Genomic DNA, 144,179 nt, shown 5'->3' with positions numbered 1-144,179 from the left:
GCATAGCTGCAAACGTCTGCATATAGTGCCGATTTTCTATCCCGTTTGACTTCCGCCGCCGATGTATGTCGACCCCGAAAATACCTAATTATAATTTCTCTTTCCTTAACATTTATAGTGAATATTAAAGCCCATGGAAATCGGGTTCAACACGATGCATAAAATGCCCATGTGCACTGGCATGTCAGGCTGCAAACGTCTACGTGTCATGCCGCGTGTCCTGTGCGTAGCCAACACCATCTGCGCAGGATCCTTTGGTTAATAATGTCTACATGCCTGATGCGACCTTTAATATCTTATATTCATTAGAAAGAGCATTTCAATTCGCTTCTGGCGGTGTACGGCATGTGCATGTGCGACGTTGAGCAAAGATGCTAGGCATGTCCGTATGTAATGCCGCATGTTAGTTCTATCGCGACGGTGCCGGGTAGCGGAAATAGCTTTCGTTCTAATTTCGTTATCCATCTTTGGATTTCTAATGTCTTTGATTCATTTGAAAGGTCTTTCCGTGGGGTGTCTGGCGATGCATAACATGCACATCAGCCATTCTGTGCATAGCTGCAAACGTCTGCATATAGTGCCGCTTTTCTACCCCGTTTGACTTCCGCCGCCGACGTATGTCGAACCCGCCAATACCTAATTATAATTTCTCTTTCCTTAACATTTATAGTGAATATGAAAGCCCATGGAAATCGGGTTCAAGACGATGTATAACATGCCCATGTACACTGGCATGTCAAGCTGCAAACGTCTACGTGCCATGCCGCGTGTCCTGTGCGTAGCCAACACCATCAGCGCAGGATCCTTTGGTTAACAGTATCTACATGCCTGATGCGACTTTTAATATCTTATATTCATTAGAAAGAGCATTTCAATTCGCTTCTGGCGGTGTACGGCATGTGCATGTGCAACGTTGAGCAAAGATGCTAGGCATGTCCGTATGTAATGCCGCATGTTAGTTCCTTTTCGACGGCGAAATAGGCTTTCGTTCTAATTTCGTTATCCATCTTTGGATTTTTAATATCTATGATTCATTTGAAAGGTCTTTCCGTGGGGTTTCTGGCGATGCATAACATGCACATATGCAATGCTGTGCATAACTGCAAACGTCTGCATATAGTGCCGCTTTTCTACCCCGCTTGACTTCCGCCGCCGACGTATGTCGACCCCACAATACCTAATTATAATTTCTCTTTCCTTTCGAAGACCCTTAACATCTTTAGTGCATATTAAAGCCCATGGAAATCGGGTTCAAGACGATGTATAACATGCCCATGTGCACTGGCATGTCAGACTGCATACCTCTACGTGTCATGCCGCGTGTCCTGTGCGTCGCTAACACCATCAGCGCAGGATCCTTTGGTTAACAATGTCTACATGCCTGGTGCGACTTTTATTATCTTATATTCATTAGAAAGAGCATTTCAATTCGCTTCTGGCGGTGTACGGCATGTGCATGTGCGACGTTGAGCAATGATGCTAGGCATGTCCGTATGTAATGCCGCATGTTAGTTCTATCGCGACGGTGCCGGGTAGCGGAAATAGCTTTCGTTCAAATTTCGTTATCCATCTTTGGATTTCTAATGTCTTTGATTCATTTGAAAGGTCTTTCCGTGGGGTGTCTGGCGATGCATAACATGCACATCAGCCATTCTGTCCATAGCTGCAAACGTCTGCATATAGTGCCGCTTTTCTACCCCGTTTGACTTCCGCCGCCGACGTATGTCGACCCCGCCAATACCTAATTATAATTTCTCTTTCCTTAACATTTATAGTGAATATGAAAGCCCATGGAAATCGGGTTCAAGACGATGTATAACATGCCCATGTACACTGGCATGTCAAGCTGCAAACGTCTACGTGCCATGCCGCGTGTCCTGTGCGTAGCCAACACCATCAGCGCAGGATCCTTTGGTTAACAGTATCTACATGCCTGATGCGACTTTTAATATCTTATATTCATTAGAAAGAGCATTTCAATTCGCTTCTGGCGGTGTACGGCATGTGCATGTGCAACGTTGAGCAAAGATGCTAGGCATGTCCGTATGTAATGCCGCATGTTAGTTCCTTTTCGACGGCGAAATAGGCTTTCGTTCTAATTTCGTTATCCATCTTTGGATTTTTAATATCTATGATTCATTTGAAAGGTCTTTCCGTGGGGTTTCTGGCGATGCATAACATGCACATATGCATTGCTGTGCATAACTGCAAACGTCTGCATATAGTGCCGCTTTTCTACCCCGCTTGACTTCCGCCGCCGACGTATGTCGACCCCACAATACCTAATTATAATTTCTCTTTCCTTTCGAAGACCCTTAACATCTTTAGTGCATATTAAAGCCCATGGAAATCGGGTTCAAGACGATGTATAACATGCCCATGTGCACTGGCATGTCAGACTGCATACCTCTACGTGTCATGCCGCGTGTCCTGTGCGTCGCTAACACCATCAGCGCAGGATCCTTTGGTTAACAATGTCTACATGCCTGGTGCGACTTTTATTATCTTATATTCATTAGAAAGAGCATTTCAATTCGCTTCTGGCGGTGTACGGCATGTGCATGTGCGACGTTGAGCAATGATGCTAGGCATGTCCGTATGTAATGCCGCATGTTAGTTCTATCGCGACGGTGCCGGTAGCGGAAATAGGTTTTCGTTCTAATTTCGTTATCCATTTTTGGATTTCTAATATCTTTGATTCATTTGAAATGTCTTTCCGTGTGGTGTCTGGTGATGCATAACATGCACATCTGCCATTCTGTGCATAGCTGCAAACGTCTGCATATAGTGCCGCTTTTCTACCCCGCTTGAATTGCGCCGCCGACGTATGTCGACCCCGCCAATACCTCCTAATACTTTCCCTTTCCTTAACATTTATAGTGAATATGAAAGCCCATGGAAATCGGGTTCAAGACGATGTATAACATGCCCATGTGCACTGGCATGTCAAGCTGCATACGTCTACGTGTCATGCCGCGTGTCCTGTGCGTCGCCAACACCATCAGCGCAGGATCCTTTGATTAACAGTCTCTACATGCCTGATGCGACTTTTAATATCTTATATTCATTAGAAAGAGCATTTCAATTCGCTTCTGGCGGTGTACGGCATGTGCATGTGCAACGTTGAGCAAAGATGCTAGGCATGTCCGTATGTAATGCCGCATGTTAGTTCCGTTACGACGGCGAAATAGGCTTTTGTTCTAATTTCGTTATCCATCTTTGGATTTTTAATATCTATGATTCATTTGAAAGGTCTTTCCGTGGGGTTTCTGGCGATGCATACCATGCATACCTGCAATGCTGTGCATAGCTGCAAACGTCTGCATATAGTGCCGCTTTTCTACCCCGTTTGACTTCCGCCGCCGACGTATGTCGACCCCGCCAATACCTAATTATAATTTCTCTTTCCTTAACATTTATAGTGAATATGAAAGCCCATGGAAATCGGGTTCAAGACGATGTATAACATGCCCATGTACACTGGCATGTCAAGCTGCAAACGTCTACGTGCCATGCCGCGTGTCCTGTGCGTCGCCAACACCATCAGCGCAGGATCCTTTGGTTAACAGTCTCTACATGCCTGATGCGACTTTTAATATCTTATATGCATTAGAAAGAGCATTTCAATTCGCTTCTGGCGGTGTACGGCATGTGCATGTGCAACGTTGAGCAAAGATGCTAGGCATGTCCGTATGTAATGCCGCATGTTAGTTCCTTTTCGACGGCGAAATAGGCTTTCGTTCTAATTTCGTTATCCATCTTTGGATTTTTAATATCTATGATTCATTTGAAAGGTCTTTCCGTGGGGTTTCTGGCGATGCATAACATGCACATATGCAATGCTGTGCATAACTGCAAACGTCTGCATATAGTGCCGCTTTTCTACCCCGCTTGACTTCCGCCGCCGACGTATGTCGACCCCACAATACCTAATTATAATTTCTCTTTCCTTTCGAAGACCCTTAACATCTTTAGTGCATATTAAAGCCCATGGAAATCGGGTTCAAGACGATGTATAACATGCCCATGTGCACTGGCATGTCAAGCTGCATACGTCTACGTGTCATGCCGCGTGTCCTGTGCGTAGCCAACACCATCAGCGCAGGATCCTTTGGTTAACAATGTCTACATGCCTGATGCGACTTTTAATATCTTATATTCATTAGAAAGAGCATTTCAATTCGCTTCTGGCGGTGTACGGCATGTGCATGTGCAACGTTGAGCAAAGATGCTAGGCATGTCCGTATGTAATGCCGCATGTTAGTTCTATCGCGACGGTGCCGGTAGCGGAAATAGGCTTTAGTTCTAATTTCGTTATCCATCTTTGGATTTCTAATATCTCTGATTCATTTGAAAGGTCTTTCAGTGTGGTGTCTAGCGATGCATAACATGCACATCAGCCATTCTGTGCATAGCTGCAAACGTCTGCATATAGTGCCGATTTTCTATCCCGTTTGACTTCCGCCGCCGATGTATGTCGACCCCGAAAATACCTAATTATAATTTCTCTTTCCTTAACATTTATAGTGAATATTAAAGCCCATGGAAATCGGGTTCAACACGATGCATAAAATGCCCATGTGCACTGGCATGTCAGGCTGCAAACGTCTACGTGTCATGCCGCGTGTCCTGTGCGTAGCCAACACCATCTGCGCAGGATCCTTTGGTTAATAATGTCTACATGCCTGATGCGACCTTTAATATCTTATATTCATTAGAAAGAGCATTTCAATTCGCTTCTGGCGGTGTACGGCATGTGCATGTGCGACGTTGAGCAAAGATGCTAGGCATGTCCGTATGTAATGCCGCATGTTAGTTCTATCGCGACGGTGCCGGGTAGCGGAAATAGCTTTCGTTCTAATTTCGTTATCCATCTTTGGATTTCTAATGTCTTTGATTCATTTGAAAGGTCTTTCCGTGGGGTGTCTGGCGATGCATAACATGCACATCAGCCATTCTGTCCATAGCTGCAAACGTCTGCATATAGTGCCGCTTTTCTACCCCGTTTGACTTCCGCCGCCGACGTATGTCGACCCCGCCAATACCTAATTATAATTTCTCTTTCCTTAACATTTATAGTGAATATGAAAGCCCATGGAAATCGGGTTCAAGACGATGTATAACATGCCCATGTACACTGGCATGTCAAGCTGCAAACGTCTACGTGCCATGCCGCGTGTCCTGTGCGTAGCCAACACCATCAGCGCAGGATCCTTTGGTTAACAGTATCTACATGCCTGATGCGACTTTTAATATCTTATATTCATTAGAAAGAGCATTTCAATTCGCTTCTGGCGGTGTACGGCATGTGCATGTGCAACGTTGAGCAAAGATGCTAGGCATGTCCGTATGTAATGCCGCATGTTAGTTCTATCGCGACGGTGCCGGGTAGCGGAAATAGGCTTTCGTTCTAGTTTCGTTATCCATCTTTGGATTTCTAATATCTTTGATTCATTTGAAAGGTCTTTCCGTGGGGTGTCTGGCGATGCATAACATGCACATCAGCCATTCTGTGCATAGCTGCAAACGTCTGCATATAGTGCCGCTTTTCTACCCCGTTTGACTTCCGCCGCCGACGTATGTCGACCCCGCCAATACCTAATTATAATTTCTCTTTCCTTAACATTTATAGTGAATATGAAAGCCCATGGAAATCGGGTTCAAGACGATGTATAACATGCCCATGTACACTGGCATGTCAAGCTGCAAACGTCTACGTGCCATGCCGCGTGTCCTGTGCGTAGCCAACACCATCAGCGCAGGATCCTTTGGTTAACAGTATCTACATGCCTGATGCGACTTTTAATATCTTATATTCATTAGAAAGAGCATTTCAATTCGCTTCTGGCGGTGTACGGCATGTGCATGTGCAACGTTGAGCAAAGATGCTAGGCATGTCCGTATGTAATGCCGCATGTTAGTTCCTTTTCGACGGCGAAATAGGCTTTCGTTCTAATTTCGTTATCCATCTTTGGATTTTTAATATCTATGATTCATTTGAAAGGTCTTTCCGTGGGGTTTCTGGCGATGCATAACATGCACATATGCAATGCTGTGCATAACTGCAAACGTCTGCATATAGTGCCGCTTTTCTACCCCGCTTGACTTCCGCCGCCGACGTATGTCGACCCCACAATACCTAATTATAATTTCTCTTTCCTTTCGAAGACCCTTAACATCTTTAGTGCATATTAAAGCCCATGGAAATCGGGTTCAAGACGATGTATAACATGCCCATGTGCACTGGCATGTCAGACTGCATACCTCTACGTGTCATGCCGCGTGTCCTGTGCGTAGCCAACACCATCAGCGCAGGATCCTTTGGTTAATAATGTCTACATGCCTGGTGCGACTTTTATTATCTTATATTCATTAGAAAGAGCATTTCAATTCGCTTCTGGCGGTGTACGGCATGTGCATGTGCAACGTTGAGCAAAGATGCTAGGCATGTCCGTATGTAATGCCGCATGTTAGTTCTATCGCGACGGTGCCGGTAGCGGAAATAGGCTTTCGTTCTAATTTCGTTATCCATCTTTGGATTTCTAATATCTCTGATTCATTTGAAAGGTCTTTCCGTGTGGTGTCTAGCGATGCATAACATGCACATCAGCCATTCTGTGCATAGCTGCAAACGTCTGCATATAGTGCCGATTTTCTATCCCGTTTGACTTCCGCCGCCGATGTATGTCGACCCCGAAAATACCTAATTATAATTTCTCTTTCCTTAACATTTATAGTGAATATTAAAGCCCATGGAAATCGGGTTCAACACGATGCATAAAATGCCCATGTGCACTGGCATGTCAGGCTGCAAACGTCTACGTGTCATGCCGCGTGTCCTGTGCGTAGCCAACACCATCTGCGCAGGATCCTTTGGTTAATAATGTCTACATGCCTGATGCGACCTTTAATATCTTATATTCATTAGAAAGAGCATTTCAATTCGCTTCTGGCGGTGTACGGCATGTGCATGTGCGACGTTGAGCAAAGATGCTAGGCATGTCCGTATGTAATGCCGCATGTTAGTTCTATCGCGACGGTGCCGGGTAGCGGAAATAGCTTTCGTTCTAATTTCGTTATCCATCTTTGGATTTCTAATGTCTTTGATTCATTTGAAAGGTCTTTCCGTGGGGTGTCTGGCGATGCATAACATGCACATCAGCCATTCTGTGCATAGCTGCAAACGTCTGCATATAGTGCCGCTTTTCTACCCCGTTTGACTTCCGCCGCCGACGTATGTCGACCCCGCCAATACCTAATTATAATTTCTCTTTCCTTAACATTTATAGTGAATATGAAAGCCCATGGAAATCGGGTTCAAGACGATGTATAACATGCCCATGTACACTGGCATGTCAAGCTGCAAACGTCTACGTGCCATGCCGCGTGTCCTGTGCGTAGCCAACACCATCAGCGCAGGATCCTTTGGTTAACAGTATCTACATGCCTGATGCGACTTTTAATATCTTATATTCATTAGAAAGAGCATTTCAATTCGCTTCTGGCGGTGTACGGCATGTGCATGTGCAACGTTGAGCAAAGATGCTAGGCATGTCCGTATGTAATGCCGCATGTTAGTTCCTTTTCGACGGCGAAATAGGCTTTCGTTCTAATTTCGTTATCCATCTTTGGATTTTTAATATCTATGATTCATTTGAAAGGTCTTTCCGTGGGGTTTCTGGCGATGCATAACATGCACATATGCAATGCTGTGCATAACTGCAAACGTCTGCATATAGTGCCGCTTTTCTACCCCGCTTGACTTCCGCCGCCGACGTATGTCGACCCCACAATACCTAATTATAATTTCTCTTTCCTTTCGAAGACCCTTAACATCTTTAGTGCATATTAAAGCCCATGGAAATCGGGTTCAAGACGATGTATAACATGCCCATGTGCACTGGCATGTCAGACTGCATACCTCTACGTGTCATGCCGCGTGTCCTGTGCGTCGCTAACACCATCAGCGCAGGATCCTTTGGTTAACAATGTCTACATGCCTGGTGCGACTTTTATTATCTTATATTCATTAGAAAGAGCATTTCAATTCGCTTCTGGCGGTGTACGGCATGTGCATGTGCGACGTTGAGCAATGATGCTAGGCATGTCCGTATGTAATGCCGCATGTTAGTTCTATCGCGACGGTGCCGGTAGCGGAAATAGGTTTTCGTTCTAATTTCGTTATCCATTTTTGGATTTCTAATATCTTTGATTCATTTGAAATGTCTTTCCGTGTGGTGTCTGGTGATGCATAACATGCACATCTGCCATTCTGTGCATAGCTGCAAACGTCTGCATATAGTGCCGCTTTTCTACCCCGCTTGAATTGCGCCGCCGACGTATGTCGACCCCGCCAATACCTCCTAATACTTTCCCTTTCCTTAACATTTATAGTGAATATGAAAGCCCATGGAAATCGGGTTCAAGACGATGTATAACATGCCCATGTGCACTGGCATGTCAAGCTGCATACGTCTACGTGTCATGCCGCGTGTCCTGTGCGTCGCCAACACCATCAGCGCAGGATCCTTTGATTAACAGTCTCTACATGCCTGATGCGACTTTTAATATCTTATATTCATTAGAAAGAGCATTTCAATTCGCTTCTGGCGGTGTACGGCATGTGCATGTGCAACGTTGAGCAAAGATGCTAGGCATGTCCGTATGTAATGCCGCATGTTAGTTCCGTTACGACGGCGAAATACGCTTTTGTTCTAATTTCGTTATCCATCTTTGGATTTTTAATATCTATGATTCATTTGAAAGGTCTTTCCGTGGGGTTTCTGGCGATGCATACCATGCATACCTGCAATGCTGTGCATAGCTGCAAACGTCTGCATATAGTGCCGCTTTTCTACCCCGTTTGACTTCCGCCGCCGACGTATGTCGACCCCGCCAATACCTAGCTATAATTTCTCTTTCCTTAACATTTATAGTGAATATGAAAGCCCATGGAAATCGGGTTCAAGACGATGTATAACATGCCCATGTACACTGGCATGTCAAGCTGCAAACGTCTACGTGTCATGCCGCGTGTCCTGTGCGTCGCCAACACCATCAGCGCAGGATCCTTTGATTAACAGTCTCTACATGCCTGATGCGACTTTTAATATCTTATATTCATTAGAAAGAGCATTTCAATTCGCTTCTGGCGGTGTACGGCATGTGCATGTGCAACGTTGAGCAAAGATGCTAGGCATGTCCGTATGTAATGCCGCATGTTAGTTCCGTTACGACGGCGAAATACGCTTTTGTTCTAATTTCGTTATCCATCTTTGGATTTTTAATATCTATGATTCATTTGAAAGGTCTTTCCGTGGGGTTTCTGGCGATGCATACCATGCATACCTGCAATGCTGTGCATAGCTGCAAACGTCTGCATATAGTGCCGCTTTTCTACCCCGTTTGACTTCCGCCGCCGACGTATGTCGACCCCGCCAATACCTAATTATAATTTCTCTTTCCTTAACATTTATAGTGAATATGAAAGCCCATGGAAATCGGGTTCAAGACGATGTATAACATGCCCATGTACACTGGCATGTCAAGCTGCAAACGTCTACGTGCCATGCCGCGTGTCCTGTGCGTAGCCAACACCATCAGCGCAGGATCCTTTGGTTAACAGTCTCTACATGCCTGATGCGACTTTTAATATCTTATATTCAATAGAAAGAGCATTTCAATTCGCTTCTGGCGGTGTACGGCATGTGCATGTGCAACGTTGAGCAAAGATGCTAGGCATGTCCGTATGTAATGCCGCATGTTAGTTCCGTTACGACGGCGAAATAGGCTTTTGTTCTAATTTCGTTATCCATCTTTGGATTTTTAATATCTATGATTCATTTGAAAGGTCTTTCCGTGGGGTTTCTGGCGATGCATACCATGCATACCTGCAATGCTGTGCATAGCTGCAAACGTCTGCATATAGTGCCGCTTTTCTACCCCGTTTGACTTCCGCCGCCGACGTATGTCGACCCCGCCAATACCTAGTTACAATTTCTCTTTCCTTAACATTTATAGTGAATATGAAAGCCCATGGAAATCGGGTTCAAGACGATGTATAACATGCCCATGTACACTGGCATGTCAAGCTGCAAACGTCTACGTGCCATGCCGCGTGTCCTGTGCGTAGCCAACACCATCAGCGCAGGATCCTTTGGTTAACAGTATCTACATGCCTGATGCGACTTTTAATATCTTATATTCATTAGAAAGAGCATTTCAATTCGCTTCTGGCGGTGTACGGCATGTGCATGTGCAACGTTGAGCAAAGATGCTAGGCATGTCCGTATGTAATGCCGCATGTTAGTTCCTTTTCGACGGCGAAATAGGCTTTCGTTCTAATTTCGTTATCCATCTTTGGATTTTTAATATCTATGATTCATTTGAAAGGTCTTTCCGTGGGGTTTCTGGCGATGCATAACATGCACATATGCAATGCTGTGCATAACTGCAAACGTCTGCATATAGTGCCGCTTTTCTACCCCGCTTGACTTCCGCCGCCGACGTATGTCGACCCCACAATACCTAATTATAATTTCTCTTTCCTTTCGAAGACCCTTAACATCTTTAGTGCATATTAAAGCCCATGGAAATCGGGTTCAAGACGATGTATAACATGCCCATGTGCACTGGCATGTCAAGCTGCATACGTCTACGTGTCATGCCGCGTGTCCTGTGCGTCGCCAACACCATCAGCGCAGGATCCTTTGGTTAACAGTATCTACATGCCTGATGCGACTTTTAATATCTTATATGCATTAGAAAGAGCATTTCAATTCGCTTCTGGCGGTGTACGGCATGTGCATGTGCAACGTTGAGCAAAGATGCTAGGCATGTCCGTATGTAATGCCGCATGTTAGTTCCGTTACGACGGCGAAATAGGCTTTCGTTCTAATTTCGTTATCCATCTTTGGATTTCTAATATCTATGATTCATTTGAAAGGTCTTTCCGTGGGGTTTCTGGCGATGCATACCATGCATACCTGCAATGCTGTGCATAGCTGCAAACGTCTGCATATAGTGCCGCTTTTCTACCCCGCTTGAATTGCGCCGCCGACGTATGTCGACCCCACAATACCTAATTATAATTTCTCTTTCCTTTCGAAGACCCTTAACATCTTTAGTGCATATTAAAGCCCATGGAAATCGGGTTCAAGACGATGTATAACATGCCCATGTGCACTGGCATGTCAAGCTGCATACGTCTACGTGTCATGCCGCGTGTCCTGTGCGTAGCCAACACCATCAGCGCAGGATCCTTTGGTTAACAATGTCTACATGCCTGATGCGACTTTTAATATCTTATATTCATTAGAAAGAGCATTTCAATTCGCTTCTGGCGGTGTACGGCATGTGCATGTGCAACGTTGAGCAAAGATGCTAGGCATGTCCGTATGTAATGCCGCATGTTAGTTCTATCGCGACGGTGCCGGTAGCGGAAATAGGCTTTCGTTCTAATTTCGTTATCCATCTTTGGATTTCTAATATCTCTGATTCATTTGAAAGGTCTATCCGTGTGGTGTCTAGCGATGCATAACATGCACATCTGCCATTCTGTGCATAGCTGCAAACGTCTGCATATAGTGCCGATTTTCTATCCCGTTTGACTTCCGCCGCCGACGTATGTCGACCCCACAATATCTAATTATAATTTCTCTTTCCTTAACATTTATAGTGAATATGGAAGCCCATGGAAATCGGGTTCAACACGATGTATAAAATGCCCATGTGCACTGGCATGTCAGGCTGCAAACGTCTACGTGTCATGCCGAGTGTCCTGTCCGTCGCCAACACCATCTGCGCAGGATCCTTTGGTTAATAATGTCTACATGCCTGATGCGACCTTTAATATCTTATATTCATTAGAAAGAGCATTTCAATTCGCTTCTGGCGGTGTACGGCATGTGCATGTGCAACGTTGAGCAAAGATGCTAGGCATGTCCGTATGTAATGCCGCATGTTAGTTCTATCGCGACGGTGCCGGTAGCGGAAATAGGTTTTCGTTCTAATTTCGTTATCCATTTTTTGGATTTCTAATATCTTTGATTCATTTGAAATGTCTTTCCGTGTGGTGTCTGGTGATGCATAACATGCACATCTGCCATTCTGTGCATAGCTGCAAACGTCTGCATATAGTGCCGCTTTTCTACCCCGCTTGAATTGCGCCGCCGACGTATGTCGACCCCGCCAATACCTCCTTATACTTTCCCTTTCCTTAACATTTATAGTGAATATGAAAGCCCATGGAAATCGGGTTCAAGACGATGTATAACATGCCCATGTGCACTGGCATGTCAAGCTGCATACGTCTACGTGTCATGCCGCGTGTCCTGTGCGTCGCCAACACCATCAGCGCAGGATCCTTTGGTTAACAGTATCTACATGCCTGATGCGACTTTTAATATCTTATATGCATTAGAAAGAGCATTTCAATTCGCTTCTGGCGGTGTACGGCATGTGCATGTGCAACGTTGAGCAAAGATGCTAGGCATGTCCGTATGTAATGCCGCATGTTAGTTCCGTTACGACGGCGAAATAGGCTTTCGTTCTAATTTCGTTATCCATCTTTGGATTTTTAATATCTATGATTCATTTGAAAGGTCTTTCCGTGGGGTTTCTGGCGATGCATACCATGCATACCTGCAATGCTGTGCATAGCTGCAAACGTCTGCATATAGTGCCGCTTTTCTACCCCGCTTGAATTGCGCCGCCGACGTATGTCGACCCCACAATACCTAATTATAATTTCTCTTTCCTTTCGAAGACCCTTAACATCTATAGTGCATATTAAAGCCCATGGAAATCGGGTTCAAGACGATGTATAACATGCCCATGTGCACTGGCATGTCAAGCTGCATACGTCTACGTGTCATGCCGCGTGTCCTGTGCGTAGCCAACACCATCAGCGCAGGATCCTTTGGTTAACAATGTCTACATGCCTGATGCGACTTTTAATATCTTATATTCATTAGAAAGAGCATTTCAATTCGCTTCTGGCGGTGTACGGCATGTGCATGTGCAACGTTGAGCAAAGATGCTAGGCATGTCCGTATGTAATGCCGCATGTTAGTTCCTTTTCGACGGCGAAATAGGCTTTCGTTCTAATTTCGTTATCCATCTTTGGATTTTTAATATCTATTATTCATTTGAAAGGTCTTTCCGTGGGGTGTCTAGCGATGCATAACATGCACATCTGCCATTCTGTGCATAGCTGCAAACGTCTGCATATAGTGCCGATTTTCTATCCCGTTTGACTTCCGCCGCCGACGTATGTCGACCCCACAATACCTATTAATTATAATTTCTCTTTCCTTAACATTTATAGTGAATATTAAAGCCCATGGAAATCGGGTTCAACACGATGTATAAAATGCCCATGTGCACTGGCATGTCAGGCTGCAAACGTCTACGTGTCATGCCGAGTGTCCTGTGCGTCGCCAACACCATCTGCGCAGGATCCTTTGGTTAATAATGTCTACATGCCTGATGCGACCTTTAATATCTTATATTCATTAGAAAGAGCATTTCAATTCGCTTCTGGCGGTGTACGGCATGTGCATGTGCAACGTTGAGCAAAGATGCTAGGCATGTCCGTATGTAATGCCGCATGTTAGTTCTATCGCGACGGTGCCGGGTAGCGGAAATAGGCTTTCGTTCTAATTTCGTTATCCATCTTTGGATTTCTAATATCTTTGATTCATTTGAAAGGTCTTTCCGTGGGGTGTCTGGCGATGCATAACATGCACATCAGCCATTCTGTGCATAGCTGCAAACGTCTGCATATAGTGCCGCTTTTCTACCCCGTTTGACTTCCGCCGCCGACGTATGTCGACCCCGCCAATACCTAATTATAATTTCTCTTTCCTTAACATTTATAGTGAATATGAAAGCCCATGGAAATCGGGTTCAAGACGATGTATAACATGCCCATGTACACTGGCATGTCAAGCTGCAAACGTCTACGTGCCATGCCGCGTGTCCTGTGCGTAGCCAACACCATCAGCGCAGGATCCTTTGGTTAACAGTATCTACATGCCTGATGCGACTTTTAATATCTTATATGCATTAGAAAGAGCATTTCAATTCGCTTCTGGCGGTGTACGGCATGTGCATGTGCAACGTTGAGCAAAGATGCTATGCATGTCCGTATGTAATGCCGCATGTTAGTTCCTTTTCGACGGCGAAATAGGCTTTCGTTCTAATTTCGTTATCCATCTTTGGATTTTTAATATCTATGATTCATTTGAAAGGTCTTTCCGTGGGGTTTCTGGCGATGCATAACATGCACATATGCAATGCTGTGCATAACTGCAAACGTCTGCATATAGTGCCGCTTTTCTACCCCGCTTGACTTCCGCCGCCGACGTATGTCGACCCCACAATACCTAATTATAATTTCTCTTTCCTTTCGAAGACCCTTAACATCTTTAGTGCATATTAAAGCCCATGGAAATCGGGTTCAAGACGATGTATAACATGCCCATGTGCACTGGCATGTCAGACTGCATACCTCTACGTGTCATGCCGCGTGTCCTGTGCGTCGCCAACACCATCAGCGCAGGATCCTTTGGTTAATAATGTCTACATGCCTGGTGCGACTTTTATTATCTTATATTCATTAGAAAGAGCATTTCAATTCGCTTCTGGCGGTGTACGGCATGTGCATGTGCGACGTTGAGCAAAGATGATAGGCATGTCCGTATGTAATGCCGCATGTTAGTTCTATCGCGACGGTGCTGGTAGCGGAAATAGGTTTTCGTTCTAATTTCGTTATCCATTTTTGGATTTCTAATATCTTTGATTCATTTGAAAGGTCTTTCCGTGGGGTGTCTGGCGATGCATAACATGCACATCAGCCATTCTGTGCATAGCTGCAAACGTCTGCATATAGTGCCGCTTTTCTACCCCGTTTGACTTCCGCCGCCGACGTATGTCGACCCCACAATACCTAATTATAATTTCTCTTTCCTTTCGAAGACCCTTAACATCTTTAGTGCATATTAAAGCCCATGGAAATCGGGTTCAACACGATGTATAACATGCCCATGTGCACTGGCATGTCAAGCTGCATACGTCTACGTGTCATGCCGCGTGTCCTGTGCGTAGCCAACACCATCAGCGCAGGATCCTTTGGTTAACAATGTCTACATGCCTGATGCGACTTTTAATATCTTATATTCATTAGAAAGAGCATTTCAATTCGCTTCTGGCGGTGTACGGCATGTGCATGTGCAACGTTGAGCAAAGATGCTAGGCATGTCCGTATGTAATGCCGCATGTTAGTTCTATCGCGACGGTGCCGGTAGCGGAAATAGGCTTTCGTTCTAATTTCGTTATCCATCTTTGGATTTCTAATATCTCTGATTCATTTGAAAGGTCTATCCGTGTGGTGTCTAGCGATGCATAACATGCACATCTGCCATTCTGTGCATAGCTGCAAACGTCTGCATATAGTGCCGATTTTCTATCCCGTTTGACTTCCGCCGCCGACGTATGTCGACCCCACAATATCTAATTATAATTTCTCTTTCCTTAACATTTATAGTGAATATGGAAGCCCATGGAAATCGGGTTCAACACGATGTATAAAATGCCCATGTGCACTGGCATGTCAGGCTGCAAACGTCTACGTGTCATGCCGAGTGTCCTGTGCGTCGCCAACACCATCTGCGCAGGATCCTTTGGTTAATAATGTCTACATGCCTGATGCGACCTTTAATATCTTATATTCATTAGAAAGAGCATTTCAATTCGCTTCTGGCGGTGTACGGCATGTGCATGTGCAACGTTGAGCAAAGATGCTAGGCATGTCCGTATGTAATGCCGCATGTTAGTTCTATCGCGACGGTGCCGGTAGCGGAAATAGGTTTTCGTTCTAATTTCGTTATCCATTTTTTCGATTTCTAATATCTTTGATTCATTTGAAATGTCTTTCCGTGTGGTGTCTGGTGATGCATAACATGCACATCTGCCATTCTGTGCATAGCTGCAAACGTCTGCATATAGTGCCGCTTTTCTACCCCGCTTGAATTGCGCCGCCGACGTATGTCGACCCCGCCAATACCTCCTTATACTTTCCCTTTCCTTAACATTTATAGTGAATATGAAAGCCCATGGAAATCGGGTTCAAGACGATGTATAACATGCCCATGTGCACTGGCATGTCAGGCTGCATACGTCTACGTGTCATGCCGCGTGTCCTGTGCGTCGCCAACACCATCAGCGCAGGATCCTTTGGTTAACAGTATCTACATGCCTGATGCGACTTTTAATATCTTATATGCATTAGAAAGAGCATTTCAATTCGCTTCTGGCGGTGTACGGCATGTGCATGTGCAACGTTGAGCAAAGATGCTAGGCATGTCCGTATGTAATGCCGCATGTTAGTTCCGTTACGACGGCGAAATAGGCTTTCGTTCTAATTTCGTTATCCATCTTTGGATTTTTAATATCTATGATTCATTTGAAAGGTCTTTCCGTGGGGTTTCTGGCGATGCATACCATGCATACCTGCAATCCTGTGCATAGCTGCAAACGTCTGCATATAGTGCCGCTTTTCTACCCCGCTTGAATTGCGCCGCCGACGTATGTCGACCCCGCCAATACCTAATTATAATTTCTCTTTCCTTTCGAAGACCCTTAACATCTATAGTGCATATTAAAGCCCATGGAAATCGGGTTCAAGACGATGTATAACATGCCCATGTGCACTGGCATGTCAAGCTGCATACGTCTACGTGTCATGCCGCGTGTCCTGTGCGTAGCCAACACCATCAGCGCAGGATCCTTTGGTTAACAATGTCTACATGCCTGATGCGACTTTTAATATCTTATATTCATTAGAAAGAGCATTTCAATTCGCTTCTGGCGGTGTACGGCATGTGCATGTGCAACGTTGAGCAAAGATGCTAGGCATGTCCGTATGTAATGCCGCATGTTAGTTCTATCGCGACGGTGCCGGTAGCGGAAATAGGCTTTCGTTCTAATTTCGTTATCCATCTTTGGATTTCTAATATCTCTGATTCATTTGAAAGGTCTTTCCGTGTGGTGTCTAGCGATGCATAACATGCACATCTGCCATTCTGTGCATAGCTGCAAACGTCTGCATATAGTGCCGATTTTCTATCCCGTTTGACTTCCGCCGCCGACGTATGTCGACCCCACAATACCTAATTATAATTTCTCTTTCCTTAACATTTATAGTGAATATTGAAGCCCATGGAAATCGGGTTCAACACGATGTATAAAATGCCCATGTGCACTGGCATGTCAGGCTGCAAACGTCTACGTGTCATGCCGAGTGTCCTGTGCGTCGCCAACACCATCTGCGCAGGATCCTTTGGTTAACAATGTCTACATGCCTGATGCGACTTTTAATATCTTATATGCATTAGAAAGAGCATTTCAATTCGCTTCTGGCGGTGTACGGCATGTGCATGTGCAACGTTGAGCAAAGATGCTAGGCATGTCCGTATGTAATGCCGCATGTTAGTTCCTTTTCGACGGCGAAATAGGCTTTCGTTCTAATTTCGTTATCCATCTTTGGATTTTTAATATCTATGATTCATTTGAAAGGTCTTTCCGTGGGGTGTCTAGCGATGCATAACATGCACATCTGCCATTCTGTGCATAGCTGCAAACGTCTGCATATAGTGCCGATTTTCTATCCCGTTTGACTTCCGCCGCCGACGTATGTCGACCCCACAATACCTATTAATTATAATTTCTCTTTCCTTAACATTTATAGTGAATATTAAAGCCCATGGAAATCGGGTTCAACACGATGTATAAAATGCCCATGTGCACTGGCATGTCAGGCTGCAAACGTCTACGTGTCATGCCGAGTGTCCTGTGCGTCGCCAACACCATCTGCGCAGGATCCTTTGGTTAATAATGTCTACATGCCTGATGCGACCTTTAATATCTTATATTCATTAGAAAGAGCATTTCAATTCGCTTCTGGCGGTGTACGGCATGTGCATGTGCAACGTTGAGCAAAGATGCTAGGCATGTCCGTATGTAATGCCGCATGTTAGTTCTATCGCGACGGTGCCGGGTAGCGGAAATAGGCTTTCGTTCTAATTTCGTTATCCATCTTTGGATTTCTAATATCTTTGATTCATTTGAAAGGTCTTTCCGTGGGGTGTCTGGCGATGCATAACATGCACATCAGCCATTCTGTGCATAGCTGCAAACGTCTGCATATAGTGCCGCTTTTCTACCCCGTTTGACTTCCGCCGCCGACGTATGTCGACCCCGCCAATACCTAATTATAATTTCTCTTTCCTTAACATTTATAGTGAATATGAAAGCCCATGGAAATCGGGTTCAACACGATGTATAAAATGCCCATGTGCACTGGCATGTCAGGCTGCAAACGTCTACGTGTCATGCCGAGTGTCCTGTGCGTCGCCAACACCATCTGCGCAGGATCCTTTGGTTAATAATGTCTACATGCCTGATGCGACCTTTAATATCTTATATTCATTAGAAAGAGCATTTCAATTCGCTTCTGGCGGTGTACGGCATGTGCATGTGCAACGTTGAGCAAAGATGCTATGCATGTCCGTATGTAATGCCGCATGTTAGTTCCTTTTCGACGGCGAAATAGGCTTTCGTTCTAATTTCGTTATCCATCTTTGGATTTTTAATATCTATGATTCATTTGAAAGGTCTTTCCGTGGGGTTTCTGGCGATGCATAACATGCACATATGCAATGCTGTGCATAACTGCAAACGTCTGCATATAGTGCCGCTTTTCTACCCCGCTTGACTTCCGCCGCCGACGTATGTCGACCCCACAATACCTAATTATAATTTCTCTTTCCTTTCGAAGACCCTTAACATCTTTAGTGCATATTAAAGCCCATGGAAATCGGGTTCAAGACGATGTATAACATGCCCATGTGCACTGGCATGTCAGACTGCATACCTCTACGTGTCATGCCGCGTGTCCTGTGCGTCGCTAACACCATCAGCGCAGGATCCTTTGGTTAATAATGTCTACATGCCTGGTGCGACTTTTATTATCTTATATTCATTAGAAAGAGCATTTCAATTCGCTTCTGGCGGTGTACGGCATGTGCATGTGCGACGTTGAGCAAAGATGCTAGGCATGTCCGTATGTAATGCCGCATGTTAGTTCTATCGCGACGGTGCCGGTAGCGGAAATAGGTTTTCGTTCTAATTTCGTTATCCATTTTTGGATTTCTAATATCTTTGATTCATTTGAAATGTCTTTCCGTGTGGTGTCTGGTGATGCATAACATGCACATCTGCCATTCTGTGCATAGCTGCAAACGTCTGCATATAGTGCCGCTTTTCTACCCCGCTTGAATTGCGCCGCCGACGTATGTCGACCCCGCCAATACCTCCTTATACTTTCTCTTTCCTTAACATTTATAGTGAATATGAAAGCCCATGGAAATCGGGTTCAAGACGATGTATAAAATGCCCATGTACACTGGCATGTCAAGCTGCAAACGTCTACGTGTCATGCCGCGTGTCCTGTGCGTCGCCAACACCATCAGCGCAGGATCCTTTGGTTAACAGTATCTACATGCCTGATGCGACTTTTAATATCTTATATGCATTAGAAAGAGCATTTCAATTCGCTTCTGGCGGTGTACGGCATGTGCATGTGCAACGTTGAGCAAAGATGCTAGGCATGTCCGTATGTAATGCCGCATGTTAGTTCCGTTACGACGGCGAAATAGGCTTTCGTTCTAATTTCGTTATCCATCTTTGGATTTTTAATATCTATGATTCATTTGAAAGGTCTTTCCGTGGGTTTTCTGGCGATGCATACCATGCATACCTGCAATCCTGTGCATAGCTGCAAACGTCTGCATATAGTGCCGCTTTTCTACCCCGCTTGAATTGCGCCGCCGACGTATGTCGACCCCACAATACCTAATTATAATTTCTCTTTCCTTTCGAAGACCCTTAACATCTATAGTGCATATTAAAGCCCATGGAAATCGGGTTCAAGACGATGTATAACATGCCCATGTGCACTGGCATGTCAAGCTGCATACGTCTACGTGTCATGCCGCGTGTCCTGTGCGTAGCCAACACCATCAGCGCAGGATCCTTTGGTTAACAATGTCTACATGCCTGATGCGACTTTTAATATCTTATATTCATTAGAAAGAGCATTTCAATTCGCTTCTGGCGGTGTACGGCATGTGCATGTGCAACGTTGAGCAAAGATGCTAGGCATGTCCGTATGTAATGCCGCATGTTAGTTCTATCGCGACGGTGCCGGTAGCGGAAATAGGCTTTCGTTCTAATTTCGTTATCCATCTTTGGATTTCTAATATCTCTGATTCATTTGAAAGGTCTTTCCGTGTGGTGTCTAGCGATGCATAACATGCACATCAGCCATTCTGTGCATAGCTGCAAACGTCTGCATATAGTGCCGATTTTCTATCCCGTTTGACTTCCGCCGCCGATGTATGTCGACCCCGAAAATACCTAATTATAATTTCTCTTTCCTTAACAGTTATAGTGAATATTAAAGCCCATGGAAATCGGGTCAACACGATGCATAAAATGCCCATGTGCACTGGCATGTCAGGCTGCAAACGTCTACGTGTCATGCCGCGTGTCCTGTGCGTAGCCAACACCATCTGCGCAGGATCCTTTGGTTAATAATGTCTACATGCCTGATGCGACCTTTAATATCTTATATTCATTAGAAAGAGCATTTCAATTCGCTTCTGGCGGTGTACGGCATGTGCATGTGCGACGTTGAGCAAAGATGCTAGGCATGTCCGTATGTAATGCCGCATGTTAGTTCTATCGCGACGGTGCCGGGTAGCGGAAATAGCTTTCGTTCAAATTTCGTTATCCATCTTTGGATTTCTAATGTCTTTGATTCATTTGAAAGGTCTTTCCGTGGGGTGTCTGGCGATGCATAACATGCACATCAGCCATTCTGTCCATAGCTGCAAACGTCTGCATATAGTGCCGCTTTTCTACCCCGTTTGACTTCCGCCGCCGACGTATGTCGACCCCGCCAATACCTAATTATAATTTCTCTTTCCTTAACATTTATAGTGAATATGAAAGCCCATGGAAATCGGGTTCAAGACGATGTATAACATGCCCATGTACACTGGCATGTCAAGCTGCAAACGTCTACGTGCCATGCCGCGTGTCCTGTGCGTAGCCAACACCATCAGCGCAGGATCCTTTGGTTAACAGTATCTACATGCCTGATGCGACTTTTAATATCTTATATTCATTAGAAAGAGCATTTCAATTCGCTTCTGGCGGTGTACGGCATGTGCATGTGCAACGTTGAGCAAAGATGCTAGGCATGTCCGTATGTAATGCCGCATGTTAGTTCCTTTTCGACGGCGAAATAGGCTTTCGTTCTAATTTCGTTATCCATCTTTGGATTTTTAATATCTATGATTCATTTGAAAGGTCTTTCCGTGGGGTTTCTGGCGATGCATAACATGCACATATGCATTGCTGTGCATAACTGCAAACGTCTGCATATAGTGCCGCTTTTCTACCCCGTTTGACTTCCGCCGCCGACGTATGTCGACCCCACAATACCTAATTATAATTTCTCTTTCCTTTCGAAGACCCTTAACATCTTTAGTGCATATTAAAGCCCATGGAAATCGGGTTCAAGACGATGTATAACATGCCCATGTGCACTGGCATGTCAGACTGCATACCTCTACGTGTCATGCCGCGTGTCCTGTGCGTCGCTAACACCATCAGCGCAGGATCCTTTGGTTAACAATGTCTACATGCCTGGTGCGACTTTTATTATCTTATATTCATTAGAAAGAGCATTTCAATTCGCTTCTGGCGGTGTACGGCATGTGCATGTGCGACGTTGAGCAATGATGCTAGGCATGTCCGTATGTAATGCCGCATGTTAGTTCTATCGCGACGGTGCCGGTAGCGGAAATAGGTTTTCGTTCTAATTTCGTTATCCATTTTTGGATTTCTAATATCTTTGATTCATTTGAAATGTCTTTCCGTGTGGTGTCTGGTGATGCATAACATGCACATCTGCCATTCTGTGCATAGCTGCAAACGTCTGCATATAGTGCCGCTTTTCTACCCCGCTTGAATTGCGCCGCCGACGTATGTCGACCCCGCCAATACCTCCTAATACTTTCCCTTTCCTTAACATTTATAGTGAATATGAAAGCCCATGGAAATCGGGTTCAAGACGATGTATAACATGCCCATGTGCACTGGCATGTCAAGCTGCATACGTCTACGTGTCATGCCGCGTGTCCTGTGCGTCGCCAACACCATCAGCGCAGGATCCTTTGATTAACAGTCTCTACATGCCTGATGCGACTTTTAATATCTTATATTCATTAGAAAGAGCATTTCAATTCGCTTCTGGCGGTGTACGGCATGTGCATGTGCAACGTTGAGCAAAGATGCTAGGCATGTCCGTATGTAATGCCGCATGTTAGTTCCGTTACGACGGCGAAATAGGCTTTTGTTCTAATTTCGTTATCCATCTTTGGATTTTTAATATCTATGATTCATTTGAAAGGTCTTTCCGTGGGGTTTCTGGCGATGCATACCATGCATACCTGCAATGCTGTGCATAGCTGCAAACGTCTGCATATAGTGCCGCTTTTCTACCCCGTTTGACTTCCGCCGCCGACGTATGTCGACCCCGCCAATACCTAATTATAATTTCTCTTTCCTTAACATTTATAGTGAATATGAAAGCCCATGGAAATCGGGTTCAAGACGATGTATAACATGCCCATGTACACTGGCATGTCAAGCTGCAAACGTCTACGTGCCATGCCGCGTGTCCTGTGCGTCGCCAACACCATCAGCGCAGGATCCTTTGGTTAACAGTCTCTACATGCCTGATGCGACTTTTAATATCTTATATTCATTAGAAAGAGCATTTCAATTCGCTTCTGGCGGTGTACGGCATGTGCATGTGCAACGTTGAGCAAAGATGCTAGGCATGTCCGTATGTAATGCCGCATGTTAGTTCCGTTACGACGGCGAAATAGGCTTTTGTTCTAATTTCGTTATCCATCTTTGGATTTTTAATATCTATGATTCATTTGAAAGGTCTTTCCGTGGGGTTTCTGGCGATGCATACCATGCATACCTGCAATGCTGTGCATAGCTGCAAACGTCTGCATATAGTGCCGCTTTTCTACCCCGTTTGACTTCCGCCGCCGACGTATGTCGACCCCGCCAATACCTAATTATAATTTCTCTTTCCTTAACATTTATAGTGAATATTAAAGCCCATGGAAATCGGGTTCAACACGATGCATAAAATGCCCATGTGCACTGGCATGTCAAGCTGCAAACGTCTACGTGTCATGCCGCGTGTCCTGTGCGTAGCCAACACCATCTGCGCAGGATCCTTTGGTTAATAATGTCTACATGCCTGATGCGACCTTTAATATCTTATATTCATTAGAAAGAGCATTTCAATTCGCTTCTGGCGGTGTACGGCATGTGCATGTGCGACGTTGAGCAAAGATGCTAGGCATGTCCGTATGTAATGCCGCATGTTAGTTCTATCGCGACGGTGCCGGGTAGCGGAAATAGGCTTTCGTTCTAGTTTCGTTATCCATCTTTGGATTTCTAATATCTTTGATTCATTTGAAAGGTCTTTCCGTGGGGTGTCTGGCGATGCATAACATGCACATCAGCCATTCTGTGCATAGCTGCAAACGTCTGCATATAGTGCCGCTTTTCTACCCCGTTTGACTTCCGCCGCCGACGTATGTCGACCCCGCCAATACCTAATTATAATTTCTCTTTCCTTAACATTTATAGTGAATATGAAAGCCCATGGAAATCGGGTTCAAGACGATGTATAACATGCCCATGTACACTGGCATGTCAAGCTGCAAACGTCTACGTGCCATGCCGCGTGTCCTGTGCGTAGCCAACACCATCAGCGCAGGATCCTTTGGTTAACAGTATCTACATGCCTGATGCGACTTTTAATATCTTATATTCATTAGAAAGAGCATTTCAATTCGCTTCTGGCGGTGTACGGCATGTGCATGTGCAACGTTGAGCAAAGATGCTAGGCATGTCCGTATGTAATGCCGCATGTTAGTTCCTTTTCGACGGCGAAATAGGCTTTCGTTCTAATTTCGTTATCCATCTTTGGATTTTTAATATCTATGATTCATTTGAAAGGTCTTTCCGTGGGGTTTCTGGCGATGCATAACATGCACATATGCAATGCTGTGCATAACTGCAAACGTCTGCATATAGTGACGCTTTTCTACCCCGCTTGACTTCCGCCGCCGACGTATGTCGACCCCACAATACCTAATTATAATTTCTCTTTCCTTTCGAAGACCCTTAACATCTTTAGTGCATATTAAAGCCCATGGAAATCGGGTTCAAGACGATGTATAACATGCCCATGTGCACTGGCATGTCAGACTGCATACCTCTACGTGTCATGCCGCGTGTCCTGTGCGTCGCTAACACCATCAGCGCAGGATCCTTTGGTTAATAATGTCTACATGCCTGGTGCGACTTTTATTATCTTATATTCATTAGAAAGAGCATTTCAATTCGCTTCTGGCGGTGTACGGCATGTGCATGTGCGACGTTGAGCAAAGATGCTAGGCATGTCCGTATGTAATGCCGCATGTTAGTTCTATCGCGACGGTGCCGGTAGCGGAAATAGGTTTTCGTTCTAATTTCGTTATCCATTTTTGGATTTCTAATATCTTTCATTCATTTGAAATGTCTTTCCGTGTGGTGTCTGGTGATGCATAACATGCACATCTGCCATTCTGTGCATAGCTGCAAACGTCTGCATATAGTGCCGCTTTTCTACCCCGCTTGAATTGCGCCGCCGACGTATGTCGACCCCGCCAATACCTCCTTATACTTTCTCTTTCCTTAACATTTATAGTGAATATGAAAGCCCATGGAAATCGGGTTCAAGACGATGTATAAAATGCCCATGTACACTGGCATGTCAAGCTGCAAACGTCTACGTGTCATGCCGCGTGTCCTGTGCGTAGCCAACACCATCAGCGCAGGATCCTTTGGTTAACAGTCTCTACATGCCTGATGCGACTTTTAATATCTTATATTCATTAGAAAGAGCATTTCAATTCGCTTCTGGCGGTGTACGGCATGTGCATGTGCAACGTTGAGCAAAGATGCTAGGCATGTCCGTATGTAATGCCGCATGTTAGTTCCGTTACGACGGCGAAATAGGCTTTTGTTCTAATTTCGTTATCCATCTTTGGATTTTTAATATCTATGATTCATTTGAAAGGTCTTTCCGTGGGGTTTCTGGCGATGCATACCATGCATACCTGCAATGCTGTGCATAGCTGCAAACGTCTGCATATAGTGCCGCTTTTCTACCCCGTTTGACTTCCGCCGCCGACGTATGTCGACCCCGCCAATACCTAATTATAATTTCTCTTTCCTTAACATTTATAGTGAATATGAAAGCCCATGGAAATCGGGTTCAAGACGATGTATAACATGCCCATGTACACTGGCATGTCAAGCTGCAAACGTCTACGTGCCATGCCGCGTGTCCTGTGCGTCGCCAACACCATCAGCGCAGGATCCTTTGGTTAACAGTCTCTACATGCCTGATGCGACTTTTAATATCTTATATTCAATAGAAAGAGCATTTCAATTCGCTTCTGGCGGTGTACGGCATGTGCATGTGCAACGTTGAGCAAAGATGCTAGGCATGTCCGTATGTAATGCCGCATGTTAGTTCCGTTACGACGGCGAAATAGGCTTTTGTTCTAATTTCGTTATCCATCTTTGGATTTTTAATATCTATGATTCATTTGAAAGGTCTTTCCGTGGGGTTTCTGGCGATGCATACCATGCATACCTGCAATGCTGTGCATAGCTGCAAACGTCTGCATATAGTGCCGCTTTTCTACCCCGCTTGACTTCCGCCGCCGACGTATGTCGACCCCACAATACCTAATTATAATTTCTCTTTCCTTTCGAAGACCCTTAACATTTATAGTGCATATTAAAGCCCATGGAAATCGGGTTCAAGACGATGTATAACATGCCCATGTGCACTGGCATGTCAAGCTGCATACGTCTACGTGTCATGCCGCGTGTCCTGTGCGTAGCCAACACCATCAGCGCAGGATCCTTTGGTTAACAATGTCTACATGCCTGATGCGACTTTTAATATCTTATATTCATTAGAAAGAGCATTTCAATTCGCTTCTGGCGGTGTACGGCATGTGCATGTGCAACGTTGAGCAAAGATGCTAGGCATGTCCGTATGTAATGCCGCATGTTAGTTCTATCGCGACGGTGCCGGTAGCGGAAATAGGCTTTCGTTCTAATTTCGTTATCCATCTTTGGATTTCTAATATCTCTGATTCATTTGAAAGGTCTTTCCGTGTGGTGTCTAGCGATGCATAACATGCACATCAGCCATTCTGTGCATAGCTGCAAACGTCTGCATATAGTGCCGATTTTCTATCCCGTTTGACTTCCGCCGCCGATGTATGTCGACCCCGAAAATACCTAATTATAATTTCTCTTTCCTTAACATTTATAGTGAATATTAAAGCCCATGGAAATCGGGTTCAACACGATGCATAAAATGCCCATGTGCACTGGCATGTCAGGCTGCAAACGTCTACGTGTCATGCCGCGTGTCCTGTGCGTAGCCAACACCATCTGCGCAGGATCCTTTGGTTAATAATGTCTACATGCCTGATGCGACCTTTAATATCTTATATTCATTAGAAAGAGCATTTCAATTCGCTTCTGGCGGTGTACGGCATGTGCATGTGCGACGTTGAGCAAAGATGCTAGGCATGTCCGTATGTAATGCCGCATGTTAGTTCTATCGCGACGGTGCCGGGTAGCGGAAATAGCTTTCGTTCTAATTTCGTTATCCATCTTTGGATTTCTAATGTCTTTGATTCATTTGAAAGGTCTTTCCGTGGGGTGTCTGGCGATGCATAACATGCACATCAGCCATTCTGTCCATAGCTGCAAACGTCTGCATATAGTGCCGCTTTTCTACCCCGTTTGACTTCCGCCGCCGACGTATGTCGACCCCGCCAATACCTAATTATAATTTCTCTTTCCTTAACATTTATAGTGAATATGAAAGCCCATGGAAATCGGGTTCAAGACGATGTATAACATGCCCATGTACACTGGCATGTCAAGCTGCAAACGTCTACGTGCCATGCCGCGTGTCCTGTGCGTAGCCAACACCATCAGCGCAGGATCCTTTGGTTAACAGTATCTACATGCCTGATGCGACTTTTAATATCTTATATTCATTAGAAAGAGCATTTCAATTCGCTTCTGGCGGTGTACGGCATGTGCATGTGCAACGTTGAGCAAAGATGCTAGGCATGTCCGTATGTAATGCCGCATGTTAGTTCCTTTTCGACGGCGAAATAGGCTTTCGTTCTAATTTCGTTATCCATCTTTGGATTTTTAATATCTATGATTCATTTGAAAGGTCTTTCCGTGGGGTTTCTGGCGATGCATAACATGCACATATGCAATGCTGTGCATAACTGCAAACGTCTGCATATAGTGCCGCTTTTCTACCCCGCTTGACTTCCGCCGCCGACGTATGTCGACCCCACAATACCTAATTATAATTTCTCTTTCCTTTCGAAGACCCTTAACATCTTTAGTGCATATTAAAGCCCATGGAAATCGGGTTCAAGACGATGTATAACATGCCCATGTGCACTGGCATGTCAGACTGCATACCTCTACGTGTCATGCCGCGTGTCCTGTGCGTCGCTAACACCATCAGCGCAGGATCCTTTGGTTAACAATGTCTACATGCCTGGTGCGACTTTTATTATCTTATATTCATTAGAAAGAGCATTTCAATTCGCTTCTGGCGGTGTACGGCATGTGCATGTGCGACGTTGAGCAATGATGCTAGGCATGTCCGTATGTAATGCCGCATGTTAGTTCTATCGCGACGGTGCCGGTAGCGGAAATAGGTTTTCGTTCTAATTTCGTTATCCATTTTTGGATTTCTAATATCTTTGATTCATTTGAAATGTCTTTCCGTGTGGTGTCTGGTGATGCATAACATGCACATCTGCCATTCTGTGCATAGCTGCAAACGTCTGCATATAGTGCCGCTTTTCTACCCCGCTTGAATTGCGCCGCCGACGTATGTCGACCCCACAATACCTAATTATAGTTTCTCTTTCCTTTCGAAGACCCTTAACATCTATAGTGCATATTAAAGCCCATGGAAATCGGGTTCAAGACGATGTATAACATGCCCATGTGCACTGGCATGTCAAGCTGCATACGTCTACGTGTCATGCCGCGTGTCCTGTGCGTAGCCAACACCATCAGCGCAGGATCCTTTGGTTAACAATGTCTACATGCCTGATGCGACTTTTAATATCTTATATTCATTAGAAAGAGCATTTCAATTCGCTTCTGGCGGTGTACGGCATGTGCATGTGCAACGTTGAGCAAAGATGCTAGGCATGTCCGTATGTAATGCCGCATGTTAGTTCCGTTACGACGGCGAAATAGGCTTTCGTTCTAATTTCGTTATCCATCTTTGGATTTTTAATATCTATGATTCATTTGAAAGGTCTTTCCGTGGGGTTTCTGGCGATGCATACCATGCATACCTGCAATGCTGTGCATAGCTGCAAACGTCTGCATATAGTGCCGCTTTTCTACCCCGCTTGACTTCCGCCGCCGACGTATGTCGACCCCACAATACCTAATTATAATTTCTCTTTCCTTTCGAAGACCCTTAACATCTATAGTGCATATTAAAGCCCATGGAAATCGGGTTCAAGACGATGTATAACATGCCCATGTGCACTGGCATGTCAAGCTGCATACGTCTACGTGTCATGCCGCGTGTCCTGTGCGTAGCCAACACCATCAGCGCAGGATCCTTTGGTTAACAATGTCTACATGCCTGATGCGACTTTTAATATCTTATATTCATTAGAAAGAGCATTTCAATTCGCTTCTGGCGGTGTACGGCATGTGCATGTGCAACGTTGAGCAAAGATGCTAGGCATGTCCGTATGTAATGCCGCATGTTAGTTCTATCGCGACGGTGCCGGTAGCGGAAATAGGCTTTCGTTCTAATTTCGTTATCCATCTTTGGATTACTAATATCTCTGATTCATTTGAAAGGTCTTTCCGTGTGGTGTCTAGCGATGCATAACATGCACATCTGCCATTCTGTGCATAGCTGCAAACGTCTGCATATAGTGCCGATTTTCTATCCCGTTTGACTTCCGCCGCCGACGTATGTCGACCCCACAATACCTAATTATAATTTCTCTTTCCTTAACATTTATAGTGAATATTGAAGCCCATGGAAATCGGGTTCAACACGATGCATAAAATGCCCATGTGCACTGGCATGTCAGGCTGCAAACGTCTACGTGTCATGCCGAGTGTCCTGTGCGTCGCCAACACCATCTGCGCAGGATCCTTTGGTTAATAATGTCTACATGCCTGATGCGACCTTTAATATCTTATATTCATTAGAAAGAGCATTTCAATTCGCTTCTGGCGGTGTACGGCATGTGCATGTGCGACGTTGAGCAAAGATGCTAGGCATGTCCGTATGTAATGCCGCATGTTAGTTCTATCGCGACGGTGCCGGGTAGCGGAAATAGGCTTTCGTTCTAGTTTCGTTATCCATCTTTGGATTTCTAATATCTTTGATTCATTTGAAAGGTCTTTCCGTGGGGTGTCTGGCGATGCATAACATGCACATCAGCCATTCTGTGCATAGCTGCAAACGTCTGCATATAGTGCCGCTTTTCTACCCCGTTTGACTTCCGCCGCCGACGTATGTCGACCCCGCCAATACCTAATTATAATTTCTCTTTCCTTAACATTTATAGTGAATATGAAAGCCCATGGAAATCGGGTTCAAGACGATGTATAACATGCCCATGTACACTGGCATGTCAAGCTGCAAACGTCTACGTGCCATGCTGCGTGTCCTGTGCGTAGCCAACACCATCAGCGCAGGATCCTTTGGTTAACAGTATCTACATGCCTGATGCGACTTTTAATATCTTATATTCATTAGAAAGAGCATTTCAATTCGCTTCTGGCGGTGTACGGCATGTGCATGTGCAACGTTGAGCAAAGATGCTAGGCATGTCCGTATGTAATGCCGCATGTTAGTTCCTTTTCGACGGCGAAATAGGCTTTCGTTCTAATTTCGTTATCCATCTTTGGATTTTTAATATCTATGATTCATTTGAAAGGTCTTTCCGTGGGGTTTCTGGCGATGCATAACATGCACATATGCAATGCTGTGCATAACTGCAAACGTCTGCATATAGTGCCGCTTTTCTACCCCGCTTGACTTCCGCCGCCGACGTATGTCGACCCCACAATACCTAATTATAATTTCTCTTTCCTTTCGAAGACCCTTAACATCTTTAGTGCATATTAAAGCCCATGGAAATCGGGTTCAAGACGATGTATAACATGCCCATGTGCACTGGCATGTCAGACTGCATACCTCTACGTGTCATGCCGCGTGTCCTGTGCGTCGCTAACACCATCAGCGCAGGATCCTTTGGTTAATAATGTCTACATGCCTGGTGCGACTTTTATTATCTTATATTCATTAGAAAGAGCATTTCAATTCGCTTCTGGCGGTGTACGGCATGTGCATGTGCGACGTTGAGCAAAGATGCTAGGCATGTCCGTATGTAATGCCGCATGTTAGTTCTATCGCGACGGTGCCGGGTAGCGGAAATAGGCTTTCGTTCTAGTTTCGTTATCCATCTTTGGATTTCTAATATCTTTGATTCATTTGAAAGGTCTTTCCGTGGGGTGTCTGGCGATGCATAACATGCACATCAGCCATTCTGTGCATAGCTGCAAACGTCTGCATATAGTGCCGCTTTTCTACCCCGTTTGACTTCCGCCGCCGACGTATGTCGACCCCGCCAATACCTCCTTATAATTTCTCTTTCCTTAACATTTATAGTGAATATGAAAGCCCATGGAAATCGGGTTCAAGACGATGTATAACATGCCCATGTACACTGGCATGTCAAGCTGCAAACGTCTACGTGCCATGCCGCGTGTCCTGTGCGTAGCCAACACCATCAGCGCAGGATCCTTTGGTTAACAGTATCTACATGCCTGATGCGACTTTTAATATCTTATATTCATTAGAAAGAGCATTTCAATTCGCTTCTGGCGGTGTACGGCATGTGCATGTGCAACGTTGAGCAAAGATGCTAGGCATGTCCGTATGTAATGCCGCATGTTAGTTCCTTTTCGACGGCGAAATAGGCTTTCGTTCTAATTTCGTTATCCATCTTTGGATTTTTAATATCTATGATTCATTTGAAAGGTCTTTCCGTGGGGTTTCTGGCGATGCATAACATGCACATATGCAATGCTGTGCATAACTGCAAACGTCTGCATATAGTGCCGCTTTTCTACCCCGCTTGACTTCCGCCGCCGACGTATGTCGACCCCACAATACCTAATTATAATTTCTCTTTCCTTTCGAAGACCCTTAACATCTTTAGTGCATATTAAAGCCCATGGAAATCGGGTTCAAGACGATGTATAACATGCCCATGTGCACTGGCATGTCAGACTGCATACCTCTACGTGTCATGCCGCGTGTCCTGTGCGTCGCTAACACCATCAGCGCAGGATCCTTTGGTTAATAATGTCTACATGCCTGGTGCGACTTTTATTATCTTATATTCATTAGAAAGAGCATTTCAATTCGCTTCTGGCGGTGTACGGCATGTGCATCTGCGACGTTGAGTAAAGATGCTAGGCATGTCCGTATGTAATGCCGCATGTTAGTTCTATCGCGACGGTGCCGGGTAGCGGAAATAGGCTTTCGTTCTAGTTTCGTTATCCATCTTTGGATTTCTAATATCTTTGATTCATTTGAAAGGTCTTTCCGTGGGGTGTCTGGCGATGCATAACATGCACATCAGCCATTCTGTGCATAGCTGCAAACGTCTGCATATAGTGCCGCTTTTCTACCCCGTTTGACTTCCGCCGCCGACGTATGTCGACCCCGCCAATACCTAATTATAATTTCTCTTTCCTTAACATTTATAGTGAATATGAAAGCCCATGGAAATCGGGTTCAAGACGATGTATAACATGCCCATGTACACTGGCATGTCAAGCTGCAAACGTCTACGTGCCATGCCGCGTGTCCTGTGCGTAGCCAACACCATCAGCGCAGGATCCTTTGGTTAACAGTATCTACATGCCTGATGCGACTTTTAATATCTTATATTCATTAGAAAGAGCATTTCAATTCGCTTCTGGCGGTGTACGGCATGTGCATGTGCAACGTTGAGCAAAGATGCTAGGCATGTCCGTATGTAATGCCGCATGTTAGTTCCTTTTCGACGGCGAAATAGGCTTTCGTTCTAATTTCGTTATCCATCTTTGGATTTTTAATATCTATGATTCATTTGAAAGGTCTTTCCGTGGGGTTTCTGGCGATGCATAACATGCACATATGCAATGCTGTGCATAACTGCAAACGTCTGCATATAGTGCCGCTTTTCTACCCCGCTTGACTTCCGCCGCCGACGTATGTCGACCCCACAATACCTAATTATAATTTCTCTTTCCTTTCGAAGACCCTTAACATCTTTAGTGCATATTAAAGCCCATGGAAATCGGGTTCAAGACGATGTATAACATGCCCATGTGCACTGGCATGTCAGACTGCATACCTCTACGTGTCATGCCGCGTGTCCTGTGCGTCGCTAACACCATCAGCGCAGGATCCTTTGGTTAATAATGTCTACATGCCTGGTGCGACTTTTATTATCTTATATTCATTAGAAAGAGCATTTCAATTCGCTTCTGGCGGTGTACGGCATGTGCATGTGCGACGTTGAGCAAAGATGCTAGGCATGTCCGTATGTAATGCCGCATGTTAGTTCTATCGCGACGGTGCCGGTAGCGGAAATAGGTTTTCGTTCTAATTTCGTTATCCATTTTTGGATTTCTAATATCTTTCATTCATTTGAAATGTCTTTCCGTGTGGTGTCTGGTGATGCATAACATGCACATCTGCCATTCTGTGCATAGCTGCAAACGTCTGCATATAGTGCCGCTTTTCTACCCCGCTTGAATTGCGCCGCCGACGTATGTCGACCCCGCCAATACCTCCTTATACTTCCTCTTTCCTTAACATTTATAGTGAATATGAAAGCCCATGGAAATCGGGTTCAAGACGATGTATAAAATGCCCATGTACACTGGCATGTCAAGCTGCAAACGTCTACGTGTCATGCCGCGTGTCCTGTGCGTCGCCAACACCATCAGCGCAGGATCCTTTGGTTAACAGTATCTACATGCCTGATGCGACTTTTAATATCTTATATGCATTAGAAAGAGCATTTCAATTCGCTTCTGGCGGTGTACGGCATGTGCATGTGCAACGTTGAGCAAAGATGCTAGGCATGTCCGTATGTAATGCCGCATGTTAGTTCCGTTACGACGGCGAAATAGGCTTTCGTTCTAATTTCGTTATCCATCTTTGGATTTTTAATATCTATGATTCATTTGAAAGGTCTTTCCGTGGGGTTTCTGGCGATGCATAACATGCACATATGCAATGCTGTGCATAACTGCAAACGTCTGCATATAGTGCCGCTTTTCTACCCCGCTTGACTTCCGCCGCCGACGTATGTCGACCCCACAATACCTAATTATAATTTCTCTTTACTTTCGAAGACCCTTAACATCTTTAGTGCATATTAAAGCCCATGGAAATCGGGTTCAAGACGATGTATAACATGCCCATGTGCACTGGCATGTCAGACTGCATACCTCTACGTGTCATGCCGCGTGTCCTGTGCGTCGCTAACACCATCAGCGCAGGATCCTTTGGTTAATAATGTCTACATGCCTGGTGCGACTTTTAATATCTTATATTCATTAGAAAGAGCATTTCAATTCGCTTCTGGCGGTGTACGGCATGTGCATGTGCGACGTTGAGCAAAGATGCTAGGCATGTCCGTATGTAATGCCGCATGTTAGTTCTATAGCGACGGTGCCGGTAGCGGAAATAGGTTTTCGTTCTAATTTCGTTATCCATTTTTGGATTTCTAATATCTTTCATTCATTTGAAATGTCTTTCCGTGTGGTGTCTGGTGATGCATAACATGCACATCTGCCATTCTGTGCATAGCTGCAAACGTCTGCATATAGTGCCGCTTTTCTACCCCGCTTGAATTGCGCCGCCGACGTATGTCGACCCCGCCAATACCTCCTTATACTTTCTCTTTCCTTAACATTTATAGTGAATATGAAAGCCCATGGAAATCGGGTTCAAGACGATGTATAAAATGCCCATGTACACTGGCATGTCAAGCTGCAAACGTCTACGTGTCATGCCGCGTGTCCTGTGCGTCGCCAACACCATCAGCGCAGGATCCTTTGGTTAACAGTATCTACATGCCTGATGCGACTTTTAATATCTTATATGCATTAGAAAGAGCATTTCAATTCGCTTCTGGCGGTGTACGGCATGTGCATGTGCAACGTTGAGCAAAGATGCTAGGCATGTCCGTATGTAATGCCGCATGTTAGTTCCGTTACGACGGCGAAATAGGCTTTCGTTCTAATTTCGTTATCCATCTTTGGATTTTTAATATCTATGATTCATTTGAAAGGTCTTTCCGTGGGGTTTCTGGCGATGCATACCATGCATACCTGCAATGCTGTGCATAACTGCAAACGTCTGCATATAGTGCCGCTTTTCTACCCCGCTTGAATTGCGCCGCCGACGTATGTCGACCCCACAATACCTAATTATAATTTCTCTTTCCTTTCGAAGACCCTTAACATCTATAGTGCATATTAAAGCCCATGGAAATCGGGTTCAAGACGATGTATAACATGCCCATGTGCACTGGCATGTCAAGCTGCATACGTCTACGTGTCATGCCGCGTGTCCTGTGCGTAGCCAACACCATCAGCGCAGGATCCTTTGGTTAACAATGTCTACATGCCTGATGCGACTTTTAATATCTTATATTCATTAGAAAGAGCATTTCAATTCGCTTCTGGCGGTGTACGGCATGTGCATGTGCAACGTTGAGCAAAGATGCTAGGCATGTCCGTATGTAATGCCGCATGTTAGTTCTATCGCGACGGTGCCGGTAGCGGAAATAGGCTTTCGTTGTAATTTCGTTATCCATCTTTGGATTTCTAATATCTCTGATTCATTTGAAAGGTCTTTCCGTGTGGTGTCTAGCGATGCATAACATGCACATCAGCCATTCTGTGCATAGCTGCAAACGTCTGCATATAGTGCCGATTTTCTATCCCGTTTGACTTCCGCCGCCGATGTATGTCGACCCCGAAAATACCTAATTATAATTTCTCTTTCCTTAACATTTATAGTGAATATTAAAGCCCATGGAAATCGGGTTCAACACGATGCATAAAATGCCCATGTGCACTGGCATGTCAGGCTGCAAACGTCTACGTGTCATGCCGCGTGTCCTGTGCGTAGCCAACACCATCTGCGCAGGATCCTTTGGTTAATAATGTCTACATGCCTGATGCGACCTTTAATATCTTATATTCATTAGAAAGAGCATTTCAATTCGCTTCTGGCGGTGTACGGCATGTGCATGTGCGACGTTGAGCAAAGATGCTAGGCATGTCCGTATGTAATGCCGCATGTTAGTTCTATCGCGACGGTGCCGGGTAGCGGAAATAGCTTTCGTTCTAATTTCGTTATCCATCTTTGGATTTCTAATGTCTTTGATTCATTTGAAAGGTCTTTCCGTGGGGTGTCTGGCGATGCATAACATGCACATCAGCCATTCTGTCCATAGCTGCAAACGTCTGCATATAGTGCCGCTTTTCTACCCCGTTTGACTTCCGCCGCCGACGTATGTCGACCCCGCCAATACCTAATTATAATTTCTCTTTCCTTAACATTTATAGTGAATATGAAAGGCCATGGAAATCGGGTTCAAGACGATGTATAACATGCCCATGTACACTGGCATGTCAAGCTGCAAACGTCTACGTGCCATGCCGCGTGTCCTGTGCGTAGCCAACACCATCAGCGCAGGATCCTTTGGTTAACAGTATCTACATGCCTGATGCGACTTTTAATATCTTATATTCATTAGAAAGAGCATTTCAATTCGCTTCTGGCGGTGTACGGCATGTGCATGTGCAACGTTGAGCAAAGATGCTAGGCATGTCCGTATGTAATGCCGCATGTTAGTTCCTTTTCGACGGCGAAATAGGCTTTCGTTCTAATTTCGTTATCCATCTTTGGATTTTTAATATCTATGATTCATTTGAAAGGTCTTTCCGTGGGGTTTCTGGCGATGCATAACATGCACATATGCAATGCTGTGCATAACTGCAAACGTCTGCATATAGTGCCGCTTTTCTACCCCGCTTGACTTCCGCCGCCGACGTATGTCGACCCCACAATACCTAATTATAATTTCTCTTTCCTTTCGAAGACCCTTAACATCTTTAGTGCATATTAAAGCCCATGGAAATCGGGTTCAAGACGATGTATAACATGCCCATGTGCACTGGCATGTCAAGCTGCATACGTCTACGTGTCATGCCGCGTGTCCTGTGCGTAGCCAACACCATCAGCGCAGGATCCTTTGGTTAACAATGTCTACATGCCTGATGCGACTTTTAATATCTTATATTCATTAGAAAGAGCATTTCAATTCGCTTCTGGCGGTGTACGGCATGTGCATGTGCAACGTTGAGCAAAGATGCTAGGCATGTCCGTATGTAATGCCGCATGTTAGTTCTATCGCGACGGTGCCGGTAGCGGAAATAGGCTTTCGTTGTAATTTCGTTATCCATCTTTGGATTTCTAATATCTCTGATTCATTTGAAAGGTCTTTCCGTGTGGTGTCTAGCGATGCATAACATGCACATCAGCCATTCTGTGCATAGCTGCAAACGTCTGCATATAGTGCCGATTTTCTATCCCGTTTGACTTCCGCCGCCGATGTATGTCGACCCCGAAAATACCTAATTATAATTTCTCTTTCCTTAACATTTATAGTGAATATTAAAGCCCATGGAAATCGGGTTCAACACGATGCATAAAATGCCCATGTGCACTGGCATGTCAGGCTGCAAACGTCTACGTGTCATGCCGCGTGTCCTGTGCGTAGCCAACACCATCTGCGCAGGATCCTTTGGTTAATAATGTCTACATGCCTGATGCGACCTTTAATATCTTATATTCATTAGAAAGAGCATTTCAATTCGCTTCTGGCGGTGTACGGCATGTGCATGTGCGACGTTGAGCAAAGATGCTAGGCATGTCCGTATGTAATGCCGCATGTTAGTTCTATCGCGACGGTGCCGGGTAGCGGAAATAGCTTTCGTTCTAATTTCGTTATCCATCTTTGGATTTCTAATGTCTTTGATTCATTTGAAAGGTCTTTCCGTGGGGTGTCTGGCGATGCATAACATGCACATCAGCCATTCTGTCCATAGCTGCAAACGTCTGCATATAGTGCCGCTTTTCTACCCCGTTTGACTTCCGCCGCCGACGTATGTCGACCCCGCCAATACCTAATTATAATTTCTCTTTCCTTAACATTTATAGTGAATATGAAAGCCCATGGAAATCGGGTTCAAGACGATGTATAACATGCCCATGTACACTGGCATGTCAAGCTGCAAACGTCTACGTGCCATGCCGCGTGTCCTGTGCGTAGCCAACACCATCAGCGCAGGATCCTTTGGTTAACAGTATCTACATGCCTGATGCGACTTTTAATATCTTATATTCATTAGAAAGAGCATTTCAATTCGCTTCTGGCGGTGTACGGCATGTGCATGTGCAACGTTGAGCAAAGATGCTAGGCATGTCCGTATGTAATGCCGCATGTTAGTTCCTTTTCGACGGCGAAATAGGCTTTCGTTCTAATTTCGTTATCCATCTTTGGATTTTTAATATCTATGATTCATTTGAAAGGTCTTTCCGTGGGGTTTCTGGCGATGCATAACATGCACATATGCAATGCTGTGCATAACTGCAAACGTCTGCATATAGTGCCGCTTTTCTACCCCGCTTGACTTCCGCCGCCGACGTATGTCGACCCCACAATACCTAATTATAATTTCTCTTTCCTTTCGAAGACCCTTAACATCTTTAGTGCATATTAAAGCCCATGGAAATCGGGTTCAAGACGATGTATAACATGCCCATGTGCACTGGCATGTCAGACTGCATACCTCTACGTGTCATGCCGCGTGTCCTGTGCGTCGCTAACACCATCAGCGCAGGATCCTTTGGTTAACAATGTCTACATGCCTGGTGCGACTTTTATTATCTTATATTCATTAGAAAGAGCATTTCAATTCGCTTCTGGCGGTGTACGGCATGTGCATGTGCGACGTTGAGCAATGATGCTAGGCATGTCCGTATGTAATGCCGCATGTTAGTTCTATCGCGACGGTGCCGGTAGCGGAAATAGGTTTTCGTTCTAATTTCGTTATCCATTTTTGGATTTCTAATATCTTTGATTCATTTGAAATGTCTTTCCGTGTGGTGTCTGGTGATGCATAACATGCACATCTGCCATTCTGTGCATAGCTGCAAACGTCTGCATATAGTGCCGCTTTTCTACCCCGCTTGAATTGCGCCGCCGACGTATGTCGACCCCGCCAATACCTCCTAATACTTTCCCTTTCCTTAACATTTATAGTGAATATGAAAGCCCATGGAAATCGGGTTCAAGACGATGTATAACATGCCCATGTGCACTGGCATGTCAAGCTGCATACGTCTACGTGTCATGCCGCGTGTCCTGTGCGTCGCCAACACCATCAGCGCAGGATCCTTTGATTAACAGTCTCTACATGCCTGATGCGACTTTTAATATCTTATATTCATTAGAAAGAGCATTTCAATTCGCTTCTGGCGGTGTACGGCATGTGCATGTGCAACGTTGAGCAAAGATGCTAGGCATGTCCGTATGTAATGCCGCATGTTAGTTCCGTTACGACGGCGAAATAGGCTTTTGTTCTAATTTCGTTATCCATCTTTGGATTTTTAATATCTATGATTCATTTGAAAGGTCTTTCCGTGGGGTTTCTGGCGATGCATACCATGCATACCTGCAATGCTGTGCATAGCTGCAAACGTCTGCATATAGTGCCGCTTTTCTACCCCGTTTGACTTCCGCCGCCGACGTATGTCGACCCCGCCAATACCTAATTATAATTTCTCTTTCCTTAACATTTATAGTGAATATGAAAGCCCATGGAAATCGGGTTCAAGACGATGTATAACATGCCCATGTACACTGGCATGTCAAGCTGCAAACGTCTACGTGCCATGCCGCGTGTCCTGTGCGTCGCTAACACCATCAGCGCAGGATCCTTTGGTTAACAGTCTCTACATGCCTGATGCGACTTTTAATATCTTATATTCATTAGAAAGAGCATTTCAATTCGCTTCTGGCGGTGTACGGCATGTGCATGTGCAACGTTGAGCAAAGATGCTAGGCATGTCCGTATGTAATGCCGCATGTTAGTTCCGTTACGACGGCGAAATAGGCTTTTGTTCTAATTTCGTTATCCATCTTTGGATTTTTAATATCTATGATTCATTTGAAAGGTCTTTCCGTGGGGTTTCTGGCGATGCATACCATGCATACCTGCAATGCTGTGCATAGCTGCAAACGTCTGCATATAGTGCCGCTTTTCTACCCCGTTTGACTTCCGCCGCCGACGTATGTCGACCCCGCCAATACCTAATTATAATTTCTCTTTCCTTAACATTTATAGTGAATATTAAAGCCCATGGAAATCGGGTTCAACACGATGCATAAAATGCCCATGTGCACTGGCATGTCAGGCTGCAAACGTCTACGTGTCATGCCGCGTGTCCTGTGCGTAGCCAACACCATCTGCGCAGGATCCTTTGGTTAATAATGTCTACATGCCTGATGCGACCTTTAATATCTTATATTCATTAGAAAGAGCATTTCATTTCGCTTCTGGCGGTGTACGGCATGTGCATGTGCGACGTTGAGCAAAGATGCTAGGCATGTCCGTATGTAATGCCGCATGTTAGTTCTATCGCGACGGTGCCGGGTAGCGGAAATAGGCTTTCGTTCTAGTTTCGTTATCCATCTTTGGATTTCTAATATCTTTGATTCATTTGAAAGGTCTTTCCGTGGGGTGTCTGGCGATGCATAACATGCACATCAGCCATTCTGTGCATAGCTGCAAACGTCTGCATATAGTGCCGCTTTTCTACCCCGTTTGACTTCCGCCGCCGACGTATGTCGACCCCGCCAATACCTAATTATAATTTCTCTTTCCTTAACATTTATAGTGAATATGAAAGCCCATGGAAATCGGGTTCAAGACGATGTATAACATGCCCATGTACACTGGCATGTCAAGCTGCAAACGTCTACGTGCCATGCCGCGTGTCCTGTGCGTAGCCAACACCATCAGCGCAGGATCCTTTGGTTAACAGTATCTACATGCCTGATGCGACTTTTATTATCTTATATTCATTAGAAAGAGCATTTCAATTCGCTTCTGGCGGTGTACGGCATGTGCATGTGCAACGTTGAGCAAAGATGCTAGGCATGTCCGTATGTAATGCCGCATGTTAGTTCCTTTTCGACGGCGAAATAGGCTTTTGTTCTAATTTCGTTATCCATCTTTGGATTTTTAATATCTATGATTCATTTGAAAGGTCTTTCCGTGGGGTTTCTGGCGATGCATAACATGCACATATGCAATGCTGTGCATAACTGCAAACGTCTGCATATAGTGCCGCTTTTCTACCCCGCTTGACTTCCGCCGCCGACGTATGTCGACCCCACAATACCTAATTATAATTTCTCTTTCCTTTCGAAGACCCTTAACATCTTTAGTGCATATTAAAGCCCATGGAAATCGGGTTCAAGACGATGTATAACATGCCCATGTGCACTGGCATGTCAGACTGCATACCTCTACGTGTCATGCCGCGTGTCCTGTGCGTCGCTAACACCATCAGCGCAGGATCCTTTGGTTAATAATGTCTACATGCCTGGTGCGACTTTTATTATCTTATATTCATTAGAAAGAGCATTTCAATTCGCTTCTGGCGGTGTACGGCATGTGCATGTGCGACGTTGAGCAAAGATGCTAGGCATGTCCGTATGTAATGCCGCATGTTAGTTCTATCGCGACGGTGCCGGTAGCGGAAATAGGCTTTCGTTCTAATTTCGTTATCCATCTTTGGATTTCTAATATCTCTGATTCATTTGAAAGGTCTTTCCGTGTGGTGTCTAGCGATGCATAACATGCACATCAGCCATTCTGTGCATAGCTGCAAACGTATGCATATAGTGCCGATTTTCTATCCCGTTTGACTTCCGCCGCCGATGTATGTCGACCCCGAAAATACCTAATTATAATTTCTCTTTCCTTAACATTTATAGTGAATATTAAAGCCCATGGAAATCGGGTTCAACACGATGCATAAAATGCCCATGTGCACTGGCATGTCAGGCTGCAAACGTCTACGTGTCATGCCGCGTGTCCTGTGCGTAGCCAACACCATCTGCGCAGGATCCTTTGGTTAATAATGTCTACATGCCTGATGCGACCTTTAATATCTTATATTCATTAGAAAGAGCATTTCAATTCGCTTCTGGCGGTGTACGGCATGTGCATGTGCGACGTTGAGCAAAGATGCTAGGCATGTCCGTATGTAATGCCGCATGTTAGTTCTATCGCGACGGTGCCGGGTAGCGGAAATAGCTTTCGTTCTAATTTCGTTATCCATCTTTGGATTTCTAATGTCTTTGATTCATTTGAAAGGTCTTTCCGTGGGGTGTCTGGCGATGCATAACATGCACATCAGCCATTCTGTGCATAGCTGCAAACGTCTGCATATAGTGCCGCTTTTCTACCCCGTTTGACTTCCGCCGCCGACGTATGTCGACCCCGCCAATACCTAATTATAATTTCTCTTTCCTTAACATTTATAGTGAATATGAAAGCCCATGGAAATCGGGTTCAAGACGATGTATAACATGCCCATGTACACTGGCATGTCAAGCTGCAAACGTCTACGTGCCATGCCGCGTGTCCTGTGCGTAGCCAACACCATCAGCGCAGGATCCTTTGGTTAACAGTATCTACATGCCTGATGCGACTTTTAATATCTTATATTCATTAGAAAGAGCATTTCAATTCGCTTCTGGCGGTGTACGGCATGTGCATGTGCAACGTTGAGCAAAGATGCTAGGCATGTCCGTATGTAATGCCGCATGTTAGTTCCTTTTCGACGGCGAAATAGGCTTTCGTTCTAATTTCGTTATCCATCTTTGGATTTTTAATATCTATGATTCATTTGAAAGGTCTTTCCGTGGGGTTTCTGGCGATGCATAACATGCACATATGCAATGCTGTGCATAACTGCAAACGTCTGCATATAGTGCCGCTTTTCTACCCCGCTTGACTTCCGCCGCCGACGTATGTCGACCCCACAATACCTAATTATAATTTCTCTTTCCTTTCGAAGACCCTTAACATCTTTAGTGCATATTAAAGCCCATGGAAATCGGGTTCAAGACGATGTATAACATGCCCATGTGCACTGGCATGTCAGACTGCATACCTCTACGTGTCATGCCGCGTGTCCTGTGCGTCGCTAACACCATCAGCGCAGGATCCTTTGGTTAACAATGTCTACATGCCTGGTGCGACTTTTATTATCTTATATTCATTAGAAAGAGCATTTCAATTCGCTTCTGGCGGTGTACGGCATGTGCATGTGCGACGTTGAGCAATGATGCTAGGCATGTCCGTATGTAATGCCGCATGTTAGTTCTATCGCGACGGTGCCGGTAGCGGAAATAGGTTTTCGTTCTAATTTCGTTATCCATTTTTGGATTTCTAACATCTTTGATTCATTTGAAATGTCTTTCCGTGTGGTGTCTGGTGATGCATAACATGCACATCTGCCATTCTGTGCATAGCTGCAAACGTCTGCATATAGTGCCGCTTTTCTACCCCGCTTGAATTGCGCCGCCGACGTATGTCGACCCCGCCAATACCTCCTAATACTTTCCCTTTCCTTAACATTTATAGTGAATATGAAAGCCCATGGAAATCGGGTTCAAGACGATGTATAACATGCCCATGTGCACTGGCATGTCAAGCTGCATACGTCTACGTGTCATGCCGCGTGTCCTGTGCGTCGCCAACACCATCAGCGCAGGATCCTTTGATTAACAGTCTCTACATGCCTGATGCGACTTTTAATATCTTATATTCATTAGAAAGAGCATTTCAATTCGCTTCTGGCGGTGTACGGCATGTGCATGTGCAACGTTGAGCAAAGATGCTAGGCATGTCCGTATGTAATGCCGCATGTTAGTTCCGTTACGACGGCGAAATACGCTTTTGTTCTAATTTCGTTATCCATCTTTGGATTTTTAATATCTATGATTCATTTGAAAGGTCTTTCCGTGGGGTTTCTGGCGATGCATACCATGCATACCTGCAATGCTGTGCATAGCTGCAAACGTCTGCATATAGTGCCGCTTTTCTACCCCGTTTGACTTCCGCCGCCGACGTATGTCGACCCCGCCAATACCTAATTATAATTTCTCTTTCCTTAACATTTATAGTGAATATGAAAGCCCATGGAAATCGGGTTCAAGACGATGTATAACATGCCCATGTACACTGGCATGTCAAGCTGCAAACGTCTACGTGCCATGCCGCGTGTCCTGTGCGTAGCCAACACCATCAGCGCAGGATCCTTTGGTTAACAGTCTCTACATGCCTGATGCGACTTTTAATATCTTATATTCAATAGAAAGAGCATTTCAATTCGCTTCTGGCGGTGTACGGCATGTGCATGTGCAACGTTGAGCAAAGATGCTAGGCATGTCCGTATGTAATGCCGCATGTTAGTTCCGTTACGACGGCGAAATAGGCTTTTGTTCTAATTTCGTTATCCATCTTTGGATTTTTAATATCTATGATTCATTTGAAAGGTCTTTCCGTGGGGTTTCTGGCGATGCATACCATGCATACCTGCAATGCTGTGCATAGCTGCAAACGTCTGCATATAGTGCCGCTTTTCTACCCCGTTTGACTTCCGCCGCCGACGTATGTCGACCCCGCCAATACCTAGCTATAATTTCTCTTTCCTTAACATTTATAGTGAATATGAAAGCCCATGGAAATCGGGTTCAAGACGATGTATAACATGCCCATGTACACTGGCATGTCAAGCTGCAAACGTCTACGTGTCATGCCGCGTGTCCTGTGCGTAGCCAACACCATCTGCGCAGGATCCTTTGGTTAATAATGTCTACATGCCTGATGCGACCTTTAATATCTTATATTCATTAGAAAGAGCATTTCAATTCGCTTCTGGCGGTGTACGGCATGTGCATGTGCGACGTTGAGCAAAGATGCTAGGCATGTCCGTATGTAATGCCGCATGTTAGTTCTATCGCGACGGTGCCGGGTAGCGGAAATAGCTTTCGTTCTAATTTCGTTATCCATCTTTGGATTTCTAATGTCTTTGATTCATTTGAAAGGTCTTTCCGTGGGGTGTCTGGCGATGCATAACATGCACATCAGCCATTCTGTGCATAGCTGCAAACGTCTGCATATAGTGCCGCTTTTCTACCCCGTTTGACTTCCGCCGCCGACGTATGTCGACCCCGCCAATACCTAATTATAATTTCTCTTTCCTTAACATTTATAGTGAATATGAAAGCCCATGGAAATCGGGTTCAAGACGATGTATAACATGCCCATGTACACTGGCATGTCAAGCTGCAAACGTCTACGTGCCATGCCGCGTGTCCTGTGCGTAGCCAACACCATCAGCGCAGGATCCTTTGGTTAACAGTATCTACATGCCTGATGCGACTTTTAATATCTTATATTCATTAGAAAGAGCATTTCAATTCGCTTCTGGCGGTGTACGGCATGTGCATGTGCAACGTTGAGCAAAGATGCTAGGCATGTCCGTATGTAATGCCGCATGTTAGTTCCTTTTCGACGGCGAAATAGGCTTTCGTTCTAATTTCGTTATCCATCTTTGGATTTTTAATATCTATGATTCATTTGAAAGGTCTTTCCGTGGGGTTTCTGGCGATGCATAACATGCACATATGCAATGCTGTGCATAACTGCAAACGTCTGCATATAGTGCCGCTTTTCTACCCCGCTTGACTTCCGCCGCCGACGTATGTCGACCCCACAATACCTAATTATAATTTCTCTTTCCTTTCGAAGACCCTTAACATCTTTAGTGCATATTAAAGCCCATGGAAATCGGGTTCAAGACGATGTATAACATGCCCATGTGCACTGGCATGTCAGACTGCATACCTCTACGTGTCATGCCGCGTGTCCTGTGCGTCGCTAACACCATCAGCGCAGGATCCTTTGGTTAACAATGTCTACATGCCTGGTGCGACTTTTATTATCTTATATTCATTAGAAAGAGCATTTCAATTCGCTTCTGGCGGTGTACGGCATGTGCATGTGCGACGTTGAGCAATGATGCTAGGCATGTCCGTATGTAATGCCGCATGTTAGTTCTATCGCGACGGTGCCGGTAGCGGAAATAGGTTTTCGTTCTAATTTCGTTATCCATTTTTGGATTTCTAACATCTTTGATTCATTTGAAATGTCTTTCCGTGTGGTGTCTGGTGATGCATAACATGCACATCTGCCATTCTGTGCATAGCTGCAAACGTCTGCATATAGTGCCGCTTTTCTACCCCGCTTGAATTGCGCCGCCGACGTATGTCGACCCCGCCAATACCTCCTAATACTTTCCCTTTCCTTAACATTTATAGTGAATATGAAAGCCCATGGAAATCGGGTTCAAGACGATGTATAACATGCCCATGTGCACTGGCATGTCAAGCTGCATACGTCTACGTGTCATGCCGCGTGTCCTGTGCGTCGCCAACACCATCAGCGCAGGATCCTTTGATTAACAGTCTCTACATGCCTGATGCGACTTTTAATATCTTATATTCATTAGAAAGAGCATTTCAATTCGCTTCTGGCGGTGTACGGCATGTGCATGTGCAACGTTGAGCAAAGATGCTAGGCATGTCCGTATGTAATGCCGCATGTTAGTTCCGTTACGACGGCGAAATACGCTTTTGTTCTAATTTCGTTATCCATCTTTGGATTTTTAATATCTATGATTCATTTGAAAGGTCTTTCCGTGGGGTTTCTGGCGATGCATACCATGCATACCTGCAATGCTGTGCATAGCTGCAAACGTCTGCATATAGTGCCGCTTTTCTACCCCGTTTGACTTCCGCCGCCGACGTATGTCGACCCCGCCAATACCTAATTATAATTTCTCTTTCCTTAACATTTATAGTGAATATGAAAGCCCATGGAAATCGGGTTCAAGACGATGTATAACATGCCCATGTACACTGGCATGTCAAGCTGCAAACGTCTACGTGCCATGCCGCGTGTCCTGTGCGTAGCCAACACCATCAGCGCAGGATCCTTTGGTTAACAGTCTCTACATGCCTGATGCGACTTTTAATATCTTATATTCAATAGAAAGAGCATTTCAATTCGCTTCTGGCGGTGTACGGCATGTGCATGTGCAACGTTGAGCAAAGATGCTAGGCATGTCCGTATGTAATGCCGCATGTTAGTTCCGTTACGACGGCGAAATAGGCTTTTGTTCTAATTTCGTTATCCATCTTTGGATTTTTAATATCTATGATTCATTTGAAAGGTCTTTCCGTGGGGTTTCTGGCGATGCATACCATGCATACCTGCAATGCTGTGCATAGCTGCAAACGTCTGCATATAGTGCCGCTTTTCTACCCCGTTTGACTTCCGCCGCCGACGTATGTCGACCCCGCCAATACCTAGCTATAATTTCTCTTTCCTTAACATTTATAGTGAATATGAAAGCCCATGGAAATCGGGTTCAAGACGATGTATAACATGCCCATGTACACTGGCATGTCAAGCTGCAAACGTCTACGTGCCATGCCGCGTGTCCTGTGCGTAGCCAACACCATCAGCGCAGGATCCTTTGGTTAACAGTATCTACATGCCTGATGCGACTTTTAATATCTTATATTCATTAGAAAGAGCATTTCAATTCGCTTCTGGCGGTGTACGGCATGTGCATGTGCAACGTTGAGCAAAGATGCTAGGCATGTCCGTATGTAATGCCGCATGTTAGTTCCTTTTCGACGGCGAAATAGGCTTTCCTTCTAATTTCGTTATCCATCTTTGGATTTTTAATATCTATGATTCATTTGAAAGGTCTTTCCGTGGGGTTTCTGGCGATGCATAACATGCACATATGCAATGCTGTGCATAACTGCAAACGTCTGCATATAGTGCCGCTTTTCTACCCCGCTTGACTTCCGCCGCCGACGTATGTCGACCCCACAATACCTAATTATAATTTCTCTTTCCTTTCGAAGACCCTTAACATCTTTAGTGCATATTAAAGCCCATGGAAATCGGGTTCAAGACGATGTATAACATGCCCATGTGCACTGGCATGTCAAGCTGCATACGTCTACGTGTCATGCCGCGTGTCCTGTGCGTCGCCAACACCATCAGCGCAGGATCCTTTGGTTAACAGTATCTACATGCCTGATGCGACTTTTAATATCTTATATGCATTAGAAAGAGCATTTCAATTCGCTTCTGGCGGTGTACGGCATGTGCATGTGCAACGTTGAGCAAAGATGCTAGGCATGTCCGTATGTAATGCCGCATGTTAGTTCCGTTACGACGGCGAAATAGGCTTTCGTTCTAATTTCGTTATCCATCTTTGGATTTCTAATATCTATGATTCATTTGAAAGGTCTTTCCGTGGGGTTTCTGGCGATGCATACCATGCATACCTGCAATGCTGTGCATAGCTGCAAACGTCTGCATATAGTGCCGCTTTTCTACCCCGCTTGAATTGCGCCGCCGACGTATGTCGACCCCACAATACCTAACTATAATTTCTCTTTCCTTTCGAAGACCCTTAACATCTTTAGTGCATATTAAAGCCCATGGAAATCGGGTTCAAGACGATGTATAACATGCCCATGTGCACTGGCATGTCAAGCTGCATACGTCTACGTGTCATGCCGCGTGTCCTGTGCGTAGCCAACACCATCAGCGCAGGATCCTTTGGTTAACAATGTCTACATGCCTGATGCGACCTTTAATATCTTATATTCATTAGAAATAGCATTTCAATTCGCTTCTGGCGGTGTACGGCATGTGCATGTGCAACGTTGAGCAAAGATGCTAGGCATGTCCGTATGTAATGCCGCATGTTAGTTCTATCGCGACGGTGCCGGTAGCGGAAATAGGCTTTCGTTCTAATTTCGTTATCCATCTTTGGATTTCTAATATCTCTGATTCATTTGAAAGGTCTTTCCGTGTGGTGTCTAGCGATGCATAACATGCACATCAGCCATTCTGTGCATAGCTGCAAACGTCTGCATATAGTGCCGCTTTTCTATCCCGTTTGACTTCCGCCGCCGACGTATGTCGACCCCACAATACCTAATTATAATTTCCCTTTCCTTAACATTTATAGTGAATATGAAAGCCCATGGAAATCGGGTTCAAGACGATGTATAACATGCCCATGTGCACTGGCATGTCAAGCTGCATACGTCTACGTGTCATGCCGCGTGTCCTGTGCGTCGCCAACACCATCAGCGCAGGATCCTTTGATTAACAGTCTCTACATGCCTGATGCGACTTTTAATATCTTATATTCATTAGAAAGAGCATTTCAATTCGCTTCTGGCGGTGTACGGCATGTGCATGTGCAACGTTGAGCAAAGATGCTAGGCATGTCCGTATGTAATGCCGCATGTTAGTTCCGTTACGACGGCGAAATAGGCTTTTGTTCTAATTTCGTTATCCATCTTTGGATTTTTAATATCTATGATTCATTTGAAAGGTCTTTCCGTGGGGTTTCTGGCGATGCATACCATGCATACCTGCAATGCTGTGCATAGCTGCAAACGTCTGCATATAGTGCCGCTTTTCTACCCCGTTTGACTTCCGCCGCCGACGTATGTCGACCCCGCCAATACCTAATTATAATTTCTCTTTCCTTAACATTTATAGTGAATATGAAAGCCCATGGAAATCGGGTTCAAGACGATGTATAACATGCCCATGTACACTGGCATGTCAAGCTGCAAACGTCTACGTGCCATGCCGCGTGTCCTGTGCGTCGCTAACACCATCAGCGCAGGATCCTTTGGTTAACAGTCTCTACATGCCTGATGCGACTTTTAATATCTTATATTCATTAGAAAGAGCATTTCAATTCGCTTCTGGCGGTGTACGGCATGTGCATGTGCAACGTTGAGCAAAGATGCTAGGCATGTCCGTATGTAATGCCGCATGTTAGTTCCGTTACGACGGCGAAATAGGCTTTTGTTCTAATTTCGTTATCCATCTTTGGATTTTTAATATCTATGATTCATTTGAAAGGTCTTTCCGTGGGGTTTCTGGCGATGCATACCATGCATACCTGCAATGCTGTGCATAGCTGCAAACGTCTGCATATAGTGCCGCTTTTCTACCCCGTTTGACTTCCGCCGCCGACGTATGTCGACCCCGCCAATACCTAATTATAATTTCTCTTTCCTTAACATTTATAGTGAATATTAAAGCCCATGGAAATCGGGTTCAACACGATGCATAAAATGCCCATGTGCACTGGCATGTCAGGCTGCAAACGTCTACGTGTCATGCCGCGTGTCCTGTGCGTAGCCAACACCATCTGCGCAGGATCCTTTGGTTAATAATGTCTACATGCCTGATGCGACCTTTAATATCTTATATTCATTAGAAAGAGCATTTCATTTCGCTTCTGGCGGTGTACGGCATGTGCATGTGCGACGTTGAGCAAAGATGCTAGGCATGTCCGTATGTAATGCCGCATGTTAGTTCTATCGCGACGGTGCCGGGTAGCGGAAATAGGCTTTCGTTCTAGTTTCGTTATCCATCTTTGGATTTCTAATATCTTTGATTCATTTGAAAGGTCTTTCCGTGGGGTGTCTGGCGATGCATAACATGCACATCAGCCATTCTGTGCATAGCTGCAAACGTCTGCATATAGTGCCGCTTTTCTACCCCGTTTGACTTCCGCCGCCGACGTATGTCGACCCCGCCAATACCTAATTATAATTTCTCTTTCCTTAACATTTATAGTGAATATGAAAGCTCATGGAAATCGGGTTCAAGACGATGTATAACATGCCCATGTACACTGGCATGTCAAGCTGCAAACGTCTACGTGCCATGCCGCGTGTCCTGTGCGTAGCCAACACCATCAGCGCAGGATCCTTTGGTTAACAGTATCTACATGCCTGATGCGACTTTTATTATCTTATATTCATTAGAAAGAGCATTTCAATTCGCTTCTGGCGGTGTACGGCATGTGCATGTGCAACGTTGAGCAAAGATGCTAGGCATGTCCGTATGTAATGCCGCATGTTAGTTCCTTTTCGACGGCGAAATAGGCTTTTGTTCTAATTTCGTTATCCATCTTTGGATTTTTAATATCTATGATTCATTTGAAAGGTCTTTCCGTGGGGTTTCTGGCGATGCATAACATGCACATATGCAATGCTGTGCATAACTGCAAACGTCTGCATATAGTGCCGCTTTTCTACCCCGCTTGACTTCCGCCGCCGACGTATGTCGACCCCACAATACCTAATTATAATTTCTCTTTCCTTTCGAAGACCCTTAACATCTTTAGTGCATATTAAAGCCCATGGAAATCGGGTTCAAGACGATGTATAACATGCCCATGTGCACTGGCATGTCAGACTGCATACCTCTACGTGTCATGCCGCGTGTCCTGTGCGTCGCTAACACCATCAGCGCAGGATCCTTTGGTTAATAATGTCTACATGCCTGGTGCGACTTTTATTATCTTATATTCATTAGAAAGAGCATTTCAATTCGCTTCTGGCGGTGTACGGCATGTGCATGTGCGACGTTGAGCAAAGATGCTAGGCATGTCCGTATGTAATGCCGCATGTTAGTTCTATCGCGACGGTGCCGGTAGCGGAAATAGGCTTTCGTTCTAATTTCGTTATCCATCTTTGGATTTCTAATATCTCTGATTCATTTGAAAGGTCTTTCCGTGTGGTGTCTAGCGATGCATAACATGCACATCAGCCATTCTGTGCATAGCTGCAAACGTATGCATATAGTGCCGATTTTCTATCCCGTTTGACTTCCGCCGCCGATGTATGTCGACCCCGAAAATACCTAATTATAATTTCTCTTTCCTTAACATTTATAGTGAATATTAAAGCCCATGGAAATCGGGTTCAACACGATGCATAAAATGCCCATGTGCACTGGCATGTCAGGCTGCAAACGTCTACGTGTCATGCCGCGTGTCCTGTGCGTAGCCAACACCATCTGCGCAGGATCCTTTGGTTAATAATGTCTACATGCCTGATGCGACCTTTAATATCTTATATTCATTAGAAAGAGCATTTCAATTCGCTTCTGGCGGTGTACGGCATGTGCATGTGCGACGTTGAGCAAAGATGCTAGGCATGTCCGTATGTAATGCCGCATGTTAGTTCTATCGCGACGGTGCCGGGTAGCGGAAATAGCTTTCGTTCTAATTTCGTTATCCATCTTTGGATTTCTAATGTCTTTGATTCATTTGAAAGGTCTTTCCGTGGGGTGTCTGGCGATGCATAACATGCACATCAGCCATTCTGTGCATAGCTGCAAACGTCTGCATATAGTGCCGCTTTTCTACCCCGTTTGACTTCCGCCGCCGACGTATGTCGACCCCGCCAATACCTAATTATAATTTCTCTTTCCTTAACATTTATAGTGAATATGAAAGCCCATGGAAATCGGGTTCAAGACGATGTATAACATGCCCATGTACACTGGCATGTCAAGCTGCAAACGTCTACGTGCCATGCCGCGTGTCCTGTGCGTAGCCAACACCATCAGCGCAGGATCCTTTGGTTAACAGTATCTACATGCCTGATGCGACTTTTAATATCTTATATTCATTAGAAAGAGCATTTCAATTCGCTTCTGGCGGTGTACGGCATGTGCATGTGCAACGTTGAGCAAAGATGCTAGGCATGTCCGTATGTAATGCCGCATGTTAGTTCCTTTTCGACGGCGAAATAGGCTTTCGTTCTAATTTCGTTATCCATCTTTGGATTTTTAATATCTATGATTCATTTGAAAGGTCTTTCCGTGGGGTTTCTGGCGATGCATAACATGCACATATGCAATGCTGTGCATAACTGCAAACGTCTGCATATAGTGCCGCTTTTCTACCCCGCTTGACTTCCGCCGCCGACGTATGTCGACCCCACAATACCTAATTATAATTTCTCTTTCCTTTCGAAGACCCTTAACATCTTTAGTGCATATTAAAGCCCATGGAAATCGGGTTCAAGACGATGTATAACATGCCCATGTGCACTGGCATGTCAGACTGCATACCTCTACGTGTCATGCCGCGTGTCCTGTGCGTCGCTAACACCATCAGCGCAGGATCCTTTGGTTAACAATGTCTACATGCCTGGTGCGACTTTTATTATCTTATATTCATTAGAAAGAGCATTTCAATTCGCTTCTGGCGGTGTACGGCATGTGCATGTGCGACGTTGAGCAATGATGCTAGGCATGTCCGTATGTAATGCCGCATGTTAGTTCTATCGCGACGGTGCCGGTAGCGGAAATAGGTTTTCGTTCTAATTTCGTTATCCATTTTTGGATTTCTAACATCTTTGATTCATTTGAAATGTCTTTCCGTGTGGTGTCTGGTGATGCATAACATGCACATCTGCCATTCTGTGCATAGCTGCAAACGTCTGCATATAGTGCCGCTTTTCTACCCCGCTTGAATTGCGCCGCCGACGTATGTCGACCCCGCCAATACCTCCTAATACTTTCCCTTTCCTTAACATTTATAGTGAATATGAAAGCCCATGGAAATCGGGTTCAAGACGATGTATAACATGCCCATGTGCACTGGCATGTCAAGCTGCATACGTCTACGTGTCATGCCGCGTGTCCTGTGCGTCGCCAACACCATCAGCGCAGGATCCTTTGATTAACAGTCTCTACATGCCTGATGCGACTTTTAATATCTTATATTCATTAGAAAGAGCATTTCAATTCGCTTCTGGCGGTGTACGGCATGTGCATGTGCAACGTTGAGCAAAGATGCTAGGCATGTCCGTATGTAATGCCGCATGTTAGTTCCGTTACGACGGCGAAATACGCTTTTGTTCTAATTTCGTTATCCATCTTTGGATTTTTAATATCTATGATTCATTTGAAAGGTCTTTCCGTGGGGTTTCTGGCGATGCATACCATGCATACCTGCAATGCTGTGCATAGCTGCAAACGTCTGCATATAGTGCCGCTTTTCTACCCCGTTTGACTTCCGCCGCCGACGTATGTCGACCCCGCCAATACCTAATTATAATTTCTCTTTCCTTAACATTTATAGTGAATATGAAAGCCCATGGAAATCGGGTTCAAGACGATGTATAACATGCCCATGTACACTGGCATGTCAAGCTGCAAACGTCTACGTGCCATGCCGCGTGTCCTGTGCGTAGCCAACACCATCAGCGCAGGATCCTTTGGTTAACAGTCTCTACATGCCTGATGCGACTTTTAATATCTTATATTCAATAGAAAGAGCATTTCAATTCGCTTCTGGCGGTGTACGGCATGTGCATGTGCAACGTTGAGCAAAGATGCTAGGCATGTCCGTATGTAATGCCGCATGTTAGTTCCGTTACGACGGCGAAATAGGCTTTTGTTCTAATTTCGTTATCCATCTTTGGATTTTTAATATCTATGATTCATTTGAAAGGTCTTTCCGTGGGGTTTCTGGCGATGCATACCATGCATACCTGCAATGCTGTGCATAGCTGCAAACGTCTGCATATAGTGCCGCTTTTCTACCCCGTTTGACTTCCGCCGCCGACGTATGTCGACCCCGCCAATACCTAGCTATAATTTCTCTTTCCTTAACATTTATAGTGAATATGAAAGCCCATGGAAATCGGGTTCAAGACGATGTATAACATGCCCATGTACACTGGCATGTCAAGCTGCAAACGTCTACGTGCCATGCCGCGTGTCCTGTGCGTAGCCAACACCATCAGCGCAGGATCCTTTGGTTAACAGTATCTACATGCCTGATGCGACTTTTAATATCTTATATTCATTAGAAAGAGCATTTCAATTCGCTTCTGGCGGTGTACGGCATGTGCATGTGCAACGTTGAGCAAAGATGCTAGGCATGTCCGTATGTAATGCCGCATGTTAGTTCCTTTTCGACGGCGAAATAGGCTTTCCTTCTAATTTCGTTATCCATCTTTGGATTTTTAATATCTATGATTCATTTGAAAGGTCTTTCCGTGGGGTTTCTGGCGATGCATAACATGCACATATGCAATGCTGTGCATAACTGCAAACGTCTGCATATAGTGCCGCTTTTCTACCCCGCTTGACTTCCGCCGCCGACGTATGTCGACCCCACAATACCTAATTATAATTTCTCTTTCCTTTCGAAGACCCTTAACATCTTTAGTGCATATTAAAGCCCATGGAAATCGGGTTCAAGACGATGTATAACATGCCCATGTGCACTGGCATGTCAAGCTGCATACGTCTACGTGTCATGCCGCGTGTCCTGTGCGTCGCCAACACCATCAGCGCAGGATCCTTTGGTTAACAGTATCTACATGCCTGATGCGACTTTTAATATCTTATATGCATTAGAAAGAGCATTTCAATTCGCTTCTGGCGGTGTACGGCATGTGCATGTGCAACGTTGAGCAAAGATGCTAGGCATGTCCGTATGTAATGCCGCATGTTAGTTCCGTTACGACGGCGAAATAGGCTTTCGTTCTAATTTCGTTATCCATCTTTGGATTTCTAATATCTATGATTCATTTGAAAGGTCTTTCCGTGGGGTTTCTGGCGATGCATACCATGCATACCTGCAATGCTGTGCATAGCTGCAAACGTCTGCATATAGTGCCGCTTTTCTACCCCGCTTGAATTGCGCCGCCGACGTATGTCGACCCCACAATACCTAACTATAATTTCTCTTTCCTTTCGAAGACCCTTAACATCTTTAGTGCATATTAAAGCCCATGGAAATCGGGTTCAAGACGATGTATAACATGCCCATGTGCACTGGCATGTCAAGCTGCATACGTCTACGTGTCATGCCGCGTGTCCTGTGCGTAGCCAACACCATCAGCGCAGGATCCTTTGGTTAACAATGTCTACATGCCTGATGCGACCTTTAATATCTTATATTCATTAGAAATAGCATTTCAATTCGCTTCTGGCGGTGTACGGCATGTGCATGTGCAACGTTGAGCAAAGATGCTAGGCATGTCCGTATGTAATGCCGCATGTTAGTTCTATCGCGACGGTGCCGGTAGCGGAAATAGGCTTTCGTTCTAATTTCGTTATCCATCTTTGGATTTCTAATATCTCTGATTCATTTGAAAGGTCTTTCCGTGTGGTGTCTAGCGATGCATAACATGCACATCAGCCATTCTGTGCATAGCTGCAAACGTCTGCATATAGTGCCGCTTTTCTATCCCGTTTGACTTCCGCCGCCGACGTATGTCGACCCCACAATACCTAATTATAATTTCCCTTTCCTTAACATTTATAGTGAATATGAAAGCCCATGGAAATCGGGTTCAAGACGATGTATAACATGCCCATGTGCACTGGCATGTCAAGCTGCATACGTCTACGTGTCATGCCGCGTGTCCTGTGCGTCGCCAACACCATCAGCGCAGGATCCTTTGATTAACAGTCTCTACATGCCTGATGCGACTTTTAATATCTTATATTCATTAGAAAGAGCATTTCAATTCGCTTCTGGCGGTGTACGGCATGTGCATGTGCAACGTAGAGCAAAGATGCTAGGCATGTCCGTATGTAATGCCGCATGTTAGTTCCGTTACGACGGCGAAATAGGCTTTTGTTCTAATTTCGTTATCCATCTTTGGATTTTTAATATCTATGATTCATTTGAAAGGTCTTTCCGTGGGGTTTCTGGCGATGCATACCATGCATACCTGCAATGCTGTGCATAGCTGCAAACGTCTGCATATAGTGCCGCTTTTCTACCCCGTTTGACTTCCGCCGCCGACGTATGTCGACCCCGCCAATACCTAATTATAATTTCTCTTTCCTTAACATTTATAGTGAATATGAAAGCCCATGGAAATCGGGTTCAAGACGATGTATAACATGCCCATGTACACTGGCATGTCAAGCTGCAAACGTCTACGTGCCATGCCGCGTGTCCTGTGCGTCGCCAACACCATCAGCGCAGGATCCTTTGGTTAACAGTCTCTACATGCCTGATGCGACTTTTAATATCTTATATTCATTAGAAAGAGCATTTCAATTCGCTTCTGGCGGTGTACGGCATGTGCATGTGCAACGTTGAGCAAAGATGCTAGGCATGTCCGTATGTAATGCCGCATGTTAGTTCCGTTACGACGGCGAAATAGGCTTTTGTTCTAATTTCGTTATCCATCTTTGGATTTTTAATATCTATGATTCATTTGAAAGGTCTTTCCGTGGGGTTTCTGGCGATGCATACCATGCATACCTGCAATGCTGTGCATAGCTGCAAACGTCTGCATATAGTGCCGATTTTCTATCCCGTTTGACTTCCGCCGCCGACGTATGTCGACCCCACAATACCTATTAATTATAATTTCTCTTTCCTTAACATTTATAGTGAATATTAAAGCCCATGGAAATCGGGTTCAACACGATGTATAAAATGCCCATGTGCACTGGCATGTCAGGCTGCAAACGTCTACGTGTCATGCCGAGTGTCCTGTGCGTCGCCAACACCATCTGCGCAGGATCCTTTGGTTAATAATGTCTACATGCCTGATGCGACCTTTAATATCTTATATTCATTAGAAAGAGCATTTCAATTCGCTTCTGGCGGTGTACGGCATGTGCATGTGCAACGTTGAGCAAAGATGCTAGGCATGTCCGTATGTAATGCCGCATGTTAGTTCTATCGCGACGGTGCCGGGTAGCGGAAATAGGCTTTCGTTCTAATTTCGTTATCCATCTTTGGATTTCTAATATCTTTGATTCATTTGAAAGGTCTTTCCGTGGGGTGTCTGGCGATGCATAACATGCACATCAGCCATTCTGTGCATAGCTGCAAACGTCTGCATATAGTGCCGCTTTTCTACCCCGTTTGACTTCCGCCGCCGACGTATGTCGACCCCGCCAATACCTAATTATAATTTCTCTTTCCTTAACATTTATAGTGAATATGAAAGCCCATGGAAATCGGGTTCAACACGATGTATAAAATGCCCATGTGCACTGGCATGTCAGGCTGCAAACGTCTACGTGTCATGCCGAGTGTCCTGTGCGTCGCCAACACCATCTGCGCAGGATCCTTTGGTTAATAATGTCTACATGCCTGATGCGACCTTTAATATCTTATATTCATTAGAAAGAGCATTTCAATTCGCTTCTGGCGGTGTACGGCATGTGCATGTGCAACGTTGAGCAAAGATGCTATGCATGTCCGTATGTAATGCCGCATGTTAGTTCCTTTTCGACGGCGAAATAGGCTTTCGTTCTAATTTCGTTATCCATCTTTGGATTTTTAATATCTATGATTCATTTGAAAGGTCTTTCCGTGGGGTTTCTGGCGATGCATAACATGCACATATGCAATGCTGTGCATAACTGCAAACGTCTGCATATAGTGCCGCTTTTCTACCCCGCTTGACTTCCGCCGCCGACGTATGTCGACCCCACAATACCTAATTATAATTTCTCTTTCCTTTCGAAGACCCTTAACATCTTTAGTGCATATTAAAGCCCATGGAAATCGGGTTCAAGACGATGTATAACATGCCCATGTGCACTGGCATGTCAGACTGCATACCTCTACGTGTCATGCCGCGTGTCCTGTGCGTCGCTAACACCATCAGCGCAGGATCCTTTGGTTAATAATGTCTACATGCCTGGTGCGACTTTTATTATCTTATATTCATTAGAAAGAGCATTTCAATTCGCTTCTGGCGGTGTACGGCATGTGCATGTGCGACGTTGAGCAAAGATGCTAGGCATGTCCGTATGTAATGCCGCATGTTAGTTCTATCGCGACGGTGCCGGTAGCGGAAATAGGTTTTCGTTCTAATTTCGTTATCCATTTTTGGATTTCTAATATCTTTGATTCATTTGAAATGTCTTTCCGTGTGGTGTCTGGTGATGCATAACATGCACATCTGCCATTCTGTGCATAGCTGCAAACGTCTGCATATAGTGCCGCTTTTCTACCCCGCTTGAATTGCGCCGCCGACGTATGTCGACCCCGCCAATACCTCCTTATACTTTCTCTTTCCTTAACATTTATAGTGAATATGAAAGCCCATGGAAATCGGGTTCAAGACGATGTATAAAATGCCCATGTACACTGGCATGTCAAGCTGCAAACGTCTACGTGTCATGCCGCGTGTCCTGTGCGTCGCCAACACCATCAGCGCAGGATCCTTTGGTTAACAGTATCTACATGCCTGATGCGACTTTTAATATCTTATATGCATTAGAAAGAGCATTTCAATTCGCTTCTGGCGGTGTACGGCATGTGCATGTGCAACGTTGAGCAAAGATGCTAGGCATGTCCGTATGTAATGCCGCATGTTAGTTCCGTTACGACGGCGAAATAGGCTTTCGTTCTAATTTCGTTATCCATCTTTGGATTTTTAATATCTATGATTCATTTGAAAGGTCTTTCCGTGGGTTTTCTGGCGATGCATACCATGCATACCTGCAATCCTGTGCATAGCTGCAAACGTCTGCATATAGTGCCGCTTTTCTACCCCGCTTGAATTGCGCCGCCGACGTATGTCGACCCCACAATACCTAATTATAATTTCTCTTTCCTTTCGAAGACCCTTAACATCTATAGTGCATATTAAAGCCCATGGAAATCGGGTTCAAGACGATGTATAACATGCCCATGTGCACTGGCATGTCAAGCTGCATACGTCTACGTGTCATGCCGCGTGTCCTGTGCGTAGCCAACACCATCAGCGCAGGATCCTTTGGTTAACAATGTCTACATGCCTGATGCGACTTTTAATATCTTATATTCATTAGAAAGAGCATTTCAATTCGCTTCTGGCGGTGTACGGCATGTGCATGTGCAACGTTGAGCAAAGATGCTAGGCATGTCCGTATGTAATGCCGCATGTTAGTTCTATCGCGACGGTGCCGGTAGCGGAAATAGGCTTTCGTTCTAATTTCGTTATCCATCTTTGGATTTCTAATATCTCTGATTCATTTGAAAGGTCTTTCCGTGTGGTGTCTAGCGATGCATAACATGCACATCAGCCATTCTGTGCATAGCTGCAAACGTCTGCATATAGTGCCGATTTTCTATCCCGTTTGACTTCCGCCGCCGATGTATGTCGACCCCGAAAATACCTAATTATAATTTCTCTTTCCTTAACAGTTATAGTGAATATTAAAGCCCATGGAAATCGGGTCAACACGATGCATAAAATGCCCATGTGCACTGGCATGTCAGGCTGCAAACGTCTACGTGTCATGCCGCGTGTCCTGTGCGTAGCCAACACCATCTGCGCAGGATCCTTTGGTTAATAATGTCTACATGCCTGATGCGACCTTTAATATCTTATATTCATTAGAAAGAGCATTTCAATTCGCTTCTGGCGGTGTACGGCATGTGCATGTGCGACGTTGAGCAAAGATGCTAGGCATGTCCGTATGTAATGCCGCATGTTAGTTCTATCGCGACGGTGCCGGGTAGCGGAAATAGCTTTCGTTCAAATTTCGTTATCCATCTTTGGATTTCTAATGTCTTTGATTCATTTGAAAGGTCTTTCCGTGGGGTGTCTGGCGATGCATAACATGCACATCAGCCATTCTGTCCATAGCTGCAAACGTCTGCATATAGTGCCGCTTTTCTACCCCGTTTGACTTCCGCCGCCGACGTATGTCGACCCCGCCAATACCTAATTATAATTTCTCTTTCCTTAACATTTATAGTGAATATGAAAGCCCATGGAAATCGGGTTCAAGACGATGTATAACATGCCCATGTACACTGGCATGTCAAGCTGCAAACGTCTACGTGCCATGCCGCGTGTCCTGTGCGTAGCCAACACCATCAGCGCAGGATCCTTTGGTTAACAGTATCTACATGCCTGATGCGACTTTTAATATCTTATATTCATTAGAAAGAGCATTTCAATTCGCTTCTGGCGGTGTACGGCATGTGCATGTGCAACGTTGAGCAAAGATGCTAGGCATGTCCGTATGTAATGCCGCATGTTAGTTCCTTTTCGACGGCGAAATAGGCTTTCGTTCTAATTTCGTTATCCATCTTTGGATTTTTAATATCTATGATTCATTTGAAAGGTCTTTCCGTGGGGTTTCTGGCGATGCATAACATGCACATATGCATTGCTGTGCATAACTGCAAACGTCTGCATATAGTGCCGCTTTTCTACCCCGTTTGACTTCCGCCGCCGACGTATGTCGACCCCACAATACCTAATTATAATTTCTCTTTCCTTTCGAAGACCCTTAACATCTTTAGTGCATATTAAAGCCCATGGAAATCGGGTTCAAGACGATGTATAACATGCCCATGTGCACTGGCATGTCAGACTGCATACCTCTACGTGTCATGCCGCGTGTCCTGTGCGTCGCTAACACCATCAGCGCAGGATCCTTTGGTTAACAATGTCTACATGCCTGGTGCGACTTTTATTATCTTATATTCATTAGAAAGAGCATTTCAATTCGCTTCTGGCGGTGTACGGCATGTGCATGTGCGACGTTGAGCAATGATGCTAGGCATGTCCGTATGTAATGCCGCATGTTAGTTCTATCGCGACGGTGCCGGTAGCGGAAATAGGTTTTCGTTCTAATTTCGTTATCCATTTTTGGATTTCTAATATCTTTGATTCATTTGAAATGTCTTTCCGTGTGGTGTCTGGTGATGCATAACATGCACATCTGCCATTCTGTGCATAGCTGCAAACGTCTGCATATAGTGCCGCTTTTCTACCCCGCTTGAATTGCGCCGCCGACGTATGTCGACCCCGCCAATACCTCCTAATACTTTCCCTTTCCTTAACATTTATAGTGAATATGAAAGCCCATGGAAATCGGGTTCAAGACGATGTATAACATGCCCATGTGCACTGGCATGTCAAGCTGCATACGTCTACGTGTCATGCCGCGTGTCCTGTGCGTCGCCAACACCATCAGCGCAGGATCCTTTGATTAACAGTCTCTACATGCCTGATGCGACTTTTAATATCTTATATTCATTAGAAAGAGCATTTCAATTCGCTTCTGGCGGTGTACGGCATGTGCATGTGCAACGTTGAGCAAAGATGCTAGGCATGTCCGTATGTAATGCCGCATGTTAGTTCCGTTACGACGGCGAAATAGGCTTTTGTTCTAATTTCGTTATCCATCTTTGGATTTTTAATATCTATGATTCATTTGAAAGGTCTTTCCGTGGGGTTTCTGGCGATGCATACCATGCATACCTGCAATGCTGTGCATAGCTGCAAACGTCTGCATATAGTGCCGCTTTTCTACCCCGTTTGACTTCCGCCGCCGACGTATGTCGACCCCGCCAATACCTAATTATAATTTCTCTTTCCTTAACATTTATAGTGAATATGAAAGCCCATGGAAATCGGGTTCAAGACGATGTATAACATGCCCATGTACACTGGCATGTCAAGCTGCAAACGTCTACGTGCCATGCCGCGTGTCCTGTGCGTCGCCAACACCATCAGCGCAGGATCCTTTGGTTAACAGTCTCTACATGCCTGATGCGACTTTTAATATCTTATATTCATTAGAAAGAGCATTTCAATTCGCTTCTGGCGGTGTACGGCATGTGCATGTGCAACGTTGAGCAAAGATGCTAGGCATGTCCGTATGTAATGCCGCATGTTAGTTCCGTTACGACGGCGAAATAGGCTTTTGTTCTAATTTCGTTATCCATCTTTGGATTTTTAATATCTATGATTCATTTGAAAGGTCTTTCCGTGGGGTTTCTGGCGATGCATACCATGCATACCTGCAATGCTGTGCATAGCTGCAAACGTCTGCATATAGTGCCGCTTTTCTACCCCGTTTGACTTCCGCCGCCGACGTATGTCGACCCCGCCAATACCTAATTATAATTTCTCTTTCCTTAACATTTATAGTGAATATTAAAGCCCATGGAAATCGGGTTCAACACGATGCATAAAATGCCCATGTGCACTGGCATGTCAAGCTGCAAACGTCTACGTGTCATGCCGCGTGTCCTGTGCGTAGCCAACACCATCTGCGCAGGATCCTTTGGTTAATAATGTCTACATGCCTGATGCGACCTTTAATATCTTATATTCATTAGAAAGAGCATTTCAATTCGCTTCTGGCGGTGTACGGCATGTGCATGTGCGACGTTGAGCAAAGATGCTAGGCATGTCCGTATGTAATGCCGCATGTTAGTTCTATCGCGACGGTGCCGGGTAGCGGAAATAGGCTTTCGTTCTAGTTTCGTTATCCATCTTTGGATTTCTAATATCTTTGATTCATTTGAAAGGTCTTTCCGTGGGGTGTCTGGCGATGCATAACATGCACATCAGCCATTCTGTGCATAGCTGCAAACGTCTGCATATAGTGCCGCTTTTCTACCCCGTTTGACTTCCGCCGCCGACGTATGTCGACCCCGCCAATACCTAATTATAATTTCTCTTTCCTTAACATTTATAGTGAATATGAAAGCCCATGGAAATCGGGTTCAAGACGATGTATAACATGCCCATGTACACTGGCATGTCAAGCTGCAAACGTCTACGTGCCATGCCGCGTGTCCTGTGCGTAGCCAACACCATCAGCGCAGGATCCTTTGGTTAACAGTATCTACATGCCTGATGCGACTTTTAATATCTTATATTCATTAGAAAGAGCATTTCAATTCGCTTCTGGCGGTGTACGGCATGTGCATGTGCAACGTTGAGCAAAGATGCTAGGCATGTCCGTATGTAATGCCGCATGTTAGTTCCTTTTCGACGGCGAAATAGGCTTTCGTTCTAATTTCGTTATCCATCTTTGGATTTTTAATATCTATGATTCATTTGAAAGGTCTTTCCGTGGGGTTTCTGGCGATGCATAACATGCACATATGCAATGCTGTGCATAACTGCAAACGTCTGCATATAGTGACGCTTTTCTACCCCGCTTGACTTCCGCCGCCGACGTATGTCGACCCCACAATACCTAATTATAATTTCTCTTTCCTTTCGAAGACCCTTAACATCTTTAGTGCATATTAAAGCCCATGGAAATCGGGTTCAAGACGATGTATAACATGCCCATGTGCACTGGCATGTCAGACTGCATACCTCTACGTGTCATGCCGCGTGTCCTGTGCGTCGCTAACACCATCAGCGCAGGATCCTTTGGTTAATAATGTCTACATGCCTGGTGCGACTTTTATTATCTTATATTCATTAGAAAGAGCATTTCAATTCGCTTCTGGCGGTGTACGGCATGTGCATGTGCGACGTTGAGCAAAGATGCTAGGCATGTCCGTATGTAATGCCGCATGTTAGTTCTATCGCGACGGTGCCGGTAGCGGAAATAGGTTTTCGTTCTAATTTCGTTATCCATTTTTGGATTTCTAATATCTTTCATTCATTTGAAATGTCTTTCCGTGTGGTGTCTGGTGATGCATAACATGCACATCTGCCATTCTGTGCATAGCTGCAAACGTCTGCATATAGTGCCGCTTTTCTACCCCGCTTGAATTGCGCCGCCGACGTATGTCGACCCCGCCAATACCTCCTTATACTTTCTCTTTCCTTAACATTTATAGTGAATATGAAAGCCCATGGAAATCGGGTTCAAGACGATGTATAAAATGCCCATGTACACTGGCATGTCAAGCTGCAAACGTCTACGTGTCATGCCGCGTGTCCTGTGCGTAGCCAACACCATCAGCGCAGGATCCTTTGGTTAACAGTCTCTACATGCCTGATGCGACTTTTAATATCTTATATTCATTAGAAAGAGCATTTCAATTCGCTTCTGGCGGTGTACGGCATGTGCATGTGCAACGTTGAGCAAAGATGCTAGGCATGTCCGTATGTAATGCCGCATGTTAGTTCCGTTACGACGGCGAAATAGGCTTTTGTTCTAATTTCGTTATCCATCTTTGGATTTTTAATATCTATGATTCATTTGAAAGGTCTTTCCGTGGGGTTTCTGGCGATGCATACCATGCATACCTGCAATGCTGTGCATAGCTGCAAACGTCTGCATATAGTGCCGCTTTTCTACCCCGTTTGACTTCCGCCGCCGACGTATGTCGACCCCGCCAATACCTAATTATAATTTCTCTTTCCTTAACATTTATAGTGAATATGAAAGCCCATGGAAATCGGGTTCAAGACGATGTATAACATGCCCATGTACACTGGCATGTCAAGCTGCAAACGTCTACGTGCCATGCCGCGTGTCCTGTGCGTCGCCAACACCATCAGCGCAGGATCCTTTGGTTAACAGTCTCTACATGCCTGATGCGACTTTTAATATCTTATATTCAATAGAAAGAGCATTTCAATTCGCTTCTGGCGGTGTACGGCATGTGCATGTGCAACGTTGAGCAAAGATGCTAGGCATGTCCGTATGTAATGCCGCATGTTAGTTCCGTTACGACGGCGAAATAGGCTTTTGTTCTAATTTCGTTATCCATCTTTGGATTTTTAATATCTATGATTCATTTGAAAGGTCTTTCCGTGGGGTTTCTGGCGATGCATACCATGCATACCTGCAATGCTGTGCATAGCTGCAAACGTCTGCATATAGTGCCGCTTTTCTACCCCGCTTGACTTCCGCCGCCGACGTATGTCGACCCCACAATACCTAATTATAATTTCTCTTTCCTTTCGAAGACCCTTAACATTTATAGTGCATATTAAAGCCCATGGAAATCGGGTTCAAGACGATGTATAACATGCCCATGTGCACTGGCATGTCAAGCTGCATACGTCTACGTGTCATGCCGCGTGTCCTGTGCGTAGCCAACACCATCAGCGCAGGATCCTTTGGTTAACAATGTCTACATGCCTGATGCGACTTTTAATATCTTATATTCATTAGAAAGAGCATTTCAATTCGCTTCTGGCGGTGTACGGCATGTGCATGTGCAACGTTGAGCAAAGATGCTAGGCATGTCCGTATGTAATGCCGCATGTTAGTTCTATCGCGACGGTGCCGGTAGCGGAAATAGGCTTTCGTTCTAATTTCGTTATCCATCTTTGGATTTCTAATATCTCTGATTCATTTGAAAGGTCTTTCCGTGTGGTGTCTAGCGATGCATAACATGCACATCAGCCATTCTGTGCATAGCTGCAAACGTCTGCATATAGTGCCGATTTTCTATCCCGTTTGACTTCCGCCGCCGATGTATGTCGACCCCGAAAATACCTAATTATAATTTCTCTTTCCTTAACATTTATAGTGAATATTAAAGCCCATGGAAATCGGGTTCAACACGATGCATAAAATGCCCATGTGCACTGGCATGTCAGGCTGCAAACGTCTACGTGTCATGCCGCGTGTCCTGTGCGTAGCCAACACCATCTGCGCAGGATCCTTTGGTTAATAATGTCTACATGCCTGATGCGACCTTTAATATCTTATATTCATTAGAAAGAGCATTTCAATTCGCTTCTGGCGGTGTACGGCATGTGCATGTGCGACGTTGAGCAAAGATGCTAGGCATGTCCGTATGTAATGCCGCATGTTAGTTCTATCGCGACGGTGCCGGGTAGCGGAAATAGCTTTCGTTCTAATTTCGTTATCCATCTTTGGATTTCTAATGTCTTTGATTCATTTGAAAGGTCTTTCCGTGGGGTGTCTGGTGATGCATAACATGCACATCAGCCATTCTGTCCATAGCTGCAAACGTCTGCATATAGTGCCGCTTTTCTACCCCGTTTGACTTCCGCCGCCGACGTATGTCGACCCCGCCAATACCTAATTATAATTTCTCTTTCCTTAACATTTATAGTGAATATGAAAGCCCATGGAAATCGGGTTCAAGACGATGTATAACATGCCCATGTACACTGGCATGTCAAGCTGCAAACGTCTACGTGCCATGCCGCGTGTCCTGTGCGTAGCCAACACCATCAGCGCAGGATCCTTTGGTTAACAGTATCTACATGCCTGATGCGACTTTTAATATCTTATATTCATTAGAAAGAGCATTTCAATTCGCTTCTGGCGGTGTACGGCATGTGCATGTGCAACGTTGAGCAAAGATGCTAGGCATGTCCGTATGTAATGCCGCATGTTAGTTCCTTTTCGACGGCGAAATAGGCTTTCGTTCTAATTTCGTTATCCATCTTTGGATTTTTAATATCTATGATTCATTTGAAAGGTCTTTCCGTGGGGTTTCTGGCGATGCATAACATGCACATATGCAATGCTGTGCATAACTGCAAACGTCTGCATATAGTGCCGCTTTTCTACCCCGCTTGACTTCCGCCGCCGACGTATGTCGACCCCACAATACCTAATTATAATTTCTCTTTCCTTTCGAAGACCCTTAACATCTTTAGTGCATATTAAAGCCCATGGAAATCGGGTTCAAGACGATGTATAACATGCCCATGTGCACTGGCATGTCAGACTGCATACCTCTACGTGTCATGCCGCGTGTCCTGTGCGTCGCTAACACCATCAGCGCAGGATCCTTTGGTTAACAATGTCTACATGCCTGGTGCGACTTTTATTATCTTATATTCATTAGAAAGAGCATTTCAATTCGCTTCTGGCGGTGTACGGCATGTGCATGTGCGACGTTGAGCAATGATGCTAGGCATGTCCGTATGTAATGCCGCATGTTAGTTCTATCGCGACGGTGCCGGTAGCGGAAATAGGTTTTCGTTCTAATTTCGTTATCCATTTTTGGATTTCTAATATCTTTGATTCATTTGAAATGTCTTTCCGTGTGGTGTCTGGTGATGCATAACATGCACATCTGCCATTCTGTGCATAGCTGCAAACGTCTGCATATAGTGCCGCTTTTCTACCCCGCTTGAATTGCGCCGCCGACGTATGTCGACCCCACAATACCTAATTATAGTTTCTCTTTCCTTTCGAAGACCCTTAACATCTATAGTGCATATTAAAGCCCATGGAAATCGGGTTCAAGACGATGTATAACATGCCCATGTGCACTGGCATGTCAAGCTGCATACGTCTACGTGTCATGCCGCGTGTCCTGTGCGTAGCCAACACCATCAGCGCAGGATCCTTTGGTTAACAATGTCTACATGCCTGATGCGACTTTTAATATCTTATATTCATTAGAAAGAGCATTTCAATTCGCTTCTGGCGGTGTACGGCATGTGCATGTGCAACGTTGAGCAAAGATGCTAGGCATGTCCGTATGTAATGCCGCATGTTAGTTCCGTTACGACGGCGAAATAGGCTTTCGTTCTAATTTCGTTATCCATCTTTGGATTTTTAATATCTATGATTCATTTGAAAGGTCTTTCCGTGGGGTTTCTGGCGATGCATACCATGCATACCTGCAATGCTGTGCATAGCTGCAAACGTCTGCATATAGTGCCGCTTTTCTACCCCGCTTGACTTCCGCCGCCGACGTATGTCGACCCCACAATACCTAATTATAATTTCTCTTTCCTTTCGAAGACCCTTAACATCTATAGTGCATATTAAAGCCCATGGAAATCGGGTTCAAGACGATGTATAACATGCCCATGTGCACTGGCATGTCAAGCTGCATACGTCTACGTGTCATGCCGCGTGTCCTGTGCGTAGCCAACACCATCAGCGCAGGATCCTTTGGTTAACAATGTCTACATGCCTGATGCGACTTTTAATATCTTATATTCATTAGAAAGAGCATTTCAATTCGCTTCTGGCGGTGTACGGCATGTGCATGTGCAACGTTGAGCAAAGATGCTAGGCATGTCCGTATGTAATGCCGCATGTTAGTTCTATCGCGACGGTGCCGGTAGCGGAAATAGGCTTTCGTTCTAATTTCGTTATCCATCTTTGGATTACTAATATCTCTGATTCATTTGAAAGGTCTTTCCGTGTGGTGTCTAGCGATGCATAACATGCACATCTGCCATTCTGTGCATAGCTGCAAACGTCTGCATATAGTGCCGATTTTCTATCCCGTTTGACTTCCGCCGCCGACGTATGTCGACCCCACAATACCTAATTATAATTTCTCTTTCCTTAACATTTATAGTGAATATTGAAGCCCATGGAAATCGGGTTCAACACGATGCATAAAATGCCCATGTGCACTGGCATGTCAGGCTGCAAACGTCTACGTGTCATGCCGAGTGTCCTGTGCGTCGCCAACACCATCTGCGCAGGATCCTTTGGTTAATAATGTCTACATGCCTGATGCGACCTTTAATATCTTATATTCATTAGAAAGAGCATTTCAATTCGCTTCTGGCGGTGTACGGCATGTGCATGTGCGACGTTGAGCAAAGATGCTAGGCATGTCCGTATGTAATGCCGCATGTTAGTTCTATCGCGACGGTGCCGGGTAGCGGAAATAGGCTTTCGTTCTAGTTTCGTTATCCATCTTTGGATTTCTAATATCTTTGATTCATTTGAAAGGTCTTTCCGTGGGGTGTCTGGCGATGCATAACATGCACATCAGCCATTCTGTGCATAGCTGCAAACGTCTGCATATAGTGCCGCTTTTCTACCCCGTTTGACTTCCGCCGCCGACGTATGTCGACCCCGCCAATACCTAATTATAATTTCTCTTTCCTTAACATTTATAGTGAATATGAAAGCCCATGGAAATCGGGTTCAAGACGATGTATAACATGCCCATGTACACTGGCATGTCAAGCTGCAAACGTCTACGTGCCATGCTGCGTGTCCTGTGCGTAGCCAACACCATCAGCGCAGGATCCTTTGGTTAACAGTATCTACATGCCTGATGCGACTTTTAATATCTTATATTCATTAGAAAGAGCATTTCAATTCGCTTCTGGCGGTGTACGGCATGTGCATGTGCAACGTTGAGCAAAGATGCTAGGCATGTCCGTATGTAATGCCGCATGTTAGTTCCTTTTCGACGGCGAAATAGGCTTTCGTTCTAATTTCGTTATCCATCTTTGGATTTTTAATATCTATGATTCATTTGAAAGGTCTTTCCGTGGGGTTTCTGGCGATGCATAACATGCACATATGCAATGCTGTGCATAACTGCAAACGTCTGCATATAGTGCCGCTTTTCTACCCCGCTTGACTTCCGCCGCCGACGTATGTCGACCCCACAATACCTAATTATAATTTCTCTTTCCTTTCGAAGACCCTTAACATCTTTAGTGCATATTAAAGCCCATGGAAATCGGGTTCAAGACGATGTATAACATGCCCATGTGCACTGGCATGTCAGACTGCATACCTCTACGTGTCATGCCGCGTGTCCTGTGCGTCGCTAACACCATCAGCGCAGGATCCTTTGGTTAATAATGTCTACATGCCTGGTGCGACTTTTATTATCTTATATTCATTAGAAAGAGCATTTCAATTCGCTTCTGGCGGTGTACGGCATGTGCATGTGCGACGTTGAGCAAAGATGCTAGGCATGTCCGTATGTAATGCCGCATGTTAGTTCTATCGCGACGGTGCCGGGTAGCGGAAATAGGCTTTCGTTCTAGTTTCGTTATCCATCTTTGGATTTCTAATATCTTTGATTCATTTGAAAGGTCTTTCCGTGGGGTGTCTGGCGATGCATAACATGCACATCAGCCATTCTGTGCATAGCTGCAAACGTCTGCATATAGTGCCGCTTTTCTACCCCGTTTGACTTCCGCCGCCGACGTATGTCGACCCCGCCAATACCTCCTTATAATTTCTCTTTCCTTAACATTTATAGTGAATATGAAAGCCCATGGAAATCGGGTTCAAGACGATGTATAACATGCCCATGTACACTGGCATGTCAAGCTGCAAACGTCTACGTGCCATGCCGCGTGTCCTGTGCGTAGCCAACACCATCAGCGCAGGATCCTTTGGTTAACAGTATCTACATGCCTGATGCGACTTTTAATATCTTATATTCATTAGAAAGAGCATTTCAATTCGCTTCTGGCGGTGTACGGCATGTGCATGTGCAACGTTGAGCAAAGATGCTAGGCATGTCCGTATGTAATGCCGCATGTTAGTTCCTTTTCGACGGCGAAATAGGCTTTCGTTCTAATTTCGTTATCCATCTTTGGATTTTTAATATCTATGATTCATTTGAAAGGTCTTTCCGTGGGGTTTCTGGCGATGCATAACATGCACATATGCAATGCTGTGCATAACTGCAAACGTCTGCATATAGTGCCGCTTTTCTACCCCGCTTGACTTCCGCCGCCGACGTATGTCGACCCCACAATACCTAATTATAATTTCTCTTTCCTTTCGAAGACCCTTAACATCTTTAGTGCATATTAAAGCCCATGGAAATCGGGTTCAAGACGATGTATAACATGCCCATGTGCACTGGCATGTCAGACTGCATACCTCTACGTGTCATGCCGCGTGTCCTGTGCGTCGCTAACACCATCAGCGCAGGATCCTTTGGTTAATAATGTCTACATGCCTGGTGCGACTTTTATTATCTTATATTCATTAGAAAGAGCATTTCAATTCGCTTCTGGCGGTGTACGGCATGTGCATCTGCGACGTTGAGTAAAGATGCTAGGCATGTCCGTATGTAATGCCGCATGTTAGTTCTATCGCGACGGTGCCGGGTAGCGGAAATAGGCTTTCGTTCTAGTTTCGTTATCCATCTTTGGATTTCTAATATCTTTGATTCATTTGAAAGGTCTTTCCGTGGGGTGTCTGGCGATGCATAACATGCACATCAGCCATTCTGTGCATAGCTGCAAACGTCTGCATATAGTGCCGCTTTTCTACCCCGTTTGACTTCCGCCGCCGACGTATGTCGACCCCGCCAATACCTAATTATAATTTCTCTTTCCTTAACATTTATAGTGAATATGAAAGCCCATGGAAATCGGGTTCAAGACGATGTATAACATGCCCATGTACACTGGCATGTCAAGCTGCAAACGTCTACGTGCCATGCCGCGTGTCCTGTGCGTAGCCAACACCATCAGCGCAGGATCCTTTGGTTAACAGTATCTACATGCCTGATGCGACTTTTAATATCTTATATTCATTAGAAAGAGCATTTCAATTCGCTTCTGGCGGTGTACGGCATGTGCATGTGCAACGTTGAGCAAAGATGCTAGGCATGTCCGTATGTAATGCCGCATGTTAGTTCCTTTTCGACGGCGAAATAGGCTTTCGTTCTAATTTCGTTATCCATCTTTGGATTTTTAATATCTATGATTCATTTGAAAGGTCTTTCCGTGGGGTTTCTGGCGATGCATAACATGCACATATGCAATGCTGTGCATAACTGCAAACGTCTGCATATAGTGCCGCTTTTCTACCCCGCTTGACTTCCGCCGCCGACGTATGTCGACCCCACAATACCTAATTATAATTTCTCTTTCCTTTCGAAGACCCTTAACATCTTTAGTGCATATTAAAGCCCATGGAAATCGGGTTCAAGACGATGTATAACATGCCCATGTGCACTGGCATGTCAGACTGCATACCTCTACGTGTCATGCCGCGTGTCCTGTGCGTCGCTAACACCATCAGCGCAGGATCCTTTGGTTAATAATGTCTACATGCCTGGTGCGACTTTTATTATCTTATATTCATTAGAAAGAGCATTTCAATTCGCTTCTGGCGGTGTACGGCATGTGCATGTGCGACGTTGAGCAAAGATGCTAGGCATGTCCGTATGTAATGCCGCATGTTAGTTCTATCGCGACGGTGCCGGTAGCGGAAATAGGTTTTCGTTCTAATTTCGTTATCCATTTTTGGATTTCTAATATCTTTCATTCATTTGAAATGTCTTTCCGTGTGGTGTCTGGTGATGCATAACATGCACATCTGCCATTCTGTGCATAGCTGCAAACGTCTGCATATAGTGCCGCTTTTCTACCCCGCTTGAATTGCGCCGCCGACGTATGTCGACCCCGCCAATACCTCCTTATACTTCCTCTTTCCTTAACATTTATAGTGAATATGAAAGCCCATGGAAATCGGGTTCAAGACGATGTATAAAATGCCCATGTACACTGGCATGTCAAGCTGCAAACGTCTACGTGTCATGCCGCGTGTCCTGTGCGTCGCCAACACCATCAGCGCAGGATCCTTTGGTTAACAGTATCTACATGCCTGATGCGACTTTTAATATCTTATATGCATTAGAAAGAGCATTTCAATTCGCTTCTGGCGGTGTACGGCATGTGCATGTGCAACGTTGAGCAAAGATGCTAGGCATGTCCGTATGTAATGCCGCATGTTAGTTCCGTTACGACGGCGAAATAGGCTTTCGTTCTAATTTCGTTATCCATCTTTGGATTTTTAATATCTATGATTCATTTGAAAGGTCTTTCCGTGGGGTTTCTGGCGATGCATAACATGCACATATGCAATGCTGTGCATAACTGCAAACGTCTGCATATAGTGCCGCTTTTCTACCCCGCTTGACTTCCGCCGCCGACGTATGTCGACCCCACAATACCTAATTATAATTTCTCTTTACTTTCGAAGACCCTTAACATCTTTAGTGCATATTAAAGCCCATGGAAATCGGGTTCAAGACGATGTATAACATGCCCATGTGCACTGGCATGTCAGACTGCATACCTCTACGTGTCATGCCGCGTGTCCTGTGCGTCGCTAACACCATCAGCGCAGGATCCTTTGGTTAATAATGTCTACATGCCTGGTGCGACTTTTAATATCTTATATTCATTAGAAAGAGCATTTCAATTCGCTTCTGGCGGTGTACGGCATGTGCATGTGCGACGTTGAGCAAAGATGCTAGGCATGTCCGTATGTAATGCCGCATGTTAGTTCTATAGCGACGGTGCCGGTAGCGGAAATAGGTTTTCGTTCTAATTTCGTTATCCATTTTTGGATTTCTAATATCTTTCATTCATTTGAAATGTCTTTCCGTGTGGTGTCTGGTGATGCATAACATGCACATCTGCCATTCTGTGCATAGCTGCAAACGTCTGCATATAGTGCCGCTTTTCTACCCCGCTTGAATTGCGCCGCCGACGTATGTCGACCCCGCCAATACCTCCTTATACTTTCTCTTTCCTTAACATTTATAGTGAATATGAAAGCCCATGGAAATCGGGTTCAAGACGATGTATAAAATGCCCATGTACACTGGCATGTCAAGCTGCAAACGTCTACGTGTCATGCCGCGTGTCCTGTGCGTCGCCAACACCATCAGCGCAGGATCCTTTGGTTAACAGTATCTACATGCCTGATGCGACTTTTAATATCTTATATGCATTAGAAAGAGCATTTCAATTCGCTTCTGGCGGTGTACGGCATGTGCATGTGCAACGTTGAGCAAAGATGCTAGGCATGTCCGTATGTAATGCCGCATGTTAGTTCCGTTACGACGGCGAAATAGGCTTTCGTTCTAATTTCGTTATCCATCTTTGGATTTTTAATATCTATGATTCATTTGAAAGGTCTTTCCGTGGGGTTTCTGGCGATGCATACCATGCATACCTGCAATGCTGTGCATAACTGCAAACGTCTGCATATAGTGCCGCTTTTCTACCCCGCTTGAATTGCGCCGCCGACGTATGTCGACCCCACAATACCTAATTATAATTTCTCTTTCCTTTCGAAGACCCTTAACATCTATAGTGCATATTAAAGCCCATGGAAATCGGGTTCAAGACGATGTATAACATGCCCATGTGCACTGGCATGTCAAGCTGCATACGTCTACGTGTCATGCCGCGTGTCCTGTGCGTAGCCAACACCATCAGCGCAGGATCCTTTGGTTAACAATGTCTACATGCCTGATGCGACTTTTAATATCTTATATTCATTAGAAAGAGCATTTCAATTCGCTTCTGGCGGTGTACGGCATGTGCATGTGCAACGTTGAGCAAAGATGCTAGGCATGTCCGTATGTAATGCCGCATGTTAGTTCTATCGCGACGGTGCCGGTAGCGGAAATAGGCTTTCGTTGTAATTTCGTTATCCATCTTTGGATTTCTAATATCTCTGATTCATTTGAAAGGTCTTTCCGTGTGGTGTCTAGCGATGCATAACATGCACATCAGCCATTCTGTGCATAGCTGCAAACGTCTGCATATAGTGCCGATTTTCTATCCCGTTTGACTTCCGCCGCCGATGTATGTCGACCCCGAAAATACCTAATTATAATTTCTCTTTCCTTAACATTTATAGTGAATATTAAAGCCCATGGAAATCGGGTTCAACACGATGCATAAAATGCCCATGTGCACTGGCATGTCAGGCTGCAAACGTCTACGTGTCATGCCGCGTGTCCTGTGCGTAGCCAACACCATCTGCGCAGGATCCTTTGGTTAATAATGTCTACATGCCTGATGCGACCTTTAATATCTTATATTCATTAGAAAGAGCATTTCAATTCGCTTCTGGCGGTGTACGGCATGTGCATGTGCGACGTTGAGCAAAGATGCTAGGCATGTCCGTATGTAATGCCGCATGTTAGTTCTATCGCGACGGTGCCGGGTAGCGGAAATAGCTTTCGTTCTAATTTCGTTATCCATCTTTGGATTTCTAATGTCTTTGATTCATTTGAAAGGTCTTTCCGTGGGGTGTCTGGCGATGCATAACATGCACATCAGCCATTCTGTCCATAGCTGCAAACGTCTGCATATAGTGCCGCTTTTCTACCCCGTTTGACTTCCGCCGCCGACGTATGTCGACCCCGCCAATACCTAATTATAATTTCTCTTTCCTTAACATTTATAGTGAATATGAAAGGCCATGGAAATCGGGTTCAAGACGATGTATAACATGCCCATGTACACTGGCATGTCAAGCTGCAAACGTCTACGTGCCATGCCGCGTGTCCTGTGCGTAGCCAACACCATCAGCGCAGGATCCTTTGGTTAACAGTATCTACATGCCTGATGCGACTTTTAATATCTTATATTCATTAGAAAGAGCATTTCAATTCGCTTCTGGCGGTGTACGGCATGTGCATGTGCAACGTTGAGCAAAGATGCTAGGCATGTCCGTATGTAATGCCGCATGTTAGTTCCTTTTCGACGGCGAAATAGGCTTTCGTTCTAATTTCGTTATCCATCTTTGGATTTTTAATATCTATGATTCATTTGAAAGGTCTTTCCGTGGGGTTTCTGGCGATGCATAACATGCACATATGCAATGCTGTGCATAACTGCAAACGTCTGCATATAGTGCCGCTTTTCTACCCCGCTTGACTTCCGCCGCCGACGTATGTCGACCCCACAATACCTAATTATAATTTCTCTTTCCTTTCGAAGACCCTTAACATCTTTAGTGCATATTAAAGCCCATGGAAATCGGGTTCAAGACGATGTATAACATGCCCATGTGCACTGGCATGTCAAGCTGCATACGTCTACGTGTCATGCCGCGTGTCCTGTGCGTAGCCAACACCATCAGCGCAGGATCCTTTGGTTAACAATGTCTACATGCCTGATGCGACTTTTAATATCTTATATTCATTAGAAAGAGCATTTCAATTCGCTTCTGGCGGTGTACGGCATGTGCATGTGCAACGTTGAGCAAAGATGCTAGGCATGTCCGTATGTAATGCCGCATGTTAGTTCTATCGCGACGGTGCCGGTAGCGGAAATAGGCTTTCGTTGTAATTTCGTTATCCATCTTTGGATTTCTAATATCTCTGATTCATTTGAAAGGTCTTTCCGTGTGGTGTCTAGCGATGCATAACATGCACATCAGCCATTCTGTGCATAGCTGCAAACGTCTGCATATAGTGCCGATTTTCTATCCCGTTTGACTTCCGCCGCCGATGTATGTCGACCCCGAAAATACCTAATTATAATTTCTCTTTCCTTAACATTTATAGTGAATATTAAAGCCCATGGAAATCGGGTTCAACACGATGCATAAAATGCCCATGTGCACTGGCATGTCAGGCTGCAAACGTCTACGTGTCATGCCGCGTGTCCTGTGCGTAGCCAACACCATCTGCGCAGGATCCTTTGGTTAATAATGTCTACATGCCTGATGCGACCTTTAATATCTTATATTCATTAGAAAGAGCATTTCAATTCGCTTCTGGCGGTGTACGGCATGTGCATGTGCGACGTTGAGCAAAGATGCTAGGCATGTCCGTATGTAATGCCGCATGTTAGTTCTATCGCGACGGTGCCGGGTAGCGGAAATAGCTTTCGTTCTAATTTCGTTATCCATCTTTGGATTTCTAATGTCTTTGATTCATTTGAAAGGTCTTTCCGTGGGGTGTCTGGCGATGCATAACATGCACATCAGCCATTCTGTCCATAGCTGCAAACGTCTGCATATAGTGCCGCTTTTCTACCCCGTTTGACTTCCGCCGCCGACGTATGTCGACCCCGCCAATACCTAATTATAATTTCTCTTTCCTTAACATTTATAGTGAATATGAAAGCCCATGGAAATCGGGTTCAAGACGATGTATAACATGCCCATGTACACTGGCATGTCAAGCTGCAAACGTCTACGTGCCATGCCGCGTGTCCTGTGCGTAGCCAACACCATCAGCGCAGGATCCTTTGGTTAACAGTATCTACATGCCTGATGCGACTTTTAATATCTTATATTCATTAGAAAGAGCATTTCAATTCGCTTCTGGCGGTGTACGGCATGTGCATGTGCAACGTTGAGCAAAGATGCTAGGCATGTCCGTATGTAATGCCGCATGTTAGTTCCTTTTCGACGGCGAAATAGGCTTTCGTTCTAATTTCGTTATCCATCTTTGGATTTTTAATATCTATGATTCATTTGAAAGGTCTTTCCGTGGGGTTTCTGGCGATGCATAACATGCACATATGCAATGCTGTGCATAACTGCAAACGTCTGCATATAGTGCCGCTTTTCTACCCCGCTTGACTTCCGCCGCCGACGTATGTCGACCCCACAATACCTAATTATAATTTCTCTTTCCTTTCGAAGACCCTTAACATCTTTAGTGCATATTAAAGCCCATGGAAATCGGGTTCAAGACGATGTATAACATGCCCATGTGCACTGGCATGTCAGACTGCATACCTCTACGTGTCATGCCGCGTGTCCTGTGCGTCGCTAACACCATCAGCGCAGGATCCTTTGGTTAACAATGTCTACATGCCTGGTGCGACTTTTATTATCTTATATTCATTAGAAAGAGCATTTCAATTCGCTTCTGGCGGTGTACGGCATGTGCATGTGCGACGTTGAGCAATGATGCTAGGCATGTCCGTATGTAATGCCGCATGTTAGTTCTATCGCGACGGTGCCGGTAGCGGAAATAGGTTTTCGTTCTAATTTCGTTATCCATTTTTGGATTTCTAATATCTTTGATTCATTTGAAATGTCTTTCCGTGTGGTGTCTGGTGATGCATAACATGCACATCTGCCATTCTGTGCATAGCTGCAAACGTCTGCATATAGTGCCGCTTTTCTACCCCGCTTGAATTGCGCCGCCGACGTATGTCGACCCCGCCAATACCTCCTAATACTTTCCCTTTCCTTAACATTTATAGTGAATATGAAAGCCCATGGAAATCGGGTTCAAGACGATGTATAACATGCCCATGTGCACTGGCATGTCAAGCTGCATACGTCTACGTGTCATGCCGCGTGTCCTGTGCGTCGCCAACACCATCAGCGCAGGATCCTTTGATTAACAGTCTCTACATGCCTGATGCGACTTTTAATATCTTATATTCATTAGAAAGAGCATTTCAATTCGCTTCTGGCGGTGTACGGCATGTGCATGTGCAACGTTGAGCAAAGATGCTAGGCATGTCCGTATGTAATGCCGCATGTTAGTTCCGTTACGACGGCGAAATAGGCTTTTGTTCTAATTTCGTTATCCATCTTTGGATTTTTAATATCTATGATTCATTTGAAAGGTCTTTCCGTGGGGTTTCTGGCGATGCATACCATGCATACCTGCAATGCTGTGCATAGCTGCAAACGTCTGCATATAGTGCCGCTTTTCTACCCCGTTTGACTTCCGCCGCCGACGTATGTCGACCCCGCCAATACCTAATTATAATTTCTCTTTCCTTAACATTTATAGTGAATATGAAAGCCCATGGAAATCGGGTTCAAGACGATGTATAACATGCCCATGTACACTGGCATGTCAAGCTGCAAACGTCTACGTGCCATGCCGCGTGTCCTGTGCGTCGCTAACACCATCAGCGCAGGATCCTTTGGTTAACAGTCTCTACATGCCTGATGCGACTTTTAATATCTTATATTCATTAGAAAGAGCATTTCAATTCGCTTCTGGCGGTGTACGGCATGTGCATGTGCAACGTTGAGCAAAGATGCTAGGCATGTCCGTATGTAATGCCGCATGTTAGTTCCGTTACGACGGCGAAATAGGCTTTTGTTCTAATTTCGTTATCCATCTTTGGATTTTTAATATCTATGATTCATTTGAAAGGTCTTTCCGTGGGGTTTCTGGCGATGCATACCATGCATACCTGCAATGCTGTGCATAGCTGCAAACGTCTGCATATAGTGCCGCTTTTCTACCCCGTTTGACTTCCGCCGCCGACGTATGTCGACCCCGCCAATACCTAATTATAATTTCTCTTTCCTTAACATTTATAGTGAATATTAAAGCCCATGGAAATCGGGTTCAACACGATGCATAAAATGCCCATGTGCACTGGCATGTCAGGCTGCAAACGTCTACGTGTCATGCCGCGTGTCCTGTGCGTAGCCAACACCATCTGCGCAGGATCCTTTGGTTAATAATGTCTACATGCCTGATGCGACCTTTAATATCTTATATTCATTAGAAAGAGCATTTCATTTCGCTTCTGGCGGTGTACGGCATGTGCATGTGCGACGTTGAGCAAAGATGCTAGGCATGTCCGTATGTAATGCCGCATGTTAGTTCTATCGCGACGGTGCCGGGTAGCGGAAATAGGCTTTCGTTCTAGTTTCGTTATCCATCTTTGGATTTCTAATATCTTTGATTCATTTGAAAGGTCTTTCCGTGGGGTGTCTGGCGATGCATAACATGCACATCAGCCATTCTGTGCATAGCTGCAAACGTCTGCATATAGTGCCGCTTTTCTACCCCGTTTGACTTCCGCCGCCGACGTATGTCGACCCCGCCAATACCTAATTATAATTTCTCTTTCCTTAACATTTATAGTGAATATGAAAGCCCATGGAAATCGGGTTCAAGACGATGTATAACATGCCCATGTACACTGGCATGTCAAGCTGCAAACGTCTACGTGCCATGCCGCGTGTCCTGTGCGTAGCCAACACCATCAGCGCAGGATCCTTTGGTTAACAGTATCTACATGCCTGATGCGACTTTTATTATCTTATATTCATTAGAAAGAGCATTTCAATTCGCTTCTGGCGGTGTACGGCATGTGCATGTGCAACGTTGAGCAAAGATGCTAGGCATGTCCGTATGTAATGCCGCATGTTAGTTCCTTTTCGACGGCGAAATAGGCTTTTGTTCTAATTTCGTTATCCATCTTTGGATTTTTAATATCTATGATTCATTTGAAAGGTCTTTCCGTGGGGTTTCTGGCGATGCATAACATGCACATATGCAATGCTGTGCATAACTGCAAACGTCTGCATATAGTGCCGCTTTTCTACCCCGCTTGACTTCCGCCGCCGACGTATGTCGACCCCACAATACCTAATTATAATTTCTCTTTCCTTTCGAAGACCCTTAACATCTTTAGTGCATATTAAAGCCCATGGAAATCGGGTTCAAGACGATGTATAACATGCCCATGTGCACTGGCATGTCAGACTGCATACCTCTACGTGTCATGCCGCGTGTCCTGTGCGTCGCTAACACCATCAGCGCAGGATCCTTTGGTTAATAATGTCTACATGCCTGGTGCGACTTTTATTATCTTATATTCATTAGAAAGAGCATTTCAATTCGCTTCTGGCGGTGTACGGCATGTGCATGTGCGACGTTGAGCAAAGATGCTAGGCATGTCCGTATGTAATGCCGCATGTTAGTTCTATCGCGACGGTGCCGGTAGCGGAAATAGGCTTTCGTTCTAATTTCGTTATCCATCTTTGGATTTCTAATATCTCTGATTCATTTGAAAGGTCTTTCCGTGTGGTGTCTAGCGATGCATAACATGCACATCAGCCATTCTGTGCATAGCTGCAAACGTATGCATATAGTGCCGATTTTCTATCCCGTTTGACTTCCGCCGCCGATGTATGTCGACCCCGAAAATACCTAATTATAATTTCTCTTTCCTTAACATTTATAGTGAATATTAAAGCCCATGGAAATCGGGTTCAACACGATGCATAAAATGCCCATGTGCACTGGCATGTCAGGCTGCAAACGTCTACGTGTCATGCCGCGTGTCCTGTGCGTAGCCAACACCATCTGCGCAGGATCCTTTGGTTAATAATGTCTACATGCCTGATGCGACCTTTAATATCTTATATTCATTAGAAAGAGCATTTCAATTCGCTTCTGGCGGTGTACGGCATGTGCATGTGCGACGTTGAGCAAAGATGCTAGGCATGTCCGTATGTAATGCCGCATGTTAGTTCTATCGCGACGGTGCCGGGTAGCGGAAATAGCTTTCGTTCTAATTTCGTTATCCATCTTTGGATTTCTAATGTCTTTGATTCATTTGAAAGGTCTTTCCGTGGGGTGTCTGGCGATGCATAACATGCACATCAGCCATTCTGTGCATAGCTGCAAACGTCTGCATATAGTGCCGCTTTTCTACCCCGTTTGACTTCCGCCGCCGACGTATGTCGACCCCGCCAATACCTAATTATAATTTCTCTTTCCTTAACATTTATAGTGAATATGAAAGCCCATGGAAATCGGGTTCAAGACGATGTATAACATGCCCATGTACACTGGCATGTCAAGCTGCAAACGTCTACGTGCCATGCCGCGTGTCCTGTGCGTAGCCAACACCATCAGCGCAGGATCCTTTGGTTAACAGTATCTACATGCCTGATGCGACTTTTAATATCTTATATTCATTAGAAAGAGCATTTCAATTCGCTTCTGGCGGTGTACGGCATGTGCATGTGCAACGTTGAGCAAAGATGCTAGGCATGTCCGTATGTAATGCCGCATGTTAGTTCCTTTTCGACGGCGAAATAGGCTTTCGTTCTAATTTCGTTATCCATCTTTGGATTTTTAATATCTATGATTCATTTGAAAGGTCTTTCCGTGGGGTTTCTGGCGATGCATAACATGCACATATGCAATGCTGTGCATAACTGCAAACGTCTGCATATAGTGCCGCTTTTCTACCCCGCTTGACTTCCGCCGCCGACGTATGTCGACCCCACAATACCTAATTATAATTTCTCTTTCCTTTCGAAGACCCTTAACATCTTTAGTGCATATTAAAGCCCATGGAAATCGGGTTCAAGACGATGTATAACATGCCCATGTGCACTGGCATGTCAGACTGCATACCTCTACGTGTCATGCCGCGTGTCCTGTGCGTCGCTAACACCATCAGCGCAGGATCCTTTGGTTAACAATGTCTACATGCCTGGTGCGACTTTTATTATCTTATATTCATTAGAAAGAGCATTTCAATTCGCTTCTGGCGGTGTACGGCATGTGCATGTGCGACGTTGAGCAATGATGCTAGGCATGTCCGTATGTAATGCCGCATGTTAGTTCTATCGCGACGGTGCCGGTAGCGGAAATAGGTTTTCGTTCTAATTTCGTTATCCATTTTTGGATTTCTAACATCTTTGATTCATTTGAAATGTCTTTCCGTGTGGTGTCTGGTGATGCATAACATGCACATCTGCCATTCTGTGCATAGCTGCAAACGTCTGCATATAGTGCCGCTTTTCTACCCCGCTTGAATTGCGCCGCCGACGTATGTCGACCCCGCCAATACCTCCTAATACTTTCCCTTTCCTTAACATTTATAGTGAATATGAAAGCCCATGGAAATCGGGTTCAAGACGATGTATAACATGCCCATGTGCACTGGCATGTCAAGCTGCATACGTCTACGTGTCATGCCGCGTGTCCTGTGCGTCGCCAACACCATCAGCGCAGGATCCTTTGATTAACAGTCTCTACATGCCTGATGCGACTTTTAATATCTTATATTCATTAGAAAGAGCATTTCAATTCGCTTCTGGCGGTGTACGGCATGTGCATGTGCAACGTTGAGCAAAGATGCTAGGCATGTCCGTATGTAATGCCGCATGTTAGTTCCGTTACGACGGCGAAATACGCTTTTGTTCTAATTTCGTTATCCATCTTTGGATTTTTAATATCTATGATTCATTTGAAAGGTCTTTCCGTGGGGTTTCTGGCGATGCATACCATGCATACCTGCAATGCTGTGCATAGCTGCAAACGTCTGCATATAGTGCCGCTTTTCTACCCCGTTTGACTTCCGCCGCCGACGTATGTCGACCCCGCCAATACCTAATTATAATTTCTCTTTCCTTAACATTTATAGTGAATATGAAAGCCCATGGAAATCGGGTTCAAGACGATGTATAACATGCCCATGTACACTGGCATGTCAAGCTGCAAACGTCTACGTGCCATGCCGCGTGTCCTGTGCGTAGCCAACACCATCAGCGCAGGATCCTTTGGTTAACAGTCTCTACATGCCTGATGCGACTTTTAATATCTTATATTCAATAGAAAGAGCATTTCAATTCGCTTCTGGCGGTGTACGGCATGTGCATGTGCAACGTTGAGCAAAGATGCTAGGCATGTCCGTATGTAATGCCGCATGTTAGTTCCGTTACGACGGCGAAATAGGCTTTTGTTCTAATTTCGTTATCCATCTTTGGAGTTTTAATATCTATGATTCATTTGAAAGGTCTTTCCGTGGGGTTTCTGGCGATGCATACCATGCATACCTGCAATGCTGTGCATAGCTGCAAACGTCTGCATATAGTGCCGCTTTTCTACCCCGTTTGACTTCCGCCGCCGACGTATGTCGACCCCGCCAATACCTAGCTATAATTTCTCTTTCCTTAACATTTATAGTGAATATGAAAGCCCATGGAAATCGGGTTCAAGACGATGTATAACATGCCCATGTACACTGGCATGTCAAGCTGCAAACGTCTACGTGTCATGCCGCGTGTCCTGTGCGTAGCCAACACCATCTGCGCAGGATCCTTTGGTTAATAATGTCTACATGCCTGATGCGACCTTTAATATCTTATATTCATTAGAAAGAGCATTTCAATTCGCTTCTGGCGGTGTACGGCATGTGCATGTGCGACGTTGAGCAAAGATGCTAGGCATGTCCGTATGTAATGCCGCATGTTAGTTCTATCGCGACGGTGCCGGGTAGCGGAAATAGCTTTCGTTCTAATTTCGTTATCCATCTTTGGATTTCTAATGTCTTTGATTCATTTGAAAGGTCTTTCCGTGGGGTGTCTGGCGATGCATAACATGCACATCAGCCATTCTGTGCATAGCTGCAAACGTCTGCATATAGTGCCGCTTTTCTACCCCGTTTGACTTCCGCCGCCGACGTATGTCGACCCCGCCAATACCTAATTATAATTTCTCTTTCCTTAACATTTATAGTGAATATGAAAGCCCATGGAAATCGGGTTCAAGACGATGTATAACATGCCCATGTACACTGGCATGTCAAGCTGCAAACGTCTACGTGCCATGCCGCGTGTCCTGTGCGTAGCCAACACCATCAGCGCAGGATCCTTTGGTTAACAGTATCTACATGCCTGATGCGACTTTTAATATCTTATATTCATTAGAAAGAGCATTTCAATTCGCTTCTGGCGGTGTACGGCATGTGCATGTGCAACGTTGAGCAAAGATGCTAGGCATGTCCGTATGTAATGCCGCATGTTAGTTCCTTTTCGACGGCGAAATAGGCTTTCGTTCTAATTTCGTTATCCATCTTTGGATTTTTAATATCTATGATTCATTTGAAAGGTCTTTCCGTGGGGTTTCTGGCGATGCATAACATGCACATATGCAATGCTGTGCATAACTGCAAACGTCTGCATATAGTGCCGCTTTTCTACCCCGCTTGACTTCCGCCGCCGACGTATGTCGACCCCACAATACCTAATTATAATTTCTCTTTCCTTTCGAAGACCCTTAACATCTTTAGTGCATATTAAAGCCCATGGAAATCGGGTTCAAGACGATGTATAACATGCCCATGTGCACTGGCATGTCAGACTGCATACCTCTACGTGTCATGCCGCGTGTCCTGTGCGTCGCTAACACCATCAGCGCAGGATCCTTTGGTTAACAATGTCTACATGCCTGGTGCGACTTTTATTATCTTATATTCATTAGAAAGAGCATTTCAATTCGCTTCTGGCGGTGTACGGCATGTGCATGTGCGACGTTGAGCAATGATGCTAGGCATGTCCGTATGTAATGCCGCATGTTAGTTCTATCGCGACGGTGCCGGTAGCGGAAATAGGTTTTCGTTCTAATTTCGTTATCCATTTTTGGATTTCTAACATCTTTGATTCATTTGAAATGTCTTTCCGTGTGGTGTCTGGTGATGCATAACATGCACATCTGCCATTCTGTGCATAGCTGCAAACGTCTGCATATAGTGCCGCTTTTCTACCCCGCTTGAATTGCGCCGCCGACGTATGTCGACCCCGCCAATACCTCCTAATACTTTCCCTTTCCTTAACATTTATAGTGAATATGAAAGCCCATGGAAATCGGGTTCAAGACGATGTATAACATGCCCATGTGCACTGGCATGTCAAGCTGCATACGTCTACGTGTCATGCCGCGTGTCCTGTGCGTCGCCAACACCATCAGCGCAGGATCCTTTGATTAACAGTCTCTACATGCCTGATGCGACTTTTAATATCTTATATTCATTAGAAAGAGCATTTCAATTCGCTTCTGGCGGTGTACGGCATGTGCATGTGCAACGTTGAGCAAAGATGCTAGGCATGTCCGTATGTAATGCCGCATGTTAGTTCCGTTACGACGGCGAAATACGCTTTTGTTCTAATTTCGTTATCCATCTTTGGATTTTTAATATCTATGATTCATTTGAAAGGTCTTTCCGTGGGGTTTCTGGCGATGCATACCATGCATACCTGCAATGCTGTGCATAGCTGCAAACGTCTGCATATAGTGCCGCTTTTCTACCCCGTTTGACTTCCGCCGCCGACGTATGTCGACCCCGCCAATACCTAATTATAATTTCTCTTTCCTTAACATTTATAGTGAATATGAAAGCCCATGGAAATCGGGTTCAAGACGATGTATAACATGCCCATGTACACTGGCATGTCAAGCTGCAAACGTCTACGTGCCATGCCGCGTGTCCTGTGCGTAGCCAACACCATCAGCGCAGGATCCTTTGGTTAACAGTCTCTACATGCCTGATGCGACTTTTAATATCTTATATTCAATAGAAAGAGCATTTCAATTCGCTTCTGGCGGTGTACGGCATGTGCATGTGCAACGTTGAGCAAAGATGCTAGGCATGTCCGTATGTAATGCCGCATGTTAGTTCCGTTACGACGGCGAAATAGGCTTTTGTTCTAATTTCGTTATCCATCTTTGGATTTTTAATATCTATGATTCATTTGAAAGGTCTTTCCGTGGGGTTTCTGGCGATGCATACCATGCATACCTGCAATGCTGTGCATAGCTGCAAACGTCTGCATATAGTGCCGCTTTTCTACCCCGTTTGACTTCCGCCGCCGACGTATGTCGACCCCGCCAATACCTAGCTATAATTTCTCTTTCCTTAACATTTATAGTGAATATGAAAGCCCATGGAAATCGGGTTCAAGACGATGTATAACATGCCCATGTACACTGGCATGTCAAGCTGCAAACGTCTACGTGCCATGCCGCGTGTCCTGTGCGTAGCCAACACCATCAGCGCAGGATCCTTTGGTTAACAGTATCTACATGCCTGATGCGACTTTTAATATCTTATATTCATTAGAAAGAGCATTTCAATTCGCTTCTGGCGGTGTACGGCATGTGCATGTGCAACGTTGAGCAAAGATGCTAGGCATGTCCGTATGTAATGCCGCATGTTAGTTCCTTTTCGACGGCGAAATAGGCTTTCCTTCTAATTTCGTTATCCATCTTTGGATTTTTAATATCTATGATTCATTTGAAAGGTCTTTCCGTGGGGTTTCTGGCGATGCATAACATGCACATATGCAATGCTGTGCATAACTGCAAACGTCTGCATATAGTGCCGCTTTTCTACCCCGCTTGACTTCCGCCGCCGACGTATGTCGACCCCACAATACCTAATTATAATTTCTCTTTCCTTTCGAAGACCCTTAACATCTTTAGTGCATATTAAAGCCCATGGAAATCGGGTTCAAGACGATGTATAACATGCCCATGTGCACTGGCATGTCAAGCTGCATACGTCTACGTGTCATGCCGCGTGTCCTGTGCGTCGCCAACACCATCAGCGCAGGATCCTTTGGTTAACAGTATCTACATGCCTGATGCGACTTTTAATATCTTATATGCATTAGAAAGAGCATTTCAATTCGCTTCTGGCGGTGTACGGCATGTGCATGTGCAACGTTGAGCAAAGATGCTAGGCATGTCCGTATGTAATGCCGCATGTTAGTTCCGTTACGACGGCGAAATAGGCTTTCGTTCTAATTTCGTTATCCATCTTTGGATTTCTAATATCTATGATTCATTTGAAAGGTCTTTCCGTGGGGTTTCTGGCGATGCATACCATGCATACCTGCAATGCTGTGCATAGCTGCAAACGTCTGCATATAGTGCCGCTTTTCTACCCCGCTTGAATTGCGCCGCCGACGTATGTCGACCCCACAATACCTAACTATAATTTCTCTTTCCTTTCGAAGACCCTTAACATCTTTAGTGCATATTAAAGCCCATGGAAATCGGGTTCAAGACGATGTATAACATGCCCATGTGCACTGGCATGTCAAGCTGCATACGTCTACGTGTCATGCCGCGTGTCCTGTGCGTAGCCAACACCATCAGCGCAGGATCCTTTGGTTAACAATGTCTACATGCCTGATGCGACCTTTAATATCTTATATTCATTAGAAATAGCATTTCAATTCGCTTCTGGCGGTGTACGGCATGTGCATGTGCAACGTTGAGCAAAGATGCTAGGCATGTCCGTATGTAATGCCGCATGTTAGTTCTATCGCGACGGTGCCGGTAGCGGAAATAGGCTTTCGTTCTAATTTCGTTATCCATCTTTGGATTTCTAATATCTCTGATTCATTTGAAAGGTCTTTCCGTGTGGTGTCTAGCGATGCATAACATGCACATCAGCCATTCTGTGCATAGCTGCAAACGTCTGCATATAGTGCCGCTTTTCTATCCCGTTTGACTTCCGCCGCCGACGTATGTCGACCCCACAATACCTAATTATAATTTCCCTTTCCTTAACATTTATAGTGAATATGAAAGCCCATGGAAATCGGGTTCAAGACGATGTATAACATGCCCATGTGCACTGGCATGTCAAGCTGCATACGTCTACGTGTCATGCCGCGTGTCCTGTGCGTCGCCAACACCATCAGCGCAGGATCCTTTGATTAACAGTCTCTACATGCCTGATGCGACTTTTAATATCTTATATTCATTAGAAAGAGCATTTCAATTCGCTTCTGGCGGTGTACGGCATGTGCATGTGCAACGTTGAGCAAAGATGCTAGGCATGTCCGTATGTAATGCCGCATGTTAGTTCCGTTACGACGGCGAAATAGGCTTTTGTTCTAATTTCGTTATCCATCTTTGGATTTTTAATATCTATGATTCATTTGAAAGGTCTTTCCGTGGGGTTTCTGGCGATGCATACCATGCATACCTGCAATGCTGTGCATAGCTGCAAACGTCTGCATATAGTGCCGCTTTTCTACCCCGTTTGACTTCCGCCGCCGACGTATGTCGACCCCGCCAATACCTAATTATAATTTCTCTTTCCTTAACATTTATAGTGAATATGAAAGCCCATGGAAATCGGGTTCAAGACGATGTATAACATGCCCATGTACACTGGCATGTCAAGCTGCAAACGTCTACGTGCCATGCCGCGTGTCCTGTGCGTCGCTAACACCATCAGCGCAGGATCCTTTGGTTAACAGTCTCTACATGCCTGATGCGACTTTTAATATCTTATATTCATTAGAAAGAGCATTTCAATTCGCTTCTGGCGGTGTACGGCATGTGCATGTGCAACGTTGAGCAAAGATGCTAGGCATGTCCGTATGTAATGCCGCATGTTAGTTCCGTTACGACGGCGAAATAGGCTTTTGTTCTAATTTCGTTATCCATCTTTGGATTTTTAATATCTATGATTCATTTGAAAGGTCTTTCCGTGGGGTTTCTGGCGATGCATACCATGCATACCTGCAATGCTGTGCATAGCTGCAAACGTCTGCATATAGTGCCGCTTTTCTACCCCGTTTGACTTCCGCCGCCGACGTATGTCGACCCCGCCAATACCTAATTATAATTTCTCTTTCCTTAACATTTATAGTGAATATTAAAGCCCATGGAAATCGGGTTCAACACGATGCATAAAATGCCCATGTGCACTGGCATGTCAGGCTGCAAACGTCTACGTGTCATGCCGCGTGTCCTGTGCGTAGCCAACACCATCTGCGCAGGATCCTTTGGTTAATAATGTCTACATGCCTGATGCGACCTTTAATATCTTATATTCATTAGAAAGAGCATTTCATTTCGCTTCTGGCGGTGTACGGCATGTGCATGTGCGACGTTGAGCAAAGATGCTAGGCATGTCCGTATGTAATGCCGCATGTTAGTTCTATCGCGACGGTGCCGGGTAGCGGAAATAGGCTTTCGTTCTAGTTTCGTTATCCATCTTTGGATTTCTAATATCTTTGATTCATTTGAAAGGTCTTTCCGTGGGGTGTCTGGCGATGCATAACATGCACATCAGCCATTCTGTGCATAGCTGCAAACGTCTGCATATAGTGCCGCTTTTCTACCCCGTTTGACTTCCGCCGCCGACGTATGTCGACCCCGCCAATACCTAATTATAATTTCTCTTTCCTTAACATTTATAGTGAATATGAAAGCTCATGGAAATCGGGTTCAAGACGATGTATAACATGCCCATGTACACTGGCATGTCAAGCTGCAAACGTCTACGTGCCATGCCGCGTGTCCTGTGCGTAGCCAACACCATCAGCGCAGGATCCTTTGGTTAACAGTATCTACATGCCTGATGCGACTTTTATTATCTTATATTCATTAGAAAGAGCATTTCAATTCGCTTCTGGCGGTGTACGGCATGTGCATGTGCAACGTTGAGCAAAGATGCTAGGCATGTCCGTATGTAATGCCGCATGTTAGTTCCTTTTCGACGGCGAAATAGGCTTTTGTTCTAATTTCGTTATCCATCTTTGGATTTTTAATATCTATGATTCATTTGAAAGGTCTTTCCGTGGGGTTTCTGGCGATGCATAACATGCACATATGCAATGCTGTGCATAACTGCAAACGTCTGCATATAGTGCCGCTTTTCTACCCCGCTTGACTTCCGCCGCCGACGTATGTCGACCCCACAATACCTAATTATAATTTCTCTTTCCTTTCGAAGACCCTTAACATCTTTAGTGCATATTAAAGCCCATGGAAATCGGGTTCAAGACGATGTATAACATGCCCATGTGCACTGGCATGTCAGACTGCATACCTCTACGTGTCATGCCGCGTGTCCTGTGCGTCGCTAACACCATCAGCGCAGGATCCTTTGGTTAATAATGTCTACATGCCTGGTGCGACTTTTATTATCTTATATTCATTAGAAAGAGCATTTCAATTCGCTTCTGGCGGTGTACGGCATGTGCATGTGCGACGTTGAGCAAAGATGCTAGGCATGTCCGTATGTAATGCCGCATGTTAGTTCTATCGCGACGGTGCCGGTAGCGGAAATAGGCTTTCGTTCTAATTTCGTTATCCATCTTTGGATTTCTAATATCTCTGATTCATTTGAAAGGTCTTTCCGTGTGGTGTCTAGCGATGCATAACATGCACATCAGCCATTCTGTGCATAGCTGCAAACGTATGCATATAGTGCCGATTTTCTATCCCGTTTGACTTCCGCCGCCGATGTATGTCGACCCCGAAAATACCTAATTATAATTTCTCTTTCCTTAACATTTATAGTGAATATTAAAGCCCATGGAAATCGGGTTCAACACGATGCATAAAATGCCCATGTGCACTGGCATGTCAGGCTGCAAACGTCTACGTGTCATGCCGCGTGTCCTGTGCGTAGCCAACACCATCTGCGCAGGATCCTTTGGTTAATAATGTCTACATGCCTGATGCGACCTTTAATATCTTATATTCATTAGAAAGAGCATTTCAATTCGCTTCTGGCGGTGTACGGCATGTGCATGTGCGACGTTGAGCAAAGATGCTAGGCATGTCCGTATGTAATGCCGCATGTTAGTTCTATCGCGACGGTGCCGGGTAGCGGAAATAGCTTTCGTTCTAATTTCGTTATCCATCTTTGGATTTCTAATGTCTTTGATTCATTTGAAAGGTCTTTCCGTGGGGTGTCTGGCGATGCATAACATGCACATCAGCCATTCTGTGCATAGCTGCAAACGTCTGCATATAGTGCCGCTTTTCTACCCCGTTTGACTTCCGCCGCCGACGTATGTCGACCCCGCCAATACCTAATTATAATTTCTCTTTCCTTAACATTTATAGTGAATATGAAAGCCCATGGAAATCGGGTTCAAGACGATGTATAACATGCCCATGTACACTGGCATGTCAAGCTGCAAACGTCTACGTGCCATGCCGCGTGTCCTGTGCGTAGCCAACACCATCAGCGCAGGATCCTTTGGTTAACAGTATCTACATGCCTGATGCGACTTTTAATATCTTATATTCATTAGAAAGAGCATTTCAATTCGCTTCTGGCGGTGTACGGCATGTGCATGTGCAACGTTGAGCAAAGATGCTAGGCATGTCCGTATGTAATGCCGCATGTTAGTTCCTTTTCGACGGCGAAATAGGCTTTCGTTCTAATTTCGTTATCCATCTTTGGATTTTTAATATCTATGATTCATTTGAAAGGTCTTTCCGTGGGGTTTCTGGCGATGCATAACATGCACATATGCAATGCTGTGCATAACTGCAAACGTCTGCATATAGTGCCGCTTTTCTACCCCGCTTGACTTCCGCCGCCGACGTATGTCGACCCCACAATACCTAATTATAATTTCTCTTTCCTTTCGAAGACCCTTAACATCTTTAGTGCATATTAAAGCCCATGGAAATCGGGTTCAAGACGATGTATAACATGCCCATGTGCACTGGCATGTCAGACTGCATACCTCTACGTGTCATGCCGCGTGTCCTGTGCGTCGCTAACACCATCAGCGCAGGATCCTTTGGTTAACAATGTCTACATGCCTGGTGCGACTTTTATTATCTTATATTCATTAGAAAGAGCATTTCAATTCGCTTCTGGCGGTGTACGGCATGTGCATGTGCAACGTTGAGCAATGATGCTAGGCATGTCCGTATGTAATGCCGCATGTTAGTTCTATCGCGACGGTGCCGGTAGCGGAAATAGGTTTTCGTTCTAATTTCGTTATCCATTTTTGGATTTCTAACATCTTTGATTCATTTGAAATGTCTTTCCGTGTGGTGTCTGGTGATGCATAACATGCACATCTGCCATTCTGTGCATAGCTGCAAACGTCTGCATATAGTGCCGCTTTTCTACCCCGCTTGAATTGCGCCGCCGACGTATGTCGACCCCGCCAATACCTCCTAATACTTTCCCTTTCCTTAACATTTATAGTGAATATGAAAGCCCATGGAAATCGGGTTCAAGACGATGTATAACATGCCCATGTGCACTGGCATGTCAAGCTGCATACGTCTACGTGTCATGCCGCGTGTCCTGTGCGTCGCCAACACCATCAGCGCAGGATCCTTTGATTAACAGTCTCTACATGCCTGATGCGACTTTTAATATCTTATATTCATTAGAAAGAGCATTTCAATTCGCTTCTGGCGGTGTACGGCATGTGCATGTGCAACGTTGAGCAAAGATGCTAGGCATGTCCGTATGTAATGCCGCATGTTAGTTCCGTTACGACGGCGAAATACGCTTTTGTTCTAATTTCGTTATCCATCTTTGGATTTTTAATATCTTTGATTCATTTGAAAGGTCTTTCCGTGGGGTTTCTGGCGATGCATACCATGCATACCTGCAATGCTGTGCATAGCTGCAAACGTCTGCATATAGTGCCGCTTTTCTACCCCGTTTGACTTCCGCCGCCGACGTATGTCGACCCCGCCAATACCTAATTATAATTTCTCTTTCCTTAACATTTATAGTGAATATGAAAGCCCATGGAAATCGGGTTCAAGACGATGTATAACATGCCCATGTACACTGGCATGTCAAGCTGCAAACGTCTACGTGCCATGCCGCGTGTCCTGTGCGTAGCCAACACCATCAGCGCAGGATCCTTTGGTTAACAGTCTCTACATGCCTGATGCGACTTTTAATATCTTATATTCAATAGAAAGAGCATTTCAATTCGCTTCTGGCGGTGTACGGCATGTGCATGTGCAACGTTGAGCAAAGATGCTAGGCATGTCCGTATGTAATGCCGCATGTTAGTTCCGTTACGACGGCGAAATAGGCTTTTGTTCTAATTTCGTTATCCATCTTTGGATTTTTAATATCTATGATTCATTTGAAAGGTCTTTCCGTGGGGTTTCTGGCGATGCATACCATGCATACCTGCAATGCTGTGCATAGCTGCAAACGTCTGCATATAGTGCCGCTTTTCTACCCCGTTTGACTTCCGCCGCCGACGTATGTCGACCCCGCCAATACCTAGCTATAATTTCTCTTTCCTTAACATTTATAGTGAATATGAAAGCCCATGGAAATCGGGTTCAAGACGATGTATAACATGCCCATGTACACTGGCATGTCAAGCTGCAAACGTCTACGTGCCATGCCACGTGTCCTGTGCGTAGCCAACACCATCAGCGCAGGATCCTTTGGTTAACAGTATCTACATGCCTGATGCGACTTTTAATATCTTATATTCATTAGAAAGAGCATTTCAATTCGCTTCTGGCGGTGTACGGCATGTGCATGTGCAACGTTGAGCAAAGATGCTAGGCATGTCCGTATGTAATGCCGCATGTTAGTTCCTTTTCGACGGCGAAATAGGCTTTCCTTCTAATTTCGTTATCCATCTTTGGATTTTTAATATCTATGATTCATTTGAAAGGTCTTTCCGTGGGGTTTCTGGCGATGCATAACATGCACATATGCAATGCTGTGCATAACTGCAAACGTCTGCATATAGTGCCGCTTTTCTACCCCGCTTGACTTCCGCCGCCGACGTATGTCGACCCCACAATACCTAATTATAATTTCTCTTTCCTTTCGAAGACCCTTAACATCTTTAGTGCATATTAAAGCCCATGGAAATCGGGTTCAAGACGATGTATAACATGCCCATGTGCACTGGCATGTCAAGCTGCATACGTCTACGTGTCATGCCGCGTGTCCTGTGCGTCGCCAACACCATCAGCGCAGGATCCTTTGGTTAACAGTATCTACATGCCTGATGCGACTTTTAATATCTTATATGCATTAGAAAGAGCATTTCAATTCGCTTCTGGCGGTGTACGGCATGTGCATGTGCAACGTTGAGCAAAGATGCTAGGCATGTCCGTATGTAATGCCGCATGTTAGTTCCGTTACGACGGCGAAATAGGCTTTCGTTCTAATTTCGTTATCCATCTTTGGATTTCTAATATCTATGATTCATTTGAAAGGTCTTTCCGTGGGGTTTCTGGCGATGCATACCATGCATACCTGCAATGCTGTGCATAGCTGCAAACGTCTGCATATAGTGCCGCTTTTCTACCCCGCTTGAATTGCGCCGCCGACGTATGTCGACCCCACAATACCTAACTATAATTTCTCTTTCCTTTCGAAGACCCTTAACATCTTTAGTGCATATTAAAGCCCATGGAAATCGGGTTCAAGACGATGTATAACATGCCCATGTGCACTGGCATGTCAAGCTGCATACGTCTACGTGTCATGCCGCGTGTCCTGTGCGTAGCCAACACCATCAGCGCAGGATCCTTTGGTTAACAATGTCTACATGCCTGATGCGACCTTTAATATCTTATATTCATTAGAAATAGCATTTCAATTCGCTTCTGGCGGTGTACGGCATGTGCATGTGCAACGTTGAGCAAAGATGCTAGGCATGTCCGTATGTAATGCCGCATGTTAGTTCTATCGCGACGGTGCCGGTAGCGGAAATAGGCTTTCGTTCTAATTTCGTTATCCATCTTTGGATTTCTAATATCTCTGATTCATTTGAAAGGTCTTTCCGTGTGGTGTCTAGCGATGCATAACATGCACATCAGCCATTCTGTGCATAGCTGCAAACGTCTGCATATAGTGCCGCTTTTCTATCCCGTTTGACTTCCGCCGCCGACGTATGTCGACCCCACAATACCTAATTATAATTTCCCTTTCCTTAACATTTATAGTGAATATGAAAGCCCATGGAAATCGGGTTCAAGACGATGTATAACATGCCCATGTGCACTGGCATGTCAAGCTGCATACGTCTACGTGTCATGCCGCGTGTCCTGTGCGTCGCCAACACCATCAGCGCAGGATCCTTTGATTAACAGTCTCTACATGCCTGATGCGACTTTTAATATCTTATATTCATTAGAAAGAGCATTTCAATTCGCTTCTGGCGGTGTACGGCATGTGCATGTGCAACGTAGAGCAAAGATGCTAGGCATGTCCGTATGTAATGCCGCATGTTAGTTCCGTTACGACGGCGAAATAGGCTTTTGTTCTAATTTCGTTATCCATCTTTGGATTTTTAATATCTATGATTCATTTGAAAGGTCTTTCCGTGGGGTTTCTGGCGATGCATACCATGCATACCTGCAATGCTGTGCATAGCTGCAAACGTCTGCATATAGTGCCGCTTTTCTACCCCGTTTGACTTCCGCCGCCGACGTATGTCGACCCCGCCAATACCTAATTATAATTTCTCTTTCCTTAACATTTATAGTGAATATGAAAGCCCATGGAAATCGGGTTCAAGACGATGTATAACATGCCCATGTACACTGGCATGTCAAGCTGCAAACGTCTACGTGCCATGCCGCGTGTCCTGTGCGTCGCCAACACCATCAGCGCAGGATCCTTTGGTTAACAGTCTCTACATGCCTGATGCGACTTTTAATATCTTATATTCATTAGAAAGAGCATTTCAATTCGCTTCTGGCGGTGTACGGCATGTGCATGTGCAACGTTGAGCAAAGATGCTAGGCATGTCCGTATGTAATGCCGCATGTTAGTTCCGTTACGACGGCGAAATAGGCTTTTGTTCTAATTTCGTTATCCATCTTTGGATTTTTAATATCTATGATTCATTTGAAAGGTCTTTCCGTGGGGTTTCTGGCGATGCATACCATGCATACCTGCAATGCTGTGCATAGCTGCAAACGTCTGCATATAGTGCCGCTTTTCTACCCCGTTTGACTTCCGCCGCCGACGTATGTCGACCCCGCCAATACCTAATTATAATTTCTCTTTCCTTAACATTTATAGTGAATATTAAAGCCCATGGAAATCGGGTTCAACACGATGCATAAAATGCCCATGTGCACTGGCATGTCAGGCTGCAAACGTCTACGTGTCATGCCGCGTGTCCTGTGCGTAGCCAACACCATCTGCGCAGGATCCTTTGGTTAATAATGTCTACATGCCTGATGCGACCTTTAATATCTTATATTCATTAGAAAGAGCATTTCAATTCGCTTCTGGCGGTGTACGGCATGTGCATGTGCGACGTTGAGCAAAGATGCTAGGCATGTCCGTATGTAATGCCGCATGTTAGTTCTATCGCGACGGTGCCGGGTAGCGGAAATAGCTTTCGTTCTAATTTCGTTATCCATCTTTGGATTTCTAATATCTTTGATTCATTTGAAAGGTCTTTCCGTGGGGTGTCTGGCGATGCATAACATGCACATCAGCCATTCTGTGCATAGCTGCAAACGTCTGCATATAGTGCCGCTTTTCTACCCCGTTTGACTTCCGCCGCCGACGTATGTCGACCCCGCCAATACCTAATTATAATTTCTCTTTCCTTAACATTTATAGTGAATATGAAAGCCCATGGAAATCGGGTTCAAGACGATGTATAACATGCCCATGTACACTGGCATGTCAAGCTGCAAACGTCTACGTGCCATGCCGCGTGTCCTGTGCGTAGCCAACACCATCAGCGCAGGATCCTTTGGTTAACAGTATCTACATGCCTGATGCGACTTTTAATATCTTATATTCATTAGAAAGAGCATTTCAATTCGCTTCTGGCGGTGTACGGCATGTGCATGTGCAACGTTGAGCAAAGATGCTAGGCATGTCCGTATGTAATGCCGCATGTTAGTTCCTTTTCGACGGCGAAATAGGCTTTCGTTCTAATTTCGTTATCCATCTTTGGATTTTTAATATCTATGATTCATTTGAAAGGTCTTTCCGTGGGGTTTCTGGCGATGCATAACATGCACATATGCAATGCTGTGCATAACTGCAAACGTCTGCATATAGTGCCGCTTTTCTACCCCGCTTGACTTCCGCCGCCGACGTATGTCGACCCCACAATACCTAATTATAATTTCTCTTTCCTTTCGAAGACCCTTAACATCTTTAGTGCATATTAAAGCCCATGGAAATCGGGTTCAAGACGATGTATAACATGCCCATGTGCACTGGCATGTCAGACTGCATACCTCTACGTGTCATGCCGCGTGTCCTGTGCGTCGCTAACACCATCAGCGCAGGATCCTTTGGTTAACAATGTCTACATGCCTGGTGCGACTTTTATTATCTTATATTCATTAGAAAGAGCATTTCAATTCGCTTCTGGCGGTGTACGGCATGTGCATGTGCGACGTTGAGCAATGATGCTAGGCATGTCCGTATGTAATGCCGCATGTTAGTTCTATCGCGACGGTGCCGGTAGCGGAAATAGGTTTTCGTTCTAATTTCGTTATCCATTTTTGGATTTCTAATATCTTTGATTCATTTGAAATGTCTTTCCGTGTGGTGTCTGGTGATGCATAACATGCACATCTGCCATTCTGTGCATAGCTGCAAACGTCTGCATATAGTGCCGCTTTTCTACCCCGCTTGAATTGCGCCGCCGACGTATGTCGACCCCGCCAATACCTCCTAATACTTTCCCTTTCCTTAACATTTATAGTGAATATGAAAGCCCATGGAAATCGGGTTCAAGACGATGTATAACATGCCCATGTGCACTGGCATGTCAAGCTGCATACGTCTACGTGTCATGCCGCGTGTCCTGTGCGTCGCCAACACCATCAGCGCAGGATCCTTTGATTAACAGTCTCTACATGCCTGATGCGACTTTTAATATCTTATATTCATTAGAAAGAGCATTTCAATTCGCTTCTGGCGGTGTACGGCATGTGCATGTGCAACGTTGAGCAAAGATGCTAGGCATGTCCGTATGTAATGCCGCATGTTAGTTCCGTTACGACGGCGAAATACGCTTTTGTTCTAATTTCGTTATCCATCTTTGGATTTTTAATATCTATGATTCATTTGAAAGGTCTTTCCGTGGGGTTTCTGGCGATGCATACCATGCATACCTGCAATGCTGTGCATAGCTGCAAACGTCTGCATATAGTGCCGCTTTTCTACCCCGTTTGACTTCCGCCGCCGACGTATGTCGACCCCGCCAATACCTAATTATAATTTCTCTTTCCTTAACATTTATAGTGAATATGAAAGCCCATGGAAATCGGGTTCAAGACGATGTATAACATGCCCATGTACACTGGCATGTCAAGCTGCAAACGTCTACGTGCCATGCCGCGTGTCCTGTGCGTAGCCAACACCATCAGCGCAGGATCCTTTGGTTAACAGTCTCTACATGCCTGATGCGACTTTTAATATCTTATATTCAATAGAAAGAGCATTTCAATTCGCTTCTGGCGGTGTACGGCATGTGCATGTGCAACGTTGAGCAAAGATGCTAGGCATGTCCGTATGTAATGCCGCATGTTAGTTCCGTTACGACGGCGAAATAGGCTTTTGTTCTAATTTCGTTATCCATCTTTGGATTTTTAATATCTATGATTCATTTGAAAGGTCTTTCCGTGGGGTTTCTGGCGATGCATACCATGCATACCTGCAATGCTGTGCATAGCTGCAAACGTCTGCATATAGTGCCGCTTTTCTACCCCGTTTGACTTCCGCCGCCGACGTATGTCGACCCCGCCAATACCTAGTTATAATTTCTCTTTCCTTAACATTTATAGTGAATATGAAAGCCCATGGAAATCGGGTTCAAGACGATGTATAACATGCCCATGTACACTGGCATGTCAAGCTGCAAACGTCTACGTGCCATGCCGCGTGTCCTGTGCGTAGCCAACACCATCAGCGCAGGATCCTTTGGTTAACAGTATCTACATGCCTGATGCGACTTTTAATATCTTATATTCATTAGAAAGAGCATTTCAATTCGCTTCTGGCGGTGTACGGCATGTGCATGTGCAACGTTGAGCAAAGATGCTAGGCATGTCCGTATGTAATGCCGCATGTTAGTTCCTTTTCGACGGCGAAATAGGCTTTCGTTCTAATTTCGTTATCCATCTTTGGATTTTTAATATCTATGATTCATTTGAAAGGTCTTTCCGTGGGGTTTCTGGCGATGCATAACATGCACATATGCAATGCTGTGCATAACTGCAAACGTCTGCATATAGTGCCGCTTTTCTACCCCGCTTGACTTCCGCCGCCGACGTATGTCGACCCCACAATACCTAATTATAATTTCTCTTTCCTTTCGAAGACCCTTAACATCTTTAGTGCATATTAAAGCCCATGGAAATCGGGTTCAAGACGATGTATAACATGCCCATGTGCACTGGCATGTCAAGCTGCATACGTCTACGTGTCATGCCGCGTGTCCTGTGCGTCGCCAACACCATCAGCGCAGGATCCTTTGGTTAACAGTATCTACATGCCTGATGCGACTTTTAATATCTTATATGCATTAGAAAGAGCATTTCAATTCGCTTCTGGCGGTGTACGGCATGTGCATGTGCAACGTTGAGCAAAGATGCTAGGCATGTCCGTATGTAATGCCGCATGTTAGTTCCGTTACGACGGCGAAATAGGCTTTCGTTCTAATTTCGTTATCCATCTTTGGATTTCTAATATCTATGATTCATTTGAAAGGTCTTTCCGTGGGGTTTCTGGCGATGCATACCATGCATACCTGCAATGCTGTGCATAGCTGCAAACGTCTGCATATAGTGCCGCTTTTCTACCCCGTTTGACTTCCGCCGCCGACGTATGTCGACCCCGCCAATACCTAATTATAATTTCTCTTTCCTTAACATTTATAGTGAATATTAAAGCCCATGGAAATCGGGTTCAACACGATGCATAAAATGCCCATGTGCACTGGCATGTCAGGCTGCAAACGTCTACGTGTCATGCCGCGTGTCCTGTGCGTAGCCAACACCATCTGCGCAGGATCCTTTGGTTAATAATGTCTACATGCCTGATGCGACCTTTAATATCTTATATTCATTAGAAAGAGCATTTCAATTCGCTTCTGGCGGTGTACGGCATGTGCATGTGCGACGTTGAGCAAAGATGCTAGGCATGTCCGTATGTAATGCCGCATGTTAGTTCTATCGCGACGGTGCCGGGTAGCGGAAATAGCTTTCGTTCTAATTTCGTTATCCATCTTTGGATTTCTAATATCTTTGATTCATTTGAAAGGTCTTTCCGTGGGGTGTCTGGCGATGCATAACATGCACATCAGCCATTCTGTGCATAGCTGCAAACGTCTGCATATAGTGCCGCTTTTCTACCCCGTTTGACTTCCGCCGCCGACGTATGTCGACCCCGCCAATACCTAGTTATAATTTCTCTTTCCTTAACATTTATAGTGAATATGAAAGCCCATGGAAATCGGGTTCAAGACGATGTATAACATGCCCATGTACACTGGCATGTCAAGCTGCAAACGTCTACGTGCCATGCCGCGTGTCCTGTGCGTAGCCAACACCATCAGCGCAGGATCCTTTGGTTAACAGTATCTACATGCCTGATGCGACTTTTAATATCTTATATTCATTAGAAAGAGCATTTCAATTCGCTTCTGGCGGTGTACGGCATGTGCATGTGCAACGTTGAGCAAAGATGCTAGGCATGTCCGTATGTAATGCCGCATGTTAGTTCCTTTTCGACGGCGAAATAGGCTTTCCTTCTAATTTCGTTATCCATCTTTGGATTTTTAATATCTATGATTCATTTGAAAGGTCTTTCCGTGGGGTTTCTGGCGATGCATAACATGCACATATGCAATGCTGTGCATAACTGCAAACGTCTGCATATAGTGCCGCTTTTCTACCCCGCTTGACTTCCGCCGCCGACGTATGTCGACCCCACAATACCTAATTATAATTTCTCTTTCCTTTCGAAGACCCTTAACATCTTTAGTGCATATTAAAGCCCATGGAAATCGGGTTCAAGACGATGTATAACATGCCCATGTGCACTGGCATGTCAAGCTGCATACGTCTACGTGTCATGCCGCGTGTCCTGTGCGTCGCCAACACCATCAGCGCAGGATCCTTTGATTAACAGTCTCTACATGCCTGATGCGACTTTTAATATCTTATATTCATTAGAAAGAGCATTTCAATTCGCTTCTGGCGGTGTACGGCATGTGCATGTGCAACGTTGAGCAAAGATGCTAGGCATGTCCGTATGTAATGCCGCATGTTAGTTCCGTTACGACGGCGAAATACGCTTTTGTTCTAATTTCGTTATCCATCTTTGGATTTTTAATATCTATGATTCATTTGAAAGGTCTTTCCGTGGGGTTTCTGGCGATGCATACCATGCATACCTGCAATGCTGTGCATAGCTGCAAACGTCTGCATATAGTGCCGCTTTTCTACCCCGTTTGACTTCCGCCGCCGACGTATGTCGACCCCGCCAATACCTAATTATAATTTCTCTTTCCTTAACATTTATAGTGAATATGAAAGCCCATGGAAATCGGGTTCAAGACGATGTATAACATGCCCATGTACACTGGCATGTCAAGCTGCAAACGTCTACGTGCCATGCCGCGTGTCCTGTGCGTAGCCAACACCATCAGCGCAGGATCCTTTGGTTAACAGTCTCTACATGCCTGATGCGACTTTTAATATCTTATATTCAATAGAAAGAGCATTTCAATTCGCTTCTGGCGGTGTACGGCATGTGCATGTGCAACGTTGAGCAAAGATGCTAGGCATGTCCGTATGTAATGCCGCATGTTAGTTCCGTTACGACGGCGAAATAGGCTTTTGTTCTAATTTCGTTATCCATCTTTGGATTTTTAATATCTATGATTCATTTGAAAGGTCTTTCCGTGGGGTTTCTGGCGATGCATACCATGCATACCTGCAATGCTGTGCATAGCTGCAAACGTCTGCATATAGTGCCGCTTTTCTACCCCGTTTGACTTCCGCCGCCGACGTATGTCGACCCCGCCAATACCTAGCTATAATTTCTCTTTCCTTAACATTTATAGTGAATATGAAAGCCCATGGAAATCGGGTTCAAGACGATGTATAACATGCCCATGTACACTGGCATGTCAAGCTGCAAACGTCTACGTGCCATGCCGCGTGTCCTGTGCGTAGCCAACACCATCAGCGCAGGATCCTTTGGTTAACAGTATCTACATGCCTGATGCGACTTTTAATATCTTATATTCATTAGAAAGAGCATTTCAATTCGCTTCTGGCGGTGTACGGCATGTGCATGTGCAACGTTGAGCAAAGATGCTAGGCATGTCCGTATGTAATGCCGCATGTTAGTTCCTTTTCGACGGCGAAATAGGCTTTCGTTCTAATTTCGTTATCCATCTTTGGATTTTTAATATCTATGATTCATTTGAAAGGTCTTTCCGTGGGGTTTCTGGCGATGCATAACATGCACATATGCAATGCTGTGCATAACTGCAAACGTCTGCATATAGTGCCGCTTTTCTACCCCGCTTGACTTCCGCCGCCGACGTATGTCGACCCCACAATACCTAATTATAATTTCTCTTTCCTTTCGAAGACCCTTAACATCTTTAGTGCATATTAAAGCCCATGGAAATCGGGTTCAAGACGATGTATAACATGCCCATGTGCACTGGCATGTCAAGCTGCATACGTCTACGTGTCATGCCGCGTGTCCTGTGCGTCGCCAACACCATCAGCGCAGGATCCTTTGGTTAACAGTATCTACATGCCTGATGCGACTTTTAATATCTTATATGCATTAGAAAGAGCATTTCAATTCGCTTCTGGCGGTGTACGGCATGTGCATGTGCAACGTTGAGCAAAGATGCTAGGCATGTCCGTATGTAATGCCGCATGTTAGTTCCGTTACGACGGCGAAATAGGCTTTCGTTCTAATTTCGTTATCCATCTTTGGATTTCTAATATCTATGATTCATTTGAAAGGTCTTTCCGTGGGGTTTCTGGCGATGCATACCATGCATACCTGCAATGCTGTGCATAGCTGCAAACGTCTGCATATAGTGCCGCTTTTCTACCCCGCTTGAATTGCGCCGCCGACGTATGTCGACCCCACAATACCTAACTATAATTTCTCTTTCCTTTCGAAGACCCTTAACATCTTTAGTGCATATTAAAGCCCATGGAAATCGGGTTCAAGACGATGTATAACATGCCCATGTGCACTGGCATGTCAAGCTGCATACGTCTACGTGTCATGCCGCGTGTCCTGTGCGTAGCCAACACCATCAGCGCAGGATCCTTTGGTTAACAATGTCTACATGCCTGATGCGACCTTTAATATCTTATATTCATTAGAAATAGCATTTCAATTCGCTTCTGGCGGTGTACGGCATGTGCATGTGCAACGTTGAGCAAAGATGCTAGGCATGTCCGTATGTAATGCCGCATGTTAGTTCTATCGCGACGGTGCCGGTAGCGGAAATAGGCTTTCGTTCTAATTTCGTTATCCATCTTTGGATTTCTAATATCTCTGATTCATTTGAAAGGTCTTTCCGTGTGGTGTCTAGCGATGCATAACATGCACATCAGCCATTCTGTGCATAGCTGCAAACGTCTGCATATAGTGCCGCTTTTCTATCCCGTTTGACTTCCGCCGCCGACGTATGTCGACCCCACAATACCTAATTATAATTTCCCTTTCCTTAACATTTATAGTGAATATGAAAGCCCATGGAAATCGGGTTCAAGACGATGTATAACATGCCCATGTGCACTGGCATGTCAAGCTGCATACGTCTACGTGTCATGCCGCGTGTCCTGTGCGTCGCCAACACCATCAGCGCAGGATCCTTTGATTAACAGTCTCTACATGCCTGATGCGACTTTTAATATCTTATATTCATTAGAAAGAGCATTTCAATTCGCTTCTGGCGGTGTACGGCATGTGCATGTGCAACGTTGAGCAAAGATGCTAGGCATGTCCGTATGTAATGCCGCATGTTAGTTCCGTTACGACGGCGAAATAGGCTTTTGTTCTAATTTCGTTATCCATCTTTGGATTTTTAATATCTATGATTCATTTGAAAGGTCTTTCCGTGGGGTTTCTGGCGATGCATACCATGCATACCTGCAATGCTGTGCATAGCTGCAAACGTCTGCATATAGTGCCGCTTTTCTACCCCGTTTGACTTCCGCCGCCGACGTATGTCGACCCCGCCAATACCTAATTATAATTTCTCTTTCCTTAACATTTATAGTGAATATGAAAGCCCATGGAAATCGGGTTCAAGACGATGTATAACATGCCCATGTACACTGGCATGTCAAGCTGCAAACGTCTACGTGCCATGCCGCGTGTCCTGTGCGTCGCCAACACCATCAGCGCAGGATCCTTTGGTTAACAGTCTCTACATGCCTGATGCGACTTTTAATATCTTATATTCATTAGAAAGAGCATTTCAATTCGCTTCTGGCGGTGTACGGCATGTGCATGTGCAACGTTGAGCAAAGATGCTAGGCATGTCCGTATGTAATGCCGCATGTTAGTTCCGTTACGACGGCGAAATAGGCTTTTGTTCTAATTTCGTTATCCATCTTTGGATTTTTAATATCTATGATTCATTTGAAAGGTCTTTCCGTGGGGTTTCTGGCGATGCATACCATGCATACCTGCAATGCTGTGCATAGCTGCAAACGTCTGCATATAGTGCCGCTTTTCTACCCCGTTTGACTTCCGCCGCCGACGTATGTCGACCCCGCCAATACCTAATTATAATTTCTCTTTCCTTAACATTTATAGTGAATATTAAAGCCCATGGAAATCGGGTTCAACACGATGCATAAAATGCCCATGTGCACTGGCATGTCAGGCTGCAAACGTCTACGTGTCATGCCGCGTGTCCTGTGCGTAGCCAACACCATCTGCGCAGGATCCTTTGGTTAATAATGTCTACATGCCTGATGCGACCTTTAATATCTTATATTCATTAGAAAGAGCATTTCAATTCGCTTCTGGCGGTGTACGGCATGTGCATGTGCGACGTTGAGCAAAGATGCTAGGCATGTCCGTATGTAATGCCGCATGTTAGTTCTATCGCGACGGTGCCGGGTAGCGGAAATAGCTTTCGTTCTAATTTCGTTATCCATCTTTGGATTTCTAATATCTTTGATTCATTTGAAAGGTCTTTCCGTGGGGTGTCTGGCGATGCATAACATGCACATCAGCCATTCTGTGCATAGCTGCAAACGTCTGCATATAGTGCCGCTTTTCTACCCCGTTTGACTTCCGCCGCCGACGTATGTCGACCCCGCCAATACCTAATTATAATTTCTCTTTCCTTAACATTTATAGTGAATATGAAAGCCCATGGAAATCGGGTTCAAGACGATGTATAACATGCCCATGTACACTGGCATGTCAAGCTGCAAACGTCTACGTGCCATGCCGCGTGTCCTGTGCGTAGCCAACACCATCAGCGCAGGATCCTTTGGTTAACAGTATCTACATGCCTGATGCGACTTTTAATATCTTATATTCATTAGAAAGAGCATTTCAATTCGCTTCTGGCGGTGTACGGCATGTGCATGTGCAACGTTGAGCAAAGATGCTAGGCATGTCCGTATGTAATGCCGCATGTTAGTTCCTTTTCGACGGCGAAATAGGCTTTCGTTCTAATTTCGTTATCCATCTTTGGATTTTTAATATCTATGATTCATTTGAAAGGTCTTTCCGTGGGGTTTCTGGCGATGCATAACATGCACATATGCAATGCTGTGCATAACTGCAAACGTCTGCATATAGTGCCGCTTTTCTACCCCGCTTGACTTCCGCCGCCGACGTATGTCGACCCCACAATACCTAATTATAATTTCTCTTTCCTTTCGAAGACCCTTAACATCTTTAGTGCATATTAAAGCCCATGGAAATCGGGTTCAAGACGATGTATAACATGCCCATGTGCACTGGCATGTCAGACTGCATACCTCTACGTGTCATGCCGCGTGTCCTGTGCGTCGCTAACACCATCAGCGCAGGATCCTTTGGTTAACAATGTCTACATGCCTGGTGCGACTTTTATTATCTTATATTCATTAGAAAGAGCATTTCAATTCGCTTCTGGCGGTGTACGGCATGTGCATGTGCGACGTTGAGCAATGATGCTAGGCATGTCCGTATGTAATGCCGCATGTTAGTTCTATCGCGACGGTGCCGGTAGCGGAAATAGGTTTTCGTTCTAATTTCGTTATCCATTTTTGGATTTCTAATATCTTTGATTCATTTGAAATGTCTTTCCGTGTGGTGTCTGGTGATGCATAACATGCACATCTGCCATTCTGTGCATAGCTGCAAACGTCTGCATATAGTGCCGCTTTTCTACCCCGCTTGAATTGCGCCGCCGACGTATGTCGACCCCGCCAATACCTCCTAATACTTTCCCTTTCCTTAACATTTATAGTGAATATGAAAGCCCATGGAAATCGGGTTCAAGACGATGTATAACATGCCCATGTGCACTGGCATGTCAAGCTGCATACGTCTACGTGTCATGCCGCGTGTCCTGTGCGTCGCCAACACCATCAGCGCAGGATCCTTTGATTAACAGTCTCTACATGCCTGATGCGACTTTTAATATCTTATATTCATTAGAAAGAGCATTTCAATTCGCTTCTGGCGGTGTACGGCATGTGCATGTGCAACGTTGAGCAAAGATGCTAGGCATGTCCGTATGTAATGCCGCATGTTAGTTCCGTTACGACGGCGAAATACGCTTTTGTTCTAATTTCGTTATCCATCTTTGGATTTTTAATATCTATGATTCATTTGAAAGGTCTTTCCGTGGGGTTTCTGGCGATGCATACCATGCATACCTGCAATGCTGTGCATAGCTGCAAACGTCTGCATATAGTGCCGCTTTTCTACCCCGTTTGACTTCCGCCGCCGACGTATGTCGACCCCGCCAATACCTAATTATAATTTCTCTTTCCTTAACATTTATAGTGAATATGAAAGCCCATGGAAATCGGGTTCAAGACGATGTATAACATGCCCATGTACACTGGCATGTCAAGCTGCAAACGTCTACGTGCCATGCCGCGTGTCCTGTGCGTAGCCAACACCATCAGCGCAGGATCCTTTGGTTAACAGTCTCTACATGCCTGATGCGACTTTTAATATCTTATATTCAATAGAAAGAGCATTTCAATTCGCTTCTGGCGGTGTACGGCATGTGCATGTGCAACGTTGAGCAAAGATGCTAGGCATGTCCGTATGTAATGCCGCATGTTAGTTCCGTTACGACGGCGAAATAGGCTTTTGTTCTAATTTCGTTATCCATCTTTGGATTTTTAATATCTATGATTCATTTGAAAGGTCTTTCCGTGGGGTTTCTGGCGATGCATAACATGCACATATGCAATGCTGTGCATAACTGCAAACGTCTGCATATAGTGCCGCTTTTCTACCCCGCTTGACTTCCGCCGCCGACGTATGTCGACCCCACAATACCTAATTATAATTTCTCTTTCCTTTCGAAGACCCTTAACATCTTTAGTGCATATTAAAGCCCATGGAAATCGGGTTCAAGACGATGTATAACATGCCCATGTGCACTGGCATGTCAAGCTGCATACGTCTACGTGTCATGCCGCGTGTCCTGTGCGTCGCCAACACCATCAGCGCAGGATCCTTTGGTTAACAGTATCTACATGCCTGATGCGACTTTTAATATCTTATATGCATTAGAAAGAGCATTTCAATTCGCTTCTGGCGGTGTACGGCATGTGCATGTGCAACGTTGAGCAAAGATGCTAGGCATGTCCGTATGTAATGCCGCATGTTAGTTCCGTTACGACGGCGAAATAGGCTTTCGTTCTAATTTCGTTATCCATCTTTGGATTTCTAATATCTATGATTCATTTGAAAGGTCTTTCCGTGGGGTTTCTGGCGATGCATACCATGCATACCTGCAATGCTGTGCATAGCTGCAAACGTCTGCATATAGTGCCGCTTTTCTACCCCGTTTGACTTCCGCCGCCGACGTATGTCGACCCCGCCAATACCTAATTATAATTTCTCTTTCCTTAACATTTATAGTGAATATTAAAGCCCATGGAAATCGGGTTCAACACGATGCATAAAATGCCCATGTGCACTGGCATGTCAGGCTGCAAACGTCTACGTGTCATGCCGCGTGTCCTGTGCGTAGCCAACACCATCTGCGCAGGATCCTTTGGTTAATAATGTCTACATGCCTGATGTGACCTTTAATATCTTATATTCATTAGAAAGAGCATTTCAATTCGCTTCTGGCGGTGTACGGCATGTGCATGTGCGACGTTGAGCAAAGATGCTAGGCATGTCCGTATGTAATGCCGCATGTTAGTTCTATCGCGACGGTGCCGGGTAGCGGAAATAGCTTTCGTTCTAATTTCGTTATCCATCTTTGGATTTCTAATATCTTTGATTCATTTGAAAGGTCTTTCCGTGGGGTGTCTGGCGATGCATAACATGCACATCAGCCATTCTGTGCATAGCTGCAAACGTCTGCATATAGTGCCGCTTTTCTACCCCGTTTGACTTCCGCCGCCGACGTATGTCGACCCCGCCAATACCTAGTTATAATTTCTCTTTCCTTAACATTTATAGTGAATATGAAAGCCCATGGAAATCGGGTTCAAGACGATGTATAACATGCCCATGTACACTGGCATGTCAAGCTGCAAACGTCTACGTGCCATGCCGCGTGTCCTGTGCGTAGCCAACACCATCAGCGCAGGATCCTTTGGTTAACAGTATCTACATGCCTGATGCGACTTTTAATATCTTATATTCATTAGAAAGAGCATTTCAATTCGCTTCTGGCGGTGTACGGCATGTGCATGTGCAACGTTGAGCAAAGATGCTAGGCATGTCCGTATGTAATGCCGCATGTTAGTTCCTTTTCGACGGCGAAATAGGCTTTCGTTCTAATTTCGTTATCCATCTTTGGATTTTTAATATCTATGATTCATTTGAAAGGTCTTTCCGTGGGGTTTCTGGCGATGCATAACATGCACATATGCAATGCTGTGCATAACTGCAAACGTCTGCATATAGTGCCGCTTTTCTACCCCGCTTGACTTCCGCCGCCGACGTATGTCGACCCCACAATACCTAATTATAATTTCTCTTTCCTTTCGAAGACCCTTAACATCTTTAGTGCATATTAAAGCCCATGGAAATCGGGTTCAAGACGATGTATAACATGCCCATGTGCACTGGCATGTCAAGCTGCATACGTCTACGTGTCATGCCGCGTGTCCTGTGCGTCGCCAACACCATCAGCGCAGGATCCTTTGGTTAACAGTATCTACATGCCTGATGCGACTTTTAATATCTTATATGCATTAGAAAGAGCATTTCAATTCGCTTCTGGCGGTGTACGGCATGTGCATGTGCAACGTTGAGCAAAGATGCTAGGCATGTCCGTATGTAATGCCGCATGTTAGTTCCGTTACGACGGCGAAATAGGCTTTCGTTCTAATTTCGTTATCCATCTTTGGATTTCTAATATCTATGATTCATTTGAAAGGTCTTTCCGTGGGGTTTCTGGCGATGCATACCATGCATACCTGCAATGCTGTGCATAGCTGCAAACGTCTGCATATAGTGCCGCTTTTCTACCCCGTTTGACTTCCGCCGCCGACGTATGTCGACCCCGCCAATACCTAATTATAATTTCTCTTTCCTTAACATTTATAGTGAATATTAAAGCCCATGGAAATCGGGTTCAACACGATGCATAAAATGCCCATGTGCACTGGCATGTCAGGCTGCAAACGTCTACGTGTCATGCCGCGTGTCCTGTGCGTAGCCAACACCATCTGCGCAGGATCCTTTGGTTAATAATGTCTACATGCCTGATGCGACCTTTAATATCTTATATTCATTAGAAAGAGCATTTCAATTCGCTTCTGGCGGTGTACGGCATGTGCATGTGCGACGTTGAGCAAAGATGCTAGGCATGTCCGTATGTAATGCCGCATGTTAGTTCTATCGCGACGGTGCCGGGTAGCGGAAATAGCTTTCGTTCTAATTTCGTTATCCATCTTTGGATTTCTAATATCTTTGATTCATTTGAAAGGTCTTTCCGTGGGGTGTCTGGCGATGCATAACATGCACATCAGCCATTCTGTGCATAGCTGCAAACGTCTGCATATAGTGCCGCTTTTCTACCCCGTTTGACTTCCGCCGCCGACGTATGTCGACCCCGCCAATACCTAATTATAATTTCTCTTTCCTTAACATTTATAGTGAATATGAAAGCCCATGGAAATCGGGTTCAAGACGATGTATAACATGCCCATGTACACTGGCATGTCAAGCTGCAAACGTCTACGTGCCATGCCGCGTGTCCTGTGCGTAGCCAACACCATCAGCGCAGGATCCTTTGGTTAACAGTATCTACATGCCTGATGCGACTTTTAATATCTTATATTCATTAGAAAGAGCATTTCAATTCGCTTCTGGCGGTGTACGGCATGTGCATGTGCAACGTTGAGCAAAGATGCTAGGCATGTCCGTATGTAATGCCGCATGTTAGTTCCTTTTCGACGGCGAAATAGGCTTTCGTTCTAATTTCGTTATCCATCTTTGGATTTTTAATATCTATGATTCATTTGAAAGGTCTTTCCGTGGGGTTTCTGGCGATGCATAACATGCACATATGCAATGCTGTGCATAACTGCAAACGTCTGCATATAGTGCCGCTTTTCTACCCCGCTTGACTTCCGCCGCCGACGTATGTCGACCCCACAATACCTAATTATAATTTCTCTTTCCTTTCGAAGACCCTTAACATCTTTAGTGCATATTAAAGCCCATGGAAATCGGGTTCAAGACGATGTATAACATGCCCATGTGCACTGGCATGTCAGACTGCATACCTCTACGTGTCATGCCGCGTGTCCTGTGCGTCGCTAACACCATCAGCGCAGGATCCTTTGGTTAACAATGTCTACATGCCTGGTGCGACTTTTATTATCTTATATTCATTAGAAAGAGCATTTCAATTCGCTTCTGGCGGTGTACGGCATGTGCATGTGCGACGTTGAGCAATGATGCTAGGCATGTCCGTATGTAATGCCGCATGTTAGTTCTATCGCGACGGTGCCGGTAGCGGAAATAGGTTTTCGTTCTAATTTCGTTATCCATTTTTGGATTTCTAATATCTTTGATTCATTTGAAATGTCTTTCCGTGTGGTGTCTGGTGATGCATAACATGCACATCTGCCATTCTGTGCATAGCTGCAAACGTCTGCATATAGTGCCGCTTTTCTACCCCGCTTGAATTGCGCCGCCGACGTATGTCGACCCCGCCAATACCTCCTAATACTTTCCCTTTCCTTAACATTTATAGTGAATATGAAAGCCCATGGAAATCGGGTTCAAGACGATGTATAACATGCCCATGTGCACTGGCATGTCAAGCTGCATACGTCTACGTGTCATGCCGCGTGTCCTGTGCGTCGCCAACACCATCAGCGCAGGATCCTTTGATTAACAGTCTCTACATGCCTGATGCGACTTTTAATATCTTATATTCATTAGAAAGAGCATTTCAATTCGCTTCTGGCGGTGTACGGCATGTGCATGTGCAACGTTGAGCAAAGATGCTAGGCATGTCCGTATGTAATGCCGCATGTTAGTTCCGTTACGACGGCGAAATAGGCTTTTGTTCTAATTTCGTTATCCATCTTTGGATTTTTAATATCTATGATTCATTTGAAAGGTCTTTCCGTGGGGTTTCTGGCGATGCATACCATGCATACCTGCAATGCTGTGCATAGCTGCAAACGTCTGCATATAGTGCCGCTTTTCTACCCCGTTTGACTTCCGCCGCCGACGTATGTCGACCCCGCCAATACCTAATTATAATTTCTCTTTCCTTAACATTTATAGTGAATATGAAAGCCCATGGAAATCGGGTTCAAGACGATGTATAACATGCCCATGTACACTGGCATGTCAAGCTGCAAACGTCTACGTGCCATGCCGCGTGTCCTGTGCGTAGCCAACACCATCAGCGCAGGATCCTTTGGTTAACAGTCTCTACATGCCTGATGCGACTTTTAATATCTTATATTCAATAGAAAGAGCATTTCAATTCGCTTCTGGCGGTGTACGGCATGTGCATGTGCAACGTTGAGCAAAGATGCTAGGCATGTCCGTATGTAATGCCGCATGTTAGTTCCGTTACGACGGCGAAATAGGCTTTTGTTCTAATTTCGTTATCCATCTTTGGATTTTTAATATCTATGATTCATTTGAAAGGTCTTTCCGTGGGGTTTCTGGCGATGCATACCATGCATACCTGCAATGCTGTGCATAGCTGCAAACGTCTGCATATAGTGCCGCTTTTCTACCCCGTTTGACTTCCGCCGCCGACGTATGTCGACCCCGCCAATACCTAGTTATAATTTCTCTTTCCTTAACATTTATAGTGAATATGAAAGCCCATGGAAATCGGGTTCAAGACGATGTATAACATGCCCATGTACACTGGCATGTCAAGCTGCAAACGTCTACGTGCCATGCCGCGTGTCCTGTGCGTAGCCAACACCATCAGCGCAGGATCCTTTGGTTAACAGTATCTACATGCCTGATGCGACTTTTAATATCTTATATTCATTAGAAAGAGCATTTCAATTCGCTTCTGGCGGTGTACGGCATGTGCATGTGCAACGTTGAGCAAAGATGCTAGGCATGTCCGTATGTAATGCCGCATGTTAGTTCCTTTTCGACGGCGAAATAGGCTTTCGTTCTAATTTCGTTATCCATCTTTGGATTTTTAATATCTATGATTCATTTGAAAGGTCTTTCCGTGTGGTGTCTAGCGATGCATAACATGCACATCAGCCATTCTGTGCATAGCTGCAAACGTCTGCATATAGTGCCGCTTTTCTATCCCGTTTGACTTCCGCCGCCGACGTATGTCGACCCCACAATACCTAATTATAATTTCTCTTTCCTTAACATTTATAGTGAATATTGAAGCCCATAGAAATCGGGTTCAAGACGATGTATAACATGCCCATGTACACTGGCATGTCAAGCTGCAAACGTCTACGTGCCATGCCGCGTGTCCTGTGCGTCGCCAACACCATCAGCGCAGGATCCTTTGGTTAACAGTCTCTACATGCCTGATGCGACTTTTAATATCTTATATTCAATAGAAAGAGCATTTCAATTCGCTTCTGGCGGTGTACGGCATGTGCATGTGCAACGTTGAGCAAAGATGCTAGGCATGTCCGTATGTAATGCCGCATGTTAGTTCCGTTACGACGGCGAAATAGGCTTTTGTTCTAATTTCGTTATCCATCTTTGGATTTTTAATATCTATGATTCATTTGAAAGGTCTTTCCGTGGGGTTTCTGGCGATGCATACCATGCATACCTGCAATGCTGTGCATAGCTGCAAACGTCTGCATATAGTGCCGCTTTTCTACCCCGTTTGACTTCCGCCGCCGACGTATGTCGACCCCGCCAATACCTAGTTATAATTTCTCTTTCCTTAACATTTATAGTGAATATGAAAGCCCATGGAAATCGGGTTCAAGACGATGTATAACATGCCCATGTACACTGGCATGTCAAGCTGCAAACGTCTACGTGCCATGTCGCGTGTCCTGTGCGTAGCCAACACCATCAGCGCAGGATCCTTTGGTTAACAGTATCTACATGCCTGATGCGACTTTTAATATCTTATATTCATTAGAAAGAGCATTTCAATTCGCTTCTGGCGGTGTACGGCATGTGCATGTGCAACGTTGAGCAAAGATGCTAGGCATGTCCGTATGTAATGCCGCATGTTAGTTCTATCGCGACGGTGCCGGTAGCGGAAATAGGCTTTCGTTCTAATTTCGTTATCCATCTTTGGATTTCTAATATCTCTGATTCATTTGAAAGGTCTTTCCGTGTGGTGTCTAGCGATGCATAACATGCACATCAGCCATTCTGTGCATAGCTGCAAACGTCTGCATATAGTGCCGATTTTCTATCCCGTTTGACTTCCGCCGCCGACGTATGTCGACCCCACAATACCTAGTTATAATTTCTCTTTCCTTAACATTTATAGTGAATATTGAAGCCCATGGAAATCGGGTTCAAGACGATGTATAACATGCCCATGTACACTGGCATGTCAAGCTGCAAACGTCTACGTGCCATGCCGCGTGTCCTGTGCGTAGCCAACACCATCAGCGCAGGATCCTTTGGTTAACAGTATCTACATGCCTGATGCGACTTTTAATATCTTATATTCATTAGAAAGAGCATTTCAATTCGCTTCTGGCGGTGTACGGCATGTGCATGTGCAACGTTGAGCAAAGATGCTAGGCATGTCCGTATGTAATGCCGCATGTTAGTTCCTTTTCGACGGCGAAATAGGCTTTCGTTCTAATTTCGTTATCCATCTTTGGATTTTTAATATCTATGATTCATTTGAAAGGTCTTTCCGTGGGGTTTCTGGCGATGCATAACATGCACATATGCAATGCTGTGCATAACTGCAAACGTCTGCATATAGTGCCGCTTTTCTACCCCGCTTGACTTCCGCCGCCGACGTATGTCGACCCCACAATACCTAATTATAATTTCTCTTTCCTTTCGAAGACCCTTAACATCTTTAGTGCATATTAAAGCCCATGGAAATCGGGTTCAAGACGATGTATAACATGCCCATGTACACTGGCATGTCAAGCTGCAAACGTCTACGTGCCATGCCGCGTGTCCTGTGCGTAGCCAACACCATCAGCGCAGGATCCTTTGGTTAACAGTATCTACATGCCTGATGCGACTTTTAATATCTTATATTCATTAGAAAGAGCATTTCAATTCGCTTCTGGCGGTGTACGGCATGTGCATGTGCAACGTTGAGCAAAGATGCTAGGCATGTCCGTATGTAATGCCGCATGTTAGTTCCTTTTCGACGGCGAAATAGGCTTTCGTTCTAATTTCGTTATCCATCTTTGGATTTTTAATATCTATGATTCATTTGAAAGGTCTTTCCGTGGGGTTTCTGGCGATGCATAACATGCACATATGCAATGCTGTGCATAACTACAAACGTCTGCATATAGTGCCGCTTTTCTACCCCGTTTGACTTCCGCCGCCGACGTATGTCGACCCCACAATACCTAATTATAATTTCTCTTTCCTTTCGAAGACCCTTAACATCTTTAGTGCATATTAAAGCCCATGGAAATCGGGTTCAAGACGATGTATAACATGCCCATGTGCACTGTCATGTCAGACTGCATACCTCTACGTGTCATGCCGCGTGTCCTGTGCGTCGCTAACACCATCAGCGCAGGATCCTTTGGTTAACAATGTCTACATGCCTGGTGCGACTTTTATTATCTTATATTCATTAGAAATAGCATTTCAATTCGCTTCTGGCGGTGTACGGCATGTGCATGTGCGACGTTGAGCAATGATGCTAGGCATGTCCGTATGTAATGCCGCATGTTAGTTCTATCGCGACGGTGCCGGTAGCGGAAATAGGTTTTCGTTCTAATTTCGTTATCCATTTTTGGATTTCTAATATCTCTGATTCATTTGAAAGGTCTTTCCGTGTGGTGTCTAGCGATGCATACCATGCATACCTGCAATGCTGTGCATAGCTGCAAACGTCTGCATATAGTGCCGCTTTTCTACCCCGTTTGACTTCCGCCGCCGACGTATGTCGACCCCGCCAATACCTAATTATAATTTCTCTTTCCTTAACATTTATAGTGAATATGAAAGCCCATGGAAATCGGGTTCAAGACGATGTATAACATGCCCATGTACACTGGCATGTCAAGCTGCAAACGTCTACGTGCCATGCCGCGTGTCCTGTGCGTCGCCAACACCATCAGCGCAGGATCCTTTGGTTAACAGTCTCTACATGCCTGATGCGACTTTTAATATCTTATATTCAATAGAAAGAGCATTTCAATTCGCTTCTGGCGGTGTACGGCATGTGCATGTGCAACGTTGAGCAAAGATGCTAGGCATGTCCGTATGTAATGCCGCATGTTAGTTCCGTTACGACGGCGAAATAGGCTTTTGTTCTAATTTCGTTATCCATCTTTGGATTTTTAATATCTATGATTCATTTGAAAGGTCTTTCCGTGGGGTTTCTGGCGATGCATACCATGCATACCTGCAATGCTGTGCATAGCTGCAAACGTCTGCATATAGTGCCGCTTTTCTACCCCGTTTGACTTCCGCCGCCGACGTATGTCGACCCCGCCAATACCTAGTTATAATTTCTCTTTCCTTAACATTTATAGTGAATATGAAAGCCCATGGAAATCGGGTTCAAGACGATGTATAACATGCCCATGTACACTGGCATGTCAAGCTGCAAACGTCTACGTGCCATGCCGCGTGTCCTGTGCGTAGCCAACACCATCAGCGCAGGATCCTTTGGTTAACAGTATCTACATGCCTGATGCGACTTTTAATATCTTATATTCATTAGAAAGAGCATTTCAATTCGCTTCTGGCGGTGTACGGCATGTGCATGTGCAACGTTGAGCAAAGATGCTAGGCATGTCCGTATGTAATGCCGCATGTTAGTTCCTTTTCGACGGCGAAATAGGCTTTCGTTCTAATTTCGTTATCCATCTTTGGATTTTTAATATCTATGATTCATTTGAAAGGTCTTTCCGTGGGGTTTCTGGCGATGCATACCATGCATACCTGCAATGCTGTGCATAACTGCAAACGTCTGCATATAGTGCCGCTTTTCTACCCCGCTTGAATTGCGCCGCCGACGTATGTCGACCCCACAATACCTAATTATATTTTCTCTTTCCTTTCGAAGACCCTTAACATCTTTAGTGCATATTAAAGCCCATGGAAATCGGGTTCAAGACGATGTATAACATGCCCATGTGCACTGGCATGTCAAGCTGCATACGTCTACGTGTCATGTCGCGTGTCCTGTGCGTAGCCAACACCATCAGCGCAGGATCCTTTGGTTAACAATGTCTACATGCCTGATGCGACCTTTAATATCTTATATTCATTAGAAATAGCATTTCAATTCGCTTCTGGCGGTGTACGGCATGTGCATGTGCAACGTTGAGCAAAGATGCTAGGCATGTCCGTATGTAATGCCGCATGTTAGTTCTATCGCGACGGTGCCGGTAGCGGAAATAGGCTTTCGTTCTAATTTCGTTATCCATCTTTGGATTTCTAATATCTCTGATTCATTTGAAAGGTCTTTCCGTGTGGTGTCTAGCGATGCATAACATGCACATCAGCCATTCTGTGCATAGCTGCAAACGTCTGCATATAGTGCCGCTTTTCTATCCCGTTTGACTTCCGCCGCCGACGTATGTCGACCCCACAATACCTAATTATAATTTCTCTTTCCTTAACATTTATAGTGAATATTGAAGCCCATGGAAATCGGGTTCAAGACGATGTATAACATGCCCATGTACACTGGCATGTCAAGCTGCAAACGTCTACGTGCCATGCCGCGTGTCCTGTGCGTCGCCAACACCATCAGCGCAGGATCCTTTGGTTAACAGTCTCTACATGCCTGATGCGACTTTTAATATCTTATATTCAATAGAAAGAGCATTTCAATTCGCTTCTGGCGGTGTACGGCATGTGCATGTGCAACGTTGAGCAAAGATGCTAGGCATGTCCGTATGTAATGCCGCATGTTAGTTCCGTTACGACGGCGAAATAGGCTTTTGTTCTAATTTCGTTATCCATCTTTGGATTTTTAATATCTATGATTCATTTGAAAGGTCTTTCCGTGGGGTTTCTGGCGATGCATACCATGCATACCTGCAATGCTGTGCATAGCTGCAAACGTCTGCATATAGTGCCGCTTTTCTACCCCGTTTGACTTCCGCCGCCGACGTATGTCGACCCCGCCAATACCTAGTTATAATTTCTCTTTCCTTAACATTTATAGTGAATATGAAAGCCCATGGAAATCGGGTTCAAGACGATGTATAACATGCCCATGTACACTGGCATGTCAAGCTGCAAACGTCTACGTGCCATGTCGCGTGTCCTGTGCGTAGCCAACACCATCAGCGCAGGATCCTTTGGTTAACAGTATCTACATGCCTGATGCGACTTTTAATATCTTATATTCATTAGAAAGAGCATTTCAATTCGCTTCTGGCGGTGTACGGCATGTGCATGTGCAACGTTGAGCAAAGATGCTAGGCATGTCCGTATGTAATGCCGCATGTTAGTTCCTTTTCGACGGCGAAATAGGCTTTCGTTCTAATTTCGTTATCCATCTTTGGATTTTTAATATCTATGATTCATTTGAAAGGTCTTTCCGTGGGGTTTCTGGCGATGCATAACATGCACATATGCAATGCTGTGCATAACTGCAAACGTCTGCATATAGTGCCGCTTTTCTACCCCGCTTGACTTCCGCCGCCGACGTATGTCGACCCCACAATACCTAATTATAATTTCTCTTTCCTTTCGAAGACCCTTAACATCTTTAGTGCATATTAAAGCCCATGGAAATCGGGTTCAAGACGATGTATAACATGCCCATGTGCACTGGCATGTCAAGCTGCATATGTCTACGTGTCATGCCGCGTGTCCTGTGCGTAGCCAACACCATCAGCGCAGGATCCTTTGGTTAACAGTATCTACATGCCTGATGCGACTTTTAATATCTTATATGCATTAGAAAGAGCATTTCAATTCGCTTCTGGCGGTGTACGGCATGTGCATGTGCAACGTTGAGCAAAGATGCTAGGCATGTCCGTATGTAATGCCGCATGTTAGTTCCGTTGCGACGGCGAAATAGGCTTTCGTTCTAATTTCGTTATCCATCTTTGGATTTCTAATATCTCTGATTCATTTGAAAGGTCTTTCCGTGGGGTTTCTGGCGATGCATACCATGCATACCTGCAATGCTGTGCATAGCTGCAAACGTCTGCATATAGTGCCGCTTTTCTACCCCGCTTGAATTGCGCCGCCGACGTATGTCGACCCCACAATACCTAATTATAATTTCTCTTTCCTTTCGAAGACCCTTAACATCTTTAGTGCATATTAAAGCCCATGGAAATCGGGTTCAAGACGATGTATAACATGCCCATGTGCACTGGCATGTCAAGCTGCATACGTCTACGTGTCATGCCGCGTGTCCTGTGCGTAGCCAACACCATCAGCGCAGGATCCTTTGGTTAACAATGTCTACATGCCTGATGCGACCTTTAATATCTTATATTCATTAGAAATAGCATTTCAATTCGCTTCTGGCGGTGTACGGCATGTGCATGTGCAACGTTGAGCAAAGATGCTAGGCATGTCCGTATGTAATGCCGCATGTTAGTTCTATCGCGACGGTGCCGGTAGCGGAAATAGGCTTTCGTTCTAATTTCGTTATCCATCTTTGGATTTCTAATATCTCTGATTCATTTGAAAGGTCTTTCCGTGTGGTGTCTAGCGATGCATAACATGCACATCAGCCATTCTGTGCATAGCTGCAAACGTCTGCATATAGTGCCGCTTTTCTATCCCGTTTGACTTCCGCCGCCGACGTATGTCGACCCCACAATACCTAATTATAATTTCTCTTTCCTTAACATTTATAGTGAATATTGAAGCCCATGGAAATCGGGTTCAAGACGATGTATAACATGCCCATGTACACTGGCATGTCAAGCTGCAAACGTCTACGTGCCATGCCGCGTGTCCTGTGCGTCGCCAACACCATCAGCGCAGGATCCTTTGGTTAACAGTCTCTACATGCCTGATGCGACTTTTAATATCTTATATTCAATAGAAAGAGCATTTCAATTCGCTTCTGGCGGTGTACGGCATGTGCATGTGCAACGTTGAGCAAAGATGCTAGGCATGTCCGTATGTAATGCCGCATGTTAGTTCCGTTACGACGGCGAAATAGGCTTTTGTTCTAATTTCGTTATCCATCTTTGGATTTTTAATATCTATGATTCATTTGAAAGGTCTTTCCGTGGGGTTTCTGGCGATGCATACCATGCATACCTGCAATGCTGTGCATAGCTGCAAACGTCTGCATATAGTGCCGCTTTTCTACCCCGTTTGACTTCCGCCGCCGACGTATGTCGACCCCGCCAATACCTAGTTATAATTTCTCTTTCCTTAACATTTATAGTGAATATGAAAGCCCATGGAAATCGGGTTCAAGACGATGTATAACATGCCCATGTACACTGGCATGTCAAGCTGCAAACGTCTACGTGCCATGTCGCGTGTCCTGTGCGTAGCCAACACCATCAGCGCAGGATCCTTTGGTTAACAGTATCTACATGCCTGATGCGACTTTTAATATCTTATATTCATTAGAAAGAGCATTTCAATTCGCTTCTGGCGGTGTACGGCATGTGCATGTGCAACGTTGAGCAAAGATGCTAGGCATGTCCGTATGTAATGCCGCATGTTAGTTCCTTTTCGACGGCGAAATAGGCTTTCGTTCTAATTTCGTTATCCATCTTTGGATTTTTAATATCTATGATTCATTTGAAAGGTCTTTCCGTGGGGTTTCTGGCGATGCATAACATGCACATATGCAATGCTGTGCATAACTGCAAACGTCTGCATATAGTGCCGCTTTTCTACCCCGCTTGACTTCCGCCGCCGACGTATGTCGACCCCACAATACCTAATTATAATTTCTCTTTCCTTTCGAAGACCCTTAACATCTTTAGTGCATATTAAAGCCCATGGAAATCGGGTTCAAGACGATGTATAACATGCCCATGTGCACTGGCATGTCAAGCTGCATACGTCTACGTGTCATGCCGCGTGTCCTGTGCGTCGCCAACACCATCAGCGCAGGATCCTTTGGTTAACAGTATCTACATGCCTGATGCGACTTTTAATATCTTATATGCATTAGAAAGAGCATTTCAATTCGCTTCTGGCGGTGTACGGCATGTGCATGTGCAACGTTGAGCAAAGATGCTAGGCATGTCCGTATGTAATGCCGCATGTTAGTTCCGTTACGACGGCGAAATAGGCTTTCGTTCTAATTTCGTTATCCATCTTTGGATTTCTAATATCTCTGATTCATTTGAAAGGTCTTTCCGTGGGGTTTCTGGCGATGCATACCATGCATACCTGCAATGCTGTGCATAGCTGCAAACGTCTGCATATAGTGCCGCTTTTCTACCCCGCTTGAATTGCGCCGCCGACGTATGTCGACCCCACAATACCTAATTATAATTTCTCTTTCCTTTCGAAGACCCTTAACATCTTTAGTGCATATTAAAGTCCATGGAAATCGGGTTCAAGACGATGTATAACATGCCCATGTGCACTGGCATGTCAAGCTGCATACGTCTACGTGTCATGCCGCGTGTCCTGTGCGTAGCCAACACCATCAGCGCAGGATCCTTTGGTTAACAATGTCTACATGCCTGATGCGACCTTTAATATCTTATATTCATTAGAAATAGCATTTCAATTCGCTTCTGGCGGTGTACGGCATGTGCATGTGCAACGTTGAGCAAAGATGCTAGGCATGTCCGTATGTAATGCCGCATGTTAGTTCTATCGCGACGGTGCCGGTAGCGGAAATAGGCTTTCGTTCTAATTTCGTTATCCATCTTTGGATTTCTAATATCTCTGATTCATTTGAAAGGTCTTTCCGTGTGGTGTCTAGCGATGCATAACATGCACATCAGCCATTCTGTGCATAGCTGCAAACGTCTGCATATAGTGCCGATTTTCTATCCCGTTTGACTTCCGCCGCCGACGTATGTCGACCCCACAATACCTAGTTATAATTTCTCTTTCCTTAACATTTATAGTGAATATTGAAGCCCATGGAAATCGGGTTCAAGACGATGTATAACATGCCCATGTACACTGGCATGTCAAGCTGCAAACGTCTACGTGCCATGCCGCGTGTCCTGTGCGTAGCCAACACCATCAGCGCAGGATCCTTTGGTTAACAGTATCTACATGCCTGATGCGACTTTTAATATCTTATATTCATTAGAAAGAGCATTTCAATTCGCTTCTGGCGGTGTACGGCATGTGCATGTGCAACGTTGAGCAAAGATGCTAGGCATGTCCGTATGTAATGCCGCATGTTAGTTCCTTTTCGACGGCGAAATAGGCTTTCGTTCTAATTTCGTTATCCATCTTTGGATTTTTAATATCTATGATTCATTTGAAAGGTCTTTCCGTGGGGTTTCTGGCGATGCATAACATGCACATATGCAATGCTGTGCATAACTGCAAACGTCTGCATATAGTGCCGCTTTTCTACCCCGCTTGACTTCCGCCGCCGACGTATGTCGACCCCACAATACCTAATTATAATTTCTCTTTCCTTTCGAAGACCCTTAACATCTTTAGTGCATATTAAAGCCCATGGAAATCGGGTTCAAGACGATGTATAACATGCCCATGTGCACTGGCATGTCAAGCTGCATACGTCTACGTGTCATGCCGCGTGTCCTGTGCGTCGCCAACACCATCAGCGCAGGATCCTTTGGTTAACAGTATCTACATGCCTGATGCGACTTTTAATATCTTATATGCATTAGAAAGAGCATTTCAATTCGCTTCTGGCGGTGTACGGCATGTGCATGTGCAACGTTGAGCAAAGATGCTAGGCATGTCCGTATGTAATGCCGCATGTTAGTTCCGTTACGACGGCGAAATAGGCTTTCGTTCTAATTTCGTTATCCATCTTTGGATTTCTAATATCTCTGATTCATTTGAAAGGTCTTTCCGTGGGGTTTCTGGCGATGCATACCATGCATACCTGCAATGCTGTGCATAGCTGCAAACGTCTGCATATAGTGCCGCTTTTCTACCCCGCTTGAATTGCGCCGCCGACGTATGTCGACCCCACAATACCTAATTATAATTTCTCTTTCCTTTCGAAGACCCTTAACATCTTTAGTGCATATTAAAGTCCATGGAAATCGGGTTCAAGACGATGTATAACATGCCCATGTGCACTGGCATGTCAAGCTGCATACGTCTACGTGTCATGCCGCGTGTCCTGTGCGTAGCCAACACCATCAGCGCAGGATCCTTTGGTTAACAATGTCTACATGCCTGATGCGACCTTTAATATCTTATATTCATTAGAAATAGCATTTCAATTCGCTTCTGGCGGTGTACGGCATGTGCATGTGCAACGTTGAGCAAAGATGCTAGGCATGTCCGTATGTAATGCCGCATGTTAGTTCTATCGCGACGGTGCCGGTAGCGGAAATAGGCTTTCGTTCTAATTTCGTTATCCATCTTTGGATTTCTAATATCTCTGATTCATTTGAAAGGTCTTTCCGTGTGGTGTCTAGCGATGCATAACATGCACATCAGCCATTCTGTGCATAGCTGCAAACGTCTGCATATAGTGCCGATTTTCTATCCCGTTTGACTTCCGCCGCCGACGTATGTCGACCCCACAATACCTAGTTATAATTTCTCTTTCCTTAACATTTATAGTGAATATTGAAGCCCATGGAAATCGGGTTCAAGACGATGTATAACATGCCCATGTACACTGGCATGTCAAGCTGCAAACGTCTACGTGCCATGCCGCGTGTCCTGTGCGTAGCCAACACCATCAGCGCAGGATCCTTTGGTTAACAGTATCTACATGCCTGATGCGACTTTTAATATCTTATATTCATTAGAAAGAGCATTTCAATTCGCTTCTGGCGGTGTACGGCATGTGCATGTGCAACGTTGAGCAAAGATGCTAGGCATGTCCGTATGTAATGCCGCATGTTAGTTCCTTTTCGACGGCGAAATAGGCTTTCGTTCTAATTTCGTTATCCATCTTTGGATTTTTAATATCTATGATTCATTTGAAAGGTCTTTCCGTGGGGTTTCTGGCGATGCATAACATGCACATATGCAATGCTGTGCATAACTGCAAACGTCTGCATATAGTGCCGCTTTTCTACCCCGCTTGACTTCCGCCGCCGACGTATGTCGACCCCACAATACCTAATTATAATTTCTCTTTCCTTTCGAAGACCCTTAACATCTTTAGTGCATATTAAAGCCCATGGAAATCGGGTTCAAGACGATGTATAACATGCCCATGTACACTGGCATGTCAAGCTGCAAACGTCTACGTGCCATGCCGCGTGTCCTGTGCGTAGCCAACACCATCAGCGCAGGATCCTTTGGTTAACAGTATCTACATGCCTGATGCGACTTTTAATATCTTATATTCATTAGAAAGAGCATTTCAATTCGCTTCTGGCGGTGTACGGCATGTGCATGTGCAACGTTGAGCAAAGATGCTAGGCATGTCCGTATGTAATGCCGCATGTTAGTTCCTTTTCGACGGCGAAATAGGCTTTCGTTCTAATTTCGTTATCCATCTTTGGATTTTTAATATCTATGATTCATTTGAAAGGTCTTTCCGTGGGGTTTCTGGCGATGCATAACATGCACATATGCAATGCTGTGCATAACTGCAAACGTCTGCATATAGTGCCGCTTTTCTACCCCGCTTGACTTCCGCCGCCGACGTATGTCGACCCCACAATACCTAATTATAATTTCTCTTTCCTTTCGAAGACCCTTAACATCTTTAGTGCATATTAAAGCCCATGGAAATCGGGTTCAAGACGATGTATAACATGCCCATGTGCACTGGCATGTCAAGCTGCATACGTCTACGTGTCATGCCGCGTGTCCTGTGCGTCGCCAACACCATCAGCGCAGGATCCTTTGGTTAACAGTATCTACATGCCTGATGCGACTTTTAATATCTTATATGCATTAGAAAGAGCATTTCAATTCGCTTCTGGCGGTGTACGGCATGTGCATGTGCAACGTTGAGCAAAGATGCTAGGCATGTCCGTATGTAATGCCGCATGTTAGTTCTATCGCGACGGTGCCGGTAGCGGAAATAGGCTTTCGTTCTAATTTCGTTATCCATCTTTGGATTTCTAATATCTCTGATTCATTTGAAAGGTCTTTCCGTGTGGTGTCTAGCGATGCATAACATGCACATCAGCCATTCTGTGCATAGCTGCAAACGTCTGCATATAGTGCCGATTTTCTATCCCGTTTGACTTCCGCCGCCGACGTATGTCGACCCCACAATACCTAGTTATAATTTCTCTTTCCTTAACATTTATAGTGAATATTGAAGCCCATGGAAATCGGGTTCAAGACGATGTATAACATGCCCATGTACACTGGCATGTCAAGCTGCAAACGTCTACGTGCCATGCCGCGTGTCCTGTGCGTAGCCAACACCATCAGCGCAGGATCCTTTGGTTAACAGTATCTACATGCCTGATGCGACTTTTAATATCTTATATTCATTAGAAAGAGCATTTCAATTCGCTTCTGGCGGTGTACGGCATGTGCATGTGCAACGTTGAGCAAAGATGCTAGGCATGTCCGTATGTAATGCCGCATGTTAGTTCCTTTTCGACGGCGAAATAGGCTTTCGTTCTAATTTCGTTATCCATCTTTGGATTTTTAATATCTATGATTCATTTGAAAGGTCTTTCCGTGGGGTTTCTGGCGATGCATAACATGCACATATGCAATGCTGTGCATAACTGCAAACGTCTGCATATAGTGCCGCTTTTCTACCCCGCTTGACTTCCGCCGCCGACGTATGTCGACCCCACAATACCTAATTATAATTTCTCTTTCCTTTCGAAGACCCTTAACATCTTTAGTGCATATTAAAGCCCATGGAAATCGGGTTCAAGACGATGTATAACATGCCCATGTACACTGGCATGTCAAGCTGCAAACGTCTACGTGCCATGCCGCGTGTCCTGTGCGTAGCCAACACCATCAGCGCAGGATCCTTTGGTTAACAGTATCTACATGCCTGATGCGACTTTTAATATCTTATATTCATTAGAAAGAGCATTTCAATTCGCTTCTGGCGGTGTACGGCATGTGCATGTGCAACGTTGAGCAAAGATGCTAGGCATGTCCGTATGTAATGCCGCATGTTAGTTCCTTTTCGACGGCGAAATAGGCTTTCGTTCTAATTTCGTTATCCATCTTTGGATTTTTAATATCTATGATTCATTTGAAAGGTCTTTCCGTGGGGTTTCTGGCGATGCATAACATGCACATATGCAATGCTGTGCATAACTGCAAACGTCTGCATATAGTGCCGCTTTTCTACCCCGTTTGACTTCCGCCGCCGACGTATGTCGACCCCACAATACCTAATTATAATTTCTCTTTCCTTTCGAAGACCCTTAACATCTTTAGTGCATATTAAAGCCCATGGAAATCGGGTTCAAGACGATGTATAACATGCCCATGTGCACTGGCATGTCAAGCTGCATACGTCTACGTGTCATGCCGCGTGTCCTGTGCGTCGCCAACACCATCAGCGCAGGATCCTTTGGTTAACAATGTCTACATGCCTGATGCGACCTTTAATATCTTATATTCATTAGAAATAGCATTTCAATTCGCTTCTGGCGGTGTACGGCATGTGCATGTGCAACGTTGAGCAAAGATGCTAGGCATGTCCGTATGTAATGCCGCATGTTAGTTCTATCGCGACGGTGCCGGTAGCGGAAATAGGCTTTCGTTCTAATTTCGTTATCCATCTTTGGATTTCTAATATCTCTGATTCATTTGAAAGGTCTTTCCGTGTGGTGTCTAGCGATGCATAACATGCACATCAGCCATTCTGTGCATAGCTGCAAACGTCTGCATATAGTGCCGATTTTCTATCCCGTTTGACTTCCGCCGCCGACGTATGTCGACCCCACAATACCTAGTTATAATTTCTCTTTCCTTAACATTTATAGTGAATATTGAAGCCCATGGAAATCGGGTTCAAGACGATGTATAACATGCCCATGTACACTGGCATGTCAAGCTGCAAACGTCTACGTGCCATGCCGCGTGTCCTGTGCGTAGCCAACACCATCAGCGCAGGATCCTTTGGTTAACAGTATCTACATGCCTGATGCGACTTTTAATATCTTATATTCATTAGAAAGAGCATTTCAATTCGCTTCTGGCGGTGTACGGCATGTGCATGTGCAACGTTGAGCAAAGATGCTAGGCATGTCCGTATGTAATGCCGCATGTTAGTTCCTTTTCGACGGCGAAATAGGCTTTCGTTCTAATTTCGTTATCCATCTTTGGATTTTTAATATCTATGATTCATTTGAAAGGTCTTTCCGTGGGGTTTCTGGCGATGCATAACATGCACATATGCAATGCTGTGCATAACTGCAAACGTCTGCATATAGTGCCGCTTTTCTACCCCGCTTGACTTCCGCCGCCGACGTATGTCGACCCCACAATACCTAATTATAATTTCTCTTTCCTTTCGAAGACCCTTAACATCTTTAGTGCATATTAAAGCCCATGGAAATCGGGTTCAAGACGATGTATAACATGCCCATGTACACTGGCATGTCAAGCTGCAAACGTCTACGTGCCATGCCGCGTGTCCTGTGCGTAGCCAACACCATCAGCGCAGGATCCTTTGGTTAACAGTATCTACATGCCTGATGCGACTTTTAATATCTTATATTCATTAGAAAGACCATTTCAATTCGCTTCTGGCGGTGTACGGCATGTGCATGTGCAACGTTGAGCAAAGATGCTAGGCATGTCCGTATGTAATGCCGCATGTTAGTTCCTTTTCGACGGCGAAATAGGCTTTCGTTCTAATTTCGTTATCCATCTTTGGATTTTTAATATCTATGATTCATTTGAAAGGTCTTTCCGTGGGGTTTCTGGCGATGCATAACATGCACATATGCAATGCTGTGCATAACTGCAAACGTCTGCATATAGTGCCGCTTTTCTACCCCGCTTGACTTCCGCCGCCGACGTATGTCGACCCCACAATACCTAATTATAATTTCTCTTTCCTTTCGAAGACCCTTAACATCTTTAGTGCATATTAAAGCCCATGGAAATCGGGTTCAAGACGATGTATAACATGCCCATGTGCACTGGCATGTCAGACTGCATACCTCTACGTGTCATGCCGCGTGTCCTGTGCGTCGCTAACACCATCAGCGCAGGATCCTTTGGTTAACAATGTCTACATGCCTGGTGCGACTTTTATTATCTTATATTCATTAGAAATAGCATTTCAATTCGCTTCTGGCGGTGTACGGCATGTGCATGTGCGACGTTGAGCAATGATGCTAGGCATGTCCGTATGTAATGCCGCATGTTAGTTCTATCGCGACGGTGCCGGTAGCGGAAATAGGTTTTCGTTCTAATTTCGTTATCCATTTTTGGATTTCTAATATCTTTGATTCATTTGAAATGTCTTTCCGTGTGGTGTATGGTGATGCATAACATGCACATCTGCCATTCTGTGCATAGCTGCAAACGTCTGCATATAGTGCCGCTTTTCTACCCCGCTTGAATTGCGCCGCCGACGTATGTCGACCCCACAATACCTAATTATAATTTCTCTTTCCTTTCGAAGACCCTTAACATCTATAGTGCATATTAAAGCCCATGGAAATCGGGTTCAAGACGATGTATAACATGCCCATGTGCACTGGCATGTCAAGCTGCATACGTCTACGTGTCATGCCGCGTGTCCTGTGCGTAGCCAACACCATCAGCGCAGGATCCTTTGGTTAACAATGTCTACATGCCTGATGCGACTTTTAATATCTTATATTCATTAGAAAGAGCATTTCAATTCGCTTCTGGCGGTGTACGGCATGTGCATGTGCAACGTTGAGCAAAGATGCTAGGCATGTCCGTATGTAATGCCGCATGTTAGTTCTATCGCGACGGTGCCGGTAGCGGAAATAGGCTTTCGTTCTAATTTCGTTATCCATCTTTGGATTTCTAATATCTCTGATTCATTTGAAAGGTCTTTCCGTGTGGTGTCTAGCGATGCATAACATGCACATCTGCCATTCTGTGCATAGCTGCAAACGTCTGCATATAGTGCCGATTTTCTATCCCGTTTGACTTCCGCCGCCGACGTATGTCGACCCCACAATACCTAATTATAATTTCTCTTTCCTTAACATTTATAGTGAATATTGAAGCCCATGGAAATCGGGTTCAACACGATGTATAAAATGCCCATGTGCACTGGCATGTCAGGCTGCAAACGTCTACGTGTCATGCCGAGTGTCCTGTGCGTCGCCAACACCATCTGCGCAGGATCCTTTGGTTAATAATGTCTACATGCCTGATGCGACCTTTAATATCTTATATTCATTAGAAAGAGCATTTCAATTCGCTTCTGGCGGTGTACGGCATGTGCATGTGCAACGTTGAGCAAAGATGCTAGGCATGTCCGTATGTAATGCCGCATGTTAGTTCCTTTTCGACGGCGAAATAGGCTTTCGTTCTAATTTCGTTATCCATCTTTGGATTTTTAATATCTATGATTCATTTGAAAGGTCTTTCCGTGGGGTTTCTGGCGATGCATAACATGCACATATGCAATGCTGTGCATAACTGCAAACGTCTGCATATAGTGCCGCTTTTCTACCCCGCTTGACTTCCGCCGCCGACGTATGTCGACCCCACAATACCTAATTATAATTTCTCTTTCCTTTCGAAGACCCTTAACATCTTTAGTGCATATTAAAGCCCATGGAAATCGGGTTCTAGACGATGTATAACATGCCCATGTGCACTGGCATGTCAGACTGCATACCTCTACGTTTCATGCCGCGTGTCCTGTGCGTCGCTAACACCATCAGCGCAGGATCCTTTGGTTAACAATGTCTACATGCCTGGTGCGACTTTCGCTTCTGGCGGTGTACGGCATGTGCATGTGCAACGTTGAGCAAAGATGCTAGGCATGTCCGTATGTAATGCCGCATGTTAGTTCCTTTTCGACGGCGAAATAGGCTTTCGTTCTAATTTCGTTATCCATCTTTGGATTTTTAATATCTATGATTCATTTGAAAGGTCTTTCCGTGGGGTTTCTGGCGATGCATAACATGCACATATGCAATGCTGTGCATAACTGCAAACGTCTGCATATAGTGCCGCTTTTCTACCCCGCTTGACTTCCGCCGCCGACGTATGTCGACCCCACAATACCTAATTATAATTTCTCTTTCCTTTCGAAGACCCTTAACATCTATAGTGCATATTAAAGCCCATGGAAATCGGGTTCAAGACGATGTATAACATGCCCATGTGCACTGGCATGTCAGACTGCATACGTCTACGTGTCATGCCGCGTGTCCTGTGCGTCGCTAACACCATCAGCGCAGGATCCTTTGGTTAACAATGTCTACATGCCTGGTGCGACTTTTATTATCTTATATTCATTAGAAAGAGCATTTCAATTCGCTTCTGGCGGTGTACGGCATGTGCATGTGCGACGTTGAGCAATGATGCTAGGCATGTCCGTATGTAATGCCGCATGTTAGTTCTATCGCGACGGTGCCGGTAGCGGAAATAGGTTTTCGTTCTAATTTCGTTATCCATTTTTTGGATTTCTAATATCTTTGATTCATTTGAAATGTCTTTCCGTGTGGTGTCTGGCGATGCATAACATGCACATCTGCCATTCTGTGCATAGCTGCAAACGTCTGCATATAGTGCCGCTTTTCTACCCCGCTTGAATTGCGCCGCCGACGTATGTCGACCCCGCCAATACCTCCTTATACTTTCCCTTTCCTTAACATTTATAGTGAATATGAAAGCCCATGGAAATCGGGTTCAAGACGATGTATAACATGCCCATGTGCACTGGCATGTCAAGCTGCATACGTCTACGTGTCATGCCGCGTGTCCTGTGCGTCGCCAACACCATCAGCGCAGGATCCTTTCGTTAACAGTATCTACATGCCTGATGCGACTTTTAATATCTTATATGCATTAGAAAGAGCATTTCAATTCGCTTCTGGCGGTGTACGGCATGTGCATGTGCAACGTTGAGCAAAGATGCTAGGCATGTCCGTATGTAATGCCGCATGTTAGTTCCGTTACGACGGCGAAATAGGCTTTCGTTCTAATTTCGTTATCCATCTTTGGATTTTTAATATCTATGATTCATTTGAAAGGTCTTTCCGTGGGGTTTCTGGCGAAGCATACCATGCATACCTGCAATGCTGTGCATAGCTGCAAACGTCTGCATATAGTGCCGCTTTTCTACCCCGCTTGAATTGCGCCGCCGACGTATGTCGACCCCACAATACCTAATTATAATTTCTCTTTCCTTTCGAAGACCCTTAACATCTATAGTGCATATTAAAGCCCATGGAAATCGGGTTCAAGACGATGTATAACATGCCCATGTGCACTGGCATGTCAAGCTGCATACGTCTACGTGTCATGCCGCGTGTCCTGTGCGTAGCCAACACCATCAGCGCAGGATCCTTTGGTTAACAATGTCTACATGCCTGATGCGACTTTTAATATCTTATATTCATTAGAAAGAGCATTTCAATTCGCTTCTGGCGGTGTACGGCATGTGCATGTGCAACGTTGAGCAAAGATGCTAGGCATGTCCGTATGTAATGCCGCATGTTAGTTCTATCGCGACGGTGCCGGTAGCGGAAATAGGCTTTCGTTCTAATTTCGTTATCCATCTTTGGATTTCTAATATCTCTGATTCATTTGAAAGGTCTATCCGTGTGGTGTCTAGCGATGCATAACATGCACATCTGCCATTCTGTGCATAGCTGCAAACGTCTGCATATAGTGCAGATTTTCTATCCTGTTTGACTTCCGCCGCCGACGTATGTCGACCCCACAATATCTAATTATAATTTCTCTTTCCTTAACATTTATAGTGAATATTGAAGCCCATGGAAATCGGGTTCAACACGATGTATAAAATGCCCATGTGCACTGGCATGTCAGGCTGCAAACGTCTACGTGTCATGCCGAGTGTCCTGTGCGTCGCCAACACCATCAGCGCAGGATCCTTTGGTTAATAATGTCTACATGCCTGATGCGACCTTTAATATCTTATATTCATTAGAAAGAGCATTTCAATTCGCTTCTGGCGGTGTACGGCATGTGCATGTGCAACGTTGAGCAAAGATGCTAGGCATGTCCGTATGTAATGCCGCATGTTAGTTCTATCGCGACGGTGCCGGTAGCGGAAATAGGCTTTCGTTCTAATTTCGTTATCCATCTTTGGATTTCTAATATCTCTGATTCATTTGAAAGGTCTTTCCGTGTGGTGTCTAGCGATGCATAACATGCACATCAGCCATTCTGTGCATAGCTGCAAACGTCTGCATATAGTGCCGATTTTCTATCCCGTTTGACTTCCGCCGCCGACGTATGTCGACCCAGCCAATACGTAATTATAATTTCTCTTTCCTTAACATTTATAGTGAATATGAAAGCCCATGGAAATCGGGTTCAAGACGATGTATAACATGCCCATGTACACTGGCATGTCAAGCTGCAAACGTCTACGTGCCATGCCGCGTGTCCTGTGCGTAGCCAACACCATCAGCGCAGGATCCTTTGGTTAACAGTATCTACATGCCTGATGCGACTTTTAATATCTTATATTCATTAGAAAGAGCATTTCAATTCGCTTCTGGCGGTGTACGGCATGTGCATGTGCAACGTTGAGCAAAGATGCTAGGCATGTCCGTATGTAATGCCGCATGTTAGTTCCTTTTCGACGGCGAAATAGGCTTTCGTTCTAATTTCGTTATCCATCTTTGGATTTTTAATATCTATGATTCATTTGAAAGGTCTTTCCGTGGGGTTTCTGGCGATGCATAACATGCACATATGCAATGCTGTGCATAACTGCAAACGTCTGCATATAGTGCCGCTTTTCTACCCCGCTTGACTTCCGCCGCCGACGTATGTCGACCCCACAATACCTAATTATAATTTCTCTTTCCTTTCGAAGACCCTTAACATCTATAGTGCATATTAAAGCCCATGGAAATCGGGTTCAAGACGATGTATAACATGCCCATGTGCACTGGCATGTCAGACTGCGTACCTCTACGTGTCATGCCGCGTGTCCTGTGCGTCGCTAACACCATCAGCGCAGGATCCTTTGGTTAACAATGTCTACATGCCTGGTGCGACTTTTATTATCTTATATTCATTAGAAAGAGCATTTCAATTCGCTTCTGGCGGTGTACGGCATGTGCATGTGCGACGTTGAGCAATGATGCTAGGCATGTCCGTATGTAATGCCGCATGTTAGTTCTATCGCGACGGTGCCGGTAGCGGAAATAGGTTTTCGTTCTAATTTCGTTATCCATTTTTGGATTTCTAATATCTTTGATTCATTTGAAATGTCTTTCCGTGTGGTGTCTGGTGATGCATAACATGCACATCAGCCATTCTGTGCATAGCTGCAAACGTCTGCATATAGTGCCGCTTTTCTACCCCGCTTGAATTGCGCCGCCGACGTATGTCGACCCCGCCAATACCTCCTTATACTTTCCCTTTCCTTAACATTTATAGTGAATATGAAAGCCCATGGAAATCGGGTTCAAGACGATGTATAACATGCCCATGTGCACTGGCATGTCAAGCTGCATACGTCTACGTGTCATGCCGCGTGTCCTGTGCGTCGCCAACACCATCAGCGCAGGATCCTTTCGTTAACAGTATCTACATGCCTGATGCGACTTTTAATATCTTATATGCATTAGAAAGAGCATTTCAATTCGCTTCTGGCGGTGTACGGCATGTGCATGTGCAACGTTGAGCAAAGATGCTAGGCATGTCCGTATGTAATGCCGCATGTTAGTTCCGTTACGAAGGCGAAATAGGCTTTCGTTCTAATTTCGTTATCCATCTTTGGATTTCTAATATCTTTGATTCATTTGAAAGGTCTTTCCGTGGGGTGTCTGGCGATGCATAACATGCACATCAGCCATTCTGTGCATAGCTGCAAACGTCTGCATATAGTGCCGCTTTTCTACCCCGTTTGACTTCCTCCGCCGACGTATGTCGACCCCACAATACCTAATTATAATTTCTCTTTCCTTAACATTTATAGTGAATATTGAAGCCCATGGAAATCGGGTTCAACACGATGTATAAAATGCCCATGTGCACTGGCATGTCAGGCTGCAAACGTCTACGTGTCATGCCGAGTGTCCTGTGCGTCGCCAACACCATCTGCGCAGGATCCTTTGGTTAATAATGTCTACATGCCTGATGCGACCTTTAATATCTTATATTCATTAGAAAGAGCATTTCAATTCGCTTCTGGCGGTGTACGGCATGTGCATGTGCAACGTTGAGCAAAGATGCTAGGCATGTCCGTATGTAATGCCGCATGTTAGTTCTATCGCGACGGTGCCGGTAGCGGAAATAGGCTTTCGTTGTAATTTCGTTATCCATCTTTGGATTTCTAATATCTCTGATTCATTTGAAAGGTCTTTCCGTGTGGTGTCTAGCGATGCATAACATGCACATCAGCCATTCTGTGCATAGCTGCAAACGTCTGCATATAGTGCCGATTTTCTATCCCGTTTGACTTAAGCCGCCGACGTATGTCGACCCCGCCAATACCTAATTATAATTTCTCTTTCCTTAACATTTATAGTGAATATGAAAGCCCATGGAAATCGGGTTCAACACGATGTATAACATGCCCATGTACACTGGCATGTCAAGCTGCAAACGTCTACGTGCCATGCCGCGTGTCCTGTGCGTAGCCAACACCATCAGCGCAGGATCCTTTGGTTAACAGTATCTACATGCCTGATGCGACTTTTAATATCTTATATTCATTAGAAAGAGCATTTCAATTCGCTTCTGGCGGTGTACGGCATGTGCATGTGCAACGTTGAGCAAAGATGCTAGGCATGTCCGTATGTAATGCCGCATGTTAGTTCCTTTTCGACGGCGAAATAGGCTTTCGTTCTAATTTCGTTATCCATCTTTGGATTTTTAATATCTATGATTCATTTGAAAGGTCTTTCCGTGGGGTTTCTGGCGATGCATAACATGCACATATGCAATGCTGTGCATAACTGCAAACGTCTGCATATAGTGCCGCTTTTCTACCCCGCTTGACTTCCGCCGCCGACGTATGTCGACCCCACAATACCTAATTATAATTTCTCTTTCCTTTCGAAGACCCTTAACATCTTTAGTGCATATTAAAGCCCATGGAAATCGGGTTCAACACGATGTATAACATGCCCATGTGCACTGGCATGTCAGACTGCGTACCTCTACGTGTCATGCCGCGTGTCCTGTGCGTTGCTAACACCATCAGCGCAGGATCCTTTGGTTAATAATGTCTACATGCCTGGTGCGACTTTTATTATCTTATATTCATTAGAAAGAGCATTTCAATTCGCTTCTGGCGGTGTACGGCATGTGCATGTGCGACGTTGAGCAAAGATGCTAGGCATGTCCGTATGTAATGCCGCATGTTAGTTCTATCGAGACGGTGCCGGGTAGCGGAAATAGGCTTTCGTTCTAGTTTCGTTATCCATCTTTGGATTTCTAATATCTTTGATTCATTTGAAAGGTCTTTCCGTGGGGTGTCTGGCGATGCATAACATGCACATCAGCCATTCTGTGCATAGCTGCAAACGTCTGCATATAGTGCCGCTTTTCTACCCCGTTTGACTTCCGCCGCCGACGTATGTCGACCCCACAATACCTAATTATAATTTCTCTTTCCTTTCGAAGACCCTTAACATCTTTAGTGCATATTAAAGCCCATGGAAATCGGGTTCAAGACGATGTATAACATGCCCATGTGCACTGGCATGTCAAGCTGCATGCGTCTACGTGTCATGCCGCGTGTCCTGTGCGTAGCCAACACCATCAGCGCAGGATCCTTTGGTTAACAATGTCTACATGCCTGATGCGACTTTTAATATCTTATATTCATTAGAAAGAGCATTTCAATTCGCTTCTGGCGGTGTACGGCATGTGCATGTGCAACGTTGAGCAAAGATGCTAGGCATGTCCGTATGTAATGCCGCATGTTAGTTCTATCGCGACGGTGCCGGTAGCGGAAATAGGCTTTCGTTCTAGTTTCGTTATCCATCTTTGGATTTCTAATATCTCTGATTCATTTGAAAGGTCTTTCCGTGTGGTGTCTAGCGATGCATAACATGCACATCTGCCATTCTGTGCATAGCTGCAAACGTCTGCATATAGTGCCGATTTTCTATCCCGTTTGACTTCCTCCGCCGACGTATGTCGACCCCGCCAATACCTAATTATAATTTCTCTTTCCTTAACATTTATAGTGAATATTGAAGCCCATGGAAATCGGGTTCAACACGATGTATAACATGCCCATGTACACTGGCATGTCAAGCTGCATACGTCTACGTGTCATGCCGCGTGTCCTGTGCGTCGCCAACACCATCAGCGCAGGATCCTTTGATTAACAGTCTCTACATGCCTGATGCGACTTTTAATATCTTATATTCATTAGAAAGAGCATTTCAATTCGCTTCTGGCGGTGTACGGCATGTGCATGTGCGACGTTGAGCAAAGATGCTAGGCATGTCCGTATGTAATGCCGCATGTTAGTTCTATCGCGACGGTGCCGGGTAGCGGAAATAGGCTTTCGTTCTAGTTTCGTTATCCATCTTTGGATTTCTAATATCTTTGATTCATTTGAAAGGTCTTTCCGTGGGGTGTCTGGCGATGCATAACATGCACATCAGCCATTCTGTGCATAGCTGCAAACGTCTGCATATAGTGCCGCTTTTCTACCCCGTTTGACTTCCGCCGCCGACGTATGTCGACCCCGCCAATACCTAATTATAATTTCTCTTTCCTTAACATTTATAGTGAATATGAAAGCCCATGGAAATCGGGTTCAAGACGATGTATAACATGCCCATGTACACTGGCATGTCAAGCTGCAAACGTCTACGTGCCATGCCGCGTGTCCTGTGCGTAGCCAACACCATCAGCGCAGGATCCTTTGGTTAACAGTATCTACATGCCTGATGCGACTTTTAATATCTTATATTCATTAGAAAGAGCATTTCAATTCGCTTCTGGCGGTGTACGGCATGTGCATGTGCAACGTTGAGCAAAGATGCTAGGCATGTCCGTATGTAATGCCGCATGTTAGTTCCTTTTCGACGGCGAAATAGGCTTTCGTTCTAATTTCGTTATCCATCTTTGGATTTTTAATATCTATGATTCATTTGAAAGGTCTTTCCGTGGGGTTTCTGGCGATGCATAACATGCACATATGCAATGCTGTGCATAACTGCAAACGTCTGCATATAGTGCCGCTTTTCTACCCCGCTTGACTTCCGCCGCCGACGTATGTCGACCCCACAATACCTAATTATAATTTCTCTTTCCTTTCGAAGACCCTTAACATCTTTAGTGCATATTAAAGCCCATGGAAATCGGGTTCAAGACGATGTATAACATGCCCATGTGCACTGGCATGTCAGACTGCATACCTCTACGTGTCATGCCGCGTGTCCTGTGCGTCGCTAACACCATCAGCGCAGGATCCTTTGGTTAATAATGTCTACATGCCTGGTGCGACTTTTATTATCTTATATTCATTAGAAAGAGCATTTCAATTCGCTTCTGGCGGTGTACGGCATGTGCATGTGCGACGTTGAGCAAAGATGCTAGGCATGTCCGTATGTAATGCCGCATGTTAGTTCTATCGCGACGGTGCCGGTAGCGGAAATAGGTTTTCGTTCTAATTTCGTTATCCATTTTTGGATTTCTAATATCTTTGATTCATTTGAAATGTCTTTCCGTGTGGTGTCTGGTGATGCATAACATGCACATCTGCCATTCTGTGCATAGCTGCAAACGTCTGCATATAGTGCCGCTTTTCTACCCCGCTTGAATTGCGCCGCCGACGTATGTCGACCCCGCCAATACCTCCTTATACTTTCTCTTTCCTTAACATTTATAGTGAATATGAAAGCCCATGGAAATCGGGTTCAAGACGATGTATAAAATGCCCATGTACACTGGCATGTCAAGCTGCAAACGTCTACGTGTCATGCCGCGTGTCCTGTGCGTCGCCAACACCATCAGCGCAGGATCCTTTGGTTAACAGTATCTACATGCCTGATGCGACTTTTAATATCTTATATGCATTAGAAAGAGCATTTCAATTCGCTTCTGGCGGTGTACGGCATGTGCATGTGCAACGTTGAGCAAAGATGCTAGGCATGTCCGTATGTAATGCCGCATGTTAGTTCCGTTACGACGGCGAAATAGGCTTTCGTTCTAATTTCGTTATCCATCTTTGGATTTTTAATATCTATGATTCATTTGAAAGGTCTTTCCGTGGGGTTTCTGGCGATGCATACCATGCATACCTGCAATGCTGTGCATAGCTGCAAACGTCTGCATATAGTGCCGCTTTTCTACCCCGCTTGAATTGCGCCGCCGACGTATGTCGACCCCACAATACCTAATTATAATTTCTCTTTCCTTTCGAAGACCCTTAACATCTATAGTGCATATTAAAGCCCATGGAAATCGGGTTCAAGACGATGTATAACATGCCCATGTGCACTGGCATGTCAAGCTGCATACGTCTACGTGTCATGCCGCGTGTCCTGTGCGTAGCCAACACCATCAGCGCAGGATCCTTTGGTTAACAATGTCTACATGCCTGATGCGACTTTTAATATCTTATATTCATTAGAAAGAGCATTTCAATTCGCTTCTGGCGGTGTACGGCATGTGCATGTGCAACGTTGAGCAAAGATGCTAGGCATGTCCGTATGTAATGCCGCATGTTAGTTCCTTTTCGACGGCGAAATAGGCTTTCGTTCTAATTTCGTTATCCATCTTTGGATTTTTAATATCTATGATTCATTTGAAAGGTCTTTCCGTGGGGTGTCTAGCGATGCATAACATGCACATCTGCCATTCTGTGGATAGCTGCAAACGTCTGCATATAGTGCCGATTTTCTATCCCGTTTGACTTCCGCCGCCGACGTATGTCGACCCCACAATACCTATTAATTATAATTTCTCTTTCCTTAACATTTATAGTGAATATTAAAGCCCATGGAAATCGGGTTCAACACGATGTATAAAATGCCCATGTGCACTGGCATGTCAGGCTGCAAACGTCTACGTGTCATGCCGAGTGTCCTGTGCGTCGCCAACACCATCAGCGCAGGATCCTTTGGTTAATAATGTCTACATGCCTGATGCGACCTTTAATATCTTATATTCATTAGAAAGAGCATTTCAATTCGCTTCTGGCGGTGTACGGCATGTGCATGTGCAACGTTGAGCAAAGATGCTAGGCATGTCCGTATGTAATGCCGCATGTTAGTTCTATCGCGACGGTGCCGGGTAGCGGAAATAGGCTTTCGTTCTAATTTCGTTATCCATCTTTGGATTTCTAATATCTTTGATTCATTTGAAAGGTCTTTCCGTGGGGTGTCTGGCGATGCATAACATGCACATCAGCCATTCTGTGCATAGCTGCAAACGTCTGCATATAGTGCCGCTTTTCTACCCCGTTTGACTTCCGCCGCCGACGTATGTCGACCCCGCCAATACCTAATTATAATTTCTCTTTCCTTAACATTTATAGTGAATATGAAAGCCCATGGAAATCGGGTTCAACACGATGTATAAAATGCCCATGTGCACTGGCATGTCAGGCTGCAAACGTCTACGTGTCATGCCGAGTGTCCTGTGCGTCGCCAACACCATCTGCGCAGGATCCTTTGGTTAATAATGTCTACATGCCTGATGCGACCTTTAATATCTTATATTCATTAGAAAGAGCATTTCAATTCGCTTCTGGCGGTGTACGGCATGTGCATGTGCAACGTTGAGCAAAGATGCTATGCATGTCCGTATGTAATGCCGCATGTTAGTTCCTTTTCGACGGCGAAATAGGCTTTCGTTCTAATTTCGTTATCCATCTTTGGATTTTTAATATCTATGATTCATTTGAAAGGTCTTTCCGTGGGGTTTCTGGCGATGCATAACATGCACATATGCAATGCTGTGCATAACTGCAAACGTCTGCATATAGTGCCGCTTTTCTACCCCGCTTGACTTCCGCCGCCGACGTATGTCGACCCCACAATACCTAATTATAATTTCTCTTTCCTTTCGAAGACCCTTAACATCTTTAGTGCATATTAAAGCCCATGGAAATCGGGTTCAAGACGATGTATAACATGCCCATGTGCACTGGCATGTCAGACTGCATACCTCTACGTGTCATGCCGCGTGTCCTGTGCGTCGCTAACACCATCAGCGCAGGATCCTTTGGTTAATAATGTCTACATGCCTGGTGCGACTTTTATTATCTTATATTCATTAGAAAGAGCATTTCAATTCGCTTCTGGCGGTGTACGGCATGTGCATGTGCGACGTTGAGCAAAGATGCTAGGCATGTCCGTATGTAATGCCGCATGTTAGTTCTATCGCGACGGTGCCGGTAGCGGAAATAGGTTTTCGTTCTAATTTCGTTATCCATTTTTGGATTTCTAATATCTTTGATTCATTTGAAATGTCTTTCCGTGTGGTGTCTGGTGATGCATAACATGCACATCTGCCATTCTGTGCATAGCTGCAAACGTCTGCATATAGTGCCGCTTTTCTACCCCGCTTGAATTGCGCCGCCGACGTATGTCGACCCCGCCAATACCTCCTTATACTTTCTCTTTCCTTAACATTTATAGTGAATATGAAAGCCCATGGAAATCGGGTTCAAGACGATGTATAAAATGCCCATGTACACTGGCATGTCAAGCTGCAAACGTCTACGTGTCATGCCGCGTGTCCTGTGCGTCGCCAACACCATCAGCGCAGGATCCTTTGGTTAACAGTATCTACATGCCTGATGCGACTTTTAATATCTTATATGCATTAGAAAGAGCATTTCAATTCGCTTCTGGCGGTGTACGGCATGTGCATGTGCAACGTTGAGCAAAGATGCTAGGCATGTCCGTATGTAATGCCGCATGTTAGTTCCGTTACGACGGCGAAATAGGCTTTCGTTCTAATTTCGTTATCCATCTTTGGATTTTTAATATCTATGATTCATTTGAAAGGTCTTTCCGTGGGTTTTCTGGCGATGCATACCATGCATACCTGCAATGCTGTGCATAGCTGCAAACGTCTGCATATAGTGCCGCTTTTCTACCCCGCTTGAATTGCGCCGCCGACGTATGTCGACCCCACAATACCTAATTATAATTTCTCTTTCCTTTCGAAGACCCTTAACATCTATAGTGCATATTAAAGCCCATGGAAATCGGGTTCAAGACGATGTATAACATGCCCATGTGCACTGGCATGTCAAGCTGCATACGTCTACGTGTCATGCCGCGTGTCCTGTGCGTAGCCAACACCATCAGCGCAGGATCCTTTGGTTAACAATGTCTACATGCCTGATGCGACTTTTAATATCTTATATTCATTAGAAAGAGCATTTCAATTCGCTTCTGGCGGTGTACGGCATGTGCATGTGCAACGTTGAGCAAAGATGCTAGGCATGTCCGTATGTAATGCCGCATGTTAGTTCTATCGCGACGGTGCCGGTAGCGGAAATAGGCTTTCGTTCTAATTTCGTTATCCATCTTTGGATTTCTAATATCTCTGATTCATTTGAAAGGTCTTTCCGTGTGGTGTCTAGCGATGCATAACATGCACATCAGCCATTCTGTGCATAGCTGCAAACGTCTGCATATAGTGCCGATTTTCTATCCCGTTTGACTTCCGCCGCCGATGTATGTCGACCCCGAAAATACCTAATTATAATTTCTCTTTCCTTAACAGTTATAGTGAATATTAAAGCCCATGGAAATCGGGTCAACACGATGCATAAAATGCCCATGTGCACTGGCATGTCAGGCTGCAAACGTCTACGTGTCATGCCGCGTGTCCTGTGCGTAGCCAACACCATCTGCGCAGGATCCTTTGGTTAATAATGTCTACATGCCTGATGCGACCTTTAATATCTTATATTCATTAGAAAGAGCATTTCAATTCGCTTCTGGCGGTGTACGGCATGTGCATGTGCGACGTTGAGCAAAGATGCTAGGCATGTCCGTATGTAATGCCGCATGTTAGTTCTATCGCGACGGTGCCGGGTAGCGGAAATAGCTTTCGTTCAAATTTCGTTATCCATCTTTGGATTTCTAATGTCTTTGATTCATTTGAAAGGTCTTTCCGTGGGGTGTCTGGCGATGCATAACATGCACATCAGCCATTCTGTCCATAGCTGCAAACGTCTGCATATAGTGCCGCTTTTCTACCCCGTTTGACTTCCGCCGCCGACGTATGTCGACCCCGCCAATACCTAATTATAATTTCTCTTTCCTTAACATTTATAGTGAATATGAAAGCCCATGGAAATCGGGTTCAAGACGATGTATAACATGCCCATGTACACTGGCATGTCAAGCTGCAAACGTCTACGTGCCATGCCGCGTGTCCTGTGCGTAGCCAACACCATCAGCGCAGGATCCTTTGGTTAACAGTATCTACATGCCTGATGCGACTTTTAATATCTTATATTCATTAGAAAGAGCATTTCAATTCGCTTCTGGCGGTGTACGGCATGTGCATGTGCAACGTTGAGCAAAGATGCTAGGCATGTCCGTATGTAATGCCGCATGTTAGTTCCTTTTCGACGGCGAAATAGGCTTTCGTTCTAATTTCGTTATCCATCTTTGGATTTTTAATATCTATGATTCATTTGAAAGGTCTTTCCGTGGGGTTTCTGGCGATGCATAACATGCACATATGCATTGCTGTGCATAACTGCAAACGTCTGCATATAGTGCCGCTTTTCTACCCCGTTTGACTTCCGCCGCCGACGTATGTCGACCCCACAATACCTAATTATAATTTCTCTTTCCTTTCGAAGACCCTTAACATCTTTAGTGCATATTAAAGCCCATGGAAATCGGGTTCAAGACGATGTATAACATGCCCATGTGCACTGGCATGTCAGACTGCATACCTCTACGTGTCATGCCGCGTGTCCTGTGCGTCGCTAACACCATCAGCGCAGGATCCTTTGGTTAACAATGTCTACATGCCTGGTGCGACTTTTATTATCTTATATTCATTAGAAAGAGCATTTCAATTCGCTTCTGGCGGTGTACGGCATGTGCATGTGCGACGTTGAGCAATGATGCTAGGCATGTCCGTATGTAATGCCGCATGTTAGTTCTATCGCGACGGTGCCGGTAGCGGAAATAGGTTTTCGTTCTAATTTCGTTATCCATTTTTGGATTTCTAATATCTTTGATTCATTTGAAATGTCTTTCCGTGTGGTGTCTGGTGATGCATAACATGCACATCTGCCATTCTGTGCATAGCTGCAAACGTCTGCATATAGTGCCGCTTTTCTACCCCGCTTGAATTGCGCCGCCGACGTATGTCGACCCCGCCAATACCTCCTAATACTTTCCCTTTCCTTAACATTTATAGTGAATATGAAAGCCCATGGAAATCGGGTTCAAGACGATGTATAACATGCCCATGTGCACTGGCATGTCAAGCTGCATACGTCTACGTGTCATGCCGCGTGTCCTGTGCGTCGCCAACACCATCAGCGCAGGATCCTTTGATTAACAGTCTCTACATGCCTGATGCGACTTTTAATATCTTATATTCATTAGAAAGAGCATTTCAATTCGCTTCTGGCGGTGTACGGCATGTGCATGTGCAACGTTGAGCAAAGATGCTAGGCATGTCCGTATGTAATGCCGCATGTTAGTTCCGTTACGACGGCGAAATAGGCTTTTGTTCTAATTTCGTTATCCATCTTTGGATTTTTAATATCTATGATTCATTTGAAAGGTCTTTCCGTGGGGTTTCTGGCGATGCATACCATGCATACCTGCAATGCTGTGCATAGCTGCAAACGTCTGCATATAGTGCCGCTTTTCTACCCCGTTTGACTTCCGCCGCCGACGTATGTCGACCCCGCCAATACCTAATTATAATTTCTCTTTCCTTAACATTTATAGTGAATATGAAAGCCCATGGAAATCGGGTTCAAGACGATGTATAACATGCCCATGTACACTGGCATGTCAAGCTGCAAACGTCTACGTGCCATGCCGCGTGTCCTGTGCGTCGCCAACACCATCAGCGCAGGATCCTTTGGTTAACAGTCTCTACATGCCTGATGCGACTTTTAATATCTTATATTCATTAGAAAGAGCATTTCAATTCGCTTCTGGCGGTGTACGGCATGTGCATGTGCAACGTTGAGCAAAGATGCTAGGCATGTCCGTATGTAATGCCGCATGTTAGTTCCGTTACGACGGCGAAATAGGCTTTTGTTCTAATTTCGTTATCCATCTTTGGATTTTTAATATCTATGATTCATTTGAAAGGTCTTTCCGTGGGGTTTCTGGCGATGCATACCATGCATACCTGCAATGCTGTGCATAGCTG

The sequence above is a fragment of the Haliotis asinina genome, chromosome 9 (assembly GCF_037392515.1).
Source record: "Haliotis asinina isolate JCU_RB_2024 chromosome 9, JCU_Hal_asi_v2, whole genome shotgun sequence".
NCBI classification, from domain to species: Eukaryota; Metazoa; Mollusca; class Gastropoda; order Lepetellida; family Haliotidae; genus Haliotis; species Haliotis asinina.
The sequence above is the reverse complement of the archived record's forward strand: the minus strand, read 5'-3'. Positions refer to the sequence as shown.